General features: G+C 38.3%; 1 protein-coding gene across 1 annotated transcript; it reads right to left on the bottom strand.

Moving 5' to 3' along the window:
- Nucleotides 1-90,465: 90,465 nt before the first annotated feature.
- On the bottom strand, nucleotides 90,466-138,798 carry GPR63 (G protein-coupled receptor 63). The gene is made up of 2 exons (XM_082633757.1): nucleotides 138,552-138,798; nucleotides 90,466-95,883 (listed from the first exon to the last, which is right to left on the bottom strand). The coding sequence occupies exon 2, from the start codon at nucleotides 95,731-95,733 to the stop codon at nucleotides 94,474-94,476; it is 1,260 nt and encodes a 419-aa protein (XP_082489883.1). The 5' UTR covers nucleotides 95,734-95,883; nucleotides 138,552-138,798; the 3' UTR covers nucleotides 90,466-94,473.
- Between the last annotated feature and the right edge of the window lie 5,381 nt (nucleotides 138,799-144,179).

Genomic DNA, 144,179 nt, shown 5'->3' with positions numbered 1-144,179 from the left:
CTATGAGATAAGAATAATAATATCATAGTACCTCCCTCATAGAGCTGTTGTGAGGATTTAATGAGTTAATTCAACTAAAACTCTGAGGACAGTGTGTGGGCTGTACCAAGAATGAAATGAATACTCACTATGGTTATAAACATATAAGCTGATGGCCAAATGGTTCCATTTGGTGCTGAACTGTCCTCAGTTCACTTCAGTTCTGCTCTCTGAACTCTCACTTCCCATGGTTTCTTCTTTACAGAGTGGGATTAATGACTGTGGGCTAATCTGCAATAAAATTCATGACATTATTAAATGCTTATATTTTTCTACTTGTAAAAAGTAAAATATATACTTGTTGCAAAAAAATTAGAAACTACATGAAAGTGTAGAGAGAAAAATAAAAATTAAGCAAACTAGGGTTTATTTTTATATATTTCTTCCAAGAATATTTTTCTAGGCATATACATGTTCAACAAAATTTTCATCATTTTGTATGTAGATTTGCTTCTTGATTTTTTACTTAAACTTTAATCATGAGCATTTCTCCAATTTGTTAAATTTTATTGAAAATTAATGTTAATGGGTACATAATATTCCATCATGACCTAGTTAATTCACCAATTTCCCACAGTTGAGTATTGAGATTATTATCCCATTTTTGGCTAGTACAAATTATACTATAAGAAACATCTTTGTGCTTAATTTGTCTACATTACCCTCATTTACTTGGCCTATATTTCAGAAACTAAATACTTTCTAGAAATTCTGTATTTTTCTTTTTTACCTCCTCTGGTGGAAAAACAGTAACTCATCATTATTTTTTTTTAATTTTTATTTTATTTTATACTGGAGTATAGTTGATTAACAATGTTGTGTTAGTTTCAGGTGTACAGCAAAGTGATTCAGTTATACATATACATGTATCTATTCTTTTTCAAGTTCTTTTCCCATTTAGGTTATTACAAAATATTGAACAGAGTTGCCTGTGCTATACAGTAGGTCCTTGTTGGTCATCTATTTTAAATATAGCAGTGTGTATATTTCAAGCCCAAACTCCCAATCTATCCCTCATCATTACTTTAAATTTTGATTATTTGACAAGAAATCAAATTGGACAGTTTTTAAGCTAATTATTTATACTTTGGATTTATTCCATTAATTGTCTATGTTTCTTGCCTAATTTCCTATAGAAAATTTTCTTTTTCTATTGTCTTTTGCCTACTTAACACTATTGTTAGTGTTTTGCTTATTGAAATATAAGTAGAGGAATGTACCTTCCCACTCCTGTTGTTTCCGTCTGTTTTAGTCCATTTGGGCTGCTGTAACAAAATACTACAGACCAGGTGGCTTATGAACCACAGAAATTTATTGCCCATAGTTCAGGGGCTGGAAATTCAAGATCAGGGTGCCAGAATAGCATGGTTGGGTGAAGGCCCTCTTCTGGTTACAGACTTCTCCTTGTATCCTTACATGGTGGAAGGGGCTGGAGAGCTCTTTGAGGTCTCTCTTATAAAAGCACTAATCCCATTCATGAGGTTTCCACCATCAAGACCTAATCAGCTCCCAAAAGCCTACCTCTCAATACCATCATCTTGGGCCTTAGGATTCCAACATAAGAATTTTGGGGGATGCAAACATTTAGAGCAGAGCATCTTCTATGTGGATTGAGCCCCACTGCCTAACACCCCTGGTCCCTCAACCACTCTCCCCAAAACAACTCCCCTCCACACTCACTCTCCCTCTGCCTCTAGGGATGAGGAATGGTTGATCTGTGAGTTTAGAATAGGGAACTGGGCAAGCACAGCTTCACTCTTCCTCCAACCTCCCTGTCCCTCCACACCAGAAACTGTGGGAAGCATTTGTCATATCTGCTCCTCTTTGCTGTAAGTTTTAAAGCCGCAGCTCAACTTGAGAGGCCAGGGGCTTCCCAGCACTGCCTGGGACCCAGTGTGTAGGTCTGCCTAATCCTAGGGTTCAAAGTTAGGAAGCCCACTCTTGTCACTCACACAGGCCACCTAAAACACTTCACTAGTAATGGAGGTAATATTTTGCTATCTGCTGCTTCTTTATCTCTCTCAACTGGTTCAAATCTTGGGTAGAGAAAGCAAGGGAGTCGTTCATTGGGATTCGGGAAACGCCAAAACCTGAAACTTCAGAAAAGGGGACGAAGCTGAATTGAGGGGACAAGTAATAATAAAAGAGTTGATGCATGGAGGAGATGGGTAGGAAAGAGAGCGATCAAAGCTGCACAAATGCAGTTTTTCCTTGACATGCCACAGAAGCTTCTGGAAACTTTGTTCATAGGCAAATGGCTATTTTGTACATCTTCACTGTCATTAGGAAAATTCAAGCCTAGCTCAGCAAAAGCACAGGGTGCCTTGGTCTCAGCATACGTCTGATTCCCAGGCTGTCTCAGAATCAGCAAAGGTGCATGCCTCAGGCTCAACGCTGCTGTAGCTGAACCAGAAACCACACAGGCGCCAGGCTAGACAATAAATGCAGCTGGGACCTCAGCAAGTGCAGGTGGTCCTCAGGGACTATAGTGAGAGGATTTGATTACAGAGAAAAAGTCGTTGCATGTCAGGCTTTTTAGATACTTGGGGGCCATGTAAATTATTTGATGTTTTTGCTTAGGTATTTTTATTGTTTGCTTTTTGTTTTGTTTTGCCAGCTAGATCAAATCTTAAATTATAACTACATTCTATAGGAACTACAGAAAAATAGGGTGCAAATTTTTAAAGATTTTTATTTTTAAGATTTTTTTTTCTTTTTGGTGTGGACCATTTTCTTAAAGTCTTTGTTGTATTTGTTCTATGTCTTGGTTTTTTTGCCCCGAGGCAAAAAATCCCCTGACCAGGGATCAAACCCGCACAGCCTGCATTGGAAGGCAAAGTCTTAACCACTGAACTGACAAGCAAGTCCCATAGGGTGCAAATTTTTAGCTTTAAATTGTTCATATGAGGCCTAGGTCAGCAATGGGATAGATTCCTCCAAATTCTGTAATGTTTTATGCTATTCTGAACTTCACTCATGAAAAACTGGAAATGGTGGAGGAGCTGAGCTTGGATACATGCAGCTTGTCCACAGGGCCTTAAAAGTCTCCCCCAGTATGGACTCAAGCTTGCTCTGGATTGTTAATTACCAAGTTCTTAAATGGCTTAAAAATTATGCAAGTCTCAAATTGTAGCTAAATTCATCGAAGAGTGGTATATTTCATTAACAAATAAAAAAGAACAGGGCCTTTAATACAGAGACAAATGCTACTGTCTTGAGCTCAAAGAAATATTGCAGAAACACAGATGGTGATTTAAAAAGCCTGTGCTTAGAACATTCTGCCTCTAGAAATCAAGTTTGCTCAGGAATCAAGGAGAAATTGAGAGTCATTTAAAAAAGAAAAAAAAAAGTTGATTTAGTGTTATATTCAGAAGAAGGGTTGTGGAAGAATGAAAACAAATCAGGGAAGACGGACTGTTTAAACTGGAGGAAGAAAGAAATTTCCTCAGGAGAAAGCTTAAGATCTGAGGAAACAGATACGATATTAAAGGAAACATGAGATCTTAAAGGTCAGAATAGATCAATAATGAGGAGAATATAATAATAAACAATATTTTATTATAATAAAATAATAACAAAGAAGCATTATACCCAGGGGGTGTGAGGATAAAATGAGTTTGTATAATGAAAGTCTTTAGAGCAGTGTCTGCATATGGTAACTATCTTACTGTTATCTATTGTCTTTACCATCATTATTGTTGCAAGGAGTAAAGATACTAACATAACAAGAAGAATAAACTGTTAGACACCACAGAGGCTTCTTAAAAGAGTAGGGGCGGAAAAGAGAAGAAAGATACATTAATAGAAACATATCCCAATTCTGCTGAAAACAATAGAGGGTAAAACTACTAGTCAAGGCCTCTGAAAGTCAAGGCCTCTGAAAGTCAAGGCCCCTGATGTCCAAAAGCTGGGGAGAATAAACATAGGCACGGATATTCACGTGGCCTCTTGATGGAAGCTTCTATACAGAAATCTTCTGAGGGGATTCTCCAGCTGAAACAACTATGAAGTTGAGGGAGAAATCTTTCCTAGGAATCAGTTTTCCTAAGCGAAAACAATTTCATAAGAAGAGGCAGAGGTCATAGCCCCTGAGGCAAAGGATTGAAATATCCACTCACAAGAGAAAGACCCCACCCTCGTTATAGCACTGGGGTCCCAACGCCATTCTGGGGGCCAGAGCCTTTTATTTTTTTTTTACCTTAACAGCCTTTGGCCTTTGATTTCATTATTTAGTCAACATTTCTGACTGTCCTACTCTAAAATCCATTGGGCTGGAGAGGGTGTGGAGAAAAGGCAACCCTCCTACACTGTTGGTGGGAATGTAAATTGGTACAACCGTTATGGAAAACAGTATGGAGGTTCCTTTAAAAACTAAAAATAGAACTACTACATGATCCAGCAATCCCACTCCTGAGCATATATCTGGAGAAAACCATAATTCAAAAAGATACATGCACCCCAATGTTCATTGCAGCACTATTTACAATAGCCAGGATATGGAAGCAACCTGAATGTCCATCGACAGAGGAATGGATAAAGAAGATGTGGTATATATGTACAATGGAATATTACTAAGCCATTAAAAAAATAAAATAATGCCATTTGCAGCAACATAGATGGACCTAGAGATTGTCATACTGAGTGAAGTAAGTCAAAGACAAACATCATATGATATCGCTTATATGTAGACTCTAAAAAAATGGTACAAATGAACTTATTTACAAAACAGAAATAGAGTCACAGATGTAAAAAACAAACTTATGGTTACCAGGGAGGAAAAGGGGCTGGGGGATAAATTGGGAGATTGGGATTGACATATACACACTACTATATATAAAATAGATAACTAATAACTTTCTGTATAGCACAGGGAACTCTACTCAATACTCTGTAATGACTTATATAGGAAAAGAATCTAAAAAAGAGTGGATATATGTATATGTATAACTGATTCACTTTGCTGTACACCTGAAACTAACACAACAGTGTAAATCAACTATACGCCAATAAAAATTAATAATAAATAAATAAGTAAACTCCACTGGGACATAACTCGGCTCTGTTTTGTTCATTCCCAGATTTCTAACACTTAACATGGTGGCCGGCATATATTTGTTGAACAAATAAATAAATTGATGGGTATGGAAGATACTAAAGAGTTTGCTTTCATTTTCTTTTGGTTCTGATTATTTCAAAGCACACGATTAAAATATCCTGTAAAATTTTAAATATATATTACTTTCCTTTGTCCTACTGTATATTGAACAGAGGCCTCATGTTCTAAGGAGGGTGTGGGTCACAAACACTGTTGTCTGCAGGAACACTGATTTAACACAGATGCCTAAAAGCTTCTGCCTAAAATATCACAGTGGAAAAACTCTTTGCCTGATACCAAACCTAATACCTGAATAATTTTCTTGCTTCATTGCATGTCTCTCTCTCTTTTTGATTCCAGATATTTGTGTATGAGAGGATAGAAGAAACTGAAGTCAATATTATCCCCATCCTACATTCTTCAGAGAAGTCTTGCCTTTCTTCTGTCCCTCAAATAAAGTGAGAGGTTGATCACTGGGCTCTAACCAAGAACTGAGTTGACTCCAGATGGACAGAGTTTTAGATACAACTCAGTTCACCTTAGTGTCAAATGTTTGAGGCCGAGCCTGTGTTTATGACAGGCCCACTCCTCCAGCACGGCTTTGTCTACCAAAGCCCCAGCATACTGTGGGAAATTTCACTTCCCTTCTCAGTCCAGACCCCATCGTGCCTGTCGCCCCAGTACTCGGCAGACCCATGCATTAACAGTTCCTCCAGATTCCAACTCAAGTCACCCCATTGTCGGTTTTTTTGTTTGTTTGTTTTGTTTTTGGCTGTGTTGGGTCTTCGTTTCTGCGTGAGGGCTTTCTCTAGTTGTGGCAAGCGGGGGCCACTCTTCATCGCAGTGCACGGGCCTCTCACCATCGCGGCCTCTCTTGTTGCGGAGCACAGGCTCCAGACGCGCAGGCTCAGTAGTTGTGGCCCACGGGCCTAGTTGCTCCGCGGCATGTGGGATCTTCCCAGACCAGGGCTCAAACCCGTGCCCCCTGCATTGGCAGGCAGATTCTCAACAACTGCGCCACCAGGGAAGCCCGCATTGTCAGTTTTAACCAAAGGAATGTAAGAATTTATGTCAGCTAGCTCTGAGCAGAAGCTTCAATAGTCACTGCATGCTTCCTCATATATATATTTTCCTCTGCCATGAGATTGGCATAACTATATTAGTTTTCTAGAGGTGTTGTAACAAGGTGCCACAAGGGAGGCGGTTAACAGAATTTATTGTCAGACAGTTCTGGAATCTAGAAGTCCAAAGTCAAGGTGTTGGCAGGGCTGGTTCCTTCTGAGGGTGTGAGGGAAGGATCTGTTCCAGGTATCTCTTGTTGATTTGTAGACAGTCATCTTCTCCCTGTATTTTCATATCATCTACTCTCTGTGCACGTCTGTATCTGTGTCCGAATTTGCCCTTTTTATAAAGACTCAATCATACTGGATTAGGGCCCACTCTAATGACCTCATCTTACCTAATTACATCTGCAATGACCCTATTTCCAAATAAGGTCACGTTCTGAAGCACTAGGGGTTAAGATTTCAACATATGAAAATGGCGGAACAGAATTCAACACATAACAATGCCCCAAACCACAACTGCTTTTTCATCCTGAATCCAAGAATGAAGAAGCCATGTGAAGGAAAGCCTTGCAGATCCATACTTGACATTCAATACAAGCCACAAATAAATCTTTATTACTGTATGTCACTAAGATTTCAGGGTTGGTTTGTCACCACTGCTTTACTTACCAAAAGCTGACTAACATAGGATCTAGTATGTGTTCATTTGGTGTAGTTCTCTTGGTTTCAGGTAATGTAGTGGGTTGAATTGTGTCCCCCTAAAAGACAAGTTTAAGTCTTAACCCCCAATGCTTGTGAATGTGACCATATTCAGAAATAGGGTCTTTGCAGAAGTTAAGATGATGTCATACTGGAGAAGTGTTGGTCCTAAATCCAATGACTACTATGAGAAGAAGGGAAGGACACACAGAGATACATGAAGGGGAAAAGACCAAGTGAAGACAGAGGAAGGCCATGTGAAAGCCATGTGCAGAGATTGGAGTGTTGCATCTGCAAACCAAGGAACACCAAGGAATGCTGGAAGATAACAGGAGCTAGAAAGAGGCAAAGTGGAATTCTTCCCCAGAACCTTCAGAGGGAGCACGGCCTTGCCAACACCATGATTTCAGGCTTCTATCCTCTGGAATTATGAAAAAATTAATTTATGTTGTTTCAAGCCACCCAGCCTGTGGTATTTTGTTATGGCAGCCCATTATGTTTATTCAGGTAGGATCAATCCCTATCTTCACAGCAAAGTTTTTAATTCTGTGTTTTATGGAGGTCAGTAATTCTCAATGCAGTTCCCTCATCTTTTTTTCTTAATAAATTGTCACCAAAATATGGCAATAACTTGTCTGAAACTGTCTTAGTCGTGATGTATGCTTTATTTTGTCTTTTTGCACATATTCATTGATATTTCAGTGGGAAGTTAAAAATGTGTGTCAGGTACTCCTAAAGCTGACAATCTATAACTCTCAAATCTAGTATGTTTAAGCATTCAGGAAGAGATTTTCTGTTGAAAAGTTAATCTCCCAAACCAACAAAGGAGAAGTAAAGTTGACAGTGCCAGGGAGGACTGGACTTAAAATCCAATAGGAAACAAATACCTAAAAACCAACCTCTGTGAGTCTTAAAATCAAATATGTTCAGCTAAAAAGAAATTCCAACTGGCTGCACAGTGCTGGCCTTACTTACGATGCCCCTAAGGCACTAGAAGGGAAGGAATCATTTTATCATTAATTTTACAGTAGTGGTTTCAGATCACCATTTGGTGTGCACTCACAGCAGGCTTTTGCAAAGACAACTACTGTTAAAGTTCAAGGAGGGTAGAGTGAGGAGTCTAAGTGCAAAGGCCAGAGTCACACCATTGACCTCCCTTTGAACAGGCTTCAGCAGCAATAAAGAGCGTCAGCATTTACTACAAGTGGGAAGGCACCTGTGACTCACCTCTGTAACCTCCAGGAGAGCCATTCAACAGTCAGGGGCTGTATCAAGCGGCAGAAAATGACAGGCTGACCATGGCCTTTGCAGAGGCAGCAGAAAGTAGGGATTTGCAGCTTTGGGAGAGTAACCCAACAAAAGGGATTAATTATTGGGGGATGGGATTGCTTACTATTTATATACATTTATATTTACTATATTTAATACTTATAAAAAATTATAACTGTATAGCACAGGAAACTATATTCAATATCCTATAATAAACCATAATGGAAAAGAATGTAAAAAGGAATATATATGTATAACTGAATCACTTTGCTGTACAGCAGAAATTGACACAACATTGTAAATCAACTGTACTTCAATAATAATAAAAAAAAGAATAACATGTACTGTAAAAAAAAATTATACAATCATTGAAGAATCATTCAAACAATATAGAAACTGTGAAAAGTGCAAGTGCCCATAAACCAGCATCATCCCGAGATAAGCACTATTATCTGTTTTATATATAAATGTCTCAGATTTTTCTATTTCTCTAATAACATAGATTTCCCTCTCTTTATTTATTTATCTATTTACAAAATGGGATTATACTATACTTTTTTTTTTTTTTTTTACAATTTGCTTATTGGATTTAACAATATGGAGATATTTTTACAATATTATATATCTACTTGTCTTTTTTTTACTTTTTAGAATAATGTTATCATTTTTATAAATATGAAACATTCTCATTCCATAATATTCAAGCTCTCCAGAAGAGTACAAAAAAAGATAGCAAAAAATATATACAAAATGTAAAAAACTAAAAACTCTCATTAACATTAAATGAGCTTCATTCCAGGTATTTATTTATGCATAAATATGTAGAAAATAATAGAGAGATGGATGGATATATACATAAAATAAAATTTTAATATATGTAATATTTTAAGTAAGAAATAGTTTTATTTGAATTTAAACAAGATAATTTTTAAAGCTGAAATAAAATTGAAGAATTTATGAAATCAGACCAATGTCTCTTCTGACAAAGAGAATTAGTTGGTTAAGTATAAGGAAAATATAAAACCATTAAAGAGGTTCATTTTATTATGTTTTAAACCACCTACTTCAAACAAGCCTACAAATATTTATCCTTAACTCCACATACAAATGCATTTAGTGTTGTAGCAGACATTATCAAGCATCTATTTCTGCCCCCTCTCTTCTTCCCCTCCCCCCAAAATGTATTTACTCCTGTTTCCTTCCTTCTTCTCATAGCCATATGCTTTAGGACAGGACAGAGGGTGAGTCTTAATTTGTCAACCATGGGGAAACCCATTCTCCCCGCCAATGATTGGTTAGTACTGTAGGCATGTGATACAATTCTGACCAATGAGACATGAGGGTAAGTTTTCTGGAGGGCTTCCAGGAAATGTTTCCTAATTTTTAAAAGGAAAACACATAGAAGCAAATAATCTATTCTTCTGAACATCTTTGCATTTGGTTGTAATGCCTGGATTGTTGCAGCCACTTTGAAGCCTGAGAACAAATCTGATTCTTTTAAGAGTGGAAACACAGAAAGATTCAGAGAAGCTGGGTCCATGATGTCATTGTTGGACTCCTGTATTAGACAGTATGGAGCTATATTGCTTCTGGAACTTCTTATTATATAAATTAGTAAGTATTCTTATTGTTTAAGCCATTTTGAGATGGAGTTCTGTTTCTTGAATCCAACATTATCTTCAAAGTTATCCTTATGGACATAAGTATTTATCACTGGTCACCTCCTGATTTTGTGTGTGTATGTGTCTGTGTCTGTGTCTGTATTCTAACTTAATCTAAAATAACCTAATTCTGGGGTGACTTCAAGGCAAGCTTTATTATGTGGTTGGAAAGTTTTGTTAATTACTAATATAAGAATTCCACATTTCTTATTCATTCATAAATTCATTTATTCATAAATTTGTGTGTGTGTGTTTGTGTGTGTGTGCGTGAGCATGTATTTACCATATGTGGTCAGGCACTGTTCTTAATGCTATGGTATAGCTATGAGTTAAACATGAAAAATCTCTGCTCCTATGAATTTATAATCTAGGCTGTGGGGGAAGAGAGGCAATAAAATAAGTAAGGATATTTTATGATATATAAGAAGGTGATAATTGTTATGGGGGAGAAACAAGAGCAGGAAAGAGGATAGGGAGAACCATGGAAAAGGGATGGGGTAAGGGTTACAAATTTAAGTAGGGGGATTGGGCAAGTCCTCACTGTTACAAAAATTCCTTGATACAAAAACTTGGGTCCATGATACATCATTTGAGCAGATACATAATTTATCACCATCTGACAGTTTGTGCCCATCAAAGCTTGGAAGAATCAACACAGCCTCCTGAGAAGGTAATTAGATGTTTGGGCAAGACACATTTTTTTTGTGCCTTGAAAGTGAAACACAATCTCCCCCTCCCACCCAAGTTCTGTTTCAAGTGTCAATCCAAAGACAAAAGAACCTAATATGTACTAACTTTGTCCACCTGGTTATTTATCCTTAAATATAATACCTAATAGCTATCATTTGTTGAGGATAAGATAAATCTCAGATGAGGTAGCAAACTTAGTACAAGATCCTTCTACATTATTACAACTATTTTACTACCTTTTATACTTATCTCTCCCTCACCTAATTTTACAAAGATATTGCTCAATAAAGCACTTAATAAAGCAATTAATGCATTTATTTTCCCAAGAAGCCCTGGCTCTCTTTTTGCAATTTATATTTCATTCACTTCCATATTATATAATTAAACAATTACAACAACAAGTACAACTGATTTAAACCAACAAACAAAGCCCCTGATTATTTCACAAGCAAATAAAGAGTAGGACTGGACATTTTTCTTTAGAAAGGTAGTGCTTGTCTCATCAGACCACGTGGTACTATCATAATACAATCAAACTAAAATGTAAAAGCACTAACACTAAGGGTAACCCCACCCCACCCCCGCTCTGATTTTTTCCTACCATCTGGCCAGGATTCATGTGGGAAGATTTTCTCCATAGGTTAGCATTCTGTTCTTTACTGCCACGCTGGACTGTGGGGAGGGTGAGCCTCTGTTGGAGTCAGGCAGGGACAAGTTATGGTTTATGACAAGAGAACAGAGAAACACCAGGATTCGGGAGTTGGCTGACTTGTCACATACACAAGGAGGGTTGTAAGTACAAGCACAGTCAGATAAAGTAAGCAGATCTGAAGTCTTTGAAGGATGTATCCAATGATCAGGCTTAGAGAATATTTCTAGAAGACTAGACACAAACCAAGAGGTATATAATCAGAAGAAGACAAAGGCAGGGTTAAATGGAAAACCACATCAAGCCAATGCCTTGAAGGATGAGGCACCTGAATGCCACCATTCAGTCTGCATTACTCTTTCCGTACAGGGGAAGCCAATCCCTATGAAAGAAAACCCGAAGAAGCAAACAGTCAGCTCTGTGGGTAAGCTGATAGAGGGGAGCAAGTTGCACACCGAGATATCCCCCAGTTAGGTCAATAATGGTTCCCTTTCTTCCAGGGGATTTATAATACTGTATCAGTGCCCAACTCCTTAGGCAAGACTTTCTTTAGTCTTGGTAAGGATACCTGTCACCAGTTAAACACTGAGGAAACAATGTTTAATATTACTTTGTATATATTTGCTAAAGCTCAGAAATAGAAAGGAAATCACACGAAAAAATCAACATTCTCAGGAATGTAAAATGTAGGGGTATGAAAGGTTAGGGTGGTCCAAAGAAGAAAAGTTAATATCCAAACACCTGGTCTTCAGAATATTGAGAGACCTAGATAAATAACTTGTTCGATTGTAAGTTTTGTCTGCATCTATGCCTCCTGTAGTCATGTTAAAACAAGGCCACAAGTTCTTCCATTCTTCTCCCATCAAGAGGTGGGTCTATATCCCCTCCACTTGAATCTGGTAGGCTGTGGCTTCTTTGACAAATAGAGTATATAGGAAGAGACACAGTGTGACTTCTGAGGATAAGTCATAAAAAACCACGGCACTTCTGCCTGATTTGCTGGAAACCTTCCTTGGGAGTCCTAACCTACCAGGTAAGAAGTTCAGCTACCCTGAGGACACGATTAAGAGGCTACATGTAGGGGCACAGGTCAACAGACACAGCCTTTGAACCAGCCCAGGCAAGGCACCAGATATGTGGTTCTCATCCCAGTTGAGGCCCCAAACTTTGGGGAGCAAAGACATGCCTTGAGTGAATTCCTGACCCTTAGAAAGTATAAGATTAATAAAATGGTTGTTGTTTTATCCCACTAAGTTGGAGGGGGAAGGTACTCCATTACACAGAAAGAGATAACTGGAATGATTCCTAATACTCTGGGGCAGTAAAATACGATTTATTTATGTGACCCCCATACCCAAGCTGCACATACTCAGGCATGCACATATTCATTATCTGCCTCTTTCCTTCTGAAGAGAAAAGAAAGCAAAATACTGTTTTTGCTGAGTTTTCTCTATAACGTTTTTGCAGTTGTTACTGTTATTATAAGAAACTACTCAGGGGTCTTAAGAACAATCATTCCTTAGGGAAATATATAACTAATTGTTAAGGAATACATTTGCTTCAAACTGGACATGTTTGGGGCTTGCTATGGCACCCAAAGTTTACATTAAAAGATTATATAATTTAAACCACTAAAAGATGGGAGGCAGCACACACACACTCTAACATCTCTCTGTCTGTCTTTTCCCTGCTCTTCTCTGCCTCTCAGTAGCCTTGATCAAAGATCGTCTGTCACTCCCAGTTCTGCAAGAGACAGGATGCACCCAGGTCTGATGCCTGGATTTGGAGCTGCAGAGACTTCTTACTATGAACCAAGCAGATGGAAGCCACAAATCCAAAAGGGTGGAAATGGCTTTTTTGTAGAAAGGCTACTTTTAAATCATCCTATATGTCATCTTCCTGTGGATCACTTTCTTACAAATATTCTCAGCAACACCTTCTAGATGACTTTTTAAGAGAAAGCTGAAAGTATATTTTCTTTTTAAATTTAAGCTCAAAATAAGTGATCCCCAAGAATATGAAAAAGAATGCATATATATATACATATATGTAACTGAATATATATATATAACTGAATCATTTGCCATACAGCAGAAATTAACACATTGTAAATCAAACTATACTTGACTAAAATAATTTTTTAAAAAATAAGTGATCCAAGACCCAGATGATTATATGTCTTTCCTTTCCCATTTTATATTTCTTGATGAAATATTTTAAAAGTAAAATGAAGATCTTTTGGCTAATTAAAAAGCTCATATGTGGGAATAAATATTCCTCAGGTTTACTCAGAACTAACAAATATTTTAAAATCTGTACTCTAAATTAAAAGTTGTCAATTGCTTTCCTTCTTGAATATTAGATATACTATTAAAGGAAGTTATATTAAAAAATAATCCATGTTTTGTAAAGGATTTTATCAATATCTCTGCACCATATAAAAAGAAAATTAAATACCAGGACTCAAACACTCATAAACAAGAAAATAAATGAAGCTATTTTACTGGGTTTATATTCACTGGCCAAAAAAAAAAATTCTAATGGGTTTTAAGTAGCAGCTTAGCTAAACTTAACTTGTCCACTTGTAATGGTTTTGATAAGTCACTTCAAACAAGTCAGCTCTATGTCATGCATTCAAGGCAGGGCACATGGTGTGGCCTTTGTTGGTTGGAAACAGGCACCTCATAAGCACAGGTGAAGAGACAAGGAGGGGCAGATATCCACAGCCCCTGCCCTGGCTCACTGGACAAGGGAAAAAGTGATGAATTCCTGTGAACATATTTTGATGCCCATGCCAACATCACTTCCCACGCCTGAACCATCAGAAGAAGTTGGGATTTCCTTGACTTTCAAAGTCTTCCATCCCTTGTTTTAGGATAATCCCTGAAACAAACATCTAAATTTCAGCAGCTTAACACAAACTTTCTTGCTCATGTAACAGTGCAGTGAGGGTGGGTGGTGGGCTCTGCTTTATGCAATGATTCTGGGACCACAGATACTTCTCTCTAGTGACTCCACCATCTTTCCCTAGCTAGATCCTCTCCATCTGGACAGTTGACAAGTGATCAGAGAAAGAAGGGGACACCTGGTCTGATCATCTCAGCCTGGATGGTGACATTTAGAACTCCTCATGTTCCACTGGCAAGAACCAGTCTCATGGTAACGACCTAGATGCAGGCTCCGCCACATACATCAAAAAATAGGTTTCTATATTTCCCCAGTTCTTTCATTTTTTTGAATGACCTTCTTTCATTTTTTTCCACTTCCAGGGTGGCTACTTCCCTAATCTTGAGTAGAAGAATTATTAATTAAAAATCTTACATGTTCTTTTAAGATGTAGCCGGATGTGGTGGATGTACACCAACTAACATTTGATGTAGATATCATTGACATCTCAAAAACTTGTTCCCATTATCTCTAAGAAAATGTAAAATTTTGGCTGAACAATTATAATGTGGCATTTAAACCTTTTCATCTACCAATCTCCAGTCTTAGAAGTCATATCTAAAGTAAAACTCTCAACATGTTAAGCTATTCTTAGCTCAGATAGAAAATGATGCTGATTATAGCAGCGTAACTATGGTGTTGCCATGGTTATCTACCTATTAATGATTAAACTTGTTTCCTTATGCTCGGTAGAAAGTATACTTTAAAAGTAGAAAAGAGGTTTCAGTTTACTAGCAGACTGTAAGACCCAAACTTCTCAAACAAAAGTTTGGATATCAGAAACCAATTCAGGCTCTGATATTCAACAGAGTTTTCTTTTGTGTTCATGGTGTGGGTATTGGTTTTTTTTTTTTTCCCCCTCATCAGCTCCAGCAATCAGTCTTCAAAGGGATAAGCATTTTATGTATCATACAGTCATTATGACTTCCTGGCAAGAGAGAAACTTAGTGAAAGTATGAATTATGCAAAAATATAAATTTGTTTAAAAACCATAAAGCAGACTTCCGGGGAAGATGGCGGAAGAGTAAGACGCGGAGATCACCTTCCTCCCCACAGATACACCAGAAATACAGCTACATGTGGAACAACTCCTACAGAACACCTACTGAACGCTGGCAGAAGACCTCAGACCTCCCAAAAGGCAAGAAACTCCCCACGTACCTGGGTAGGGCAAAGTGGAGAGATTCCCACACAGAGGATCGGTGCTGACCGGCACTCACCAGCCCGAGAGGCTTGTCTGCTCGCCTGCTGGGGCGGGCGGCGCTGGAAGCTGAGGCTCGGGCTTCGGTCAGAGCGCAGGGAGAGGACTGGGGCTGGCGGCGAGAACTCAGCCTGAAGGGGGCTAATGCGCCACAGCTAGCCGGGAGGGAGTCCGGGAAAACTCTGGAGCAGCCGAAGAGGCAAGAGACTTTTTCTTCCCTCTTGGTTTCCTGGTGCGTGAGGAGAGGGGATTAAGAGCGCTGCTTAAAGGAGCTCCAGAGACGGGCGCGAGCCGGGCTAAAAGCGCGGACCCCAGAGACGGGCGTGGGACGCTGGGGCTGCTGCTGCCGCCTCCAAGAGGCCTGTGTGTGAGCGCAGGTCACTGTTCACGCCGCCCTTCCGGGAGCCTGTGCAGCCCGTCATTGCCAGGGTCCCAGGATCCAGGGAAGGCTTCCCTGGGAGAACGCACGGTGCGCCTCGGGCTGGTGCAATGTCACGCCGGCCTCTGCCACTGCAGGCTCGCCCCACACCCCGTGCCCCTCCCTCCCCCACGGCCTGAGTGAGCCAGAGACCCCGAAGCGGCTGCTCCTTTAACCCTGTCCTGTCTGAGCGAAGAACAGACGCCCTCCGGCGACCTACACGCAGAGGCAGGGCCAAATCCAAAGCTGAGACCCGGGAGCTGTGAGAACAAGGAAGAGAAAGGGAAATCTCTCCCAGCAGCCTCAGAAGCAGCGGATTAAAGCTCCACAATCAACTTGATGTACCCTGCATCTGTGGAATACATGAATAGACAACAAATCATCCCAAATTGAGGAGCCAGGAGTCAGTGCTGTGCCTCTGAGGTGGGAGAGCCAACTTCAGGACACTGGTCCACAAGAGACCTCCCAGCTCCACATAATATCAAACGGCGAAAATCTTCCAGAGGTCTCCATCTCAACACCAACACCCAGCTTCACTCAACGACCAGCAAGCTACGGTGCTGGACACCCTATGCCAAACAACTAGCAAGACAGAAACACAACGCCACCCATTAGCAGAGAGGCTGCCTAAAATCATAAAAAGTCCACAGACACCCCAAAACACACCACCAGAAGTGGACCTGCCCACCAGAAAGACAAGATCCAGCTTCATCCACCAGAACACAGGCACTAGTGCCCTCCACCAGGAAGCCTACACAACCCACTAAACCAACCTTAGCCACTGGGGACAGACACCAAAAACAATGGGAACTACGAACCTGCAGCCTGCAAAAAGGAGACCCCAAACACAGTAACATAAGCAAAATGAGAAGACAGAAGAACACACAGCAGGAGAAGGAGCAAGATAAAAACCCACCAGACCTAACAAATGAAGAGGTACTAGGCAGTCTATCTGAAAAAGAATTCAGAATAATGATAGTAAAGATGATCCAAGATTCTATTTCCAAGATCCAAAATCTTGGAAATAGAATAGACAAAACACAAGAAACAGTTAACAAGGACCTAGAAGAACTAAAGATGAATCAAGCATCGATTAAAAACACAATAAATGAAATGAAAAATACTCTAGATGGGATCAATAGCAGAATAAGGGAGGCAGAAGAACGGATAAGTGAGGTGGAAGATAAAATAGTGGAAATAACTGATGCAGAGCAAAATAAAGAAAAAAGAATGAAAAGAACAGAGGACAGTCTCAGAGACCTCTGGGACAACATTAAACGCACCAACATTCGAATTATAGGGGTTCCAGAAGAAGAAGAGAAAAAGAAAGGGACTGAGAAAATATTTGAAGAGATTATAGTTGAAAACTTCCCTAATATGGGAAAGGAAATAGTTAATCAAGTCCAGGAGGCACAGAGAGTCCCATACAGAATAAATCCAAGGAGAAATACGCCAAGACACATATTAATCAAACTGTCAAAACTTAAACACAAAGAAATCATATTAAAAGCAGCAAGGCAAAAACAACAAATAACACACAAGGGAATCCCCATCAGGATAACAGCTGATCTCTCAGCAGAAACTCTACAAGCCAGAAGGGAGTGGCAGGACATAATTAAAGTGATGAAGGAGAAAAACCTGCAACCAAGATTACTCTACCCAGCAAGGATCTCATTCAGATGTGATGGAGACATTAAAACGTTTACAGACAAGCAAAACCTGAGAGAGTTCAGCACCACCAAACCAGCTTTACAACAAATGCTAAAGGAACTTCTCTAGGCAAGAAGCACAACAGAAGGAAAAGACCTACAATAACGAACCCAAAACAATTAAGAAAATGGGAATGGGAACATACATATCAATAATTACCTTAAATGTAAATGGACTAAATGCTCCCACCAAAAGACACAGATTGGCTGAATGGATACAAAAACAAGACCCATATATATGCTGTCTACAAGAGACCCACTTCAGACCTAGTGACACATACAGACTGAAAGTAAGGGGATGGAAAAAGATATTCCATGCAAATGGAAACCAAAAGAAAGCTGGAGTAGCAATTCTCATATCAGACAAAATAGACTTTAAGACAAAGACTACTAGAAGAGACAAAGAAGGACACTACATAATGATCAAGGGATTGATCCAAGAAGAAGATATAACAATTGTAAATATTTATGCACCCAACATAGGAGCACCTCAATACATAAGGCAAATACTAACAGCCATAAAAGAGGCAATCGACAGTAACACACTCATAGTAGGGGACTTTAACACCCCACTTTCACCAATGGACAGATCATCCAAAATGAAAATAAATAAGGAAACACAAGCTTTAAATGATACATTAAACAAGATGGACTTAATTCATATTTATAGGACATTCCATCCAAAAACAACAGAATACACATTTTTCTCAAGTGCTCATGGAACATTCTCCAGGATAGGTCATATCTTGGTTCACAAATCAGGCCTTGGTAAATTTAAGAAAATTGTAATTATATCAAGTATCTTTTCCGACCACAATGCTATGAGACTAGATATCAATTACAGGAAAAGATCTGTAAAAAATACAAACACATGGAGGCTAAACAATACACTACTTAATAACGAAGTGATCACTGAAGAAATCAAAGAGGAAATTAAAAAATACCTAGAAACAAATGACAATGGAGACACGATGACCCAAAACCTATGGGATGCAGCAAAAGCAGTTCTAAGAGGGAAGTTTATAGCAATACAATCCTACCTTAAGAAACAGGAAACATCTCGAATAAACAACCTAACCTTGCACCTAAAGCAATTAGAGAAAGAAGAACAAAAACATCCCAAAGTTAGCAGAAGGAAAAAAATCATAAAAATCAGATCAGAAATAAATGAAAAAGAAATGAAGGAAACGATAGCAAAGATCAATAAAACTAAAAGCTGGTTCTTTGAGAAGATAAACAAAATTGATAAACCATTAGCCAGACTCATCAAGAAAAAAAGGGAGAAGACTCAAATCAATAGAATTAGAAATGAAAAAGGAGAAGTAACAACTGACATTGCAGAAATATGAAAGATCATGAGAGATTACTACAAGCAACTCTATGCCAATAAAATGGACAACTTGGAAGAAATGGACAAATTCTTAGAAATGCACAACCTGCCAAGACTGAATCAGGAATAGAAAATATGAACAGACCAATCACAAGCACTGAAATTGAAACTGTGACAAAAAATCTTCCAACAAACAAAAGCCCAGGACCAGATGGCTTCACAGGTGAATTCTATCAAGCATTTAGAGAAGAGCTAACACCTATCCTTCTCAAACTCTTCCAAAATATAGCAGAGGGAGGGACACTCCCAAACTCATTCTACGAGGCCACCATCACCTTGATACCAAAACCAGACAAGGATGTCACAAAGAAAGAAAACTACAGGCCAATATCACTGATGAACATAGATGCAAAAATCCTCAACAAAATACTAGCCAACAGAATCCAACAGCACATTAAAAGGATCATACACCATGATCAAGTGGGGTTTATTCCAGGAATGCAAGGATTCTTCAATATACGCAAATCAATCAATGTGATACACCATATTAACAAATTGAAGGAGAAAAACCATATGATCATCTCAATAGATGCAGAGAAAGCTTTTGACAAAATTCAACACCCATTTATGATAAAAACCCTGCAGAAAGTAGGCATAGAGGGAACTTTCCTCAACATAATAAAGGCCATATATGACAAACCCACAGCCAGCATCATCCTCAATGGTGAAAAACTGAAACCATTTCCACTAAGATCAGGAACAAGACAAGGTTGCCCACTCTCACCACTCTTATTCAACATAGGTTTGGAAGTTTTAGCCACAGCAATCAGAGAAGAAAAGGAAATAAAAGGAATCCAAATCGGAAAAGAAGAAGTAAAGCTGTCACTGTTTGCAGATGACATGATACTATACATAGAGAATCCTAAAGATGCTACCAGAAAACTACTAGAGCTAATCAATGAATTTGGTAAAGTAGCAGGATACAAAATTAATGCACAGAAATCTCTGGCATTCCTATATACTAACAATGAAAAATCTGAAAGTGAAATCAAGGAAACACTCCCATTTACCACTGCAACAAAAAGAATAAAATATCTAGGAATAAACCTACCTAAGGAGACAAAAGACCTGTATGCAGAAAATTATAAGACACTGATGAAAGAAATTAAAGATGATACAAATAGATGGAGAGATGTACCATGTTCTTGGATTGGAAGAATCAACATTGTGAAAATGACGATACTACCCAAAGCAATCTACAGATTCAATGCAATCCCTATCAAACTACCACTGGCATTTTTCACAGAACTAGAACAAAAAGTTTTACAATTTGTATGGAAACACAAAAGACCCCGAATAGCCAAAGCAATCTTGAGAATGAAAAATGGAGCTGGAGGCATCAGGATCCCTGACTTCAGACTATACTACAAAGCTACAGTAATCAAGACAGTATGGTACTGGCACAAAAACAGAAAGATAGATCAATGGAACAGGATAGAAAGCTCAGAGATAAACCCACGCACATATGGTCGCCTTATCTTTGATAAATGAGGCAGGAATGTACAGTGGAGAAAGGACAGTCTCTTCAATAAATGGTGCTGGGAAAACTGGACAGGGACGTGTAAAAGTATGAGATTAGCTCACTCCCTAACACCATTCACAAAAATAAGCTCAAAATGGATTAAAGACCTAAATGTAAAGCCAGACACTATCAAACTCTTAGAGGAAAACATAGGCAGAACACTCTATGACATAAATCACAGCAAGATCCTTTTTGACCCACCTCCTAGAGAAATGGAAATAAAAACAAAAATAAACAAGTGGGACCTAATGAAACTTCAAAGCTTTTGCACAGCAAAGGAAACCATAAACAAGACCAAAAGACAACCCTCAGAATGGGAGAAAATATTTGCAAATGAAGCAACTGACAAAGGATTAATCTCCAAAATTTATAAGCAGCTCATGCAGCTCAATAACAAAAAAACAAAAAACCCAATCCAAAAATGGGCAGAAGACCTAAATAGACATTTCTCCAAAGAAGATATACAGACTGCCAACAAACACATGAAAGGATGCTCAACATCTTTAATCATTAGAGAAATGCAAATCAAAACTACAATGAGATATCATCTCACACCAGTCAGAATGGCCATCATCAAAAAATCTAGAAACAATAAATGCTGGAGAGGGTGTGGCAAAAAGGGAACCCTCTTGCACTGCTGGTGGGAATGTGAATTGGTACAGCCACTATGGAGAACGATATGGAGGTTCCTTAAAAAACTACAAATAAAACTACCATATGACCCAGCAATCCCACTACTGGGCATATATGCTGAGAAAACCATAATTCAAAAAGAGTCATGTACCAAAATGTTCATAGCAGCCCTATTTACAATAGCCCAGAGATGGAAACAACCTAAGTGTCCATCATCGGATGAATGGATAAAGAAGATGTGGCACATATATACAATGGAATATTACTTAGCCATAAAAAGAAACGAAATTGAGCTATTTGTAATGAGGTGGATGGACCTAGAGTCTGTCATACAGAGTGAAGTAAGTCAGAAAGAGAAAGACAAATACTGTATGCTGACACATATATATGGAATTCAAGAAAAAAAATGTCATGAAGAACATAGAGTTAAGACAGGAATAAAGACACAGACCTACTAGAGAATGGACATGAGGATATGGGGAGGGGGAAGGGTAAGCTGTGACAAAGCGAAAGAGCGTCATGGACATATATACACTAACAAACGTAAGGTAGATATCTAGTAGGAAGCAGCCGCATAGCACAGGGAGATCAGCTCGGTGCTTTGTGACCGCCTGGAGGAGTGGGATAGGGAGGGTGGGAGGGAGATGCAAAAGGGAGGGGATATGGGAACATATGTATATGTATAACTGATTAAATTCGTTATAAAGCAGAAAAATAAAATAAAATTAAAAACAAAAAAAGAGAAAAAAAAACCATAAAGCATAAGCAAATTGAACCTGTTTATTCTTTTCAATTATATATGAAACCCATCCTCCTGAGTCTACATACAAAACTATCACCATAAATTACCAAAGCAATCAAAGTTTCAGAATCATAGGAAGAAGAAGAAGAACTAATAGTTTTTCACAGAAATGACTTTGAGATTTATAATGCAAGATACTTTTGTTTATTGTATTTTTAAAAGCACTCAAATGTTTGTAGGTATTTCCAGCTTCCAACACAGCAGATAATTTATCTCCTCACATTTATAGTCCTCACTATTGGTTTTTAGGAAGAATGAAAGCTTGGAAAAGGTGTAGAAGGTGTCTCTGTCCTCAGATCATTTTGTTCTGCATCAGAGGAAAAAATAATAATTATTATGTGGTAATGTTTATCTTCTTGTGCTTCTCTATTTGTTTATCCAACAGACATTTCCTGAGTGCTTCATATGATGTGCCAAGCCCTGTCCTGATGCTAGGGATACAGAAATGCACAAGACAGATATAGTTCCTATCATTATATAGCTTTTAATAGCACAGGTAAGAAACGACGGAACTCTAAACAAAGGCTTGTGAATGAATCACTCTCTTTTGACAACAGGATGAACCCTTAGCCTGTCCTTCAGATTCTTCAGCCTATATTTTAAGCCTTCCTTGTAGGAGTATACTGTGCTTCCCCCCAACTGGTTGTCTGCATACATAATTTGGAACCAAATTCCCATGTCCAAGATGCTGTTTTCTATCTCTAAGACGTAAATTATATCCAGATTTCAAGGCCTAACTCAAATCCCACTTTCTCCACAAAGCCTTCTCTGACTGACTGTTTTCTCTGTCCTCTGTATGCCCATAGACTTTTTTTTTTAATGTTAAAAACTCATGTAGGAAAATTTACTGAGTTTATATTATGAACCAAATATTTCACAAACTATAATAGTTTGCACTTTGAATCTTATAATGAAAAATCTCTATTTCATTGATGAGAAGACTTGAATTTCAGTGGAGATAAATAAGTTGCCCCAAGTTAGAGCTATGATTCAACTCAAGACATTATAATGAAAAATCTATGTTCTTTCCAACACATCACATTGACCCTAGTAATATATTTTTTAATTTCTTATCAGATTATAAATTCTGTTAGGTCAAGAATCAACTTTACATATGTCTGTATTTCCCTTAAAATCTAAAATTAATGCTTTACCTATAGTAGACCTTGATGAAATTTTTTCTTGATAATTATAATAACAATGCAAGATAAAATATAGTAAATACCTTCTTCCTCACATGGTATATAAAATAGCAATTAGAAGAGGTCAGGAAGAAGAAAAGCATGGTGGAGTGGGGTAGTGATGAAAGGAAGCTGAGAACTAAAGGGTGAGTAGCGTTTCAGTTGCTGCTATCATTAAGTAAAAGCATTCATTCCAAATATAGGAAAAGTCAAAAGCAAAGGGGTTGAGATGAGAATGCACAGGGTCCATCCATGGGACAGCAACAGGAAGGCTCTGGCTACAACAGAGGTTGATACAGTGGAAGACAGCCTAGAATGGGCAGTGGGTGTGCTAGACAAAATAAGGGTCTCCCCAAAGACATCCAGGCCCAATCCCTGAAACCTGTGAATATTGCCTTACATGGCAAAGGGACTTTGCAGCGTGATTACATTAAGGATTTTGAGAGATTATCCTGGATTATCCAAATGGGCACAGTGTAAACACAAGGGTCCTTATAAAGGGATGTAAGGAGATCAGAGTTAGTAGAAAGAAATGTTGTGATGAAAGCAAGAGGTTGGATGATAAGAAAGGGTCCATAACATTTTTCACAGAACTAGAACAAAAAATTTTACAATTTGTATGGAAACACAAAAGACCCCAAATATCCAAAGCAATCTTGAGAAAGAAAAACAAAGCTGGAGGAATCAGGCTCCCTGACTTCAGACTATACTACAAAGCTACAGTAATCAAGACAATATGGTACTGGCACAAAAATAGAAATATAGATCAATGGAACAGGATAGAAAGCCCAGAGATAAACTCACGCACATATGGTCACCTTATTTTGACAAAGGAGGCAAGAATATACCACGGAGAAAAGGCAGCCTCTTCAATAAGTGGAGCTGGGAAAACTGGACAGTTAACATGTAAAAGAATGAAATTAGAACACTTCCTAAAACCATACACAAAAATAAACTCAAAATGGATTAAATACCTAAATGTAAGGCCAGACACTATAAAATTCTTAGGAGAAAACATAAGCAGAACACTCTCTGACATAAATCACAGCAAGATCTTTTTTGACCCACCTCCTAGAGAAATGGAAATAAAATCAAAAATAAACAAATGGGACCTAATAAAACTTAAAAGCTTTTGCACAGCAAAGGAAACCATAAACAAGACGAAAAGACAACCCTCAGAATGGGAGAAAGTATTTGCAAATGAAGCAACTGACAAAGGATTAATCTCAAAAATATACAAGCAGCTCATGCAGCTCAATATCAAAATAACAAACAACCCAATCCAAAAATGGGCAGAAGACCTAAATATACATTTCTCCAAAGAATACATACAGATTGCCAACAAACACATGAAAGGATGCTGAACATCACTAATCATTAGAGAAATGCAAATCAAAACTACAATGAGGTATCACCTCACACCGGTCAGAATGGCCATCATCAAAAAATCTACAAACAATAAATGCTGGAGAGGGTGTGGAGAAAAGGGAACCCTCCTGAACTGTTGGTGGAAATGTAAGTTGATACAGCCACTATGGAGAATAGTATGGAGGTTCCTTAAAAATCTAAAAATAGAACTGCCATATGACCCAGCATATGCCACTACTGGGCGTATACCCTGAGAAAACCATAACTCAAGAAGAGTCATGTACCACTATGTTCATTGCAGCACTGTTTACAATTGCCAGGACATGGAAGCAACCTAATTGTCCATTGACAAATGAATGGATAAAGAAGATGTGGCACATATATATAATGGAATATTACTAGCCATAAAAAGGAACGAAGTTGAGTTATTTGTAATGAGGTGGATGGACCTAGAGTCTGTCATACAGAGTGAAGTAAGTCAGAAAGAGAAAAACAAATACCGTATGCTAACACACATATATGGAATCTAAAAAAAACGGTACTGATGAACCTAGTGGCAGGGCAGGAATAAAGACGCAGATGTAGAGAACGGACTTGAGAACACGAAGTGGGAAGGGGAAGCTGGAATGAAGTGAGAGAGTAGCATTGATATATATACACTACCAAATGTAAAATGGATGGCTAGTGGGAAGGAGCTGCATAGCACTGGGAGATCAGCTCAATGCTCTGTGACCATCTAGAGGGCTGGGATAGGGAGGATGTGAGGGAGGCTTAAGAGGGAGGGGATATGGGGTTATATGTATACTTATAGCTGATTCACTTTGTTATACAACAGAAACTAACACAATATTGTAAAGCAATTATACTCCAAAAAAGGTATAAAAAAAAAAAAAAAAGAAAGGGTCCAGAAGCTGAGGAATGCAGATGGCCCAGGTGGCCTCTACAACCTGAAAAGACTAGGGAACAGATTCTCTCTTGAAGTAATGCAGCTCTGCTTGATTTTAAACTTTTGACCTCCAGAATTAGAAGAGATTAAATGTGTGTTGTCTTAAGTCACTCTGTTTATGGTAATTTGTTACCTTATGAATAAAGTATCCGGAAACTTGAGGGCCGAACTAAATTATCAGGAATATCCCCTGCATGTATTGAATGTTTCTAAGATAGGGATGGAAATAAACTCCCATTTTGAAGATAAATCATGATGTTATACTTATTCACATCTTTCTGAAATATTATGGTAGCAATGAGAAAGGAACACAGGGAGATGCTTGGAGACTGTCTCTGAGGAACTCAGAAAAAGGAAGGAAAATTCAAAGAGGATACCTACACTATGAGTATAAGAAGAACAAGTGAAGTAACAAGGATTTACTGTATAGCACAGGGAACTATATTCAATATGTTGTAATAACCTGTAATGGAAAATAATCTGAAAGTATATATATATATATATATATATAAAACTGAATCACTTTGGTGTACACTTGAAACTCACATAATATTGTAAATCAACTACACTTCAATTTTTTAAAAGTATAATTGAGAGAATAAAGAATTTAGGCAGAATACTAAGTGCTAAGGAAAACAATTAGTTAAGTGTTGCACACATTGAGTTTAGCATGCTGAGGTCATATTCATTAGTCAGATAAGACCTCACTACTAAAAAGAGAAAGATGACTTGGAAATAAATACTCCCAACTAACTGTGAACCCATTAAAGTAGGAATATAGTCTTTTTCTCATTACCACAAATCCAAACACAGCCAACTGCACCTAGCAGTGGTAGACATGGCTGTTAATGGGGAAAATGTCTGATCATGCTAATCAAATGGTATTGTAGACACTGATTTTAAAATAGCCTCACTGGGGTAAGTATCTAGTTGTAAAGATTTCTCTCTCTCTTAACTGATCTCCCCTCCTCCTCTTTCCAATTTTGCATCTGGATTCCATGTGGCTTTGATAGGGAGGAATGCTCAGTCCTTATGCCATCTTCTGAGTCTTCATATGTCTGCTGAACTGTGCCTTGGCCCATCAGGTCCCTGGGTGTCCTGAACTGGTCTCTGCTGAATTGAGACCATCCTATGTGGACATCTGAGTATCACTCTGGCACTGTTGCAGGTGCCATGGCCTCCAGCTGCAGGACAGTGCAATCACCTCATCCTCACTTTAACCACCACATAACTCTTCCTTATCAAAGGTCTCTTGAGTTCCTCTCAGCACATCTATGTCCCTTGCCTCTTAAGGACCTTGGAATTCTCAGGTGCTTTCTCTGTGTCATTCCGACCTGTGCTCGATCCAGTGAAGTTTTTATCCGGCCCAACTGCGTAGGCTACCTGCCTTCGTCTTTTTTACTAAACCATTCCCACATCCTGGTGGGCATGGTAACATTCAATATGGATTTCTCTGAGAAAGAGTCAGGCAGGCTCCCTCAGGCTATACCTTTGGAAGCCCTGAATCTTCCAAATTTATCTGAGTATTTAAAAACCTCCCCTTAGCTTTTAAAACTATTGACTCTTCATGACTTTTAAAATGTCAGATTTAAAATTAAAAGGTGAACCATGACTTTGGGGTTGTAGACAGTATCTCTTCCTTCCTTCCTTAGAGCAATAATTATTGGTCTCTGACTTAGCCTTAATGAGATTGGACCACAGGGAATGAAAAAGAAATATTTGAGCAGGGAAAATCCATTGGAAGCCATTTCAAAAGCTTTATTTATAGAAGCAGAAGAGAAAGCTGACTACGAGTGCATGAATGAGAGCTGAAGGAGTAAGAAAAAGACATAATAAAGGGCTGAGGGCTCAGCTGGGGAGCAGCGGCAAAGCAGGACCAGGAGAGAAAGAGGAAAGAGTGCAGACTGAAAAAAACAGTGATAGACACAGAAGGAGAACCAAGCTCTCAGAGACCCCAGGTCTAAGAGAAAAAGAACATTTCCCAAGGAAATGTTTTCATAGGAAAATATTGTTTTCTTAGTCTGTTACTGTGCCAAAAATATGAGTAAACCAGAATAGATCTTTATACACACACACACACACACACACACACACACACACATATGTATATAAAGACTGGATATTTCTTTTTATTATCCCTATGTAAATGTCACTCATTATTAATTTCATGTTTATCCCTAAATAACCAAACTGGTATATGGCCACTCTCCTAAAGTATATCCTTTTTTATATGTGTAAAATTCATTGTCAATCATTGTTTTCTGTACATGTTACATAATTCTCCATTTAAAACACACCAAAGTTATTGTGATTTCAGAAGACAGTCATCTTAGTTCCTACTATAAAATTCCAAGGCTGGAAGAAATTCTTATTGTTCTACTGAGCTTGATAAACATAACAACACTTTTGCTGTCTCAAGAATTGCTAAGCTTTAAGTAAGGGAAAGATGTCAATTTGGGGGTTCAAACGAAGGCCTATGCTGTAAAAACACAGTATCAATTCCAAAGGGAACTAATGAGAAAGTAGATTATATACCATGTGTATATAAAGCTCACTTCAACAGATACTCAAAGAACTGAATTTTATACTTAAGTTACTTTTATTGTTCACTGAAATATTCGCTAATAATTATACTGTTTTAGTTAAGTATTTCTATGGAATTTTACAGATATAATAAATATAAATGCATAATAAAATATATATACACATATAATTTTTAAAAAAATATAGGTCTTCCCTGGTGGCGCAGTGGTTAAGAATCTGCCTGTCAATGCAGGGGACATGGGTTCGAGCCGTGGTCCGGGAAGATCCCACATGCCACAGAGCAACTAAGTCAGTGCACCACAACTACTGAGCCTGCATTCTAGAGCTCACGAGCCACAACTGCTGAGCCCATGCACCCCAACTACTGAAGCCTGCACGCCTAGAGCCCATGCTCTGCAACAAGAAAAGCCACTGCAATGAGAAGCCCACGCACCGCAAGGAAGAGTAGTCCCCACTCGCCGCAACTAGAGAAAGCCCGTGTGCAGCAACAGAGACCCAATGCAGCCAAAAATATATATATATATATATATATGTATATGTAAATATATATGTATATGTATATGTATATGTATATATATATATAAAATAAAGTGGCTCAGACTATAAAACTACCTGAAAGGTGGAGGGATCAACCTGGCAAATACTTAAATAAAAAGACTATGAGTTCTAGATGTGACTATAGTCAGATATTTAAGCTTTCTGAATCCCAATTTCTCCTTCTATAAAATACATATGAATACTATAAATATTTTTTTAAATGATAGGCATAACACATGTGCTAGAGCAAGATAAAGAATATTAATTTTAAGTGGTAATATGCTACTCTTTTTTTGTTGTTTAAATAGATCTTTATTGGAGTATAATTGCTTCACAATACTGTTAGCTTCTGTTGTACAACAAAGTGAATCAGCCGTATGCATACATGTATCCCCATGTCCCCTCCCTCTTGAGCCTCCCTCCCATCCTCCCTATCCCACCCCTCTAGGTCATCGCAAAGCACTGAGCTGATCTCCCTGTGCTATGTTGCTGCTTCCCACTAGCTAACTATTTTACGTTCGGTAGTATATATATGTCGATGCTACTCTCACTTTGCCCCAGCTTCCCCCTCCCACCCCGTGTCCTCAAGTCCATTCTCTATGTGTACATCTTTTTTTTTTCTTTTTTTTGCGGTACGCGGGCCTCTCACTGTTGTGGCCTCTCCCATTGCGGAGCACAGGCTCCGGATGTGCAGGCTCAGCGGCCATGGCTCACGGGCCCAGCCGCTCCGCGGCATGTGGGATCTTCCAGACCAGGGCACGAACCCGTGTCCCCTTAATCGGCAGGCGGACTCTCAACCACTGCGCCACCAGGGAAGCCCTCTATGTGTACATCTTTATTCCTGCCCTGCAACTAGGTTCATCAGTGCCAAATATGCTACTCTTTTACTGTTGATTTTACAAAAGTATAGAACTGAAATATAGCTAAGTCATAGAGTGAAGAATCAGCAAAATATTCCTAGATTCCTTCAGAATGCTTTTCTCTCCACACAATGTAATCACTTCAGCATGTCATTCCATTGACATATGCTCTGAATATACAGAATATCAATGAAGTCCCTGGGTCAGATTTTATAAAAATAAAAATTGAAGCTGTGATCCATTCTTTTTTCATTTATTTAATTACTGGATAAAAGCCCATCCTCCTGATCCACAGGACAGCTAGGAGTGTCAATCTCACTTCTTTCACCAAAATTGAATAAAGCCCACATGAGCCTTCACAGCAACAAATAAAAATTAGGTTTTGAACAGAAAGTATATCTGAGGGTGGATGGACTCATCCAAAGTTTGACACATTCTCAAGAGACAGGCCAGAGCACAGAAGAAGAACTTGTTACCAAATATGACAGAGAGAAAAAGTATACAAGATTTGCAGCTGATATCATCTAATTCACTGACCTGATTATGCTTCAAGAGAAGGACTCAAATTTCTGAGGTTGAAGAAGACTGAGAAAACATAATAAGCAGCTCAGTGGCCGAGGGCATGCCTTGCTCTAACTGTCTTCTGCCCAGTGACACACTCATCTGCAGAACCACATGTGATGCAGAAACAAGCAAGTGAAGGCCTGGAGTTTGGTTTTACATAATTATTTTTTAAAAGAAAATAAAATAGAGATTTATTTTTATGGACCTCTCATTGATGCACTCTGAATTTTAGTAGATAAACATTCATGGGTGATAATAAATAAAAGTGGTTTTCTTCTCATCAAGTGTCCAGAGGTCCCAGGGGAGAAAAACAGCAAAATATATTGTCAGAAAAATGGCAGACAACTAACTTCCTCCTTCCCAGAAAAATAATTGGTATGTGGGGAAAACACAATGAAACACATATTAATAATGTAAAAGCTAGGTTCTAAAATGACTCTGACTTCCATCAGACAGCAAATTATTAATGATTTCCTTCTATATTGTCAGAGAAAAATCTGGGAAAGGATTCAGATGCATATTTTCTATCCATCAAATACTATTCATGTCTATTTTGCATGCTAATTAGAGTTTTGCTACATTCTAGATGGAGACAGCTAATTAATTCATTTTTTTTACATGATTGTTTTCATTTTTTTTTCAGTCTTTTCTCTTTGATTCAGAGTTATTCTCTCCCTAATTAAGAGCATTCTATTCCCCCAAAGATTTTCAGACCTCCAGATGGTCCTGGGATGCTTCTATCTGGAGCTATGTTTTTATCCTTGAAACAAAGAGTGATCCAACAATTGGTTTGATTTGTTTGCATGCTTACTTGCTTGTTTGTTTGTTGTTATAATATATTGGAGTAGTTCTTCGCACTAAAGCCAACCGGATTTCCCATTTCTTCTGAACTTTTCTTCTGTTTCCTACAACCCTTTTTATTATACCTCTGTGTGTATAGCTGAAGTATTATAAATAGTGTTTATATTAGGTGTACGAATGAGCTATAACCTTCCAAGTTACTGTCCAACAATAAGATCCTATGAAAATTTAAACTTTTCTCCCTATACTCTACTATGCCTCAAATAGCTTTCAATGTTCTCTTGATAATTTATTCTGTGTTATAAAATGAGAACTGTGGAAGCTTATGTAGCTCGAGCCTGTAACTAACATTAAACACAGAGAAATCAGAGCTGGGTAGAAAGGTGGGTATCATTCTATCCTGGTTTCTTAATCCTGGCTGAGTATCCCAACCACCAAAGTGAGCTTTAAAATACTGCTGACACAGTCCCATCCAGACTTGATATTTCTCAAAACTCTTCAGATCATTTTAATGTGCAGTCAGGGTTGAGAGCCACTGGTCTTATCCACCAGTCATTAGAAGCCAAACTGAAGCACTGATAGACTCAATCACTAACCCACCCATGTAAAGTAAAAAGCATCAAAGAAAGGATTAGAGACCCTTGTTTTAAGTGCAGGGTTCTTTCAAATACAAGGACTATAGGATTGCAAAAGGTGTCCTGAGGAGCATAGTCTATGGTCTGAATTTCTTTCAACTTAGTTCAGGCCAGGACCAGCTATATAACTTGCAAGGCCTAGTACAAAATAAAAAATGTGAAGCCCCTTTTTCATAAATTACTACAGCAGAAACTAACACAACATTGTAAAGCAACTATACTCCAATAAAAATTAATTTTAAAAAATAATAAATAAATAAAAAAGAACTTCAAAAAGTTGGCAGCAGAGATTTAAACCAAGCTCAGGGCCCTTCTAACAGCAGGGTCTGATGTTGCTGCACAGGACACACACCCATTAAGCCAACCCTGGCCCAGATTTTGAAGATATCCTGTGTTCAGTAACAAGGCTTGTAAAAAGAAAAAGTGTTCTTCTAATTCCACAGTTATAAATTGGGAAACAGTGCTGAACAAGTCTTTGGTTTTGTTTTTTTGTTTGTGTGCTTGCTTATTTATTTTTTTAAATGCAGGAGCTCCCAGGAGACTTCAGTAAGCTAACGTGCATTGTGACTGCTTTAGCCTGCCTCTCCCCCTGTCAAAAGCAGAATCTGTGAGACAAGGGCTTTTATTCTGGGGAGTGATCCCAGAGACCCAGAAAGGAGGATGAGAACAGTAACACAGGGAAGGAAGAAATCACTACAAGGGTGTGTTATGGGGCCAGTCACTGCGGTGGGAAACTGGGCTAGATCTCCCTGGAAGCCTCTGAAGAGCTGCATAGAATGTGTCTCAGCAGTGCTGAGGGTTGGAAGAACGGAGTCTTATCCTCTGTGTCCTGGTTTCTATTGGCCAAGTGTGGCCCTGTAAGGGGTTAACCCTCTGGTCTTTCTAGATTGCATGTGAGAGTGTCAGGAGAGAGCCTGGATGCCCTGTCAGGGTGATGCCAGGTAAAGCAAAGGCTGGAGGGGCAAAGAGGCCCTGATACCTTGACCCTCCAAGCTGGGACTCAGCCAGTGGCAGCCCTAACTGATCTTAGCTAAAACTTTTTACTCTCCAGAATACCTATTAACATCTTTCTGGACACATGTGCTATCTATGGAGCACAGTTTGGAACAAAGTAGAGGAACTATTGTTACAGTTAGAAATCCCTTTTCAAAGAAATCACACACTGGGAAATCCAAGTTAGGTGTTGGAAGGACCAAGGGATGATTAGAACATAGAGAATGAAAGTCTGAATCCAGCTGAAGGGCAATAATTGTTTTGAATGTCCTCCCACTGGTATAAGCACAAGGACTCAGGCCCCCTGACTCAGCTCTGTGCCAGCTCTCCTGAAATTCTTTAACGTATATCCAGAGAGTTTTGGGGTTTTTTAACATCTTTATTGGAGTATAATTGCTTTACAATGGTGTGTTAGTTTCTGCTTTATAACAAAGTGAATCAGCTATACATATATATATATATCCCCATATCTCCTCCCTCTTGCTTCTCCCTCCCACCTTCCCTTTCCTGTCCCCCTAGGTGGTCACAAAGCACCGAGCTGATCTCCCTGTGCTATGCAGCTGCTTCCCACTAGCTATCTATTTTACATTTGGAGTGTATATAAGTCCATGCCACTCTATCACTTCGTCCCAGCTTACACTTCCCCCTCCCCATGTCCTCAAGTCCATTCTCTACATCTGTGTCTTTATTCCTGTCCTGCCCCTAGGTTCTTCAGAACCTTTTTTTTTTTTTAGATTCCACATATATGTGTTAGCATACGGTATTTGTTTTTCTCTTTCTTACTTACTTCACTCTGTATGACAGACTCTAGGTCCATCCACCTTACTACAAATAGCTCAATTTCTTTTCTTTTTATGGCTGAGTAATATTTCATTGTATATATGTGCCACATCTTATCCAGAGAGTTTTAATAGGGCTATCATTGTTCCAGAGAGTTTTAATAGGGCTATCATTGTTACCACTGTTATGACATCCAAGGCAGATATTTTTCAAATGAATGCTAGATGAAACAGAAAATAGCACTTTTTGCCTGCAAACTAGTAATAGTAAAAGGTTTTAAGTGAACTTGGCTACAGCTAACAATTACACAGAGAGAAATCATTTCTTTGAGACAATTCTTAACACATGCACTCTTGGTCACTGAGACTGCTGGCAGTAATTTACAGACATATTATGAATAAATGCCTTCTTACTATATTTATTTAGCTGTGACAGCAGACTCAGAGCAATCTTAGCATTGAAAGGAAAAAATCCCTAAATATGTTTAGTGTAAGTGTTCCCATAGACGTGATACAATTAACATGCAAAAACAGAAAAACAACAAAAAAATCTTTATATAACTAAGTCATAATTTCTACTTTTACTTAAGAACTCTATATGTTAATTTTCTCAAGAGCTTGCTATTTTAAAAAATTGCTTTCAAACATCTCTACATCACATCTCCCATTTTCTGTCAGTAGGGCAGTATTTATTCAGTGTTGATCATGTCCAGAGCCCTGAACCTGATTGTGCATGTCAGCAGGATGTTTATATATTTAGAAAAGCACAGAGAACTCTGTTTCTCAGGGAGGCTATACCTAAAACATCAAAATGACAAAACTTCCTGTATTGTAGAACAATTTCATAAGGTTTTCAGAAACCAAATTCATCTTACGAGCAATTCAAATCCTTAGAAAGAATGTTTTTATCATAATTTTCAAAATGTAATTGTCTTACTCAAATGTTTATGTCATGGGAAAACATGACTTTAAATATTTAGTTTTCCATCTGTTTGAAAATATGACCACCCACAAAGGCTGTAGGCTGCCAGTTTTCCCTACACCCCTTTTTATTGCCACACTTTTTTTTCTGCTTATAAACCTGGAAAACTTCACACAAAAACAACTCAATAGCCTAGACCTACAAAGTAAAATCACTTTAAAACCAGAGTAAATGTGTATGAAAAAAAACTGCACAAGGTATTTTTTCCACTGCTATATTATATTTAAATCTACTCTTAGATATAGTATTTCAATACAATTATTTATATCAATAGGGGTTTACAGTCTTCACATGAGCAGAAATTTTCCTGATTATAAAAGATAAAGGTCATGAAGAAAACCTTAAACATACATAGCTGAAATTTATGTCCCTTATACCTCATTTTATTTCTGTATTTCATATTTCCTCTTTGTCATATCCCTATTTGTCATTCAATAAGATAAAACAAATATGCTACAATTCTCTTTCTGAGCCTGGGTTACTCTCAACCCAGCAAATGATAAAGTTTCTGCACCTCAGTTACGTTATCCGTAAAATTAGGATGTTATACCAAATAACCACTATTCTCTTTAAATGTAGTTTTTAAATAGGTCTTCCTGTGAAAGAGATGGCCTGAAAACCTTCCCATACATTCCAGGTTGGGACAGCAGATTGAACATTTACAACTTATTCACTCCGCCTCCAAACTCCATTAAAACTACAGTAACTAAATGTTCAAAGAAAAAGAGGCTGAAGACATGAGGTGGGGTGAACAGCATGAAGTATAGGCAGGTTAAGTAACTGAACCCACTGAAAGTTGACTGCAGATCCCATATTTCCCCTGATCCCATTGAGCTCCCAAAAACTCCAGCAGCTGGGCATTCACTGTCCAAGCAGAGAAACTTTCTCAAAGGAAATACCTAAGACAATTCCCCAACAACAGACTCACTCAGGGTCAAATTTGAGGGTCAGATATGAAAATGGCATCCATCATTCAAAATCACGAATCACCTTTTTATTCCTTCACTGTAAATCATCACTAGACAATCAAGGACTACTAAATATCTAAGCAAAATCTCGAACAAGAACGGAAGAGATCAAAGCAAACAACCTGAAAAAAAACAACTAGGAGGAAATACAATCTAGGCAACCATCATTGATATCCTCAGAGAGATAAAAGAAGATGTTGCATTCATGAAACAAGAACAGGAGGACATTTTAAAAGAAAAGAGAAAAATCTTCAAGTTTAAAAATATTATAGCAGAATTTTTTAACCACTCTTGAAAGTTTATAAGATATTTTGAGCAAATACCCCATTAAGTAGAGCAAAAAGATAAAATAAGAAAAAAAAAAGATAAGAAAATGGAAGCACTAGCTTTGACCAAGTGGGCTTTATTCCAGGGATGCAAGGATGGTTCAATATTCTCAAATCATTCAATGAGATACAACACATTAACAAAAGGAAGGATAAAAATCACATGATCATCTTAATAGTCACAGAAAAAGCATTTGACAAAATTCACCATCCACTCATGATAAAAAATCTCATCAAAGTTGGTATAACATGACCTTTTCTCAACACAATAAAAGTAATTTATGACACACCCACAGCTAAAATCATACTGAACAGTAAGAAGCTGAAAGTGTTTCCTCTAAATTCACTCTTGCCACATCTCTATAACATAGAGCAATCAGAAAAGAAAAAGAAATAAAAGGCATCCAAATTAGAAGGGAAGAAATGAAACTGTCACTACTTCCAGATGATATGATACTATATATAGAAAACTCTAAAGTCGCCACTAAAATATTAGAACTACCAAATGAACTCAGTAAAGTTACAGGATACGAGTTCAATACACAGAAATCTGTTGCTAGTCTATACAATAATAATGAACCATCAGAAAGAGAAAGCAAAAAACAATCTCATTTAAAATTGCATCAAAAAGAGGGGAAACCTTCAAGATGGTGGAGGAGTGAGACATGGAGATCGGCTTCCTCCCCACAAACACATCAGAAATACATCTACACGTGGAACAACTCATACAGAACACCTACTGAATGCTGGCAGAAGAACTCAGACTTCCCAAAAGGCAAGAAAACCCCCCCATACCTGGGTAAGGCAAAAGAATAGGGACAGGAACTGCACCACTGGGAGGGAGCTGTGAAGGAGAAAAAGTATCCACACACTAGGAAGCCCCTTCACTGGCAGAGATGGGGGTGTCGGGGGGGGGGAAGCTTCAGAGCCATGGAAGAAAGTGCAGCAACAGGGATGCAGAGGGCAAAGCAGAGAGATTCCTGCACAGAAGATCAGTGCCAACCAGCACTCACCAGCCCGAGAGGCTCATCTGCTCACCCGCCGGGTCAGGTTGTGACTGGGAGCTGAGGCGCGGGCTTCAGTGGAGGTCAGATCCCAGGGAGAGGACTGGGGTTCGCTGTGTGAATACAGCCTGAAGGGGGCTAGTGCACCACAGCTAGCCAGGAGGGAGTCCGGAAAAAAGTCTAGAGCTGCCTAAGACGTAAGAGACCATTGTTTCAGGGTGCGGAGGAGAGGGGATTCACAGCACCACCTAAACGAGCTCCAGAGACTGACACGAGCCGCAGCTATCGGCATGGACACCAGAGACAGGCGTGAAATGCTAAGGCTGCTGCTGCAGCCACCAAGAATTCTGTGTGCGAGCACAGGTCACAATCCACACCTCACCTCCCGGGAGCCTGTGAAGCCTGCCACTGCCAGGGTCCCGTGACTCAGGGACAACTTCCCTGGGAGAACACACAGCACACTACAGGCTGTTGCAACGTGATGCAAGGCTCTGCCACCACAAGCTCACCCCGCATTCCATACCCCTCCTTCCCCCTGTCCTGAGTGAGCCAGAGCCCCCTAATCAGCTGCTACTTTAACCGGGTCCTGTCTGAGAGAAGAACAGACACCCTCAGGTGAGCTACATGCAGAGAGAGGGCAAAATCCAAAGCTGAACCCCAGGAGCTGTGCAAACAAAGAAGAGAAAGGGAAATCTCTCCCAGCAGCATCAGGAGCAGCAGATTAAATCTCCACAATCAATTTGATGTACCCTGCATCTGTGGAATACCTGAATAGACAATGAATCATCCCAAAATTGAGGAGGTGGACTTTGGGAGCAACAATATATATAGTTTTTCTTTTTCTCTTTTTGTGAGTGTGGATGTGTATGCTTTTTTGTGTGATTTTTCTATATAGCTTTGCTTTTACCATTTGTCCTAGGGATCTGTCACTCCGTTTGTTTTGTTTTTGTTTTTTTAATAATTATTTTTTATTTTAATTATTTTATTTTATTTTTTTCTCCCTTTTCCTCTGAGCTATGTGGCTGATAGGGTCTTGGTGTTCTGGCCGGGTGTCAGTGCTGTGCCTCTGAGGTGGGAGAGCCGACTTTAGGATATTGCTCCACTAGAGACCTCCAGGCTCCACATAATATCAAACGGTGAAAGCTCTCCAAGAGATCTCCATCTCAAGGCTAAGACCCAGCTCCACTGAACAATCAGCAAGTTACAGTTCTGGATACCCCATGCCAAACAACTAGCAAGACAGGAACACAACACCACCCATTAGCAGAGAGGCTGCCTAAAATCAAAATAAGGTCACAGACACCCCAAAACACACCACCGGATGTGGTCTTCCCAACAGAAAGACAAGATCGAGCTTCATTCTCCAGAACACAGGCACCAGTCCCCTACACCAGGAAGCCTACACAGCCCACTGAACCAACCTTACCCACTGGGGGCAGACACCAAAAACAATGAGAAATACTAACCTGCAGCCTGTGAAAAGGAGACCCTACACACAGTAAGTTAAGCAAAATGAGAAGACAGAGAAACACACAGCAGATGAAGGAGCAAGGTAAAAACCCACCAGAACAAGCAAATGAAGAGGAAATAGGCAGTCCACCAGAAAAAGAATTCAGAGTAATGAGAGTAAAGATGATCCAAAATCTTGGAAATAGAATGGAGAAAATACAAGAAATGTTTAACAAGGACCTAGAAGAACTAAAGAGCAAACAAACCATGATGAACAACACAATAAATTAAATTAAACATTCTCTAGAAGGAATCAATAGCAGAATAACTGAGGCAGAAGAACAGATAAGTGACCCAGAAGATAAAATAGTGGAAATAACTACTGCAGACCAGAATAAAAAAAAAGAAAGAAAAGAATTAAGGACAGTCTCACAGACCCCTGGTACAACATTAAACATATCAACATTTGAATTACAGGGGTCCCAGAAGAAGAAGAGAAAAAGAAAGGGACTCAGAAAATATTAGAGGAGATTATAGTTGAAAACTTCCCTAATATGAGAAAGGAAATAGTTAATCAAGTCCAGGAAGCACACAGAGTCCCAACAGGATAAATCAAAGGAGAAACATGTCAAGACACATATTAATCAAACTATCAAAAATTAAATACAAAGAAAAAATATTAAAAGCAGCAAGGGAAAAACAACAAATAACATACAAGGGAATCCCCATAACGTTAACAGCTGAACGTCCAGCAGAAACTCTGCAAGCCAGAAGGGAGTGGCAGGACATATTTAAAGTGATGAAAGGGAAGAACCTACAACCAAGGTTACCATACCCAGCAAGGATCTCATTCAGATTCGATGGAGAAATTAAAACCTTTACAGACAAGCAAAAGCTAAGAGAATTCAGCACCACCAAACCAGCTTTACAACAAATGCTAAAGGAACTTCTCTAGGCAGGAAACACAAGAGAAGGAAAAGAACTACAATAACAAACCCAAAACAATTAAGAAAATGGTAATAGGAACATACATATCTATAATTACCTTAAATGTAAATGGATTAAATGCTCCAACCAAAAGACATAGACTGGCTGAATAGATACAAAAACAAGACCCATATATATGCTGTCTACAAGAGATCCACCTGAGACCTAGGCACACATACAGACTGAAAGTGAGGGGATGGAAAAAGGTATTCCATGCAAATGGAAATCAAAAGAAAGCTGGAGTAGCAATTCTCATATCAGACAAAATAGACTTTAAAAAAAGACTATTACAAGAGACAAAGAAGGACACTACATAATGATCAAGGGATGAATCCAAGAAGAAGATATAAAAATTGTAAATATTTATGCACCCAACATAGGAGCACCTCAATACAAACGGCAAATGCTAACAGCCATAAAAGGGGAAATCGACAGTAACACAATCATAGAAGGGGACTTTAACACCCCACTTTCACCAATGAGCTGATCATCCAAAATGAAAATAAATAAGGAAACACAGGTTTAAAATGATATATTAAACAAGACGCACTTAATTGATATGTATAGGACATTCCATCCAAAAACAACAGAATACACTTTCTTCTCCAGTGCTCATGGAACATTCTCCAGGATAGATCATATCTTGGGTCACAAATCAAGTCTTGGTACATTTGAAAAAACTGAAATCGTATCAACTGTGTCTTCCAAACACAATGATATGAGACTAGATGTCAATTATAGGAAAAAATCTGTAAAAAATAAGAATACATAGAGGCTAACAGTACACTACTTAATAACCAAGAGATCACTGAAGAAAACAAAGAGAAAATCAAAAAATACCTAGAAACAAATGACAATGAAAACACGATGACCCAAAACCTATGGGATTCAGCAAAAGCTGTTCTAAGAGGGAAGTTTATAGTAATACAATCTTACCTCAAGAAACAAGAAACATCTCAAATAAACAACCTAACCTTACACCTAAAACAATCAGAGAAAGAAGAACAAAAAACCCCTCAAAGTTAGCAGAAGGAAAGAAATCATAAAGATCAGATCAGAAATAAATGAAAAAGAAATGAAGGAAACGATAGCAAAGATCAATAAAACTAAAAGCTGGTTCTTTGAGAAGATAAACAAAATTGATAAACCATTAGCCAGACTCATCAAGAAAAAAAGGGAGAAGATTCACATCCATAGAATTAGAAATGAAAAAGGAGAAGTAACAACTGACACTGCAGAAATACAAAGGATCATGAGAGATTACTACAAGCAACTCTATGCCAATAAAATGGACAACCTGGAAGAAACGGACAAATTCTTAGAAAAGCACAACCTTCCGAGAATGAACCAGGAAAAAATAGAAAATATAACAAGACCAATCATGGGCTTCCCTGGTGGCACAGTAGTTGAGAGTCCGCCTGCCTATGCAGGGGACATGGGTTTGTGCCCTGGTCCGGGATGATCCCATATGCTGTAGAGCAGCTGGGCCCGTGAGCTATGGCTGCTGGGCCTGTGCGTCCAGAGCCTGTGTTCTGCAATGGGAGAGGCAGGGCAGTAAAAGGCCTGCATACCACACACACAAAAAAAAAGACCAATCACAAGCACTGAGATTGAGACTGTAATTAAAAATCTTCCAACACACAAAAGCCCAGGACCAGATGGCTTCACAGGTGAATCCGATCAAACATTTAGAGAAATCCTAACACCTATCCTTCTCAAACTCTTCCGAAATATAGCAGAGGAAGGAATACTCCCAAACTCATTCTATGAGGCCACCATCACCCTGATACCAAAACCAGACAAAGATGTCACAATGAAAGAAAGCTACAGGTCAGTATCACTGATGAGCATGGATGCAAAAATCCTCAACAAAATACTAGCAAAGAGAATCCAACAGCACATTAAAAGGATCATACACCATGATCAAGTGGGGTTTATGCCAGGAATGCAAGGATTCTTCAATGTATGCAAATCAATCAATGTGATACAACATATTAACAAATTGAAAGGTAAAAACCATATGATCATCTCAATAGATGCAGAAAGAGCTTTCAACAAAATTCAACACCCAATTATGATAAAAACCCTCAAGAAAGTAGGCACAGAGGGAACTTAACTCAACTTAATGAAGGCCATATATGACAAACCCACACCCAACATTGTTCTCAATGGTGAAAAACTGAAACCATTTCCACTAAGATCAGGGAAAAGACAAGGTTGCCCATGCACATCACTATTATTCAACATACTTTTGGAAGTTTTAGGCACAGCAATCAGAGAAGAAAAAGAAATAAAAGGGATCCAAATCAGAAAAGAAGAAGTAAAGCTGTCACTGTTTATAGATGACATGTTACTATACATAGATAATCCTAAAGACATGACCAGAAAACTACTAGAGCTAATCAATGAATTTGGTAAAGTAGCAGGATACAAAATTAATGCACAGAAATCTCCTGCATTCCTATACACCAATGATGAAAAATCTGAAGGAGAAATTAAGGAAACACTCACATTTACCATTGCAACAAAAAGAATAAAATACCTAGGAATAAACCTACCTAAGGAGACAAAAGACCTGTATGCAGAAAACTATAAGACACTGATGAAAGAAATTAAGGATGACACAAGCAGATGGAGAGATATACCATGTGCTTGGATTGGAAGAATCAACATTGTGAAAAATTGACTATACTACCCAAAGTAATCTACATATTAAATGCAATCCCTATGGAACTACCAATGGCATTTTTCACAGAACTAGAACAAAAAATTTCACAATTTGTATGGAAATACAAAAGACCCCAAATAGACAAAGCAATCTTGAGAACGAAAAATGGAACTAGAGGAATCAGGTTTCCTGACTTCAGACTTTATTACAAAGCTACAGTAATCAAGACAGTATGGTACTGGCACAAAAACAGAAAGATAGATCAATGGAACAGGATAGAAAGCCCAGAGATAAACCCACAAACATATGGTCACCTTCTCTTTGATAAAGGAGGCAAGCATATACAATGGAGAAAAGACAGCCTCTTCCATAACTGATGCTGTGAAAACTGTACAGCTACATGTAAAAGCATGAAATTAGAACACTCCCTAATACCATACACAAAAATAAACTCAAAATGGATTAAAGACCTAAATACAAGGCCAGACACTATCAAACTCTTAAAGGAAAACATACGCAGAACACTCCATTACATGCATCACAGCAAGATTCTTTTTGACCCACCTCGTAGAGAAATGGAAATAAAAACAAAAATAAACAAATGGGACCCAATGAAACTTAAAAGCTTTTGCCCAGCAAATGATGCCATAAACAAGATAAAAAGACAACCCTCAGAATGGGAGAAAATATTTGGAAATGAAGCAACTGACAAAGGACTAATCTCCAAAATTTACAAGCAACTCATGTAGCGCAATATCAGAGAAACAAAGAACCCAATCCAAAAATGGGCAGAAGACTTAAACAGATATTTCTCCAAAGAAGATATACAGACAGCCAACAAACACATGAAAGAATGCTCAACGTCACTGATCATTAGAGTAATGCAAATCAAAACTACAATGAGGTATTACCTCACACCAGTCAGAATGGCCATCATCAAAAAATCTACAAACAATAAATGCTGGAGAGGGTGTGGAGAAAAGGGAACCCTCTTGCACTGTTGGTGGGAATGTAAATTGATACAGCCACCATGGAGAACATTACGGAGGTTCCTTAAAAAACTAAAAATAGAACTACCATCTGACCCAGCAATCCCTCTCCTGGGCATATATCCTGAGAAAACCATAACTCAAAAAGAGTCATGTACCACAATGTTCATTGCTGCACTATTTACAATAGCCAGGACATGGAAGCAACCTAAGTGTCCATCGACAAATGACTGGATAAAGGAGATGTGGCACTTATATACAATGGAATATTACCCAGCCATAAAAAGAAATGTAATTGAGTTATTTGTAGTGAGGTGGATGGACCTAAAGTCTGTCATACAGAGTGAAGTAAGTCAGAAAGAGATAAACAAATACTGTATGCTCACACGCTTATATGGAATGTAAAAAAAAAATGTTTTTGAAGAACTTAGGGGCAGGAGAGGAACAATGACACAGATGTAGAGAATGGACTTGAGGAGATGGGGAGGGGGAAATGTAAGCTGGGACGAATTGAGAGAGTGGCATGGACTAATATATACTACCAAATGTAAAATAGATAGCTAGTGGGAAGCAGCTGCATAGTACAGGGAGATCAGCTCGGTGCTTTTTGACCACCTAGCAGGGTGGTATAGGGAGGGTGGGAGGGAGACAGAAGAGGGAGGAGATATGGGGATATATGTATATGTATAGCTGCTTCTCTTTGTTATAAAGCAGAAACTAACACTCCCTTGTAAAGCAATTATTCTCCCATAAATATGTTTAAAAAAATAAATAAAATTACATGAAAAAATAAAATATCTAGCAATAAACTTAACCAAGGAGATGAAAGACCTATACTCTGAAAACTATAAAACATTATGAAGGAAATTGAAGATAATACAAAGAAATGGAAAGATATTCCTGCTCTTGAATTGGAAGAATTAATATTTTTTAAATGGCCATACTATCCAAAGCAATCTACAGATTTAATGCAAATCCTATCAAAATACCCATGAGATTTTCACAGTAGTAGAACAAATAATACTAAAGTTTATAGAGAACCACAAAAGACTCTAAATTGCTAAAGCAATCTTGAAAAAAAAGAAAAAAGTTGTTGGTATTACTCTCCCAGACTTCAGACTATAGTACAAAGCTACAGTAATTAAAACAGCATGGGACTGGCACAAAAACAGACACATGGATCAATTGAATAGATTAGGGAGCCCAGAAATAAACCCATACATTTATGGTCAATTAATCTACAACAAAGGTGTCAAGAATATACAATGGGGAAACGACAGTCTCTTTGATAAGTGGTGTTGGGAAAACTGGACAGATACATTTAAAAGAATGAGATTCTAACACTTTCTCATACCATATACAAAAATAAACTCAAAATGAACTAAAGATCTAGATGTTAGACCATAAATGTCCTAGAAGACAACATAAGCAAAACAATCTGTCATAAATTATAGCAATATGTTTTTGGATCTCTCTCCTAAGGCAAAAGAAAGAAAAGCAAAAATAAACAAATGAGACCTAATTAAACTTATAAGCTTTTGCACAGCAAAGGAAACCATCAACAAAACAAAAAGACAACCTTGGAAAGGGAGAAAATATTTGCAAATGGTGTGACTGACAAGGTGTAAATATCGAAAACATGTATGTAGTTCATGCAGCTCAATATCAAAAAAACAAACAACCCAAACAAAAAATGGGTGTAAGATCTAAATAGACATTTTTCCAAAGAAGACATACAGATGGCTAACAGGCACATGAAAGATTCTCAGCATCACTAATTATTAAAGAAATGCAAATCAAAACAACAGTGAGATACCTCCTCACACCTGTCAGAATGGCTATCACCAAAAAGTCTACAAATTACAAATGTTGATGAGGATGTGAAAAAAGAGAACCCTTGTACATTGTTGGTGGGAATGTAAATTGGTGCAGCCACTATGGAAAATAGTATGGAGTTCTCTCAAAAAAACTAAAAATAGAACTAAATAAAAATAAAACTAAAAATATATGACCCACCAATTCCACTCCTGAGTATATATCTGGAAAAAAACAAAACACTAATTCAAAAATATACATGCGTACCAATGTTCACATGAAGCACTATTTATAATACAAAGCAACCCTTCTGTCCATCAACAGACAAATGGATCAAGAAGTTAAAGATACACACACACACTGGAATATTACTCAGCCACAAAAAAGAATGTAATTTTGTCATTTGCAGCAGTGTGGATGGGCCTAGAGAATATTATGTTTAGAGAAGTAAGTCAGAGAAAGACAAATACCATGTGATATCATTTATATGTGGAATCTAAACAATAAAACAAATGAATGTATATAGTAAAACAGAAAGGGACTCACAGATATAGAAAATGATACAGCGGTTATCAGTGGGAAGAGTGCAGGCATGGGGCAAGACAGGGATATGGGATTGAGATACAAATTACTATGTATAAGATAGAAAACTAGATAGAAAAAAACTAGAAAGAAAAAAATAAAGACAAAGCGAAGATTCTATAACTTTTCATGGAGGAAGGAAGGGAAAAAAGGATCATATACAAAAGATGAGGAATCAAGTGCCTTTGAAGTTCTAAGCAGAAACACCAGTAGCAATAGATCAACATGTTCAAAATTGTGAAGGCAAATAGCTTCCAACCTAGAAAGCTATACCAAATCAAAGCTACCAATCAAGTATGAGGGTAGAATAAAAATGTTTTTAATACATGCTTGGTATCAAAGTATTTGTCACCCATGACCCATTCTTAAGTCCCTTAAGGAGACTAGGAACCAAGATGGCGGAGTAGAAGGACGTGCTCTCACTCCCTCTTGTGAGAACACCAGAATCACAACTAGCTGCTGGACAATCATCAACAGGAAGACACTGTAACTCACCAAAAAGGATGCCCCACATCCAAAGAAAAAGGAGAAGCCACAATGAGACGGTAAGAGGGGCGCAATCACAGTAAAATCAAATCCCATAACTGCTGGGTGGGTGACTCACAGACTGGAGAACACTTATACAACTGAAGTCCACTGACTGGAGTGAAGGTTCTGAGCTCCACTTCAGCCTTCCCAACTTGGGGGTCCGGCAATGGGAGGAGGAATTCCTAGAGATTCAGACTTTGAAGGCTAGAGGGATTTGATTGCAGGATTTCGACAGGACTGGGGGAAACAGAGACTCCACTATTGGAGGGCACACACAAAATCGTGTGCACAGTGAGACCCAGGGGAAGGAGCAGTGACCCCCGGGGAGACTGAACCAGACCTACCTGCTAGTATGGAGGGTCTCCTGCAGAGGCGGGGGGTGGCTGTGGCTCACCCCCCGGGGAACAAGGGAACAAGGACACTGGCAGCAGAAGTTCGGGGAAGTAGTCCTTGGCATGAGTCTTCTCAGAGTCTGTCATGAGCCCCACCAAAGACCCCAGGCAGGCTCCAGTGTTGGGTTGCCTCAGGTCAAACAACCAACAGGGAGGGAACCCAGCCGCACCCATCAGCAGTCAAGCAGATTAAAGTTTTCCTGAGCTCTGCCCACCAGAGCAACAGTCAGCTCCACCCACCACCAGTCCCTCCCATCAGGAAACTTACACAAGCCTCTTAGACAGCCTCATCCACAAGAGGCCAGACAGCAGAAGCAACAAGAACTACCATCCTGCAACCTGTGGAAAAAAACCCACACTCACAGAAAGATAGACAAGGTGAAAAGACAGAGGGCTATGTACCAGATGAAGGAACAAGAGAAAACCCCAGAAAAGCAACTAAATGAAGTGGAGATAGGCAACCTTCCAGAAAAAGAATTCAGAATAATGATACTGAAGATGATCCAGTACGTCAGGAAAAGAATAGAGGCAAAGAACGAGGAGATGCAAGAAGTGTTTAGCAAAGACCTAGAAAAATTACAGAAGAAACAGAGATGAACAATACAATAACTGAAATGAAAACTACACTAGAAGGAATCAATAGCAGAATAACTGAGGCAAAAGAACGGATAAGTGACCTGGAAGACAGAATGGTGGAATTCACTGCTGCAGAACAGAATAAAAAAAAAAAAAGAATGAAAAGAAATGAAGACAGCTCAAGAGACCTCTGGGAGAACATTAAACGCAACAACATTCGCATTACAGGGGTCCCAGAAGGAGAAGAGAGAGAGAAAAGACCCGAGAAAATATTTGAAGAGATTATAGTCGAAAACTTCCTTAACATGGGAAAGGAAATAGCCACCCAAGTTCAGGAAGCGCAACGAGTTCCATACAAGATAAACTCAAGGAGAAACACGCTGAGATACATAGTAATCAAATTGGAAAAACTTAAAGACAAAGAAAAATTATTGAAAGCAGCTAGGGAAAAATGACAAATAACATACAAGGGAACTCCCACAAGGTTAACAGCTAATTTCTCAGCAGAAGTTCTACAAGCCAGAAGGGAGTGGCATGATATATTTAAAGTGATGAAAGGGAAGAACCTACAACAAAGATTACTCTAGCCGACAAGGATCTCATTCATATTAGATGGAGAAATCGAAAGCTTTACAGACAAGCAAAAGCTAAGAGAATTCAGCACCACCAAACCAGCTCTACAACAAATGCTAAAGAAACTTCTCTAAGTGGGAAACACAAGAGAAGAAAAGGACCTACAAAAACAAAACCCAAAACAATTAAGAAAATGGACACAGGAACATACATATCAATAATTACCTTAAACGTGAATGGATTAAATGCTCCAACAAAAAGACACAGGCTTGCTGAATGGATACAAAAACAAGATGCATATATATGCTGTCTGCAAGAGACCCACTTCAGACTTCGGGACACATACAGATTAAAAGTGAGGGGATGGAAAAATATATTCCATGCAAATGGAAATCAAAAGAAAGCTGGAATAGCAATACTCATACCAAAAAAAATAGACTTTAAAATAAAGAATTTTACAAGAGACAAGGAAGGACACTACATATGATCAAGGGATCAATCCAAGAAGACATAACAATTATAAATATATATGCACCCAACATAGGAGCACCTCAATACATAAGGCAACTGCTAACAGTTATAAAAGAGGAAATCGACAGTAACACAATAGTGGGGGACTTTAACACCTCACTTACACCAATGGACAGATCATCCAAAATGAAAATAAATAAAGAAACACAAACTTTAAATGATACAATAGACCAGATAGATTTAATTTATATTTATAGGATATTCCATCCAAAAACAGCAGATTACACTTTCATCTCAAGTGTGCACAGAACATTCTCAAGGATAGATCACATCTTGGGTCACAAATCAAGCATCAGTAAATTTAAGAAAATTGAAATCATATCAAGCATCTTTTCTGACCACAGCGCTATGAGATTAGAAATGAATTACAGGGAAAAAAAGGTAAAAAACACAAACACGTGGAGGCTAAACAATACATTACTAAATAACCAAGAGATCACTGAAGAAATCAAAGAGGAAATCAAAAAATACCTAGAGACAAATGACAATGAAAACATGATGATCCAAAACCTATGGGATGCAGCAAAAGCAGTTCTAAGAGGGAAGTTTATAGCTATACAAGCCTACCTCAAAAACAAGTAAAATCTCAAATAAACAATCTAACCTTACACCTAAAGACACTAGAGAAAGAAGAACAAACAAAACACAAAGTTAGCAGAAGGAAAGAAATCATAAAGATCAGAGCAGAAATAAATGAAATAGAAACAAAGAAAACAATAGCAAAGATCAATAAAACTAAAAGCTGGTTCTTTGAGAAGATAAACAAAATTGATAAACCATTAGCCAGACTCATCAAGAAAAAGAGGGAGAGGACTCAAATCAACAAAATTAGAAATGAAAAAGGAGAAGTTACAACAGACACTGCAGAAATACAAAGCATCCTAAGAGACTACTGCAAGTAACTCTATGCCAATAAAATAGACAACCTGGAAGAAATGGACAAATTCTTAGAATGGTATAACCTTCCAAGACTGAACTGGGAAGGAGAAAATATGAACGGACCAATCACAAGTAATGAAATTGAAACTGTGATTAAAAATCTTCCAACAAACAATAGTCCAGAACCAGAAGGCTTCACAGGTGAATTCTATCAAACATTTAGGGAAGAGCTAACACTTACCCTTCTCAAACTCTTCCAAAAAATTGCAGAGGAAGGAACACTCCCAAACTCATTCTATGAGGCCACCATCACCCTGATACCAAAACCAGACAAAGATACTATAAAAAAAAGAAAATTACAGACCAATATCACTGATGAATGTAGATGCAAAAATCCTCAACCAAATACTAGCAAACAGAATCCAACAACACATTAAAAGGATCATACACCATGATCAAGTGGAATTTACCCCAGGGATGCAAGGATTCTTCAATATATGCAAATCAATCAATGTGATACACCATATTAACAAACTGAAGAATAAAAAACATATGATCATCTCAATAGATGCAGAAAAAGATTTTGACAAAATTCAACACCCATTTATGATAAAAACTCCCCAGAGTGTAAGCATAGAGGGAACCTACCTCAACATAATAAACACCATATATGACAAACCCAGAGCATACATCATTCTCAATGGTGAAGAACTAAAAGCATTTCCTCTCAAATCAGGAACAAGACAAGGATGTCCACTCTCACCACTATTATTTAACATAGTTTTGGAAGTCCTAGCCATGGCCACCAGAGAAGAAAAAGAAATAAAAGGAATACAAATTGGAAAAGAAGAAGTAAAACTGTCACTCTTTGCAGATGACATGTTACTATACATAGAGAATCATAAAAATGCCACCAGAAAACTACTAGAGCTAATCAATGAATTTGGTAAAGTTGCAGGATACAAAATTAATGCACAGAAATCTCTTGCATTCCTATACACTAATGATAAAAAATCTGAAAGAGAAATTAAGGAAACACTCTCATTTACCATTGCAACAAAAAAGAATAAAATACCTAGGAATCAACCTACCTAAGGAGACAAAAGACCTGTATGCAGAAAACTATAAGACACTGATGAAAGAAATTAGGAGACACGGGTTCGTGCCCTGGTCCGGGAAGATCCCACATGCTGCGGAGTGGCTGGGCCTGTGAGCCATGGCCACTAAGCCTGCATGTCCAGAGCCTGTGCTCCAAAACGGGAGAGCCCACAACAGTGAGAGGCCCACATACCGCAAAAAAAAAAAAAAAAAAAAAAAAAAAAAAAAAAAAATTGCCAGTGGCATTTTTTACAGAACAAGAACAAAAAATCTTAAAATTTGTATGGAGACACAAAGGACCCCAAATAGCCAAAGCAGTCTTGAGGGAAAAAAACGGAGCTGGAGGAATCAGACTCCCTGAGTTCAGACTACACTACAAAACTACAGTAATCAAGACAATATGGTACGGGCACAGAAACAGACATAGATCAATGGAAAAAGATAGAAAGCCCACAGATAAACCCATGCACCTATGTTCAACTAATCTATGACAAAGGAGGGAAGGATATACAATGGAGAAAAGACAGTCTCTTCAATAAGTGCTGCTGGGAAAACTGGACAGCGACATGTAAAAGAATGAAATTCAAACAATCCCTAACACCATACACAAAAATAAACTCAAAATGGATTAAAGACCTAAATGTAAGACCAGACACTATAAAACTCTTAGAGGAAAACATAGGAAGAACATTCTTTGACATAAATCACAGCAAGATCTTTTTTTATCCACCTCCTAGAGTAATGGAAATAAAAACAAAAATAAACAAATGGGACCTAATGAAACTTAAAAGCTTTTGCACAGCCAAGGAAACCATAAACAAGATGAAAAGACAACCCTCAGAATGGGAGAAAATATTTGCAAATGAATCAATGGTCAAAGGATTAATGTCCAAATTATATAAACAGCTCAGGCAGCTCAATATTAAAGAAACAAATAACCCAATCCAAAAATGTGCAGAAGACCTAAATAGACATTTCTCCAAAGAAGACATACAGATGGCCAAGAAGCACATGAAAAGCTGCTCAACATCACTAATTATTAGAGAAATGCAAATCAAAACTACAATGAGGTATCAATCACCTCACACCAGTTAGAATGGGCATCATCAGAAAATCTACAAACAATAAATGCTGGAGAGGGTGTGGAGAAAAGGGAACACTCTTGCACTGTTGGTGGGCATGTAAATTGATACAGCCACTATGGAGAACAGTATGCAGGTTCCTTAAAAAGCTAAAAATAGAATTACCATATGATCTAGCAATCCCACTACTAGGCATATACCCTGAGAAAACCATAAATCAGAAAGACACATGCACCCCAATGTTCATTGCAGCACTATTTACAATAGCCAGGTCATGGAAACAACCTAAAAGCCCATCGACAGACGAATGGGTAAAGAAGTTGTGGTACATATATACAATGGAATATTACTCAGCCATAAAAAGTAACAAAATTGGGTCGTTTGTTGAGACATGGATGGACCTAGAGACTGTCATACAGAGTGAAGTAAGTCAGAAAGAGAAAAACAAATATAGTATATTAATGCATGTACGTGGAATCTAGAAAAATGGTACAGATGAACCGGTTTGCAGGGCAGAAGTTGAGACACAGATGTAGAGAACAAACATATGGACACCAAGAGGGGAAAGCCGCGGGGGGTTGGGGATGGAGGTGTGATGAATTGGGTGATTGGGAATGACATGTATACACTGATGTGTATAAAATTGATGACTAATAAGAACCTGTTGTATAAAAAATTAAATTAAATTAAATTAAAATGTTAAAAAAAAAAGAAATCCCTTAAGGATGTACTTTACCACAATGAGAAAAAAAAGGCAAGAGAGAAGAAGATATGGGTTGCAGGAAACAGGAGAACAGAAATACAGAACAGTGAAGGAAAACACAAGGAGGATAGAAAAGGAAGACCTAGGATTTCAGCTGTGACCAGTTGTCATAGTGTGACTTAAGAGACAAACAAGAGTTGAAATCACCAAGATAACCACTGCTACATCTTTGTAACCTGAGACAGAATGTACAGATGAATCTGACCCAGTTTTTTATTCAGACTTGGCATGAGCACGTACTGATGAAGCTCTTCCACCGCGCACCAGGTCCTGCTGCAGAGATTAGCTCAGGCACCCATTCCCCCTACAGAAGGGCTCTTCTCTGACCTTTCCTGAGAGCTAGAGATAGACCATGGTGAATATAGAAACATAAACAGAGCAGCTCTTTCCTGCTGACCATATTTCTGCTAGACACGTAGTACCTGCCCACCAGTTGCCTCGAGTGTATGAGAGAATGTACAAGCCATGACAACAGGAATATTCTATGGTATGTGGCACTTATGTGGCTCTTATCATTCATTATACAACTCAATTAATTGGAATTATTGGTTATATATTACTCTTCAGAGCTTGGTTACTACACACTCACCCTTGAAAAACTAACCTATTCTAGGGGATATTGACAAGTCAGGTTTCTAATCCTTTAAGGCTGAAGGCCACTTTCTGATAATTCACCAAAGAAATATTCATGAGAGGAGCTCTGTAATAGCAGCCAGACCACCAGGGTGGTCCCATTTCTTTTCATTTGAAACCTCATCTAATACCTACTCCATTCTTCTATCAATACCTCATCTCCATCAAAAACAATAAACCAGCCAAGCAAAAATCCTCGAGATTAGGGAAAATGGTGTAGCTCTAAATGAGACTGTTGTAAGAAATCACTTAATTTATGTTGAGTGAAAAAAATGCATATTATGGCCACTGATAGATAAGACAAATAAAATATACCTCTGTGAAGACTTCTTCAGACCACCAGTGTTCCCCAGACGACTGAGAATCGAAGTGTTATGAATTCTTCCTGCTCCTTGCATCAGTTAGCTTTCATGGCAGACAACCTTTCCTTACAGGAGTTAAACTTAAGTGAACGAGAGCCAAAGCAGTAATTGCAACGAAAGTTTTTGCTTGTGTTTGGTTCATTTATTTCACTTCTTTTTGTTAGTGATGAGAAAAGGGAATTGAATTTCTAGAAGAGGTGTTATTTACATCTAAGAAACAAACATGGAGAGATGGGGGAAGGCAAATAAAGGTGATTAATAAAGATGCAACAAAGATACTTTAGGAGAGTAGGATAATCAGCAGGTTCTAGAAACCAAGTTTAACATAATAAGAAAACTTCGTCAAGAAGAAATGCCTGTCTCCTCATTGAGAGATATGATAGCAAAATTCTGATGACCTGCCTGGAAAAACTCTACTTCCAACAACTATTATTATTTTTACTACTTAATCACATTTCTCCTTTTATACAGTTACAAAACATTTTACTCATTTGGCATTAGAGTCTGAGTCATTTGCTTTTATTCAGCTGTATAAATGCTAGGTGTCTCCAATTTTAAATGATAGTCATAGGCATTAATTGGTAGGTTATGATTTAAATAAGGCTAGTAGAGATTTCAAATTTTCCTTGACTTCTTTCTTTACTGTGTAAACAAAGTCGTGTTCAGAAACAAAAGCACCCGTAAAGAAAGAGGGTGAAGAAGGCTAAGTAGGTTTCTAAGAATCTGTGGTCCTGGTTGCCTGGTTGGTTACATTTCATGCGGCCCATTTACAATTGTGCATGAGATCAGCAGACCAAGAAATGATATCAGCACACCAAGAAATGGGCTCCACTGTAGATTCTGTGAATAAAGTGATAAAGAGCCGTTCCTGTAACACTTAGCTGAAGACAATTACAATGTGTCCCTCTTATAACAGAATCTGTTCCAATACTATGTTGATTCATGTCAGAAGGCCCTGATGAAGTCCACCTTTTGTTCCAATATTAATGAAAACAATAGGAAGGGGCTGTAAATTAGACTTGCAAAACTATTATCTGCAGTAATCAGAATTAGTTTAACATGACAGAGAGACTATTATTTAAGGCTCTGGGGGAAAAATATAAATCACAAATACATTCCCCCTTTAAGCCTCATCTATCAGACCAGATTTCATTTTTATTTTTGCCTTCTATTCCTCCCCAACCCCTCCCTATTTGTCTAAAAAGTGCAGTGATGCCTTTCTCTGAGTAAGAAATATGGATGAAATATTCATAGATAATTGGAATTCTGTTGGCCATCACCTTATTACATTCTGAGCCTTACAGCAGGAACACAGTTCATTTCAAGATCAGACTCTCACGTTTCCTTAGTGGTTACTTGTTGTTTCAGTGACTATTATTCACTTGGAAGCTTAGCGTGTTTGGTCGCAATAATAATAAAGGTGGCTTAGCACCCACTTATACATAAACTGCCCTAGTTCACACAGGTTCCCAAATCAGAACAGTCAGTTAGGGCTCTGTGGCAGGAGGGTGTGATCATCTTTCTGTCATCCAAAAGAGGAGAGTCCAGTAATAAGCTAAACATGATTAGGAATCCAAATAACACACAAAGAGAAAGAGGCTACCAGCCTTTAGCATGCTCTCATTCTGGCCTGTGAATGAATAAGACTTTGTGTCTTCCTGTTGGTCTTTGAAAGCTACTGAGGCCATGTTAAAACCATTGACTCTCAAGCACAAAAGGTGATAGTGGTTCTCTCTATATATCAAGCTCTGATTTACTCAGGTATTCCACCTCTTTCCTTTGACATTTTCCCAGGTTTCAGCAGCAGAAGCTTTTCTATATCTCTAAAACCTTGGGAAAAGCAAAGAAGATATATGAACTATGCTTAGTCAAAGTTTGCTTCCTAAAACAAATACAAGAGCTCCTGGAGAATAGTTGCTGCTGGTTCTGACCATGGCAGCTTACTAGGGAAGATTATTCACTATTCATTATTAACCTAGCATCATCACACAACTTCTGCCTCCTGTAACAAACCCAGGTTCTCGAAAATTTATCTTGGGTAGAGGAGAGGGGAGTTAAATTATGTGGTTAATTATGCAAATTAACTCTGATTGTATTTTTAATGATCTACTTATAAAATAATATTTGAATTGTATTTCCAAAGAAATCACTGGGCTGGGGTACTGTAAGTCTTCATTGGATGTAAACAAGCTAAAATCCATTTCTTACCCTGCAACTGATACAATTTCTAAGAGTAAAGAGCCATTTAAATTCCCACTATTGCCACCGTCCTACTTCTAAAAATTCCATTTGAATTCACACATCTACAACATCTTTGGAGTAAATAAGACCATTGATTAGAAGAAAAACAGATGGCATCAATAATATAAAATAAGAATTTTCTATACACCATCTGATCTTGGGTTGTTTATTAACTGTGGCTTAATTATATTACAGAATAAGACAAAGAGTTTACCAGAAAGCAGGTGAGCCAGATGTTTAAGAAGTGTAGGAATTACCAGTGAGGATGTTTCTAAGGTAGACTATAGTTGGCAATTACAAAAATAAAAACCAAAATATTTACTCAGGGTCCACACCCTATGTGGGTTACTAGGCTATATTTGAGAGTGTTGGGGAAATATAATTAAAAAGTCAAATCTCCCAGCCCAGAAATTCTCTTCACAAAGGTAGTAGAGAAAGATAATACTTTGTCCAGAGAAGAAACAAATTTCTCATATTTTTATAACAAGAGGTAGTTTTGCAACTTGGATCAAGATGCCCACTGCAGTTGGTGTCCTACCCTCCCTCAGAAACTGGGGAGAAGCTGCTGATATTTATATTTCAAAGAGGTGGGTCATAATGCTGACAAAAAGCCTATCTAGTCTCCAAAAGGATATACATACTTTTCAAAGAGAGGAAAAAGTACTTCGAATTTTCTAAAGTAAATGCTCTAAGAAAAACAAGGAGGGAGAAGTTTCTTCCCTTATTTCCAATAATATTAAGCACTTTATTTTTAATTTTTATTTGTCCCTAAAAGAATAATTCTCAACATAAACTCCAATTTTTTCCAGTGTCTTCTTACTATCATACAGATCTCAATTTTGTTCTCCAAGTCACATGTCTTCATCCCTTTCCATTCAAATATTTGCAATGTTCATTTGCATTGGGGCTTTTATGCTGCATGGCAAAACTCAGGAGCTGGCAGTTGCCAATAGGAAGAAGGATAATGTAGTCATATACTCACAGACTGGGCAAAGGATTCGTTGTTGGTGTGTCCCACATGTATTTGGAACCCAAGTCTGTAGAGTGTTCCATGTGTTGGGGAAATATAATTAAAAACAAAATCTCTTCCCAGCCTAGAAAACCTCTCCACAAAGACTAAAGAGAAAGAAAACAACTTTATTATTGAATAAGCTTTAACGAGGATGCAATGTTCATCACAGGCAAAAGAGAATGCCATGACAGAAAACAAAACTTAGTCTTTCATACTTTTATATAGCTAAGTGGATACAACCCAGGACATTCATGTTTTCAATATAAAATTGCTAATTTTCTCTTATCTTTATGACTGGAGATAGAGTTTACAATTTGGAGTCAGGTGACAGCTGAAGTTAGGCTCATAATTTCCCAAAAGACTGGAAGATCGGGCAGCAGGCAGTCTCTTCCTTGATAACACATTCCACAAAGATGGCTTTCAGGTCCTGGAGGGAACATTCTTAAATTGGGAAACTAGCAAGAGACTTATTTAGCATTTTACCTTTCACAAGAAGGTGAAGAAACTGGAGGGAAGGGGTGCATAGCACATCTAGGGAGGCTGGACATGAGATTTCACAAAGAACCTCACACCCAAGCTTGGCAAAGAAGCAGTGAACTCTCATGCCTTTGAAGAATTTTGTGAGCTTGGAAAATGTGCACATCTCCAGTGAAGACTGGAGACCACTGTGCTCTTTCCTAAATGTTTGGCATAAGTTAAGATTCTTACTATCATTGCATGACTGTAGATAAAAGGAGGAAACTTTTTGTTCATGACTGATTAAATTTCTTGTGAGCCACGGATGGGAAGAAAGTAACTCAAAGCAGTGTTACCGTACTTTTTAAAAATAGTGAAACGTGACATTCTTACACTAAATGTGGAGTATTCAAAACTGCCATATTTACTTATTGCTTATTATATATCAGTCACTGTTCCATGTAAACAAGACCATGCAATTTCCATCATCATGGAAATTACAATGTATTAGGAGAATCAAATAAGGAAACAGCTGATTATAATCAAGATGGATAAGTTATGAAATGAGAAGTATAGGATGCTATGGATATTGCCTGAGATCCACATTTGGGGTGATAAGGAAGGTTTCCAGATGTAGAAAAGTCTAAACTGAAACTCAAAAGAAGAATAGGAATTATTACCTGTAAGTATAACAACCTAAAGGTACAATACAATAATGGATTTTAAATGATGACCTTCAGATTAAAAAGCTTTTAATTCACCAGAATTATTTTTACTAAAATAAGGAAGTGTGGGCTAGATCTTAGAAAGAATTCCACCCAAATTTTTATGCTTCAAAGGGGAAAACTTTCACTATCCAGAACATGCTTTTCTTTACGTTATCTCACTTCCTTAACAATGTCAATGTGTTCCTTTATGTGTTTTCTGAACTTCAGATATGACTGCTAAGCCTTCAGGAAAAGTTCAAAGCATTACTTAGCACAAAGAGAAGACCAGTTACTGATTATGATTTTTCCATATTCTTTCATCCTTTATTCAACCAATTTTAATTATTTGCTTATAATACCTGGGTCCTACACCCAGGTGTTTATCCTGTTACCACTGGTCCTCCAAGGTTCTGGGGATAACAAAATAAAAAATGGCCAGTCCTTCCCTTCAAGGAGCTCACAGTCTAACTGAATAGCCAGTATAGAAAGAAATAATTATATTACCTACAGTGATTGACACTTCCCAAAGTCACTCTATAATACAGTTACATGCAGGCTCTAACATCTTTCCATCATCGGCAGACGGGAACACAAGCTTTAACAACTGACGAGAGGTTGGTTCAAGATGGAGGAGTAGAAGGACGTGTGCTCACTCCCTCTTGCGAGAACACCGGAATCACAACTAACTGCTGAACAATCATCGACAGGAAGACACTGGAACTCACCAAAAAAGATATCCCACATCCAAAGACAAAGGAGGAGCCACAATGAGATGGTAGGAGGGGTGCAATCACAATAAAATCAAATCCCATAACTGCTGGGTGGGTGACTCACAGACTGGAGAACACTCATACCACAGAAGTCCACCCACTGGAGTGAAGGCTCTGAGCCCCACGTCAGGTTTCCAAACCTGGGGGTAGGGCAACAGGAGGAGGAATTCCCAGACAATCAGACTTTGAAGACTAATGGGATTTGATTGCAGGACTTTGACAGGACTGGGAGAAACAGAGACTCCACTCTTGGAGGGCACACACAAAGTAGTGTGTGATCGGGACCCAGGGAAGGAGCAGTGACCCCATAGAGTTGGAACCAGACTTATCTGCTAGTGTTGGAGGGTCTCCTGCAGAGGCGGCAGGTGGCTATGTCTCACCGTGAGAACAAGGACACTGGCAGCAGAAGTTCTGAGAATACTCCTTGGCGTGAGCCCTCCCAGAGTCTGTCATTGGCCCTGACAAAGAACTCGGGTAGGCTCCAGTGTTGGGTCGCCTCAGGCGAAACAACCAACAGGGAGGGAACCCAGCCCCACCCATCAGCAGACAAGTGGAATAAAGTTTTCCTGAGCTCTGCCCACCAGAGCAACAGTCAGCTCCACCCACCACCAGTCCCTCCAATCAGGAAACTTGCACAAGCCTCTTAGATAGCCTCATCCACCAGAGGGCAGACAGCAGAAGCAAGAAGAACTACCATCCTGCAGCCTGTGGAATGAAAACCACATTCACAGAAAGATAGACAAGATGAAAAGGCAGAGGGCTATGTACCAGATGAAGGAACAAGATAAAACCCCAGAAAAACAACTAAATGAAGTGGAGATAGGCAACCTTCCAGAGAAAGAATTCAGAATATTGATAGTGAAGATGATCCAGGACCTCAGGAAATGAATGGAGGCAAAGATTGAGAAGATGCAAGAAATGTTTAACAAAGATCTAGAAGAATTACAGAACACACAAACAGAGATGAACAATACAATAACTGAAATGAAAAATAAACTAAAAGGAATCAATAGCAGAATAACTGAGGCAGAAGAACAGATAAGTGACCCGAAAGACAGAATGGTGGGATTCACTGCTGCAGAAAAGAATAAAGAAAAAAGAATGAAAAGAAATCAAGACAACCTAAGAGACCTCTGGGACAACATTAAATGCAACAACATTCACAGTACAGGGGTCCCAGAAGGAGAAGAGAGAGAGAAAGGACCCAAGAAAATATTTGAAGAGATTATAGTGAAAAACTTCCCTAACATGGGAAAGGAAATAGCCACCAAAGTCCAGGAAGCACAGAGTCCCATACAGGATAAACCCAAGGAGAAACACGCCAAGACACATAATAATCAAATTGGCAAAAATTAAAGACAAAAAAAAATTATTGAAAGCAGCAAGGGAAAAATGACAAATAACATACAAGGGAACTCCCATAAGGTTAAAATCTAATTTCTCAGCAGAAACTCTACAAGCCAGAAGGGAGTGGCATGATATACTTAAAGTGATGAAAGGGAAGAAGCTACAACCAATATTACTCTACCCAGCAAGGATCTCATTCAGATTCGATGGAGAAATTAAAACCTTTACAAACAAGCAAAAGCTAAGAGAATTCAGCACCACCAAACCAGCTTTACAACAAATGCTAAAGGAACTTTTCTAGGCAGGAAACACAAGAGAAGGGAAAGACTTACAAAAACAAACCCAAAACAATTAAGAATATCGTAATAGGAACATACATATCTATAACGACCTTAAATGTAAATGGATTAAATGCTCCCACCAAATGATATAGACTGGTTGAATGGATACCAAAACAAGACCCATATATACGTTCTCTACAAGAGATCCACTTCAGACCTAGGCACACATACACACTGAAAGTGAGGGGATGGAAAAAATATTCCATGCAAATGGAAATCAAAAGAAAGCTGGAGGGGCTTCCTTGGTGGCACAGTGGTTGAGAGTCCACATGCCAATGCAGGGGACATGGGTTCATGCCCAGGTCCAGGAAGATCCCGCATGCCGTGGAGCGGCTGGGCCTGTGAGCCATGGCCGCTGAGCCTGCAGGTCCAGAGCCTGTGCTCCGCAACGGGAGAGGCCACAACAGTGAGAGGCCCGCATACCGCAAAAAAAAAAAAAAGAAAGCTGGAGTAGCAATTCTCATATCAGACAAAATAGAGTTTAAAATAAAAACTATTATAAGAGACAAAGAAGGACAATACATAATGATCAAGGGATCAATCCAAAAAGAAGATATAACAATTGTACATATTCAGGCACCCAACATAGGAGCACCTCAGTACTTAAGGCAAATGCTAAGAGCCATAAAAGGGGAAATTGACAGTAACACAATCATAGTAGGGGACTTCAACACCCCACTTTCACCAATGGACAGATCATCCAAAATGAAAATAAATAAAGAAACACAAGCTTTAAATGATACATTAAACAAGATGGACTTAATTCATATTTATAGGACATTCCATCCAAAAACAACACAATACACTTTCTTCTCAAGTGCTCAGGGAACATTCTCCAGGATAGATTATATCTTTGGTCACAAATCAAGCCTTGGTAAATTTAAGAAAATTGAAATTGTATTAAGTATTTTTCCAACCACAATGATATGAGACTATATATCAATTACAGGAAAACATCTGTAAAAAATACAAACACATGGAGGCGTAACAATACACTGCTAAATAACCAAGAGATTACTGAGAAAATCAAAAAATACCTAGAAACAAATGACAATGAAAACTCAATGACCCAAAACCTATGGGATGCAGCAAGAGCAGCTCTAAGAGGGAAGTGTATAGCAATATAATCCTGCCTCAAGAAACATCTCGAATAAACAACCTAACCTTACACCTAAAACAATTAGAGAAAGAACAACAACAAAAAAAAAACCAATGTTAGCAGAAGGAAAGAAATCATAAAGATCAGGTCAGAAATAAATGAAAAAGAAATGAAGGAAACGATAGCTAAGATCAATAAAACTAAAAGCTGGTTCTTTGAGAAGATAAACAAAATTGATAAACCACTAGCCAGACTCATCAAGAGAAAAAGGGAGAAGACTCATATCAATAGAATTAGAAATGTAAAAGAAGTAACAACTGACACTGCAGAAATACAAAGGATCATGAGAGATTACTATAAGCAACTCTATGCCAATAAAATGGACAACCTGGAAGAAATGGACAAACTCTTAGAAAAGCACAACCTCCCGAGACTGAACCAGGAGGAAATAGAAAATATAAATACACCAATCACAAGCACTGAAATTGAATCTGTGATTAAAAATCTTCCAACAACCAAACGCCCAGGACCAGGTGGATTCACAGGAGAATTCTAACAAACATTTAAAGAAGAGCTAACACCTATCCTTCTCAAACTCTTCCAAAATATAGCAGAGGGAGGAACACTCCCAAACTCATTCTACCAGGCTACTATCACCCTGATACCAAAACCAGACAAAGATGTCACAAAAAAAGAAAACTACAGACCAACATCACTGATGAACATAGATGCAAAAATCCTCTACAAAATACTAGCAAACAGAATCCAACAGCACATTAAAAGGATCATACACCATGATCAAGTGGGGATTAGCCCAGGAATGCAAGGATTCTTCAATATACGCAAATCAATCAATGTGATACACCATATTAACAAATTGAAGGAGAAAAACCACATAATAATCTCAATAGATGCAGAAAAAGCTTTCAACACCTATTTATGATAAAAACTGTCCAGAAAGTAGGCATAGAGGGAACTTAGATCAACATAATAAAGGCCATATATGACAAACACACAGTCAACATCATTCTCAATGGCGAAAAACTGAAACCATTTCCACTAAGATCAGGAACAAGACAAGGTTGCCCACTCTCATTACTATTGTTCAACATAGTTTTGGAAGTTTTAGCCACAACAATCAGAGAAGAAAAAGAAATAAAAGGAATTCGAATCAGAAGAGAAGAAGTAAAACTGTCACTGCTTGCAGATGACATGATACTATACATAGAGAATCCTAAAGATGCCACCAGAAAACTACTAGAGCTAATCAATGAATTTGGTAAAGTAGCAGGATATAAAATTAAGGCACAGAAATCTCTGGCATTCCTATACAATAATGATGAAAAATCTGAAAGAGAAATTACGGAAACAGTCCCATTTACAGAAAGAATAAAATACCTAGGAATACACCTACCTAAGGAGAAAAAAGGCCTGTATGCAGAAAGTCATGACACTGATGAAAGAAATTAAAGATCATACAAACAGATGGAGAGATATGCCATGGCACTGGTGAAAGAAATTAAAGATCATACAAACAGATGGAGAGATATACCATGTTCTTGGATTGGAAGAATCAACATTGTGAAAATGACTATACTACTCAAAGCAATCTACAGACTCAATGCAATCCCTATCAAACTACCAATGGCATTTTTCACAGAACTAGAACAAACAATCTTAAAATTTGTAAGGAGACACAAAAGACCCCGCATAGCCCAAGCAATCTTGGGAAAGAAAAACAGAGGTGGAGGAATCAGGCTTCCTGACTTCAGACTATACTACAAAGCTACAGTAATCAAGACAGTATGGTACTGGCACAAAAACAAATATAGATCAATGGAAACAGATAAAAAACCCAGAGATAAACCCACAGAAATATGGTCACCTTATCTTTAATAAAGGAGGCAAGAATATACAATGGAGAAAAGACAGCCTCTTCAATAAGTGATGCTGGGAAAACTGGACAGCTACATGTAGAAGAATGAAATTAGAACACTCCCTAACACCATACACAAAAATAAACTCAAAATGGATTAAAGACCTAAATGTAAGGCCAGACACTATAAAACTCTTAGAGGTAAACATAGGTAGAACACTCTATGACATACATAACAGCAAGATCCTTTTTGACCCACCTCCTAGAGAAATGGAAATAAAAACAAAAATAAAAATATGGGACCTAATGAAACTTAAAAGCTTTTGCACAGCAAAGGAAACCATAAACAAGACGAAAAGACAACCCTCAGAATGGGAGAAAATATTTGCAAACGAAGCAAATGACAAAGGATTAATCTCCAAAATATAGAAGCAGCTCATGCAGCTCAATATCAAAAAAACCCAAACAAACCAATCCAAAAATGGGCAGAAGAGCTAAACAGACATTTCTCCAAACAAGATATAAAGATTGCCAACAAACACATGAAAGGATGCTCAACATCATCACTCATTAGAGAAATGTAAATCAAAACTACAATGAGGTGTCACCTCACACTAGTCAGAACGTCCATCATCAAAAAATCTACAAACAATAAATGCTAGAGAGGGTGTGGAGAAAAGGGAACGTTCTTGCACTGTTGGTGGGAATGTAAATTGATACAGTCACTATGGAGAACAGTATGGAGGTTCTTTACAAAACTAAAAATAGATCTACCATACGACCCAGCAATCCCACTACTGAGCATATACCCTGAGAAAACCAGAATTCAAAAAGAGTCATGTACCACAATGTTCACTGCAGCTCTATTTACAATAGTCAGGACATGAAAGCAACCTACGTGTCCATCGACAGATGAATGGATAAAGAAGATGTGGCACATATATACAATGGAATATTACTCAGCCATAAAAAGCAACGAATTTGAGTTATTTGTAGTGAGGTGGATGGACATAGAGACTGTCATACAGAGTGAAGTAAGTCAGAAAGAGATAAACAAATACTGTATGCTAACACATATATATGGAATCTAAAAAGAGAAGAAAAAATGGTTTTGAAGAACCTAGGGGCAGGACCAGAATAAAGATGCAGATGTAGAGAATGGACTTGAGGATGGGGGGAGGGGGAAGTGTAACCTGGACGAAGTGAGAGAGTGGCATGGACATATATACACTACCAAATGTAAAATAGACAGTTAGTGGGAAGCAGTCACATAGCACAGGGAGATCAGCTTGGTGCTTTGTGTCCACCTAGAGGTGTGGGATAAGGAGGGTGGGAGGGAGACACAAGAGGGAGGAAGTATGGGGATATATGTTTATGTATAGCTGATTCAGTTTGTTATACAGCAGAAACTATCACATCATTGTAAAGCAATTATACTCCAATAATGATGTTAAAAAAAGAAAAAAAAGAAAACGAAGGATGAAAAAGGTACAAGGTATATAGGAAACAAATAGCAGAATGACAGAAGAAAGTCATTCATTATCTGTAATTACTTCATTCTCTCCAATAAAATTTGAATTTAACTCTCTAATCAAATGAGAGATTGAAAAAATGGATTAAAAGCACATAATCAAACTATATGTTCAAGCGACTCACTTTATACCCAGAGATACAAATATGGTGAAAGTGGAAGGATGGAAAAAGACATTCCATGCAGATAGTAATGAAAAGAGAGAAGGCGTGGCTATACTAATATCAGACAAAATAGACGTTAAATTAAAAAGTTACAAGAGACAAAGAAGGATATTTATATTAACAAAATGTCCAATACAGCAAGAACTACAACAATTATAAACATTCACATACTTAACGACAGATCTTCAAATATATATGAAGCCCAAAGCTGAAGGGAGAAATAGACAGTTCTACAGCAATAGTTGGAGACTTCAATGCCTCACTCTCAATAATAGAAAAAACAGAAGACAGGTAGTCAACAGAGGACTTAACACAATAAAACAACTAGATCTAAGAGACATATACAGAACACTACCCAGCAATTGCCAACGCATTCTTCTCAAGTGCACTTGGGGCATTTTCCAGTATAGACAACACATTAGGCCACAAATTAAGTATCAACAGAGTTTAAAAGATAGATATCATACAGAATATCTTCTCCAACTACAACAGGATGAAATTAGAAATAAATAAAAGAAGTAAAATTAGAAAACTCACAAACTTTTGGAAATTAAACAGTACACACTTAAACAACCAATGGATCAAAGAGGGAAATTAGAAAATACTTAGAAGTCAATGAAAACAAAGACACAATGTACTAAAATTTATAGGATGCAACAAATGCAGTGCTAAAGAAAAATTTGTGTATATATATAATATATATCATATTTTATTATATAATAATAAATATTATATATATTATATATATACATATATAACAGCTATAACAATGCTATGGTTGAAATTTATAGCTTACCTTAAAAACAAGAAAGAGCTCAAAACAACAACCTAGTTTACAATGCAAGGAGCCCAAAAAAAGAAGAATAAACTAAACACAAAACTAGAAGAAGGAAGGAAATAATAAACATTAGAGAAAAGATCAGTGAAATAGAAACTAGAAAAAGTTAATGAAGCCAAAAGCTAGGTTTTTTCAAAGATCAACAAAATTGACAAACCTTCAGTGAAATGGACAAAGAAAAAAAGAGAGGGTCAAATTACTAAAATGAGAAATGAAAATGAGGACATTACTATCAATTCTACAGAAATAAAAATGATTCTATGAGAGTACTATGAACAATTGTACGCCAAAAAACTGAATAACCTAGATGAAATGGACAAACTCCTAGAAACACAAAACCTACCAAGACTAAATCGTGAAGAAAGAGAAAATCTGAATAAACCTGTAACTAGTTACAAGATCTAATTAGTAAAAACAAAATACTGATGTGGGCTTCCCTGGTGGCGCAGTGGGTGAGAGTCTGCCTGCTGATGCAGGGGACATAGGTTTGTGCCCCAGTCCGGGAAGATTCCACATGCCACGGAGCGGCTGGGCCCATGAGTCATGGCCACTGAGCCTGTGCGTCCGGAGCCTATGTTCCGCAACGGGAGAGGCCACAACAGTGAGAGGCCCGCGTACCGCAAAAAAAAACAAAAACAAAAACAAAAAAAACTGATGCTTCACTCATGAATTCTAGCAAACATATAAAGAACTAATAGCAATCCTTCTTAAACTTTTCCCAAAAAGTGAAGAGGAGAGAATACTTCTTAACTCATTCTATGAAGGTCAGCATTACCCTCATACCAAAGCCCCAAAGACACCACAAGAAAATGACTGACCAATATCCCTTATGAACGCTGATGGAAAAATCCTCAACTAAATACTAGCAAACTGAATTCAGCAGCATACGAAAAGGATTATACACTATGACCAAGTGGGATTTATTTCTGAAATGCAAGGATGGTCCAACACATGAAAATCAATGTAATATATCACATTAACAGAACGAAGGGGGGAAAGAAAACCACTACCACCTCAACTGAAAGAGAAAAGGAATTTGACAAAATTCTACATCCTTTATGATAAGAAATATCAACAAACTAGGAATAGAAGGAAAATACCTCAAGAAAAAATATGATCATTTGCTCTATCACAGCTCCTCTTCTCATAAGCCATGGGGGGAAAAATGTGCTTGTACATGAACTTCTATTAAGCCTGCAGAGAACAGGGTGGTCAGCATGCTTCCTTTAGCAACTTCTTGTTCAGCTTGCCCAACTAATCCTTTGGCCTATTTCCAACCTACCCTAGACCCATAGGCTTACAGATTCCCTCATCCACACACCACTGCACACAAAATTTTATGTGAGGTGAAAAGCCCACACTGTAAAAGGGAGAGTTTCCTTTGACTTTCTCATACTACACCAGATCACCAGAATATAAATATACATAATACATTCATTTAATAACGCACTATCATTAAAAATGCTTATTTTTGTGGCCTACTCTCTACCTCTAGGTAAATCAATAACCAAATCATCCACATAAGTGTTCACACATTCTTTTTGACCTCCTCAAGAATGTGCTATCTTTTTCCCTCCCAAACAAATGAATCCTAGAATAAAAAGGCAGTATACTTTCTATTTCTGAGGTAAGATAGCACCGATGGTAGTGCTTTTCTCTACCTATATTGACCTTGAAAAGCTGGAAATGAAGTCCTTCTTTTGGGCAGGGCCATGGCTATTATTTAAAAGCTCCTGGGAACACAAAATTTACATTTTTACAATTATGTTTTTAGAAACATGCAGAAACACAACTATGTTTAGTTTGTTCATTTTTTCACTTTTAAACTTAAGACAATTTAAATTATACTGACTGAAAAAAATAATTATTCTACATATACAATAAGATATTCATCTCCATTATGAGATATTTTAAGTCAGCAGAAGGTTTCACTTAAAAACAAAAGTCATCATGGCATTTGTTCTTTCAAAAATACCTTCTATTAGGAAAGCTAACCCTTTCTGTTATACTTTGGTAATTAAGAAGAGCACTCCTGATGAGCACTATGTTGACAGTAACTAAATGCCATTTGGCCACAATAAGATCACAAATGTGTGAACCAAGTTACTGATCTTTTGTGATAAATAAATAATATTAAACAAACTCGTGAACAAGTGTTCTGGGTAATTAGTATTGATTTCTACTTATTCAAGGGTCTTTGAAGTGGTGATGGCCACATTATTCTCAGGTTAAAAAATCTTTAGAGAGAATGAGAGCTTTAAAATGCTTATTGTCAAGGGATGTTGCATTGGATTTACAGAGTGCTTCTAGAAGGGTAAATGTGACTGTATTAACTTCAGACTTCTGCCTTCTTAATTACAAAACAGTATCTTTCAGAACCCATAGCCTCTCTTAAAAGAGAAAGAGGAGTTTTCATGGGTAGACCCTAAAGTCTTAATTTCCTTCTCTGTTACTAAATTAAGTTAACTTTCTCCTCATCTTCTCCCATTATCACTTCTAATCTTTACTGAGTGCTACTAATCCTGAAAAAGATATTTCAAGAACATGTTAAACCTGTAACTGCAAGGAAAACTCCCTAGACACAGTAGAGGAAGGTTACACTTATCTAATTCCTGTATAAGAAATCAGCAACTCCCAATATGAAATTTATTCTTTGTTATTGTTTATGGTCAATTTTTTTTTTTTTTGCTGTAAGCGGGCCTCTCACTGTTTTGGCCTCTCCCATTGAGGAGCACAGGCTCCGGACGCACAGGCTCAGTGGCCATGGCTCACAGGCCCAGCCGCCCCGCAGCATGTGGGATCCTCCCGGACCGGGACACGAACCCACATCCCCTGCATCGGCAGGCGGACTCTCAACCACTGCGCCACCAGGGAAACCCCTATGGTCAATTTTTTTATCCTGTTTGTTTTAATGTAAAATACTAAAAACTGTCTTATAGAATTTAGGGAGCTGGGAAAGTAAGTGGTAAATTTAATTTTTAACCAAACTCTCCAGCTTTAATATTGTGGCAGACCAAAACTGAGCCTTTCCATACGACACACAAATCCCCATCATAGCATCCCTCTACCGTATACTCTCTACCTAGGGAAAAAACTTAGGAATTAGTAAAAAAAATCTAGACAGGATATCCTTTAAGTCAATTAATACCAATTGCAGTGTTACCCAAGACAAGGAAAGTCCCAAGAATACCAAAGGTATTATAAGAAATAATGTCTAATTTTTGTTAACAGTTGGAGCTACATGAATCTTCCAAGAAACCCAAATGCTCTCCTAAGAAAGACATTAAACCTGAGAGTTAGGAAAAATATTTAATTCCAAATATTTTAGGAGGATCCCAACTACCTGAGGAGAGGAATCCAACTCCACTACCCCAACCCTGCCACACACATACTCTATTTCCACTCTCCCCTCCACTAGATTTTAACTTAATCCTCCTCTCTTTAAAGTTGCAAGACCCTAGAGAAGGAAAAAAAATTTTATTGATATTCAGAATATGTTTGAATTTCTATCACATTAGAAAGACCTGGGATTTTATCATATCTATAGAGAAACATAAATATGTAGGAAAATGGGGAACTGAGAACACAGGGAATGAGATGATAAGGAATAAGAGAGAGAAGATGATGAGTTAAAGAGGAGGGAGCAGTTCTCTGGCCCCTCTGGGAAGGCCAAGGTAGTGAGTCTCATCCCTTTTAAAGGACCAGGGAGCAAAGTGGATAACCTAAGAGCACAATGCCCCATCTGCCCCTACAGACTCACTCTCTGAACAACTTGGAACAGCTTGGGCACACTGACCTATGATTTACAGTAAGAAACTATTTACACATGAGGTCCTTCACATGAGGCTTCAACATCATGGCCTCTTCATTGTGGACCATCAGGCAGCAAGGAGTACTTCCCAATAAAAACATTAAAAATTGAGGGCAATGGTTTTTATCAGTTTTGTTCTTGCTATATAACAGGGCTTGAAACATATAGGCACCCAATAAACATTGTTGGGTGAAGGTTGAATTACTCCACCCACAGACAACCCAGTAAGAGAATCAGCTCCTCAGAAGCATATTCCATATTAAAAACTCAGTCTCTTAATGCCGAGGTTTATTATGCTTTTTGCCCAATATCAGGTAGTCTCCTGGTTTGGAAAAAAATGGAACTTATAGTTAGAAGATTTAGTTTGTAATTAAGTAAATATTTAGTCCCTGAAAACTTCAAATGCCAGGGAACAGGCAAGCAACTTGGGACCACATACAAGGAGAGGGATGAAAATATTACTTTTATTTTTTTAAGTGTTTACATTTTCTAAGTTTAATTTATATAAATCCTAATTTAACTGTTCCAAACTCAGGCTGATTAAAAATAAAGTAAAATTTAGGGAGAAGAAGATATGTGGGACTTCATGTTTTTACAGAATATCTATTTTAAGCCAAATTTTCTCAGGGCTTGGAGAAAAAGACATGAACTTATATGGCAGAGGGCTTACTACTTTACAGCTAATACTTATACATAATATAGTATAAATAGACAATATTTTTATAAAGTTCAAAAATCAGAACAATATTTTTTTAAAGTAACAAAACCCAATACCTATTAATGATAAAAACTTTCAGTAAACAGGGAATAGAAGGGAATTTCCTCAACTTGATGAAAATACCTTCAAAAAAGCTAAAGCTAACATCACACTTAATGGTGAGAAGCTACAAACTTTCCCACTAAGATGAGGTAAAAGAATAGGGTGTTCCCTCTGACCACCACTTTTCAATATTACACTGGAAGTCCTAGCTTATGCAATAACACAAGAAAAGGAAATTAAAGGTATATGTAGTAAGAAGAAAGACATAAAATTGTCTTTATTCACAGATGATATGACCATCTATGTAGAAATACAAAAGAATTAACCAAAAATTCCTGAAACTAATAACCAGGTATAGTAAGGTTGCAGAAAAACTAAATAACTAGAGATATTCCATGTTTATGGATAGGAAGACTAAATATTGTCAGGATGTCAGTTCTTCTCAACTTGATCTATAGAATCAATGCAATCCCAATCAAAATGCCTGCAAGGTATTTTGTGGATATCAACAAACTGATTCTAAAGTTTATATGGAGAGGCAAAAGACCCAGAATAGCCAACACAATATGGAAGGAGAAGAACAAAACTGGAAGACTGACACTACCTGACTTTAAGACGTACTACAAAGCTACAGTAATCAAGATAGTATGGTACTTGTGAAAGAATAAACAAATCAATGGAACAGAACAGAAATCCCAGAAATAGACCCACATAAATGTAGTCAACTCATCTTTGCCAAAGGAGCAAAGGTAAATACAGTGGAGAAAAGACAATCTTTTCCACAAATGATGCTGGAACAACTGAACATCCACATGCAACAAAAGAAAAAGAAGAAGAATCTGGACACAGACCTTACACCCCAAACAAAAATTCACTCAGAATGTATCACAGAACTAAATATAAAACACAAAACTATAAAACTCCAAGAATATAACTAGAAGAAAATCTAGATGACCTTGTGTCTGGCAATGACTTTTTAGGTACAACACCAAAGGCACAATCCATGAAAGAAAGAATTGATAGGCTGGACTTCATTAAAATTAAAAACTTCTGCTCTGTGAAAGACACTACCAAGAGAATAAAAAGACAAACCACAGACTAGGAGGAAATATTTTCATGAGACATATCTGATAATGAACTCCTATCCAAAATGTACAAAGAACTCTTAAAACTCAATAAGAAAACAAACCACCTAACTTAAAAATGGGCCAAAGATCTTAACAGACACCTCACCAAAGAATATACCCAGATGGCAAATAAACATATGAAAAGATGCTTCACATCATATATCGTCAGGGAAAGGCAAATTGAAACAACAGTGAGAAACAATTACACACCCACTAGAATGGCCAAAATCCATAATACTGACATCAAATACCATCAAGGATGTGGAACAATAAGAACTCTCATTCATTGCTGGGGGGAATGCAAAATAGTATAGCCACTTTGGAAAACAGTTTGGTGACTTCTTACAAAACTAAACATATTCTTACCACACAATTCAGAAACCTTACTCCCTGGTATTTACTACAAAAAGCTGAAAACTTATGTCCACTCAAAAACCTTCACACAGACGTTTATATCAGCTTTATTCATAATTGCTAAAACTTGGAAGCAATCAAGATGTCCTTCAGTAGATGAGTGTTTAATAAACTGTGGTACATCCAGACAATGGAATATTATTCAGTGCTAAAAATAAATGAGCTATCAAGCCATGAAAATACATTGAGTTACCTTAAATGCAGATTACTAAGTGAAGGAAGTCAATCTGAAAGGGCTACTTACTCTATGATTCCAACCATATGATATTTTTGAAAAAAATGCAATTATGGAGATACTTAAAAATATCAGTGATTGCTAGGAGTTAGGGTGAATGAAAGAATGAATAGGTAGAGCACAGAGGATTTTTAGGGCAGTGAAAATATTCTGTCCTAAAATGGTGAATATAGGTCATTATAGACTTTTCCAAACCCATAGAATGTACAATATGAAGAGTAAACCATAATGTAAGCTATGGACTCTAGGTGATAATGATGTGTCAGTACAGATTCATCAACTGTAATGTACCATTCTGTTGGGGAATGTTGATAATGAGTGAGACTATGCACGTGTGGGGATGTTTGGTATATGGGAAACTACTCTTTCCACTGCATTTTGCTGTGAATCTGAAACTTTACTAAAAAATAAAGTATTAAAAGTTTTAAAATTTATTGAGAAATCTTAATTCCATCCCCATTCCTATTCACCTTGTCCCCTCACCCATTACAAGTAGCCATTTTAATTACTTTCTTAATTATCATTCCAAAATATCTTCATTGAAATACAAACAAATATGAGCATATATTCCTCTTTTTTCATCTTTGTTAGATAAAAGGTAGCTTGGTATATGTACAACACCGCTCCTTGCTTTTTCAGTTAACAGTGATGTATCCTGGAGATCTTCTCACATCAGCACATTATGAATATCCTCATTCTTTTCACAACTGCATAGTGCCCTATTGTGTGGTAAACCAGGTCCCCGTTGCTGGGCACTTGTGATGTTTCCTATCTTTTGCTATTGGAAACCAAGCTAGGTTTATACATGTGCCATTTTGTATTTGTGTACATATAACTGTAGGATAGATTCCTAGAAGTGAATCTATGATTCACTAATCTAATTTCTGGGCAAAGAGTAAAATGCATCTATAATTTTGGTAGTTATTGCTAGATAATCTTCCACAGGTGTTGTAGCATTTTGCTACATTTGCCACCAGCAGTGTATGACTTACTGATAGTGTGTTCTCAAATTTTAGATTTCTGCCAATCTTGTATGTGAGAAATGGTATCTCATGTATTTCATTTTATTTCTCATGAGTGGGGTTGAACATTTTTTCATATGCTTATGGACATTCCTATTCTTTTTCTGTAATCTATCTGCTCCTGCCTTCTAACAATTTTTCTATGGGGTTGATGGTCTTTACAATTTTAGGAACTCTTTACATATTAGGAAAGTTACACCTATGTGTAACATATGATCATATTGTCCTTTTCAAATTTCACACAACCCTAGATGGTAGCACAATTACCCTCACTTTTAGAGAAGAGGACACTGGAGTTATAGGAATATCAAATAAATTGTTCAAGAATACACAAACTCAACGATAGACCTGAATTTGAAGATGGTATAATATCCATTGTACCACACTGCTCTCTTGCCACAAAGATAAAAATAAGGAAAGCAATAATATCTAACACTTTACATTAACTATATATATATATATATATATATTTTTTTTTTTTTTTTGCAGTATGCGGGCCTCCCACTGTTGTGGCCTCTCCTGTTGCGGAGCACAGGCTCCGGACGCGCAGGCTCAGTGGCCATGGCTCATGGGCCCAGCCGCTCCGCGACATGTGGGGTCTTCCCGGACTGGGGCACGAACCCGTGTCCCCTGCATAGGCAGGCGGACTCCCAACCACTGCGCCACCAGGGAAGCCCTACATTAACTATATTTTTATCCTCACAACTCTATGAAGTTGATATTATTATTATCATTATCATCATCGTCATTATCATCTCTACTTACTGATGAGAATTTGAGATTTCGTAAAGGTAAATAAGTTTTCCCAGGGAACTTTAACTCTTTCATCGAGGATCAAGTCCCCACAGCTTGAGTCTAGAACCCGAGTGCTTCACCTCCAAGCTCTACAGTCCTTGTCCTCAAGGAACTCACACTAGCTTACATCTAGTAGCAGAGACAGAACAGCAATGAGTTGAGAGTACATGTCCTGCTTTATATTGATAGTTCTCCCTCCTGGGCAACTGTTCTTACTGAAATTTGATCCTAAGTGATGCTTTCAACCTATAGTAAGAAAGCTTTAGAAATTTCTAGAAAGCTATGTCTTCTGTTAAGGTGATATTAAGGATGCTATTCAACATTATCCCCAGTGTCTTCTCTTTGAAAGAAAACTGAAAGTGATTTCTGATTTCAGTGTCAGGAATAGTTTTATTCCTACTGAGACTGAATTTTGCTTACCTTGTGGACTCTGAGATTCTCTTAAATGACCATATTTCCCCCTTTGAATTGGCTGTAAGAAAGCTCAGATTAGAGTTTGTGCCATAGACATGTACTTTATGTGCTCACTTTACTCCCAACTCTATCTTACAACCTTACCCTTCTTGTCCTTGTACTTCCTTAAATTAATTTATCTTATTGAATTGTGGGGATCACATTGGCACCTAAATGAATTTTAAAGTAGACTGGGTATAAATATATATCTAACTAAATATTTTAACCTCCATTTCCATTCTTTTAAACATTGCAAAAACACCATGATTGGAACTCTACTGAATCTAAATTATGACTCAAATTAAATGAGTAAGTAAAGAAAGATTACTCCATCTGTACCAAAATTTCACTAAATTCTTCTCACCTTGTGCTGATCTATAAAATTTGACTAGAAATTGTGGTAATTTGTATCTCTGGTAAGAGAAGAGTCAAGGCGCACCAGAATTCTCTTCAGATTATGCAGATTGTCAGGCATGCTAATTGCTACCTGGTTAACTCAAGCTTAAATTATTAAAGATAAGTTTTCTGCTGATAACTGCTTTGAGGCCAACACACATGGAGCCTTTAAATTAAAGTAGAAATCGGCACTCAAAATTCAGTCTTCCTAGAAATAGGCCCCTATGTACTACAATAAAATCATGCAAAGAGCAAACTAAAATTACCTGAAACATCACTTTAAAATATTACTAGCTACAGAATAGAAAACTCTAATTATGTCAAAAAGGATCCAAATGTACCCTAGAGTGCTTACTTAGTAATTTGCTTCCATTAACCTTCAGCGAATTACAAATTCAAGGCTATTAGTACAATTGAGAGAATTTCCCTCTGTTCTCAAGCTTCTCTCTGTATCACTCCACCCACAGAAGGCTATCAGCATATTCTACCCAGGAAAAAGTGTATTTCACAAAATAAAACCTCAGCTCATTGTGATAAAAACCCAAAACTAAGAAAACCCAAATATATTTATATTGCTATCCTAAGAATAAAAGTAAAAAGATTTTTGGTCTTGCTTTGTTCATCCATTTGTTCATTTGTTTTGTTTCTGTTTTCATTTTCAATGACTTGATGAAGGACTCAGGATTTACTCTCCCTAAGCCTTGGCTCATTTTATACTTAGACAAGCTGAGTACAGTTATCTCAGGAAAAATCATGCTTTAGTCTTTGCAATATTTCTAACCTCAGAAAATTACTCATGTTCCTAGAGTCTAAAATAACTATACCCAGAGGAGCTAATTTTCATCTGTGCTTTGAACTTACACAGAAACCACAGCTGCCTTTATCTATCTGGCTTATAGGTTAATTTACCACAGAGTGTTCTGTTTGGTTCTCCTTGGTGGTTAGCTGATAAAAACCGCTTGGAAATATTGTGACTCCCTGTGTCTTGCCCTTATTATATTGTCCAAATTAGTTCATATCATCCTTCCTCTCTCTCCCGGCTCTCTCGCCCTCTCTTTTTTTGTGTCTCTGAAATTTGGTTTAGCTGTTGTCGAGAATGAATTGCTCCTTAGGGAAACCAGGAAAAATCCTGATTGTATGCTACCTTGAGCACAAGTGTGCCAGGTAATTTTAGTTTTCTCTCAGTTTGAAATCGCTGTTTTCTCTTCCTCCATACCTTCTTCCACCTTCCAAGGGAGGTGGGAAGAACTGACATACAACTGACATCATAAAGTCACTTACTTACTCACACTTTCAACTATAGCATATATATATATATATATATATATATATATATATATATATATATATATATATATATTTTTACATCTTTACTGGAGTATAATTGCTTTACAGTGTTGTGTCGGTTGCTGCTGTATAACAAAGTGAATCAGTTATATGTATACATATATCCCCATATCCCCTCCCTCTTGCGTCTCCCTCCCACCCTCTCTATCCCACCGCTCTCAGTGGTCACAAAGCACCAAGCTGATTTCCCTGTGCTATATGGCTGCTTCCCGCTAGCTATCTATTTTACATTTGGTAGTGTGTATATGTCAGTGCTACTTTCTCATTTCGTCCCAGCTTCCCCTACCACCCCACCATGTCCTCAAGTCCATTCTCTACATCTGTGACTTTATTCCTGTCCTTCCCCTAGGTTCATCAGAACCTTTTTTTTTTTTTTTAAGATTCCATATATATGTGTTAGTATACGGTATTTGTCTTTCTCTTTCTGACTTACTTCACTCTGTATGACCAACTCTAGGTCCATCTACCTCACCACAAATAACTCAATTTCATTTCTTTTTATGGCTGAGTAATATTCCATTGTATATATGTGCCGCATCTTCTTTATCCATTCATCTGTCAATGGACACTTAGGTTGCTTCCACATCCTGGCTATTGTAAATTCAACTATAGCTATAGCATATCTACTAACAAGGAATTAAACTATCCCCAATCAGAAAGAATTAATATTAAAAAATAAAAGGTATGTACCCCAATGATGATAAATAAAGTAATATACCCAAGAGTTAAATCTTCAGTTCAAAGGAAGAACACAGTCCTTATTTGCTGGGTTAGGGTTAAAATATTAGATCTTTCTGGGTTTTATCTAATTTCTGGATCCCTTGTGAAACCATTACTTTATTAGTGGTAGCTGAAAAGTCTCCCTGGGGCTGTTCCTCAGGTGTGGTTTGTTACAAAGAGCACAGAAGAAAAAAAAATTCCAATTATGATAAGCAGAAGAATCATCTTTTTTAAAAACAAATAAATAAATAAAATTCCCAAATGGTAAACTAGATGCCTTAACACTTGTGAAGTTTACATACTCCTCCCAATACCTAAGTGACTCCATCAACCACTGTTTTCTTCTAATGCTCCAAATTCACGGGCATAAAGTAGAACAATAAAAGAGAAAACAGTTAAAGGCTCTATAGTTAAAGAAAATAATGTGAATAAAGCTCTATGAGAAACATTTAAGCAGAGCAAAGATGCAATGAGATATAGTTGTGGTATGCAGTTATTAAGAATAAGCTATATCTATGGAGACTGACCTGTAAAAACAGCTATGATCTATTAATTAAAAAACAAAGATACTCCACAATAATGTATACAGTATGATGACAGATTTTGTAAAATGAATGAACAAACAAAACTAAACATGATAGACATATATTGGTTTCTATAAGCATAAAGGAAAATATATAAGTACATATAACTAATGGTTAACATTGGTTACATCAGGAAGGTATAAATAGAAAGAAGAAAGTAAAGATTAAAGGTTTTTTCCATATGTCTATATTGCTTTGACTATCAAAAATGAATATTATCTTATAATTAAATAAAATTAAAAAGTAAGGGGATAAAAAAAAGGTATATACCAAGGAAGACACATGTATTATATATGGGAGAGAATTTTCTATTTGATTCAGTAAGTATTTGTTGAGAACTAAGAACTGGTCATATAGCTTCGGTATAGTGCATCTGGCCACAAGTAGTAGAAAACTCAACTCAAATTGGCTTAACTAAAGACATTTATTGGCACACACAACCAGAAGTCCAGCAGTGATGTGGGTTTCAGGAGTGACATAATCTATGGACTCCAGCTCTATATCAGTGATATTCTCTTGGTTTTCCCTTCTTCTGTGCATTGACTTCATCTTCAGTCTTATAGAAAGAATCAGATTTCCATGTATCACATGTCCAGAAGAAGACAGAATTGCATTTTGAAAATTTCCCCAGAAGACAAAGTAGATAATCCTATCAAATCTCTCCTGGTGACTTGCTGGCCCAAATAGCAACACATTCCCACTTTTGAAAAATTTATTGGCAAAGGAGATGGATATTAGGTCAATCAGGGCTACTTAGAGTGAGGTGTGAGCAGTCTACAGAGGAACATGGACTGAGTTGGGGAGGGGACAGAATAGACACCAGAATAGCGTTCCATTAGCAAAGAGTGCAGAGAAATGATGACTATGGTCAAACAAGTGACACAGTCCTCACCCTAATGGATTTTACATTGTTGTAGAAGGCAAACAATAAACAAGCAATTATGACTGTGAACAGCATTAGAAAAAAGAAGTATACAGAGTTTTGCTTTGGGAACAGATAGCAAAGGATCTGTCATTGACAAATGGGGTTGGAGAAGTTTACAGAAGACTACCCTGAGGAATGCTCATGACCTGAAGAAAGCAGGGAGAAGACAGAACATGGGAAGACAGGAAGGTCAGCAAATGGTTTAAATATCCGAAAGCAGATGGCCAGAGGCAAGAGAAAATGATGCAAAGGCTATGTCTTCTGTATATTAGAAAAACTCTTACAAATTGCCAAGGCAATCACCCAGAGAGAAAAATGGGCAACATAGATCATATGTAAATAAATAGAAAAGGTAAATGAAGATATGATATATTATTTGGTCCAATATCAAAGAAATACATTTTGAAATAAATATTCCATTTTTCATCTAGCAAAATAAAAATAGAGGGGTCCCAAATTGAATTGGGGACACATCTTAATAGAGATAACAAGAAGATGATTCAGTCATTCTGATGTCATTGCTCAAAATTTATTTTTTAATATTAATGTTTGGAATGTATAAAACATGAGATTTCAACATAGACACTTGTCATTTGTAATACTGCTAAATGTTTCTGTTTTGCAAACACAGGAATTCTGATAAATTCTCCTTCACATTATTCCCATCCCAAAAGAAACTTATATGTAAGCTGAATTTTTTATTGTATTATTTAATATGTTGCCAACAGAAAGAGAACTTCTGCTTTTACTAGGCTTCAGTGAGAACTGAATTCTCTACTTATAATTTTACATATGTGAAGATTGAAAGAAATTTCCACAGATTAATTTCTGGCTCCAAATACTTCAAATATTGTTTCTCCTCCACTATCCTCATACTTCCGGTGCCAGGCACCAAAAGATGCATTCGCACAGCACCTTCATATCACATTGCAGTTGTGAGCCAGCACAGTGAGGAATGGGAGTACTCCTGGAAGCCATTCCTACCCTAGTCTTGCTAGCAATAACTTAACTGTATACTCATCCCACTAAATCTGAAGTAAAATGTGTCCTCCATTCAATTTGGATCCCAAAATGCCTACTTCCCTCCAAAACACAAAGGAAATGTGACAGAAGGTGAGTCAAAGTGGACACGGTGGTCCTAGAGTGAATGAGAAAGTATATACAGAAATATTACCGTTAATATATCTTATTTTTGCACATTGTGCAAATACATATGATCATGTGGCTACACCACTAAGTTCCACCCAGAGCCTTGAAAGGGGCTCAGGCAAATTAGAAGCCCTGAAGATTATTTAAGCTTCATTGGCTTTCTGGTAGGTAGATCCAGCTCTGACTGTGAGAGAAATGCACATAGAGAGGAAGACTTTGCAAATATAGGAGAGAGGGTGCAATGATAACTGGAGGTTTCCTTTATAGGAGAGAAGGCTGAAGTAGAGGACACAGGAGCAGGAAAGGAGGTAAAACTGGTCTCAATATAGACAAATTTGTATATGTAGAAACAGGAAGTTGAGGGAGGTCTCACCTTTTATCCTACAATTTCCTGTAGGAAATAAAAGACAAGGCAATCTGCTGAATGGGGAGCTGGGCCTAAGGAAGAATAGTGAGGTTAGGAATAATTACTTCTGGAACCTGTAAAAGACATGACCAGGGCAATGTGAAAAGTTCATTGAGTAGGACTGAAGTCAAAATAAAGTTGAAGAACATGAACTTGAAATGTCACTGATCTTTAGGGTTGTGTAATAGTCTCCAGCAGCATTCAGCAGCTCAGCTGAGAAACCAAATGTAATGAAAATGTGTTCATTTTTAACCACTCAATATTGATAGACCATCCTTTTAATCATTGTACCCCAATTTCTCAGAGAACCACTCATTCCTCCCCTCACTTTTAGACCATGCACTTCTGGGCTCCAGAGTACAGCATGTTCCTTAGACCCAAACCAGACTGTGTGGTTTTCTGTCACTTACAAGTGAAAAGAGTCCTCATAGAATTTAGAAAAAAAAATAGGAACTGGAAGTAGGATAGTGCAAGTAATGGGGGAAAAAATGGAATAGGCAAAGGTAGGGTAGAAAGTAGACTTTCCATCTTGGGCAGGAAAGTTGGTAATCCCTGATGAGGAGTAGAAAAATATTTACTCTTGTATCTTGGGATTGAGACCATGTGCCTCTTGAAGTTTCCCAATAAAAGATTTGATAAGATAAGAGATAAGAGTGTTATTTATTGTGCCTTTCTGTAAGGTCCTACAATGAAAAGATTCACTTAGGCTCAGCTGAATTTGGCCCATCTCAAAGCAGAAAGGAATGAAAATTATGAATATGCTGATGGAAATGATTTCTGCCTGTGGCCTGCAATCTGAGTTGGCTAAAAATCCAGTGAAATGAAACCAGGGGCTGGAAAAGATGAAATGCTTTGCTGTCAGTTAAGGTTCTTGCCAGAAAAGGCAGGGAAGAGTTATTCCAGGAGACAAAATTGGGATGTGTTCCCACTCAACTATCTTCTGTCATGCACTCTAGGAATGACTGACAATGGGAACAACTAACTTAATTGCAAAGAAGAAGCTGGGATGGAGCCTAGGATCAAGAGGCAAATTACTGGTGACTCATACCACAGCTATTGTTTAATGTTCTCCCTAGGCAGAGACCAAAATGAAAGCCATTTAGTTGAGAGTCAAGTGCATAAGCCAATGTCTGAGACTAACGGAACACCAGCTACTGAGAGACTGAAATTCCCACGCCCAGTTTCATATTTCAAAAGCTATGCCTTGATATGATGTCTGACTTTGGGTTGCTAGCCCATGAAATCCAGGGAATGAAAGGGAGGTGGTGGGTGGGAAGTCTCCTAAGTTGTTAATGAAGTTGCTTTGCTTGAACTCTAAATCAACTCCCAGGACCCTGAAACTCTACTAGCTCAAAGTAGAATGTCCCATGATGATATTAATAGATAGCTCATTCTCCCCAGTACCCACTAAGATGTAGCCATGGAAAGCAGTGGATGAGAGAGTACCTCCTAGAAAACAGAATAGGGACCAAACTGTTTACTAAACATTCTGACCCAGTAGGTCTTGGTTGGGGCTCTGTACTTTTAGTAAGCTAAATGGGCTTTTCCCACATACACACAAATATTTGGAATATAGTAATTTAGAGACAAAAGAATCGAGATACAGGCAAGTTAGGGCACTGACCTTCATTGAGGATTTGTCCTATCTGTTCAAATGGTCACATATGCCCATCTTCAGCTCCTGAGGCCCAGGAAGCCCCAGCAGGAGAGCTGCAGATTAAGGCTTAGGTGATCAACAGGAATCTTGGGGAAATCTTGGACCAGCGAAATATTTTCCCAAGGAAGCTTGCAGCCACAATTCCAGGAGCATAATATGAATCATAATCAAGGAGCTACAACAGGAATTTATGGCCAAGCATCAGATTCTAAAAGTACAGTGAATTCATAAATAGAAGAATTAAGAAATATGGTCAGAAGGTAGGAGAATCTAATTCATGAGTTTGCACAAATGCTAGGGTCATAGACACATGAGGTTGTTTAAGATCCACTTTTACATGTTATGCCTGTGTGGTCATATGGTTGACCTCCAGCACCAGGGGTTCTATGTGATTTACCACCCAGACATTCATGGGTCATGCACCCTCCCCCAGTGTCCATCCCCCAGTGGGAATCAGTGGTGTATACTCAGACTTGCACAAATTTGGGGCAACTCAGCAGCTGAGTCTAAGCACCAGGATCCAGAAAACAGGATTTTCTACAGCTACCATTCTATGGGTTTGTGCCCAGTTCACCTCAGTCCCATGAGCGCCCAGAATCCACTGGCTTAAGAGAGAAGAGGAGAACAAGCTAGAGGAAGAGAAGAGAAAAACCAGCAGTTGCACTTACTAGAGCAGGCTGCACATTTCCCAGCACTGAGTAAAGGGCACCTTGAATAGAGGGAGGGTAATATTTACAGAAGTAGCTGGTTTCTCTAGGGTACAACTGTAGACATACCCATTGACTGCACTTTCATATGGCAACAACATGCTTCCTCCACTCACATGGGTTATCTCCAGTCCTCAGCCAGTGAGACTGTATGGCTGGCTTACCAGCTGACTTTCTATGCATAGACAACTGACTTTATGGCCTAGACTAATAAAACACGTAAGTATCATGTAAGTGTCCAGAAAGCATTCCTGAGACATTCAGGTTCTCCTCGTTGTTAAATAAAATGTGTACCAACAACCAGAACTCCTTCCTATACACAGCAACACATTGTCTGATGTCCCCGTACAGATGACAGATGATGGAGACACTTGCTATCAGGTCGGATGACCTGATGTGGCCTGAAACACTTCCAGAAATCCTGCATGGTGCTTCAGGAGGAGTCTGTCTGGTCATGAGTGTGGGATTGTTCGTCTATTTGTCTCTCTTCTCGGCCAGGATATCAAGATTTTTACTCACTCTGGCTCACCCATAAATTTCACAGCCTCAGATACAGAGTTCATCAATAGCATAAGGAAATCTAGGTGCTAGACTATGTCAGGGGAAGTTTTTCTGCTGAGAGTATCAAAGGGAAGCTGGGCCTGCATATGGGGTAATTGCCCTGTGTCACTATCAAACAGTCAGGGAAGCCCATGGTCTCAGGTGGTTTCTTCTCTTTGGGATACTCTGGTCAGAAACAAAAAGGTCTACTGTGGCAGAAAACACCGTTTTCACCAAAACTCATTTCTTCTTCATCAGGGGTTGCACAACTAGACCACATTTCTCAGTCTCCATTGCAAGAAGGTGTATCCAATGTGGCCAAATTTTATCCAGTGAAATATGGGGGAGAAGTCATGAATGCCACCTCCAGGCTTGGCCCATAAAAATCTCCCAGGTGTCCAGGCATGATACCTTTATCCAGTCTACTGACTGGATATTGGCACATTGGAATCCACCTGCTGAAGATGTAGAGTTTCTATCATCCTGGATTCGTTTCTATCATCCTGGATCCCTGAATGATTACTTGGAGCCAAACCAGGAACATGTAAATTGAATTGTTATATGAAAAAGAAATAAACTATTGTTGTTCAGATACTGATTTGAGGAGTTTGCTGTCAAAAAAGCTAGCGCTACTTTATTGAATATACCCACTGATGTTCATGTCACATTTGTCGGGCCAGGATAATAACACCCAGAGTTACGGTTGGACCAGGGGAGATGACTGTCCAGGGTGGCCTGAGGAAGCATAGATAGAGAATTTCAATTGTAGTATAAGAAGGAAGCCAAACCAGATGCTAGGAAAGCATTCCCAAAAGTCAGCGTCAAGGAAGGAAGCCATTCACAACACAGTAAGTAATGGGGATTGAGTCAGGAGGGCTGTGAGCCAGTTGGGTTGCTGGGCATGAAGACAAATAGAGCACATGGTACAGGATTTGGGCAGAGATATGAGGGCAGCAAAGGTCCATTTTCTGTGCAAATCCAGACAACTTCAGCCCTCATCTTTAATAGCCAGCTCTTTATCCATTAGCTTCCTGAAGCCTCTACTCACTGGCCTAATTCCTGCAAACCCCGTTTCTCAAGGTTCAATCATTTCCCAAATTCTTTTATTTAACTTTGGTCTGCACCTGCCACACATTGACAGTGTTCTCATATTCTACTTCCTCACCGTATCCATGCCTTAGATTTCAGTTTTCTCATAAGCTAGTAATTAATTGCTGAGTATATTACTGGGGGTAACTGACCCTTTTCTGGAAGAGAAAGGAACTGCTGTTTTCACTCTCATGTTATTCCTAACCCTTTAATCACATAAATACTACTTTATGTCAGCCTGGGATTAAGTTGAAAGCACCCAGATGAGCACCCAGGCTGCAGAAGAGGGTAAACATTCATGAAACCCTGCTTCTGAGCCAATCAGGACCTCATGACAAGAGCCACATGCCTCTAGGCATTCCATGATCTCTTGGCCAACCTAACATTCCCGAGGAAGGAGGTATTCAGATCTGGGCTAAAAGTCTGAGTAGGAACTTCACCAAAGTTCCCTACTTTGGGAACTTTGCTACCAAAATCTTGCCTGCCTTCCTAGTGGCCACCATGTCTGAACCTCTTCCCAGGAAGAACCGCAACACAAAGAATCATTCTTTGTTTACTGTTTGGATTATTTAGATCTCAAAAGAGTTCTGCTGGTGCTGGCCTCCAGGAGCTGTGTGCCTGCCTGGCCTGATTAGATTTCTGCCCTATATTAAGAAGTTCTCTTAGGAAATTCTCTGAGGATATAAGGGTCAATAATGCTTCATAAGGATCTTTGGTTTTCTGTGCTTCTTGTCTGCAAATAAGAAGCACATGACTTCAGGCCATAATAAGGATATTCATCTTGTGGGGTGACATCTATGCAAATTATCAGCACACAGGAGTTCTTAGCCTTAGCAATGCTGAACCTAGTATATACCAAAATGAGGATGTGAGGAATGTAGACAGATCACCAAAGCTTAGGGCTAGGAGATCATAGAAGAGTTGAGGAAAAGCTGAGGGCGGGACAAGAGGCAACAGGATAAATCATGAAGTCCAAGCTAGGTTGAGTGGGACAATCAGGTTCTAAAGGGAAAGTCTTCATAAGTGAAGGAGAAATAAGGTGAAGAAAACAAGAATGCATAGGCAAAAGGTTGGATAGATAGTACTACAACATGAAAAAAACCCCTAAGTTTTGGTGTTCACACAGACGTGGGGTTGAATTCTTGTATCTCCACTTTGTAAGTCCTGTCGCCTATTAAAATTCATCTAACTACTTAAAACCTTGAAGGATTTGTAAAACAGAATGATAATATCTACCTGCTAGAATTATTATAAGAATTAGAGATTATGTATTTATGTAGATATAGTACTTGCATCATTCAGCAGGCATCAAATAAACGACGGACGTCTCTAATATGATTACTTGGTTGTGGACTTTCTATAGGCTTTAAACAGCAATCACAGTCTTAGCCAGGAGCCAATGACTGAAATCATTCTTTATAACACTGACCTAGCTTCGGCCAACAATGAATCTTTATTTAATACTTAAATCTTTTAGTATTTATTCATTGAACAGAGTAAGTAAACTCCTTTTATATATAAAAGGCTGAGCCAACTGCCAAAAACACAGTACTACCCATGCACATACCACAATGTTACCTGTTTTTATGTGGCTATGCATCTTTGTTTTAAACTGCCAGTATTTTAAAGATATGTTACTAAATATAAGTTTTCTTCATTTCTACACAACACTGTACTGATCTGGCTGCCTTTTTTGTTTCCCAAATTTTCTTTTTTATTGAATCGACCCTTTGTTCTGGCACCATGTTAATATACCTTTAGGTCTATTTATACATGTCACATCTTGGATTGACTTTTTATTCCAAGTTTCTTCCTGGCAAAGACAATGAGCACAGTGAGCATACTTAATAAATGTTACATAATAATAACTATTAAATGTTCCTTTAAAATCTCAAGCAGCTTTTTATCTTTAGCTTCTACTTTGAGATAATTATATACTTCCCCAAAGCTATTTATAGCACCTATCAGGAAGAACAGCTGAAAAAAAAATGTGTTCCCAGTCCTGCCAAAACTATGGTGAAAGTGACTTAAACTCCGAATTTCTGTTGCAAGTGTTGAAATGGCATTCAACACATGGATGTCTAATTCTAGCAATTGAAAACTTTTCCCTACCAAAATTTCCCTGATGGAGGTGGTTACTGAATACATCTTGTCCATATCACCATCACCAGTCATTTACCAACAAACTGAGATTACACAAAACAGTTACAAAACACACCTTTTACTTCTGTTATCCGTCCATCTGTATCTGCTCCTCAGCTGCACCAGGGGTCACGTCCTCCTCTACCCCAGCATATTTAGTCAAGACCACAAGATGTAGTCACAGACCAGCCTCATAAACAAGAGGAACAGAGGACCTCCTCCATGCCATGACTTGCACATTATAGGGTCAAAAAACTGTATACATATGTGCACTACTCTCAGGGTTGCCAGGTTTAACAAATAAAAATTTAGCAGCTCATCCCACTACTGGCATATATCCTGAGAAAACCATAGTTCAAAAATAGACATGCACCCCAATGTTCACTGCAGCACTATTTACAATAGCCAGGACATGGAAGCAACCTAAGTGTCCATCAACAGATGAATGGATAAAGATGTGGCACATATATACAATGGAATATTACTCAGCCATAAAAAGACACGAAACTGAGTTATTTGTAGTGAGGTGGATGGACCTAGAGTCTGTCATACAGAGTGAAGTAAGTCAGAAAAACAAATATGCTAACACATATAGAGGAAAACAAATACCGTATGCTAACACACATATGTAGAATCTAAAAAAAAAAAAAATGTTACTGATGAACCTAGTGGCAGGGCAGGAATAAAGACAAAGACGTAGAGAATGGACTTGAGGACACGGGGCGGGGGAAGGGTAAGCTGGGATGAAGTGAGAGAGTGGCATGGACATATATACATTACCAAATGTAAAACAGATAGCTAGTGGGAAGCAGCCGCGTAGCACAGGGAGATCAGCTCGGTGCTTTGTGACCCCCTAGAGGGGTGGGATAGGGAGGGTGGGAGGGAGACGCAACAGGGAGGGGATATGGGGATATATGTATACATATAGCTGACTCACTTTGTTATACAGCAGAAACTAACACAACATTGTAAAGCAATTATACTCCAATAAAGATGTTGAAAAAAAAGAACTTAGCAGCTCTGTCCACTCCACACACTTGTCTCCTAAACTGGCCTAAACTCAGTGTCATAAAACCTTCTGATTACTTTTTCCTCTAAGTCAAGGAAGCAGGTTTATATAGTGGGCAGGTTACTGGACTTGGAGACTGAAGCCCTGTGTGCTGATCTTAGCACTTGCTACTTGGTTTGGTTAAGTCCCTTATGATTTTTTTTTTTTTTTTTTTTTTGCGGTACGCGGGCCTCTCACTGTTGTGGCCTCTCCCGTTGCGGAGCACAGGCTCCGGACGCGCAGGCTCAGCCGCCATGGCTCACGGACCTAGCCGCTCCGCGACATGTGGGATCTTCCCGGACCGGGGCACGAACCCGTGTCCCCTGCATCAGCAGGGGGACCTCTCAACCACTGTGCCACCAGGGAAGCCCCATTATGATTTTAACCATAAACATTCTATTATCAAAAGGTCCATTTCCAGACTTTTGAGAATCCCCCTTCTCTGTGAGCCACCATGCTAGGTGCTGGAGAAATAATAAACAAGCACAGGGCCCTGCCCTCAGGGAGTTTAGTGCCTAGTGGGAAAGAAAGGTGAGAACTCCAGGGGGAAAGGTAGGGCTAGAAATCAAGACTGAGATAATTTTTTTTTTTTTGGTTGTCATCGCATCTCTGTCAGATTACATTTCTCTATTTCTCTATTGTTCCTTCAATGTGCATCTTGTTTTACTGTAAATGTTTTCATGAGAAGCCTTTTGCCCTGGAGAGAGATCTAACAGAACCTGTTACACAGTTACATAAAATACTGTGATGTCTTGCAATCCAAGTTAATCACGGCATTTGAGACTACAAATACCTTTGGGTAAGTCATCCAAGAAGACTCCATCTTTCTTCCTGTCAGAGGGAAATGTCTTCCGTGCCATTTGCAGTTACTTTGCTCATTAGATAAATCCTGGAAGAGGGGGTGAGAGCACAGTGAAATTCCCTAGGTACTAACAGTTTCCCAAGGAGTCCCCAGCACCCCTGAAGAAAAAGTTCTTCCAGTGTTAAATCCAGAAAAGCAAAAGCGATAGTGATAGCAATAGTTACCTGAGAAGTTTGGGGTGTGTAGACCCAGCTTAGGCCCCCTCAGAGATTATGTCTGAAGTGAGAATAAACTGCTTGCCCGCGCACTGGGAAGCAGTTGCTCCTGGCCTCCGCATATTGACCTGGCTGTGTGCCTTTGTCCACAAGCTCAGCTGTTCTCAGCGGTAAATCTTGGGTGATGAACTAAAAAAAAACTGCTTTCTTAAAAATGTAAATATTCTATTTTTCTTCTTTCTACTAATAAAAATGTATCTATTTGATTAAGAGACTTTACAGGATCATTTATCTGACCTTTGTTTACTTGGTTACTGGTTTTTTCCAAAGCTCACAAGCTCACTTTCCAGCCCCTCTCTCTCTGACAGTAAAATCCCACTGACTCAAAGTGGTTAAGAGCTCTAAAGCTGAGAGATGTCAGCTGGGTTTGAATCCTGGTTCTGCCTCCTAACTGCTGCAAGAATTTGGGAAAGTCATTTAATTATTTAAACCTGTTTCTTCATCTGCTTATTAGGGAATACAGCTGACCCTTGAACAAGATGTTAGGGAATCTCCACCCTCGAGGAGGTGGGAAATCCTTGTAACTTATAGTCGGCCCTCCGGCTCCTCCTCAGCTCTTCTGGCAAGAATCCAACCAACCACGGATCCTGTAGTTTCACAGTATTTACTATTACAAAATTTCAAATGTAAGTGTACCTGAACAGATGGTCAATAAGATAAATTACACAATTAAATTTTTTTCATCATTTGCAAAAATATATGACAAACTACGGTAACAAAGTTTTTGGGGTTTTTTTTTTGTACAAATGATGCAATCAACTAAGGAATTCTAATTACTATACCTATCATGAGTTAATAGGCATGTTAAAACCCTGCCATTTTATGTCAGGCTGAAGGAGTCCTGGTTGGCAGCACAGCAGGAGTGTCAAAGCTGGCAGGAGGACCCCAGGGTTCCTGACTTTATCACCTCCACCTTCTCTTCCAAAGTCTTGGCTACTATAGATAAAACCCGTAGTACTTCAGACAAATCGGTTCATAATCGAACCCCAAATGTGCATCAGGGTGAAACTTTCCAACAGGGGTTGTGAGATCTATGCAATCTAGGAAACTGTCTGGGTATCTAAGCATTCCCATAATTTCTGCCACAGTCAGCAAGTTTTTGAAGGTTCTGTGACATTAGAACCCAAGTGGGCTTCGGTGTACCCAAGGCTCCCTGGGGCCCAGACAGCTTGACAGTCTCAGTTCTGATTTAGCCAAATCTACTTAATGACTTAAAATCAAGAACAAACTAACCTAGGTTTTGTGTTAGTATCCACAACTTTATGATAGGTTTTTCTGTTATGATTATTTACCTAATGCATGGAGAGGAATCATCATCTAGTATGATGCTTAGTAAGTTTGTCTCACTAGAAACTCAGTTCTGAAGAGGGAAGAGATATGGGAACATATGTATATTTATAACTGATTCACTTTGTTATAAAGCAGAAACTAACACACCATTGTAAAGCAATTATACTCCAATAAAGATTAAAAAAAAAAAAACAACTCAGTTCTGTTATCGGGGAATAACAGGGGAAGGTGGTCTAGAAAACTATGAACTGTGGCATTAGGCCTAGATTTGAATCTAAGCTATTACCTGAAAAAGTTACTTAATCTCTTGGGAACATAGTTTCCTCAGTTGGAAAAAGGAGAAAATACTGTGGATTAAAATAGATAAAGGGTATTTTGACTACAATAAGTGGACAAAAAATGGCACCCGTCATCATTATTATTATTATCACTATTAGCATATTTTTATGCTGAGAGTTAATACTGTTTTAATTATGCTTTCAAATTACTTAGAAGAAAGGCATCATCCTTGGCAAGTATCACAAATAAAATTTACGTAGGAAGAAAGTGATTTACATAATCATCTAATCAATTGATTATTACTTCCTCCTGAGAACTTTCACAATCGCTACAGTGAAATCCAGAGATAAATATTGTGCCCTGTGATTATGTGAATTTGAATATAATGCAGTCAGAATATGTTCCCCATCCTCTTCAATAAACTTATCTTGGTCATTATATTAATCTCAACACTGAGATTTATGCGACTTAGTTTTTTATACTACCACTACAGCATCATAGAAGGATTTTATTATATTTCATTTTTTAATTTATATTTTATTTATTATTTTTTAAAATTTTTTTGCCACATCATGCAACATGTAGGATCTTAGTTCCCCAACCGGGGATCGAATCTGCACCCTCCAGCAGTGGAAGCTCAGAGTCCTAACCACTGGACTGCCAGGGAAGTCCCAATTTTATTATATTTTACATTTGGATGTCATCACTGGGATGGTCTTTTGATGTGTCCCTTTGGCCAGGCTATAGTCCCCAGTTATTCCATCAAACACTAATCTAGGTGTTGCTGTGAAGGTATTTCATAAATGTGATTAAAGTCTACAGTCAGTCCACATTAACTAAGAGATTATCCTACATAACCTGAGTGGGTCTGATTCAACCAGTTGAAAGGTCAAAAGCAGAACTGAGGCTTTTCTGAGGAAAAATAAATTCCACCTGTGGACAGCAAGCTTCAGTTTGTGTCTGTGATTCCCAGCCTGTCCTGCATGACAGCCTGCCCTCTGGCCTTCAGATCTGCCCAGCCAGCCCAATTATGTAAGCCAATTCTTGCAGTAAATCTCTTAATAAATATCTTCTACTAGTTCTGCTTCCCTGGGTTAAATGCTGAGATAGCCATGAAATTTTTGTTTCTTTTTGCATTAAATCTAATTGACTGCACCTTGACATAGAAGGTAGAAACTTCTCCTAAAGGTTCTCTTTATTATGAATGAGTTGAGTGGGGCTAATTATTTTCATGATAGATGTGAAAATGCTTTTAATTAAACAGGTTCCTCTATTTTGCTATATCTTTCTTACCTTTCCATTTCAGAAAGAACTATTAGATGTATAATAGATTCAATAACAAACTTCCTTTGTAAATCAACCTTTTATAATTTAAAAATAAATATATTTAGCTATTGCATATAAGTGAAAAAGAAGAGAAAATAAAACCCTCATGCCTAATTGGCAAAAAAGTTAAAACTCATATAAAAATAAATGATATTTCCTAAAGATTTAAAAGTAGGTTTTAGAAAGGCCTTAGATTTTAGAAAAGGAAGTGCAATAAGAAATCATTTCATCAAAATAGAAGCAAACATTGTCACTGCTTTGCCAGTGACAATCCAATTTCAAATGACTTAGCAGGAAAATTTTTATAACTCTCCTAGACAGAATGTCTTAAAACTGTCTCTTAATACTGATAGTCTTTTGCCAAGTTTCATTTCATCCTTAATTACTCTAAGAATTTCTAAAACTAGAATACACATACAGGCTTTAAAAGCTAATTTGAAAATAAAACCCCAAAGGAAGCAGGATTTGAAACTAAACTCGGATTTTAATTTAACAGAAAGTATTATTCATGACAATTTTTCTAAGATAAATGAAGCAGTCCTTTTAAAAAAACTTCACTTTTAGAAATGTTAAACATTTATTCATTTTCTTATTGGGAGCTCTTTTCCTGGTTGTAATAAGAATATGCACAAATAATCATACATTTTGATTTTGAATATTGCAACCCAAAATTCAAAGTGGTTTTCTCATATAGGTTAGGTACTATTGTAAAATAAATTAATTTAAATTACAAAGGACTAGTACCAATATATATCTAAGAACTGTATTACCATTTACTTGTAATAACAAACATGTGCTTTGACGTTTTCATTTATTATTATAAAAATCGAGTTTTCAATGAAAACTATGGTTGTGAAAATAAATTTGAATTAAACAGTCCTTTAAACGTAAACTAAAAATCATGGAAGAATAAAATGTCAAGCAAGTGAACATTTTTCCTGTGATATATACATAAATATTGTTATGTAAACAAAAGCAAAGATCAAGATTAAGTTAAATAGCCTTGTCAGCAACTGAAATACATAGATTAAAATGGTTATTTTATTTTCTTCATGCTTCCACTGAACACAGCTGGCATAAGCACAGCAATAGGAACTGGATGAATCTTTGCATTCCTCTCACAGGCTTTAGGAGGATACATACAATAAAGATACCTCTCTATGAGAAAAGAAAATATTAGAGGAATCAGACTCCTGAAAATCATGACTTTCAAATATTAAGTCACCTTTTTTGCTCTTCTGTGAAACTACATGGTTTATCAGAATTTTGCCAGTTGAAAGATGGTAAAGCTGACACTGGCATGATCCAGCACTAACACAAGTGGCAGCAAATCAGGCACAATGATACACAGATTTTCCTCTCAATGTGGATTATCCATGCACTAGGCGATAATGGCTTCCAACACAAAACAAACATTTTTTGGATAAAACACAATATTTAAGTGGATATATTTTCCACAGGAGTGTTTCTTTGAAGTATGCCCCAGAGACCACTTGAATCAGCATCAGGCCAAATACTCAACAAAATAAAAGTGTGCATTTGTGGGCCCAATCTCAGACCCTCTGGGGGCCCTGGGGATCTGTACTGTTAACAAGCCCCCCGGGAATACTTAGACACAAATTCATATGAAAGTTTGAATATCACTCTTGCAGACTATTGGGGATTTCTTTTGACTCTTTCTTTGACCACAAATATTTCATTATCTCTTTCCTGCTTCTTACTTATTCACCAGAAGGAAAAACAAAACCAAAACCATTTCTGATTTTGTCAGCCAGTGGTGATAACTAGTAGTGGTATTATTTTTTCCCTCAAACAAATATAGTAGAGTAGGCAACATATGATACTGCACCTAAATTTTTCAAAGGTACACCACAGTACTTTTTTAAAAAAGCTTTCAAAATGTATACATAATAAAAACGTTCAAAATGGTTTGTAAACTGTCATCTGATCAAGATGATCCAGTGTAAAGAGAAATGCTATTCAGTGTGGTTGCTGAATTCTCACAAAGGCCCCTCAGGGTTGTCTTTCACAAACACTGAGCCTCTTAGCAGGCACCCCAGAGCTCACACCAAATGATGCACTGCCCACCAGGCAGAACTAAAGTACCTAAGGATTGCTCATAAAAATAGGACAAAGAAAACAAAAGCTCAGTTTCAGCTCCAACCACAAAAGGAGTCTCAAGACCTACTGCCAATATGTAAGATGAATACAGATCATGCTGACTTTCCTCAAAGAAAGTCTAATTTCAAATATACTTATTAATATCTGCCTGAAATCTAGTTTATATTGAAAGTAGAAAGCATGATACACTTCAATGTGCTACTAATATCTACTACAGTGTTTATGTTCTATAAGATCCCTATGGATAAAAGCAATTTTGCCTGTGAATAATATAAATTAGAAACCAAAGAGGTAGGCAAGTATCATCAGAAGATGATCTCAAAACAACATGTTGAATAACAGGCTTGAATCCCAAAAGAGAAGTTAACTGGAAAATGAGTTCCAATACCATGACAACTGCCTCAAGAGCAGGGATTCCCAGGTCTTTCATGATGACATCCACCTTCCAAAGTCCTGACTCCTGATATGGTGCCATATGCTCTTCAGATATTCAATTTTAAGAAACATCTAATGAAGTAAAATGTAAAAAAATGATACTGGAGACCAAAGAGTGAAGTGGACATCAGCTGGGCTCTTTAAAAATCTCTACTCTCACATTAGAGTTGGACAAGACCTTGAAGATTCATCTAGTCCAACTCTCTGGTTGTACAACTGAAGAAAAGTGGCTCATTTCCCACTGGTCACAAAGCACTATAATTCTGAAAACATGCTATAAATCCAAAAAGTGTTCAAGGTTAACTTGCCTATTTATAAAGCCTATGATGTAGCCAAGAGGCTACACTTTCAGCACTTACGGCCATTGTCTGAAGCCCCGTCCCTGGGGGATGTTTTATAATGTGTTCCTATGATTAGAGAGAGAAGGGCACCAAAGGCCCTGGTTACACCTGGGGTGGGGGAGAGGCAGAACATCATCAAGAGAAAAATAATTTGAAACCCCAGACCTGCCTTAATGAAAAGTTGCTCTAGGCTCAGACCAGGGCTTATCTTCACCTCTTTACAGGAGACACACCTCTGAGCACATTCACATTCTTCAATAGCCAGCTCTGCTCTGGGCAAGCACTGGGGCAACAATGCTGTTCTGCCCAAAACATTGAGAAATACAGCTGGACAACTGGAAACATCTAAACCCACAGGGCAAAGACCTATATACAGCTGTATTTAATTTCTCAGTAATTGTCACTTGTTTTGCAAACCAAAAAATTGCCTTATTTCCTTACACCCTTACTTACCTAAGATTTTTAGTTCCGCTCTAAAAAGGTAGTTATAGATGATTTTATATTTTCTTTTTTATTTTCCAGACTTTCTGTAATGGTTTCACATTTCTTTTGGTAATACAAAAAATGAAACTATTTTTAAAAAGAAGGTTTTAGTCTAAAAGAAAATGAAAGGATACACACAGTTCCCTCTTGACTCTGAAACGTCCAAACCTGAACCTGAACGAGGTGTCCGTGTGGTACAGTAGAAATGCAGTCTCAGGACTCGGAGATTTTTGGATCCCAGCTCTACCACTAACCTTGGGCAGGGTTTTAGTCTCTCTGAGACTTGCCTTCTTCATCTGCAAAAACGAAGAAATAATACTTCCCTCACAGGATGCTGTGAGGATAAAACGACGTACAGGGCCTGGCACATGGCAGACGTCTAGTAAATGGTGTCCTTCTCCCCACTGGACTCAGAGAATCCTTGGGTAAAAGGAATCGCCACAGCCCACACCAGCCACAGCCTCACTGCACCCCATTTAAATTTGCAAGGGTGCTCCATCTCAACTCTGCCCTACTGCTCTAAAGAATCACTATTGTGCTTAGAAAAAGTTCTTCATTTTTATGTTACCTCCTTTAAAACTGTACATACAAAACATTTTTTAAAAACTGTCTTCCTAGAAATAATGCAATGTTTCCTAAAGCACAACATGTCATGTATAAAAACAATTCTGAAAAACATGACTGAATTCGTTTGTACATTGTTTCTTAAAGTGCACCAAAGTAAATATTCATGACCTTTAAAATGTCACTAACCCCCTTGGGTTATTTTTTTAAATAAAACTAAATATTTATCTACAGAGATGTATGTGGTTTTTGGCTCCAATGTGATGGCAAAAAGCAGCAGTGTCTTCCAGAAAAAAGTAATTGATAAACTTGACAAAGCATATCTTAGCAGCATACAGAATACCTACAATTCACTGTAACTGCAGGCTCAATAAAGCACAATCCTGATTCCTACTAGAAAAACAAAATCAATCAAAGGAACAGAAAACCATCTCCCCACCCTAAATCAAGGATTTCTCTTGAACCCTGGAGGTAACACGTGTGATCACTTCCCTATTGTGTATCCTTGGTAACAGACTTATAACTGATCACCATTCTTTCATCACACTGCACACACACACACCCTATGAAAAACAATATAGTTTAAGTGGAGAAGCCACGAGAAAAAAATTCAAAGTCAGATAAAGAACAACCATCACCCAAAACATCAGGCAGTTCCAATATTCACACCACAGTCCTATGTTCCCCACACACGTAGACAGCACTGGGGCGTATCCGTCGCCTTGTGTGGCCAGGGAGCCGTGGCAAAAACTTGAGGGACTTAGGCATCATGTCCAGGCAAGCGTCATGGAATTTCTTAATCCTCCAGTAGTAAATCAGTGGGTTCAATGCAGACTTGAGGTAGCAGAGCCAGAGTAGCCAGGTGCTAATCTCAAAAAAGTTGTGTTGATAGTAAAAGTGCTTGCTGAATGTTGCCACAAGGCTGTAAGTGGTGAATGGGGCCCAGCAGAAAATGAAGACAGCAAAGAGAATCAAAATGGTTGTGAAGGCACGTGTTTTAAAGCCCATGTCAATGCTCATCTGGAAGGGTCTCTGTAGACTCATGAGACCCAGTTTGCTGGCCTGGCTGAGGCATATACCTTCAGGGTAGCTATGGATCCTCAAGGCATTGTGCCGAAGGGTATTGAGTATGCCCATAAACGAATACAGTATCACCAGGAAGGGTAGGAAGAAAGAAATGAGAGAAATCAAAATCACATAAGCCTGGTAACCTGGATTGGTTGTGTACCCAAACACACACTGGGGGGCTCGGGAAGGTATCTGCAGGTCAGGGTTTCCTACTGCCAAAGGAAAAGCTACACAAAAAGAAGTTGCCCAAGAAACTGTAATGAGAACCTTAGCCCTATATGGATTTAGCTTATCCTGCCTCTGGACTATAATAAGAAACCTATCGATGCTAATGATGAGCAGGATGGCTACTCCCTCTATCACAAACAACCAGAAAAACATAGCAGATACCCTACAGAAGAACTTCCCAAAAATCCATCTGGTGGTAAGAATGGTGACCAAGGCAAAGGGCATGTTCAGAACTGCAAGCAACATGTCTGCAAAAGCCAGGCTGGCCAGGAGGATGTTAATGGCAGAGCGCATGGCAGCTTTTTGGTAAACCATGAGGCAAACAACCAAGTTCCCAAGAAAAGACACAAACAGAATAAATATCATTATAGCAGAAAGGATGATCTGGAGAGGCAAGTTTAGGCTCTTTAAAACTGCTGGTGTTGGGGGCACAGCTGTACTATTCAGTGTCAAGGAACTCATCCCGGTGGGAGCCATGGTTTCAAAACTGTATCTAAGCAGCGGACCAATGTCGGGATGCTGGAATGGTGGAGGGACCGTAATATTCATGTTGGTGTTTTCATAAACTACAAATGTTGTGTTGGATGCCCCAGTATGGGACGCAGTCAACACTGCAGAGAAGACCATTGTTTCAGCAAGATGGAAGGCGCCGGCAGAGATGTAGGTGTTCTTCAAGTATTTCAACACAGAGCAGCAGTATCATGTTTCACTGATGGGCTTGGAAACACACTCTGGAAAACGCACAAAGACTTCCATCTTCCATAGGAGTCCTTTTGCCTGAAAACAAGCCCAAAACACAAAAAACTGAATGGGAATGAGTTTTGTAAATAACATTTGACTTCTTACTTTTCATCATGAAGGACCAGTTTTCCGCTTTTTTTAAACCTTTAAAAATATTTAAGTCTCTAGCCTAGCCATCACTAAAGTACTGTTGTTCTGTTGTTTCATTTTTAGTCAACTACAATGGAAATTTCATGACATTCATGTATAAAGTGAAAGGGAAAAGAAAGAAAATGTATTACTGCCTTAAAGGCAAAAATTATAACTTCACAGTTAGTTTTTCTTTTAAATTTCCAGGAGCAGCATAGCCTTTCCACAGTCACTAATAATACAGATTTTATTAATAATGGTTCTCCTGAGAGTATTCTTGATAGCTCTTTGGTACAGGTTCATATTCCATTTTTACATTAGCACAAAACTAGTTGGCAAAGAACCTTGAAATCAGTATCCTATTTAACACATGATAATCAGACACTTTTGCTTTAACACTTTCACAAGTAGGCACTAGGTTATTTCCAATGAAGGGTCTGAAACAGTTTCCTGGTTTTCTATTTTATTTGTAAGTGTTTCTTCCCAGAAATCCCACCACATACCTACTGGAGAAGTTATTCAAGAAGAGAAGAAAAATTATCTGTAAAACGTCTTGGTCATATTTCTAAGACTTCCTTTCTTTTCTAAAGCTCTCTTTGCTTCTCCTATTCTCTCTTCTTTCCCATGCACCCATTTCCACCCTTTATTTTCTGATACAAATACTTCTATCTTCTCAATTTCTTCTCCCTAAGCCTTGTATGTCAGCAATTTGATAGATGTCAACCAAGAAATAAAGATGGGGATTCTAAAGAAGATGACTAGGAAAATATTCAGGCGTGAATAATGAATTCTAGAAAACATTTCATTTTCTTGCTCCAGAAAGTTTATCACCTTTCTCTTATCCTAACCCCCAACTTCTTAATTTCTGTGACCCTGGAGTTTTCTGTGAAGGACTTCCTTAATCTACTATCTTCCTAACCCACTTCTGTTATGTAGGTTCTTACTTCTTTACTGGAGAGGTAGCTTTAATCTCTTTAATTAGAAAGAACTCTCTTTGGATTTCTGGGTAGGTTCCTTTAATAAATCCCTAAGATTGAGGGGCGTGGTGCACAGTAGTTTAAGACAATGCTGTAATTTTCTCATTATTTGAATTTACAATCGCTCATTGATCTTAGGGGTAAATGCTAAAAGTTCATTTATTCATTTCCTATAGTATTGAGGGTAGAAGCATCCCATTTACGAGACCCAAGATCCAGCACTGTAGCCAAATCATGGGCTCTCTACTATACTCGTATCTCTCTACAATCCCCAATTTGTGGTCCCAGGCTAACCTTATGAAGAAGGAGAATATTCATCTGTTTGTTCAAAATATTAACTGTACTATACACTTTCACTGTTATAGCTTAATTTCTTTGTCTCTACTATATGTTATCCATCCTCACATGTTCACTTTGAAAAGCAAAACATACCTGGATAAGATGTCCCACTAATCCAGTGACTCCCAAACTTCATTAACCACAAAGGGCCAATGGAAAAAGGGGCAGTGGTAGCTTTACACCATAACCACTGCAAGTCTCTTTATAACTACCTAAATATACATACAAATAAGAATAAAGACTGTGCTTATTACATAAATCAGCCTCAATATGATTCTATCTCTAGAGAAAAATTATAAATGTGTACCTTAGGCAAATGTGTATATTAAGCCTAAGGTAACAGTGATAACTGTGCTTGACCAAGTAAACAAACATATCCATGCTGAAGGTAGCACACACTTTGTAAACACTTAGTTTTCTCGACCATGTTGAGGAACTAAAACAAAAAATGGAACAAAGCGGGCTTCCCTGGTGGTGCAGTGGTTGAGAGTCCGCCTGCCGATGCAGGGGACACAGGTTCGTGCCCTGGTCCGGGAAGATCCCACATGCCGCGGAGCGGCTAGGCCCGTGAGCCATGGCCTCTGAGCCTGTGCGTCTGGAGCCTGTGCTCCGCAACGGGAGAGGCCACAACAGTGAGGCCCGCGTACCGCAAAAAAAAAAAAAAAGGAACGGAGCCAAAACAAAACCATAATTTAAAAGATGCTTTTTAAGGTTGTTACATGTGTATATATAGTCACAACATTTTACTGCCATTGTAAAAACTTCTAACTCAAGTCACTCAATTATTCATCCATCAAATATTTATTTCAGAGCCTACTATGAGCCAGGCACTGGAGAGACAGTGATGAACAAATGGTTCCTGGATTTCTGGTTAAACAGGACCAAACCACCACCTCAAAATTACACTGAAATGACAGTAAAGGGATTTTTAAAAATAAAATGTGCAACTCAAAAGGACAAGAAGTGTGAATGAAAGATACATCAATAGATAAGAGATTTTTTTTAATGTTTCAAAGCAAAAGGCAGATGGTGGTGTGGTAACTGAACAGAGTAGAACAGAGAACTTTTTATCTTCAATACTTACACAGAAATATGCTTAGAAGAAGCTGAAACACCCTGTAGGTCCCCAGAGAAGCTCTGGATTAGGAGGTACCAGTTACCACAGTAAGTGTAGGTGTGGCTGAAAACTGGGAAATTGAAAAATCTATACACAGAGCCATAGGAACCCCACTCCAGGCTTGGGGGTCTTCTCCTCCAGCAACCACATGAAAGCATGTAGCCCAAGTCGCTGGCACAACTAAACCTGATAAGCACTAAACTTTAGCATATTGGTGCAGGGCTGAACACAGCAGGACTGGATGAATATCTGCACATTCAGCATGAGAACCTAGCCCCCATCTCCACCCTGTTCCCAGACGGCCAGCAGCCAGGCATATGCTACCATGCAGGACTGAAGGACTCGTCTTTTCCAGTAACTTAAAAAGCCCTAGAGGAAAAAATTCTAGATACTAACATTTGATGGTGTCCCAAGAAAAATGCCAGCTTGGTGCCCAGTTATCCTGGATACTGAAGCCCACCCACTATCAAAGCCAACCCACACACACAGAGCTTCCAATCAGTTTTTCAGTGCTCATTAAATAGAAATGGTAAATTTCCCAAATATACAAAGAATCTATAAAAGGATTAAACAAAAGCAATGTTATAGTTAAACATTAAGGAAAAGAACTGGAATTTCTAATAACAGGGAAAGTAACATACATGAACTTAATAATGCCTTTGCCCTGGTATCTGTACATGCTCTTCATTCATTGTACTCCTGGCTACCAGAATAGAAATATTCTCTGGCCTTTCTTTTCTCACTGCAAAGTGTAATAACCAAAGCAGAGCTTTTGAATACTCATTGTAACTATGTTGAAAGATTCTTTCCTCTTAGGTATTCTCATCAAATACCATTGTGACCTGCAGTTTCTTTGAATTTCACAGAAGACTAAATAAAAGTTTTATACTTAAAATTTGTACTTCCACAGGAAATGGGACGGTAGCAACATAAGAACAGTAGAAAATTAGCTCAGGTCAGTAATACTTGCTTAACAGTCCTAATGTTTAATCTAGGCTAGTCTTTATTTGCCATTTGTCAGAAGCTCTCATTACATATTCTAAGTAAGAAAAAATTAAAATTGTATGTGAAGGTTTATATCTATGTATATATATTCATACACACACATACATATATACACACACCTCACATGTATGTACACATGTAAAACTCACGTATGGCAGAAGTGATTGAATTTATGATTCTTTCTCTTGTCTTATAGCATCTACAGAAACAACACTGGGGCAATCAGATTAATGACACAAGTAAGTGTTTTATGTTTGGGGTATGCCAGAATTTCACAATTACTGGGGCTTCACAGGCTGGAATGGGCAGTGGAGGTTGTAGAATTCCCCTGGTCTTCGTCCTTTAGTCTTATCTGCAATTCCAGTGCTTTAGATATTTGTTTCAATTCTCTGAAAAAAAGTATATGCTCCTAAAAGGCAGAGACTGATTTTATAAATCTCACTGTCCCCTATGACTACTATGCTTTGCACACAGCCAATGCATATATGGTAAATTATATTTATTTGCATTATGCTTTGTCAGATCAGAGAATTTCTTTACTCATTTTAATATTTATTTATACATTATATGCACATAATTTTGCTTAAAAAATTATCAAGAGTTTTTCAATGACAGTCAAATCCTGTATTACCCTTCACCATTCCACTTCTGTTTTTAGAGGTAGTCATTTTAAATTATTTTAAAGGTTTTTATCAAAAGTACTTATTCTTTATATATCTAAATAATATGAAGAAATTGCTTTTTGATTTATCAATATTGTATATTATGTCCTGATTTCCTATTAGGATAAGGGTTTAGCTGCCATAGCACCTCCTTACTTCTCATCCCTTCATACTACCAAAATCTTTATTTGAAAATTTTGAATTACAGAAGTGAGTGTTTCTATTAATGTATTTAGGCTAATAGTATATTTACTGATAAGCTAAAAGAATGTTTTCTTTCTTGTATAAATTTTGGGTTTCCTAGAATAAATAATTTCCTTTTTATTTTCAATTTTTAAAAATAACTATCAATATTTTTTTACCTGCTCCACCTGAGAGATTTTATACCTAGAAGTATTATACTTTGGAAGGTCAGATTTATCAACTACATTTTTATCTTGGAGTCATTCTTTTGGCCTCATGTCCCTCCCTGAAGTGATACACTTCTCTCTGTTACAAAGATGCCAGCCAGAAACATCTCTTTACTACCATCTTGGAAATCCTCCTTTCTGCCTTGAGCTCTTGGCTTCCATATTTCCTAGGTCCTTTGTCTTCCACTTCACTGCTTCCTTTTTGTTCACTTCCTTCTTTTCCAGGAACCAATTGCTTTTGAAGGAAGAACACAAGGGAGGTAAATTTTGAGTCCTGTATGTTTGAATAAGTCTTTATTTGTTCATACTAATTGTCTCAGTTTAGAATTCTCAACTGAAAATAATTTTCTCTGAGAATTTTGAAGGTGTTGTTCTACATCAGTGGTTCTCAAAGTTGAGGGTATATAAGAATCACCTGGAGCACCTGTTAAAATACAGACTCCTGAGCCCCACCCCCTGAGTCTCTTAAGTCTGTGGTCTGGGGTGGGGCCTGGAATTTGAATTTCTGGAGGAGAGAAAAAATTAAATTGAGAACTTTAAATTCCAAGCTCAAGGATTAGATGAAGATCCAGAAAGCTTCTTCAACAACAGTGAAAGAAAACGTTTATCTCCTATTGCCCCAGAAATGGAATTTCTGAAAACTAAATCAAAGTCTAAACCTATGGGTGGCAATGTTATAATGCAAATTGAATTCCCAACCTTACAGAGTCTCTTCTGTTAAAGTTAGGGCCTGACTGGGAAGGAGTAGGGGCCTGAAAATTGGGATGAGGATATATGGGGATTTTGATGAAGCTGAGGCTTAGGACCTTGTGCTGCAGTCTTCTTTACCAATAGTAATAGCCTTTCCTCCCTTGCTTAATGAGGTTAGCTCTCTCTTTGCCTGAAAAATCAGTAAGGGCCTCACCTAAGACAGCATCTTGCAAGGGACTTTTGCCCTTCCTAAGGACCCTGCTCCATCTACCTCTCTTGCTTCTAGACCTACGACCAGAATCAAGTCCCAGCAGAATCCAGTGTGAGGTATAAATTGTGACCTAGAAAGAAGTACCATTTATATCAAAAGATATGCAAGATAATTCCAATTTACATAGACAGAAACCAGGGAGTATGTATGGAAATGGATGCTGAGGGTATTGAGTCAGCTTAGAAGGAATATAATGTTAGATCAGATCAAATTTATTGATATGGGCACACTAAACCAAGATTCTGGATTCTCTGTGCTAGCTCAAATGGCTGAAAATGCCTCTAATAGTATGTTCAGTTGGTTGGCGGAAGCCTGGTCCCAAAGGTAACCTACACTACATGAAACTGAGATGCCATAACTCCTTGGTAGAGAGGGAACTATCCAAAGACTTCAGCAGATAGGAATGTTGAACTGGATTTATCATGTAAGACCTGCTCACCCACTTATAACTACATCACTTGGTAGGATCCAGAGGGCACTGCCTTCACCAAGTCTTTGAGAGATACACTGGTTGAAAGGACCAGCAGCATCCTTGAAGATCTCTATAGTAGCTACTCTCTGAAGACCAGGAATGACAATGGGCAATATTGTCATCCAAAAAATGGGTTCCTAAATTGAATGGGGATGATAGTATCTCAGAGTGGCAGGGGCTCAGTGACAGTACTTAACAAAAGATGAGGTGAGCCTGATTATCAAAATGGGCAGCAAGCAAAAGCTGAAATCAGAATAGTCTGACCTGCAGAGATCACTGGTGTTTGATCATGGTGTTTCTAAGAGAGAAATAGTTAGAAAGCTACCACGTGCTAATTGATCTGTATAAGCAGCAAAGCTATAAAATAGAAAAATGCAACTCCTCAATCAATTCCCAAACTTGAGCCAGGACACAGACCTAGAACCTCTTGTATTCAAGAAAGCCAGGCCCCTTTGAGGAAGGACCTTGCTACACAGCTATAAATTTATACTATAAATCTTCCAGTCTTCCCCAAAAAACCTGCAACAAATTACCAGGGTATACACTGAGGAAGGGGAAATAATCAGAACTTTGTGGGATTGTTGGACATGGCTCTGAAATGACTCTCATTCCTGGAGACCCAAAATGGTACTGTGTTCCACCATTCAGAGTAGGGGCTTATAGAAGTCACATGATTAATGGAGTCTGTGCTCACTTCCAGCTACCACTCACCCCAGAACTCATGCCATCATTATTTTCCCAGTTCTGAAATGTGGAGTTGGTACCGACACACTCAGCAGCTGGCAGACTCCCTCACTGGTTGCCAGACGTGTGGAGTTAGGGTTATAATTTAAGAAAGGCCAGGTGAAACTCCTAGCACTACCTCTACCTATGAAAACCGGAGACCACTTTGTTCCTGTAGAGACTGCAGAGATTAGGGTCATCATCAAGGACTTAAAGGATGAAGGTGATCATTCCTAAAACATCCACATTCGACTTGCCTATCTGGCATTAGAGAAAACAGATGGATCCTGCAGAGTGCAGATGCTGTACCAGATGTGATTTCTTTGCTAGAATAAATAAACACACTCCCTGGCATCTGGTACATAGCTATTAATTGGGCAAATTATTATTTTTTTCTTTATATGTGCTAGCAAAGAATGCCTGAGCAGTTTGGCTCCAGCTGGCACCCTCCTACGCTACCTCAGGGTTCTATCAGCTCTCCATAATCTAATCTAGTCTAGTCTCTTATAATCTAGTCCACAGGGACCTTGACTGCCTCTCCATTCTGTAGAATGTCATGTTTTCCATTATGTGCTGACTGAGAAGTAAGTAGTAACTACTCTATACTTGGTAAAACACAGGTGTGCCAAAGGTGGGGAAAGATTACTACAAAAATTTGGCCTACCATCTTTGTAAACTTTCTAGGGATCTTGTAGTAGGTCAAGATATCTCTTTCTACCACTAAAAAATAGGCCCAGTACTTAGTAGGCTTTTTGGATTCTGATGGCATCATATACTTATTTGGGTATGTTATTCTAAACCACTTATTAAGTAGCTTGCAAAGCTGCCAGGTTTGAGTGGGACATTTAATAAGAGAAGGCTCAGCAAGAGGTCCAGAGTGCCATGACAGCTGCTTTGCCACTTGGGCTACATGACCCAACAGCTTCACTGGTGTTTTAAGTGTCTGTGTCAGATAGAGGCTGCTACATAGTATGGCATTTGGCAGTCCTTTTGTAGGTGAACAGAGACCTTTAGGATTCTGAACAAAGCTACAGAGCATGAGCATTTCACATGAATGGGGTTATCTGACCTTCCAAAGCCATAAAATTGGGTATGCACAGAGCTCTTCAACCTTAAACAGAAGAGGTGTATATGAAATCATGCCTGGCAAGTCCTATGAGCACAGTTAGGTTAATATAAGCAAGTGGCTCATATTCCCATAGCTCTTATTCTTTGCTACACTGATCCTCTCTTCAAACGTCACCTGTGGCCTCACTAAGACGAGTTCCTTATGACCAACCAGTTAACTAAAGAAGAAAAATTCAGGTGTGATTTAGAAATGGTTCTATACAACATATTGGTGCCACCCAAGAGTGAAGAGTTGTAACACAACAGCCCCACTCAGGAGCCCTTAAGGTCACGGCAGAGGGAAAACTTCCCAGAGGGCAAAACTTTGAATGGTATACAGTCATTACTCGGTATCCCAGGGGATTGGTTCCAGTACCCCCACGGATATCAAAATCCAAGGATGCTCAAGTCCTTTACATAAAATGGCATAGTATTTGCATATAACCCACATATATTTTCCTGTGTACTTTAAATCATCTCTAGATTACTTTTAACACCTAATACAATGTAAATGCTATGTAAATAGTTGTAAATACAATGTAAAAGCTATGTAAATAGTTGGTGTGAAGCAAACTCAAGTTTTGCTTTTTGAAACATTCTGAATGTTTTTTCAAGTGTTCTCAACTGGCCATTGGTTGAATCTGCAGATGCAGAACCAGCAAATACAGAGGGCCTACTGTACCTAGTTGTTCATTTTGAAAGAGACATGTCAGAAGTACTGATCTACACTCATTCATGGACAGTAGCTAATGGTTTGGCTGGCCATATACACGCTCACTAAATAGCAACTTCACGGATAAGGAGGTAAATAATCTGGTAGAGAAGATGATGCATTCTACAGAGGTCAACCAACCTTTTTCTCTACTCTTGTTCTTCTCAAAAGGGATTATGAACAAAGTGGCCATGGAAGTACAGATGGAAGTTGTATACGGCTCAGCAACATGGGATTTCCACTCACCAAAATGAATCTGGCTACAGCCACTTAGTACTTAATCTGACAACACTGAGGCCAAAACTTGACTTAGTGAATATGGCATCATTGTCTGGGGCACCCGCCAGCCATCTGGTGGAAGGTTGATTACATGGACTACTTCCATCATGGAACACTTTGTTCTCATTGGAATACACTCATATCCTGGATAATTTTATCAAATTAAACTGTCAATCATAAGATCAGTATGTTTAATATCTCTACTTCCTTTCTTTCACAGAATATCCCATACGTATACAGAGAAAAATAATCAGAAAGCTAAAAATCTCTACCTTTTCAGTTACACATTTGGAATAAAACAGTGGAAATTCAAAAAGAGAACATTTAGAATTTTGTTTTTAAGTACTCAGAAGCATATCAAGATATTTAGTCTGTACTCAAAGCAGGAATTTGTATTCTTAAAGAGGATAACTTCTTTTCTCTTGAGTTTTTCTAGAAAGTAGAGTGTGAAAGAATGTCTTAAGCTTTTTTAATATATATAAATTAGCTTTTTTAAAATTTCATAGCAACTCTGAGATTATTACTATTAAAATCCCCATTTTAAGTAAGAGGAATTAAATACCAACAAACTAGATAATTCAGAAGAAATGGACAAATTCCTAGAAACATACAACTTACCAAGACTAAATCATAAAGTAACAGAAAATCTGAACAGGCCAATAATGAGCAGGGAGATTGAATCAGTAATTTAAAATCTCCCAACAAATAAAAGCCAGGACCAGATGGCTTCACTGTTGAATTCTACCAAACATTTAAAGAATTAATATCAACCCTTCTCAAACTCTTCCAAAATACTGAAGAGGAAAGAATACTTCCAAACTCATTTTATAAGGCCAGCATTACCCTGATACCAAAGCCAGACAAGAATACTACAAGAAAATAAAATTTATAAACCAATATCCCTTATAAACATAGATGCAAAAATCCTCAACAAAATACTAGCAAACAGAATTCAAGAGCACATTAAAAATATCATACACTATGATCAAGTGGGATTGATTCCTAGGATGCAGAAATGATTCAACATATGCAAACATTAACAGAATGAAGGATAAAAATCGTATGATCATTTCAATAGATGCAGAAAAAGCATTTGACAAAATTCAAAATATTTTCATGATAAAAACTCAAAATAAATTAGGTATATAAGGAATGTACCTCAACATAATAAAGGGCATATATGACAAACCCACAGCTAATATCACACTCAAAAGTGAAAATCCTTCCTTCTAAGATCAGGAACAAGACAAGGATGCCCACTCTTACTACTTTATTCAACATAGTACTAGAAAGTCCTAGTCACATCAAATAGACAAGAAAAAAAATAAAAGGCATCCAAATTGGAAAGAAAGAAGTAAAATAATTCCTTTTTGCAGATGATATGATCTTAGGGAATATCCTATTAGAACTAATAAATAAACTCAGTAAAGTTTCAGGATACAAAATCAACACACAAAATCAGTTGTGTTTCCATACACTAACAACAAACTACCTGCAAGAGAAATTAAGAAAGCAATCTCATTTACAATAGCAACAAGTTTAACCAAGGAGGTGAAAGATTTGTACAATAAACACCATAAGATTTTGATGAAAGAAACTGTAAGAAGACACAGATAAATGGAAAGATTTCCTGAGTTCATGGATGGAAGAATGCTATTAAAATATCCATAATACCCAAAGCTATCCACAGATTCAATGCAATCCCTATAAATGCATACATAAAACCATACCACACAGTGGTTGTGAGAATTAAATAAGATAGGTTGCAAGAGGATTATAAAATACAAAGGGCCATCAAAATACAACATATTATAACCATGATCTTTCTACAGCACTTCAACTATTTTATGCAATTCATATCTTTATTGTATACCTTTGTGGGAGTATAAACTTGTTCAGCTTTTTGGAGGGTAAACAGGAAGTATTTTTCAATATCAAAAATAAACAATTTAAACACTGTCTGGAATTCCACATTATAGAAATAAAAGCAGAAACATGAAGATAAGGATATTTATTGCAGGATTATTTAAGAGTGAAAAACTAGACCCTTTCTAAATGATCATCAATAAAATAGTAGTTAAATGAATTATATACACACAATCTATCACAAACAATAAGTTAATCCATAATAGTGACACCAGAGAATGTTCACAAACACTGAGTGAAAAAATCAACTTGCAGAATGACATACAACATATTCCCAGTTGTGTGTGTATGTAGATGCGTGTACATGTGTGTATGTATATGTAAATGTATATGTTTAAGCAGACCAATAGACAAAAGAACATTCATCAAACTAACAAAAAGGATTTCCTCTCTAGTGTGAAAATCAGAGTACAAAATTTATTTTCCTTCTTTACTTCTGGCTTTTTAAAAGTTTTTTTCACATTAAACTAATACTGACCTTTATTATTCTGTGGAACCTTCCTCACTGTTTCCTATATAAAACAGAACGCAGGATGCAGTCTATCTTCTTTATAACCTATCAGCCCTAACACAAAGCTGTGTACTCTAGTGATGCTAAAAATGCAATAACCATTTAGAGCACCCTTTAACCATGGAGAAGAGAAGCAAGCCATCTAGTTTGTGGATATTCTTGACAAACTGGGCCCAGTGAAGGCCCTGGGTTCAGACTTCTCAGGGCTCCCAGCAGACACCTCCTACCTCCCCAGGTCCTAGCTCACTGTACACACTCTAAAGGGTGACCTTGAGTCCACTGAGCCCAGGCTGCTGGGAAGGTCGAGAAATTAAAACAACAGCTGCTGTTCTAGAACTCTTCTGTCCCTTAAGGAGTGAAGTATACACATATTTGGCCTCTAGTAAAGACCAGCAGAGGACTAATAAGATAACCGAAGTGTTCTAGCAAATTCATAACTGGCACAGTAAAATAAAAACAGGTAAGAATTTGAAATACTGGCCTTACTCAGACTGTCTGCTTTTGTCTTGAGCAAAGTAAAAATCTAAAGAAAAGGAAAATGCCTAAGAGAAGAAGCACTCGTATCCTGGGTTACTGAGCATGTCTCTCCCACTCTGGGCCACAGGCAATGCTGGAGGAGGAAAGGCATCACACCACTGTCCTTCTCTGATACTCACCACACTCTCAGACAAAAATTTCACTTGGTTTCAAAGGATTCCTCCCTTCACCCGTATCTTTCCTCTCATTCAGGAAAGAAATAAAATTAACACTAAGAGAGGAAAGAGACCATGCATCACACATAAATCCATCTTCTTTACCTATAGTAAGCCCTTAATACTTGTCTAGAGATTCTGACTAGAAAAGGGGAACGGTAGACAAAGAACATACCAGGATGGACTCAAATATACTCAGTCTACTCTTGAGTTCTCTACGGGGAGCCAGAAATAAAGAACCAGGCATTTCACCTCAGAAGTAGCCCAAATTTCAACTTGATTTCATTTTTACAAAAGCAATTATCTTTATTGGGCATTCTGTTTTAAAATTTTGAAAAACAGTCTACAGATAAATTTATATCACTATAGCAATGTCTACTTTTTTGGGTTGAATTATTATTTTTTGTTTTATCTGTAGATAGAGTAAAAGGAAGCTTTGAACAAACTAACCAGAGGAAAATATTTAACAATCAAGTAGAGTGGATGGGGTAGGGGAAGGCTTATTTGAAGTCATTTTTATAAAGAGAAAATCATCATTGCATCAAAATTTCACTTATTTTCAAGGTGTATCTAACTTAAAACCTATATGCAATAAAGCTAAAGGGAAAAAAATGCTATGCGCACATTTTAAGTATGAACCATAGCAATGTTCTATTTATAACACGGTTCCATTCCTAATATATTTCTAATTCCAACCAGAATACTCACCACAAAAAAAGAAGAATTTTTCTCAGTAATGTTCAAAGGAACATTTAGTTTTCCATGGACATTTTAAAAATTAGATTATTAAGCATGAGGATTTATTTGCATTCATGTTACTTTTCCCCACAATCACCAAGGAGAAATTAAACTAAATATCAGCAAGGTCTTTGTTTCAGAGGAAAATAGTCTAACCGACTTCTGATAACAATTAAAACTGAAACTCAAGTGGCAAGAAAGATCAGCATTTAATAGAAAAGTAAATTATAATTAAAAACTAGGAAAACGTACTTTTAAAGTGGCTAATAGAAGATTAACCTTCTGGAACCTTTCTAGGAATACAAAACCAACAGAAATGATGATTCCCATGGGTGATGGGTTTTGCTCATCTCCTTTTGTCTCCTATTTCTAATTCTTAGTCCTTGGCTCACATTCATTAGGTCTTTGTTCTGCTGAGAAATCTTTACCTGCCTTGAAACTATTATTGGGGAAAATGCAGGCCAATTTAATTTCATCAGCCTTTTTGAATAATTCAGACACATTATTTAACCTGCCATTGATGTTTCTCACAGTGGTGTTTGATTATAAATTCAAGGAAATACCAAGTCTTATTAGGTAATGAACCTGGAATCTTTTATCACAGCTCTGCCTAGAACTATAACTGCTGTGTTAAAACTTGAATATCTCCTTTTTTTGCCTATAAACTACTTGCATAGAGCAAAGGGTGAAAACAAGTTTTGTTCTGTTTTGTTCTTTATACCTAAGGGAGTATATGGGTACTCAAATTTAAATCCACATGCTAATTAAAAGCAATATAGGGTTTCCCTGGTGGCACAGTGGTTAAGAGTCCGCCTGCCGATGCAGGGGACAAGGGTTCGTGCCCCGGTCCGAGAAGATCCCACATACCGCGGAGTGGCTGGGCCCGTGAGCCATGGCTGCTGAGCCTGCGCGTCCGGAGCCTGTGCTCCGCAACGGGAGAGGCCACAACAGTGAGAGGCCCGTGTACTGCAAAAAAAAAAAAAAAAAAAAAAAAAAAAAAAAAAAAAGCAATATAATTTAGTCTGATTTTGAGAAACACACATAAAAAAGAAAAAAAGCAGATTTAAGCTTGGTTCTTTTCTTCTCATGCCATATGCAATCTCCTCCCTACCCACTCCTTCAATTACTGCCTGAATGCAGACACCTGACAAACATGTTCCAATGGCCCAAATCTTCTAAGTTCCAGGCTCACATACCCAGCTGTTCACTTCACATCTGCACTTGGATATCTCAAAGGCACCTCAAACCTTAAATGTCCAAATTAAACTTAGGAGGGTGGTCTCTCCCCCCTCTAAGGGACCCCACACCAGAGTTCCCATGTTCACTGACTGGGCTGCCACCCATCTGGTTATACAAGCCAGAAACCTAAGAGTCACCTTGACAGCTTCTTCCCTCAGCTATAATTCATTCCTTCTCCCAAGAACTGGAGCCATTGGACATACATAGACAAAAAAAAAAAAAAAAATTAACAACCTCTGGTCATCAAAAAAATCATCACGCAGAGTGAAAAGGCAAGCCACAAACAGGGAGAAGATAATTATAAAGAACTCATATCTGGAATTCATAGAGAACTTCTAGAATCAGTAAAGAAAAACCAGACACACCAGGTTTCTTTTTTCTTTTTCTTTTTTTTTTTTTTTTTTGCGGTACGCGGGCCTTTCACTGTTGTGGCCTCTCCCGTTGCGGAGCACAGGCTCAGGACGCGCAGGCTCAGCGTCCATGGCTCACGGGCCCAGCCGCTCCGCGGCATGTGGGATCTTCCCAGACCGGGGCACGAACCCATGTCCCCTGCATCGGCAGGCGGACTCTCAACCACTGCGCCACCAGGAAAGCCCTTCTTTTTTTAAATGAGCAAAATACTTCGTAGGCTTTTCATAAAACGGGATATACAAATGTACAGTTAAGCATATGAAAAAGTGACCAATATTATTCATTAGGGAAAGCAAGTTAAAATTACAATAAAATAATAATACGCACCCACTTAAATAGCTATCATTAAGGAGAAAATGACAGTCTAAGTGTTGCTGAGGATCTGGAGCAGCTAGAACCCTCACAGAGTGCTGGTGGGGTGTAGCTTGGTACAACCACTTCTCTTAGATTGTACTACTAACACTGAACATACACGTAACTCTGAGTACAAAGTTGCACCAAAACATACGTAGAAGGATGTTGCCTGAGCCAGAGACCAGCAACGACCCAAATGTCCATTAACAGTAGAATGTTAAGTTTGGTATATTCATACAACAAAATATAGACACCAATAATAGTTTTTAAAAATTACTACTACATACGACAACACAAAATACTATGTTTAACAGTTGAGGTAACCAGACATACTGTTTGGTTCCACTTTGTAGGAAGTTCCAAAGCAGGAAAAACTAACCCATGATAATAAAGCTCAGATAAGTGGATACCTTTGCTGAGGAAGAGAGGAGGTTTAGGGGGAGCTTCTGGGAACTGGTAATGTTCTCTCTATTGATCTGCTAGTGGTTACAACTTAAATATGTATTGAGGTAGACACTTAACATTTGTGTACTTTATTCTATGAGCACATTACACATCAATAAGAAAGTTTACAAATGGAGTACCTACATAAGTGAAAAAAGAAGAAGAAAAAACAGGTAAAAGACATTGACAGTTCACAAGAAAGGACACAAACGGCCTTCAAACACGTGAAAAGATGCTCAACTTCACTCTCACTAAAAGAAAGGTAAATAATACACTCTCAGAGATACTATTACTCACATAGGAGACTCGCGAAAAATTTTAAATACCCGATATTGGTAAATCTGTTAGCCAACTCCACATATTGTTGATGGGAGTGCAAAATGATACAACCTATTGGAAGGGGAATTTAGCAAACAAAACCATATGTGCGTTTACCCTTTGCCCCAGCAAGCTCAATTCCAAGAATTTACCCTAAAGAAGTATCTCCACAAATACAAAACAACATATGCACAGAACTACTCACTGCAATAGTGATTGTAAAAGCAAAATACTGAAAACAACCTAACTGCTTATCTAGGAGATTGGGTGAATAAATTTTACTCATCCACATAACAGAATACTATGAAGTTGTCAAAAAGATTGGAGATTTCCATAAACTAACAGTGATTTCCAAGCACATTGTAAACCAAATAAAGCAAAGTACAAAAGAGTATATATAATGTGCTATTTTTGTGAAGTAAAGAAGGGCAAACAAATATATGCATATATTCGTTTATTTTTGAAAAAAGGATAAACCAAAAATAGGGCATGGGGGAGTATTTAAATAGAAAAGACAGAGATATTAGTGAGGCTTCTCTGAGTATATTTTTAATAGTTTTGACATTTGAACCACTTAAATATTTCACATATTCAAAAATTAAAGGGATAAAAATGTAAGCCCTCAAGATTTAATCAGTAAAAAAAAAAAAAGAAACCTAAACCTATTGTCAAATTGATAATCACACTGAAGAAAGAATTTATCTCTGAACATAGCACTCTGATTGTATGCCCTTAGAACACCCTATATATTCTAAAGACCAAAAAAAAAAAAAAAAAGGCAAAAAAACTCTCAACTTTACTTAGCTTATTTGCTATTAGTAGTGATACTGCTATTTGGTAAAACCATTTTGTATGTATCATGGGATAAAGCATATATACATTTATCCCCTCCCCACCCGGCTCTATCCACTGAAAAAGTCTAGAAGCCACAATACTGCAGATACAGGGAACACCTAGGCTATCTTTGTTTCTAAACACATTCACCATTAAAAGAAACCAAAGCTCCTTAGAAAAAGGGCTGACTCCAGGCCTGTGGTAGGAAACGTATGGGTAGAGGCTGAAGTACCTTACCATACCAGAAAGCAAAGAAGTGTTCAAAGACTTGACAAGCTCCCTTTTCTCTCTAGAAGTTTTTAGGATCTTTTCTTTATACTTAGTGTTTTTAAATTTCACAAGAATCAGTTTGAATTTAAAATTGCCTTCATCCATTTTGCTGGGCCCTCAAAACTTGTCAATCTGAAGATTTGGATTATTTCCCAGAGCACAAGAGGAGGTTCTATTATTTATTTGATATTTTCACCTCTTCATTGACTCCGTTGTATCTTCTGGAATTCCAAGTATTTAGATATTAGACCAATTTGACTGAGCCTGTCTCTGCCTTTAAGTTTTCTGCCTCTCTTTCTGCACTGTGTTCTAGGAAATTTCTAATATTCACCTTCTAAATTTTCCACTGATTATTTTAATTTCAGCAAACAATGCCTAATTTTCAAGAGTTCTTCCTTATTCTTTGATGTTGCTATTTTAATGCATCCTGTTGTTTTCCAGATGTCATCTTCTTGAAACTCCCCTAAAGTTTTCACTTACACTCTCTTCTATTCCTTAATTAGTCTGTTTCTTCCAGGGACATTTGTTCTGTTTGTTTTATCACTCTTTTGTTTCTTGTCATCTATCTGGTGGATATTTCCGGTAGTTTTTCTCCCTATGGCCAGTGTGGGTTTCCTCTGCTTTTCTGGGAGTCTCTCCTATGTATTGTATAAGGCAGCAGTCAGGGAGCTCCGTGTGGGGAAACGTTGGACTTAACAAAAGGCTTTATTTCAGGGTGAGCAGGGGGTGGGCCTTCAAACAGAAAGAAGATAAGGGCTTTACTGGCACATGTGCACTCCCCTCATCAGCTCCAATTCTCCCCCAGGCAGTTCCTTTGATTCCTTGAGAAAAGAAGTCTCTGGTTTTCAACTCAGGGGTAAAATGCTGGGCTGCTCTGTCCTACAGGGTAGGTTTGCAGGTAAAGGAAGAACAGTGCACACGTGGGGTGCAGCTTAGCTATTCATTCTCCCTCTTCCATTTACTGCAATTAGACAGCTTTGTGAATCTTTATTCTTAAAATACCTACTATAAGCAATGGAAGTCTGCAGAAAATAAGAAGTGGTGAACTTTCCAAAAATCCCCAGTCATAAAAGTATTCTCAATGTTCACGCTAAGAAATTACTGAACCCATCTGTTTTTATTCTTTCTCTTCTTTAAAAAAAAACCTCTGTAATATCTGAGATGGAGAGAAAATCACTCTGCAATAAAAAGCATTTCATTTTTCATTTTATAGACATGGACACATTCTTGGGTCTCCCCTATGAGTTTGTTTTACCTTTAAAATATGTTGTATTCTTTGACTTCTCTCTGAGCAGTACCTATGGTTTTTTAACATAAGGGTGAGCTGTGAAGGATGGCAACATATAAACATCTGCGTGAGTCTACCAGATACTCAAATTGTATTAAAACAAAGCCTTAGGTGAAGATTCATATTACCTGAAATGCAGGATATAAAAGAAAATTCAACAAAAAAGAAGACAACACTGGTATTATTTATGCTAATTCAAAGCAACTGAAAAAAATAAAAATAAAACATTTTATGTACCATGATATTCAATGGTACTCAAAAAATAATCCAGGGCTTCCCTGGTGGCGCAGTGGTTGAGAGTCCGCCTGCCGATGCAGGGGACACGGGTTCGTGCCCCGATCCCGGAAGATCCCACATGCCGCGGAGCGGCTGGGCCCGCGAGCCATGGCCGCGGAGCCTGTGTGTCCGGAGCCTGTGCTCCGCAACGGGAGAGGCCACAGCAGTGAGAGGCCCGCGTACAGCAAAAAAAAAAAAAAATAATAATCCATAGATTTGTTCAACCTCCAACTTCATATGTGAAACATACTATTTATACACATATAAATATATATATTTACCAACCAAAGGAGACAATGTCTGACATTATGGAGTGTCAGTGTCAGCTGAGTGTTGCATGGAAGTATTTTTTGCCTGAGTCATGTTCCTGTTCCTTTAGGTCTCTTTCCTGACAGTGGAGAACACAGCAGAAACCATTCTTGTGAAGACTTTTCTCTACAGGTTCTTATAAGAATGAGTTAAAAGTAAACACCTCCACCACTCTGATGTGCCTACTGATCAACAGCAGCCATCTGAATCTGTGACAGCTTTTGAGTTGCCAATTTTTATCTCAGTAAACTTCTTCGAGTCTATTATTTCTCTTACCTGCGGGCCATTGCTTAGCGCACAGCAATGGTGCCCCAGACCCATCCCTAATCCTATTACCCCTATTAATAATAACCAATTAATGTTGGCTTTGAGTGTCTACTTTTATATATCAAATACTTACCTAGTGCTTACATATTAGCCAGACACTATTCTGGTACTTTATAAATATTAATATCTGTAACAAATTTAGGAGATGGGCATCAAAACTATCCTCTTGTATAGATGAGGAGACTGAGCTACAAAGTAGGTAACTTGCCCAAGGTCACACAGTGAATAAATTAGCACCTAGGTAACCTGGCTCTAGTCCCTGAATCACTATGACATTAGGGAGGGGAAAAAGTCTTATGCCAGAATAAGAGAGAAAATTCAAGACGTGCAGTTATAGCTACCGTTTCTTAAACACCAACCTTGTAACAGACGTTCACATATATTATTGCTATTCCTGACAAGTCACCCCAAAGATAGGAGTTATTTTCCCCATTTTGAATTCAAGTAAACCAAGGCTCAGAACGTGACGTGTCTCTAAACACACAGCTGGTGGGAAAGCTGGAATTGGAACCCAGGGCAGCCTGGATCCAAAGTCCCTACTCCTTCCAAAATGGTTTGCTGCCTCCCTCATCACCCAAAAAAGAGAAAGGCTCTTTTATTCCATTTAATACAGCAATCTGCGATGTCAAAAATGCTGTCCCGGGGCTTCCCTGGTGGCTCAGTGGTTGAGAGTCCGCCTGCCGATGCAGGGGACACAGGTTCGTGCCCCGGTCCGGGAGGATCCCACATGCCGCGGAGTGGCTGGGCCCGTGAGCCATGGCCGCTGAGCCTGCGCCTCCGGAGCCTGTGCTCCGCAACGGGAAAGGCCACAGCAGTGAGAGGCCCGCGTACCGCAAAAAAAAAAAAAAAAAAAAAAAAAATGCTATCGCTAGATCTGGCCCACATCTTTGGTCTGACACCTTGAGGATTTTATTTTTACACCAGCCTTCTCCAAAGACTTCAATTTTTCTTCAGAACATCATTCCCCAAGGGCCAGAAGCAGCAGCATGAGAGCAAATATTACGGTTTATGCAGAGTTGATGAAATAACCAAAATAAAAAAGGTTGGGCAGTGACTAAAACAAGGACATTTCAAGGAGTAAAATTATATTTCCACAATTTAGAGAGGCAAAGTATGCCTAACATGATAAGGAAAATTCTACTATCCCTCATCCTCAGACATTATTTTCATAATGTGACTAAAAATTAAACTGTCTAGATGATTTCTTGAAATCCAAACACTTGGTTAGAGTGTGAATGAAGAATGCTTTAGATTTAAAAAAATTTTATATGCATGCTTTAGAACCCTGAAGTCAGTCTGAAACTGTGTTACCTTTACACCCCTTCAAAATGCAGCTGGCAAGGTTGCCATTCAGCATTTATATGATACTTCTAGGAATGACATTAATTTAACTTCATGTGAGGAAGGTAGACATGTAATTCCCCTTTTACATTTGTGGAGATTTATGAAGCAGATACTTATCCCCAATAAATGTGGGACAGCACAAAGGAGAGTTTGATCCTACATTAGTGATTTAGATGGATATGAGAAAGAAGATAATGACTCAAAAATGGGATTAGACTTGAGGCCATGCTCCTAAATGAAGTATCAATAACTAAAGAAATTTTTCACAGTGAACAAAGGGAACAAACAATCTTCAAGAGCTTCTGGCCCCTATCTCTGCATTTTTTTTTTTTTTTTTTTTTTTTTTGCGGTACGCGGGCCTCTCACTGCTGTGGCCTCTCCCGTTGCGGAGCACAGGCTCCGGACACGCAGGCTCAGCGGCCATGGCTCACGGGCCCAGCCGCTCCACGACATGTGGGATCTTCCCGGACCGGGGCACAAACCCGTGTCCCCTGCATCAGCAGGCGGACTCAACCACTGCGCCACCAGGGAAGCCCTCTCTACATTATTTTTTAATGCATTCTGCTTCATGGTAACCTGGACTATACCACTTATCAGGTACCAAAAAAGAACACAAAAGAGGAGATACAACCCTTGCCTTCAAAAGTCTTGAAACATTGTAAAGCTCAATGGAAATGCCAATTATTTTTAAGTTCAATAAGGTAACAATCCTTTATCTTCAGATGTACAAGTTCTTATTAATACAAGCAATATTACACCGTTCTTAAATATCAATGAAAAATCATGGAGATTAATAGGTAAATCATAAATGGAAGATGCAAAAGATCAACCAGTGTTTGAAACAATGTTCAGTCTCATTAGAATAAAAAGAAAAAGAAAAACACAAGATTATTTTTTGCTTGGTCAATTTTCAAAGGTTTATAAAAGATGAAAATAATTCTGGCAAACTAATACTCTATCAACGGAAATACAACCTTATAATAATTCAACAAGCTTTATCAACAGCCTTAAAAAACATTCCTAGGGATTTCCTTTCCTGGCAAAGAAAGACAAGCTTGTGGCAGACCAATGCGCCAACCAAAAACAACCAAAATAGCCTAAATAATTTTTTTAAACCTCTTTGAAGGCACCTAAGAGCTACCAAAGCAGGGAGAACTTGAGAGGCCAAGATCTCAGAAAGAAGGAAGAATGTAAAAGTGAGGTAGCTCAGCATTCAAAGTTACTTCTCCCCTGGAGGCATGGGCCAATTCTAAAATACCAGCTCAGAGGTTTTCTCAAAGCAGTTGAGAAGTTGAGAGCCTGAAAACTGGCAGCTGAAAGGCTTAAAAACAGCTGAGAAGCTTAAAGTTGAGTAAGAGAGGCAGCTGGGAGCCTGAGAAGCTGAGCAGAGCAGAGTCTGTATCAGTCTCAAAGGGCTCGAAGCTGTGTTCAGGGCCATGGAAGGTGGGAAAAATGACTTCTGAAGAACCCCCTGGAACAGGCACGACAGGAAATTGGAGAGCCCTCGTAACACCAAACATCAGCTTCTAATTAGCTCAAGTTTAAGTTTCTTTATCGTAATGAAGTCTCCAAACCAAGTTTACTTTTAAGACACAAATAAGACACCAAAAGCGCTAGCTATAAAGGAAAGACTGAAAAGCTGACCAAAAGGCATCATCATAAGAAAAGGCAAGCCAAACAATAGAAGACACTTGCAAAAGAGCAAAAGAATTGAACAAAAACCTCACAAAGGAAGATAACCAAATAGCCACACACACCAAAAAAAAAAAAAAATTTTTTTTTAATAAAAATAAAGGTGCTCTCCCTCATTACTCACCAGGAAAATGCAAATAAAAACCACAGTAAGACAAATCCAACAGAATGGCTAAAATTAAAAAGGGAAAATCAGCAAGTGTTGGTCAGGATGTGGAACAAATGACACTTTCATACACTACTGCTGGGAGTGGAAATTGTAACTGGCTATGGAAAACAGTTTGCCATTTACGGTAAATTTGTAGTTATGCCAGCTCTATAACCCAGGAATCCCACTCTTGAGTATACACTGAATAGAAATGCTCACACTTGTGCACCAAAAACCAAGTACAAGTATTTTGCTAGCACTATTAAAAATAGCCAAAACTAGCCACTATTTTGCACTATTAAAAATAGCCAAAAATAGAACAGTAAAAATATCTGTAATAGTAGAATTGATAAATAAATGTGATATATTCATAAAATGAAATACTACACAGACATGAAATGGAACAAACCACTGTAACACACCACATGGATGAATCTCATAAATACAATACTGAGCAAAAGACACAGACATAAAAATGTATATACAATATTATTCCATTTATATAAAATTCAAAAACAGGCAAAATTAATTTATGGTGTTAGTAATTACTGATCAACTTTGGGGAAGAGTAGGAGTAAAGACTGGGAAGGGGCTTCTGGAGGTTCTGGGGGGTTCCTGGGATGCTGGTAACATTCTTGATCTGTGTGGTAGTTATAACACACATATTCACTTTTTCAAATTTAACTGAGCTTCGCCCTTAGGATTTGTACAACTTCCTGTTGTATGTAATGCTTCAAAAAAAACTTTACTGAAAATATATAGTCATCCTTCGGTATCTGTGGGGGATTGGTTCCCATACCACCCACATGGATACCAAAATCTGAGAATGCTCAAGTCCTTTATATAAAATGGCATAGTACTTGCATATAAGAGATACATATCCTCCCATATGCTTTAAATCACCTCTAGATTACTTATAATACCTAACACAATGTAAATGCTATATATAAATAGTTGCTAGTGCATGGCAAATTCAAGTTTTGCTTTTTGGAACTTTCTGTAATTTTTTTTCAAATATTTTCAATCTGCAGATGGTTGACTCCGTGGATGCAGAACCTGCGGATACAAAAGGCTGACTGTACTACAAGTTTCTAGAACTTTTACTTCTCGGATCCATCCTTTAGAAATATTTCTAAATGTCCTTTAAAATATGTATCTTCCAGACCTTGGGTTAGGCAAAGACTTCATACACATGACACAGTCCATAAAAGAAAAAATTAACAACCTGGACTTTATCAAAATTCAGATTTTTGCACTTCAGGTGACATATTTAAGAAAATTTAAAGCCAGGCAACAGACTCAAAGTACTTGCAAAACAGATACCAAATATAAGACCTGTACCCAGAATTTGCACAGAACACTTATAACATAATAACATTCAAATCAAATCGAAAAATGGACAGAAGATGAATAGACATTATTGCAAAGAAGATATACAAATGCTTAATAAGCACACGAAAAGATGTTCAACATCACTGCCATTAGGAAAATGCATATTAAAATCACAATAAGATATTTCTCACCCGCTAGAATGGCTATAATAAATAAGACAGATAATAACAAATGTTGGTGAGGATATAGAGAAATAGGAACCCTCATATATTGCTGGTGGGAATATAAAATGGTAGAACCACCCTGGAAAACAGTTTGGCAGTTTCTCAAATAGTGAAAAATAAGTCTCCTACAGAGCTTGGCAATTCCACTTTTAGGTACTGACTCAAGAGAAACAAAAATGTATGTCCACACAAAGACTTGCACATGAATGTTCATAGCATCATTATTCTTTATAGGACAAAGCTGGAAACAACCTAAATGTCCCTCAACTGGTGAATGGATAGAAAAAAATTATTACAGGCATACCTCGGAGATATCATGGGTTTGGTTTCAGACCACCACAATAAATTTTAGCGAGTATCACAGTAAAGAGAGTCACACAAACTTTTTCGTTTCCTAGTGCATACAAAACTTATGTTTACATTATACTGTAGTCTCTTAAGTGAGCAAGAGCATTATGTGTAAAGAACAATGTATATACATTAACTAAAAAATGCTTTATTGCTAAAAAATACTAACCATTATCTGACAATTCAGGGTTGCCACAAAACTTCAATTTGTAAAAAACGGTAAAAAAGAAATATTTGCGAAGCTCAATAGAGTGAAGTGCAATAAAACAAGGTATGCCTGTATATCCTTACAATGAAATACTGTTCAGCAATAAAAAGTAATAATGTACTGATACATGCTACATCATGGATGAACCTCAAACTATTATGGTAAACAAAAGAAATCAGTCATAAGAAACCATGTGTTATGTAATTCCACTTGAATGAAATGTTCAGAAAAGGCAATCAAAGAGACAGAAAGTAGATCAATGATTGCCTGGGACTAGGGATGAGATGAAGAATTAACTATAAATGGCCATAAGTGACCTTACTGGATGCGGCGGGGGAGAAAATGCTCTAAAACTGATATGGTGATAGCTGCACCACTTGGTAAAATTATACCAGTAAACTATACGCTTGAAATGGCTGAATTTTATGATATATTAAATACATCTCTTAATAAAGCTCATAAAAAAATTCATGTACATAGTAAGAAAATGGAACTAAAGGTTCACATTAAGGAAACAGATTGAGTTAATTATGTGATTTATATAATAGAATGCTATGCAGCCATTAAAGTTGTATTTGAACAGTATTTAATAAAGACACAGGAGGGGAGGTGCCGTGGGCAGCCAGGACTCCTGGCTTGGCCATAACCTGGTCTGGGGCCGGGTGGGACCGCGAGGGCCCATGGCCGAGCCGGCTCCATTACCTCTGACTTTTGAGGATGTAGCCGTCTATTTCTCCGAGCAAGAATGGCGGAATCTAGAGGCATGGCAGAAGGAGCTTTACAAGCAAGTAATGAGAACCAATTATGAGATTCTTGTTTCTCTAAGGGACACAGGTTCGAGCCCTGGTCCAGGAAGATCCCACATGCCGTGAAACAACCAAGCCCGTGGGCCACAACTACTGAGCCTGCACTCTAGAGCCCATGAGCCACAACTACTGAGCCCGTGTGCCACAACTACTGAAGCCCACACGCCAACAGCCCGTGCTCCACAACAAGAGAAGCCACCGCAATGAGAAGCCCTTGCACCACAGTGAAGAGTAGCCCCTGGGCTTCCCTGGTGGCACAGTGGTTGAGAGTCCGCCTGCTGATGCAGGGGACACAGGTTCGTGCCCCGGTCTGGGAAGATCCCACATGCCGTGGAGCAGCTAGGCCGGTGAGCCATGGCCGCTGGGCCTGCGCATCTGGAGCCTGTGCTCCGCAACAGGAGAGGCCACAACAGTGAGAGGCCCGCATACCACCCACACACAAAAAAAGAGTAGCCCCTGCTCGAGGCAACTAGAGAAAGCCCACGCGCAGCAATGAAAACCCAACAAAAAATCAAATGGATGTGAAGTGGTGTATCAATGTAGGTTTGGTTTGCATTTCCTTAATGGCTAATCATGTTGAGCATCTTTTCATTTGTGTATCTTCTTTGGGGAAATGTCTATTCAAATACTTTGCCCATTTTTAAAGTGGGCTATTTGTCTTTTTATTGTTGGGTTATAAGTGTTCTCTATTTGTTCTGAATACTGAACCCTTAACAGATACATGATTTACAGATATTTCCTCCATTTCTTGGGTTGTCTGTTCCCTTTTTGATGGCATCCTTTGAAGCACAAAAGCTTTAAGTTTTGATGAATTCCAGTTTGTTTTTTCTTTTGTTGCTTGGGGTTTTGGTGGCATATCTAAGAAGCCATTGCCTAATCCAGAGTCACAAAGATCCACTCCTATGTTTTCTTCAAAGAGTTTTATAGTTTTAGTGTGTATATTTAGGTCTTTGATCCTTTTTTTTCCCTTCTTTAATCCATTTTGAGTTAATTTTTTTACACTGTGTGATATAGGGACCCAGCCTCTTTTGCACATGGATATCCAGTTGTCCCTACACCATTTGTTGAAAAGACTATTCTTTCCCCCATTGAATTATCTTGGCACCCTTTTGGAAAACCAATTAACCATAAATGTCAGAGTTTATTTCTGGATTCTCGATTCTGTTTCATGGATCTATATGTCTAGCCTTATGCCAGTAACACACTGTTTTAATTACCATTGCTTTAGGATCAGTTTGTCAATTTCTGCCAAAAAAAAAAAAAAAAGGCAGATGGGGTTTGGGGAATATTGTCATCTTAACAGTACTAAGTCTTCCAGTTCATGAACACGGGATATCATTTCATTTATTTAGTGCTTTTTTTAAGGACTTTTAAAATTACTTTCAACAACATTTTATGATTTTTATTGTGCAAGTTTCTTTTATTTATTCCTAAGTATTTTACTCTTTTTGATGTTCTTGTAAATAGACTTGTTTTCTTAATTTTTTTTTGAAAAATAGTTTTATTTTAAAAGATGCTGAGAGTTCAACCCAGATGAAGACTGAGAATAGGTGTATGGATTTCTTTTTTTAATTATTTTTTGTTGGAGTGTGGTTTGTTTGCAATGTTGTGTTAGTTTCTGCTGTAACGCAAGGTGAATCAGTTATACAAATACATATACCCTCTCTTTTTTAGATTTCCTTTCCATTTAGGTCACCACAGAGCACTGAGTAGAGTTCCCTGTGTTATGCAGTAGGTTCTCATTAGTTATCTATTTTATATATAGTAGTGTATATATGTCAATCTCAATCTCCCAATTCATCTCACCCCCCTTCCCCCCTTGGTATCCATATGTTTGTTCTCTACAGCTGTGTCTCTGTTTCTGCTTTGCAAATAAGTTCATCTGTACCATTTTTCTAGATTCCACTTATAAGCGATATTATATGATATTTGTTTTAGGTGTACGGATTTAAATAAAAGATAGTGATTCCTTTAAAAAAATAAAGACACAAGAAAATATTATGTGAGCATGTTGAGTGAAGAAAACAGACTACAAAGCTGTATATAAAGCATGTTCTTGATACGTTTTATCAAGTTCTTAAAAAGAATTGGAAGGAAACACATCAAGATATTAACAGATGTTTCTGACCAGTAGGATTATCGGTGACATATTTTTTCTTACTTTTCTGTATTTTCCAAATCCTGTAAAATGAGTAGTTTTCTTATATTTAAGAAAGACTTCTTCTTGAAGAATATTTTCATATATTATAAATATAAACATTAACATTTCTTTTTAATAAGACACATTCCTTAAAAAAAAACTCTACTCCTTAGGAGGAGACAGTAAGGAAGCAAAATAAGCATTCTCCTGCCTATCTCAACATGCCTATTGCCCATGGGTAGAACAGAAGACAGTGTTTAAAAATTTGGAAAATGGTGACAAGAAGAGTTACTCAAATGTCCCTTATCCTTTAGGAACCCTTCTACATGGTTGGTGGGAATGTAAATTGGTGCAGCCACTACAGAAAACAGTATGGAGGCTCCTCAAAAAACTAAAAATAGAGTTGCCACATGATCTAGCAATCCCACTCCTGGGCAAATATCCAGACAAAACTATAATTCAAAAAGATACATGCATCCCTATGTTCATAGCACTATTCACAGTAGTCAAGACATGGAAACAACCTAAATGCCCATCAACAGATGAATGGATAAAGAAGATGTAGTACATATACACAGTGAAATACTACTCAGCCATTAAAAAGAATGAAATAATGCCATTTGCAGCAACATGGACCTAGAGATTATCATGCTGAGTGAAGTAAGTCAGAGAAAGACAAATACATATGATATCACTATATGTGGAATCTAAAATATGACTCAAATGAACTTATCTACGGAACAGAAACAGACACACAGACATAGAGAACAGACTTGTGGTTGCCAAGGGGGAGCGAGGTGAGGGAGGGATGGAGTGGGAGTTTGGGATTAGCAGATGCAAACTATTATATATAGGATGCATAAACAACAAGGTCCTACCGTATAGCACAGGAAACTATATTCAACATCCTGTGATAAACCATAACGGAAAAGAATATGAAAAAGAATGTATATATGTGCATAGCTGAATCACTTTGCTGTACAGCAGAAATTAACACAACATTTTAAATCCACTATACTTCAATAAAATAAATTTTTAGAAATGTCCCTTATCCTTTAGGCAAGTCTTACTATTACTATGCAAGAAATGTACTCTCATCAGTAAAGGGCCTAAGAAACTTAGGAGTAGAATTTTTTTATCTCACAGAGCACAAAATTTATATATGGTAATTTATCTAGTCATTACTTGTAATTACCCCATATTTCTTCCAATTATTTACCTACTAATTTAAAAAAACAGTACCTACCTTTTCACATTATTCTCTAGATCACCTTTCTGGTTTCCACAAACATCTCTTGGGAATCAATGCAATTTTAAAAAGAAAAAAAAGTGCTAATTTTTGTTTGCTTTCATGCCCTATTCTGCAAAAGTTTTATTTTTTTAATGCAGCTGAATTTCTGGGTACAGCTCAGCTTACCATTCTACTTTTTAAAACTGTTTCCTTAAGCAACTCTGTAACCCATCTGACCCCATACACCTATCTATGTGAAGGTAAGACATTTAATTTTTCTTTAATAGTCACACAGCACAAAGTGAAAGTTTCCAAGGCCTTAAGTTTATCTTATCAAAACTAAATGTTTCCAGGACTTTGCTGGCAGCCCAGTGGTTAAGACTCCAAGCTTCCAGTGCAGGGGGTGTGGGTTCAATCCCTAGTCAGGGAACTAGGATCCCACATGCTGTGTGGCGTGGCCAAAAAATAAAAAAATAAAAAAATAAAAATAAAAATGAATGTTTCCACCATCATACATATTTCTTCTAAAAATGCTGCTACTCTCTTCTCCACTGCCTCTTTTTTGTTGTTTTTGGGGGGTTTTTAAAATTTTATTTATTTTATTTATTTTATTTTCGGCTGCATTGGGTCTTTGTTTCTGTGCACAGGCTTTCTCTAGTTGTGGTGAGCGGGGACTACTCTTCATTGTGTATGCAGGCTTCTCATTGCGGTGGCTTCTCTTGTTGTAGAGCACGGGCTCTAGGCGCGTGGGCTTCAGTAGTTGTGGTGCACAGGCTTCAGTAGTTGTGGCTCACAGGGTCTAGAGTGCAGGCTCAGTAGTTGTGGCGCATGGGCTTAGTTGCTCCACAGCATGTGGGATCTTCCTGGACCAGGGCTCAAACCCATGTCCCCTGCATGGGCAGGAGGATTCTTAACTACTGTGCCACCAGGGAAGCCCCTCCACTGCCTCTTAACAACAAATGATTTTGGCATATCCTTTGGAAGGAATCAAAACTCAATCAGAGTGAAAATAAGCTTTTTATTGAGCACTTCCATGCTCTTCCTCCAGATGCCCACTGTGTCCACCTCAGCAGGGGTCAGAGTACCTGGTTACCATTTACTTACTAAGTGTCATTGGGCAGGCTACTTAATCTCTCGTGTCCTCAGGTTCTTCCTCAGAAAAATGGAGATGACCATGGTGCACCTTGGTTCCTGAAGCTGCGGTGGGGCCGTGTTAAATGAGACAGCACATGTAAGGTATTGGCACACAGTCAGTGCCCAGTACTTACGAGCTAGCAGTTCTACTCGAAAAAGAAAACCAGCGTTCTACCCGTCACCCTTGGAAATGACTATTTTCCACATCTCACCCAACTGAATTTAAACCTGTTTTTCAGCTCAAGATTCTGCACTGTGATTTTGACATGATACCATTGTTTCTCTTCCTCTGACCTTCTCCACTCCAGCTTCCACCCCATTTATTTCAGAAAAGAGACCCTCAATAGTCTCTTTTCAGAACAAAAGAGATGCAGCTTCTTTTGTTGTGTCATTGCTTCAAACCTGGTGGAAGTCTGTATATTCCTTCCTACACCTAGAAACAGTCCACTACAACCATGCCCAGTTTCTTCCTCTACTTCCAGGTGCAAAACTGTTGTACAGCTTCCTTGTTTTTCAGAACAACGCTTGTTGCTGCTGACTGTGACTGCCCCTGAGAGCTGCAACCAAGTCAATTAAACAAAAATGTTTAGGGCATCGACCCTGTGCCAGGTAGTGTGCTAGTTGTTGGAGATTCATGGACATCCTATCCAAAACAAATGGGGGACACATATGCTACACCATGGTCTCTCTCTTGCTACATATCTGGGCAATGATACTGTCTGAGACGATTCAAGCATCATCTCTTTGTATAAGACAGTGTGTAAGATTCCCTACCCCTACCACCTTACTACCCCACCCCACTCGCATCAACCAGACACATCTTCTCTGATGGTAGAATAGAAATGTTACAGAATGTGGAACTGGAAGACCTTAATGACATCACCAGATACTTCAAATAACCTCTTGAGTGTATATTTGAATATACAATAGTCAAATATATATATATTTATATGTATATATATATATCTTAATTATATATATATCTCTTTAAAAAGATGCTAAAATCCCTGGTCCCTTGGCTCTGTAAATATAATTCATTACCATAGCAAATTCCAATAATCAACATAAGGGAAAATATGTAATTACTAAACATTTTCATAAGTGGGAAGCTAAAAAATAGTGCAAGGGAAACAGCCTCGAATGAAACATCATTCTGCTCTTGGTGTGCAATTTCAAAACAGGATTGCTGAAGAGCAGCATTGAATCATCTCAGAAATAATGGCAATTCTGTTTTGACCTTGATTCACTACCATGATCAAAGTAATATGTTTAACTTGGGAAGATTCTGAAAAATCTAAAGGTCATACTTAAAATTCTTGGAGTTCAAAAATCTAAGAAGTAATACTTTAATTTTAATATTCAAAGTGGCCACCAAATAAAGACAAAGGAAATGTCAACAGAATCATCATATGCCAAGTAAAATTACCTCACTTGCATATCTTGATATTCACCTGATACTCAGTCTTTCACCATGCTATTCATGTTCTAAATCTTTGATATATACTTTTCAACTTAACTTATACACTTATTTAAACTCATTCTCTTCCTTTAACAAATAGTTATTAAGCACCTGCTCTACGCCAGCTTCTGACTAAGCATGGCATACAATGAAAAAACAGGTATATCTCCTGATCTTAGGTAACTCTCAAGTCTAGTGGGGATACTCACTGTGAAGGTTAATTTTACATGTCAACTTCACTGGGACACAGGGTGCCTGGATTAAACATTATTTCTGGGTGTGTCTGTGGTGTTGTTTCTGGATGAGATTAGCATTTGAATTAGTAGACTGAGGAAAGCAGACTGCCATCCCCAAAGTGAGTGGATATCACCCAATCCATTGAAAGCCTGAATAAATCAAAAAGGTCAAGAAGCGGGAATTCAAAGTCTGCCTGTTTGAGCTGGGACTTCAATCATCTACCTTCAACTGGTACTTATACCAACAGCCCTCCAGTTCCCACCAACACCATCAGCTTTCTTGGGTTGCCAGCTTGCAGGTGGCCAACTGTGAGACTCATCAGCCTCCATCATCACATGAGCTAATTCCTTATAATAAATCATATATATCTCCTATCGGTTCTATTTCTCTGGAGAACCCTGACTCACATCAAACAGACATAGAAACACAAAGTAACCACTGCATTACACCTTGTTGCCTGCGCTGTGAAGAAAAACTCAGGATGCCCCAAGAGTAGAAAACAGAGAAAATATAATTCCTCATTTATTTGTCCATATTTTCTTACAACATTCTCTAAATGTCATGCTCTATGATAGTATATTATCCACTAAGATAAATGCAAAAGTACTAGGCTAAAGACTAGCATAGGCATACCTTGTTTTATTGTGCTTTGCTTCATTGTGCTTCTCAGATCTTGCACTTTTTACAAATTGAAGATTTGTGGCAACTCTGCATCTAGCAAGTCTACTGGCACCATTTTTCCAACAGTATTTGCTCACTTCATGTCTCTGTGTCACATTTTGGTAATTTTCACAATGTTTCAAACTTTTTTATTATTATATTTTATATAATTATAGTATATATTTTATTATATATATTTGTTATGGTGATCTATGATCAGTGATCTTTGATGCTACTACTATGACTTGCTGAAGGCTCAGATGATGGTTAGCATTTTTTAGCAAAAAGTTTTGTTGTTTTTTTTTGCAGTACATGGGCCTCTCACTGTTGTGGCCTCTCCCGTTGTGGAGCACAGGCTCCGGACGCGCAGGCTCAGCGGCCATGGTTCACGGGCCCAGCCGCTCCGCGGCATGTGGGATCTTCCCGGACCGGGGCACGAACCCGTGTCCCCTGCATCGGCAGGCGGACTCTCAACCACTGTGCCACCAGGGAAGCACGCAAAAAGTATTTTTTAATTAAGTTATGTACATTGTTTTTTCACTGTTATTACACACTTAATAGACTACAGTATAGTGTAAACTTTTATATGCACTGGGAAACCAAAAATTCCGTGACTCAATTTATTGTAATATTCACTTAACTGCAGCGGTCTAGAACCAAACCTGCAATATCTCTGAGGCATGCCTATATATTTTGATTTTGAAGTTATAGTTTATTTTCTATTCTGTTTTATTTATTTTTTGATGGGAGAAGGGTGAGAGAAAGTAGGTCATAGGGAATAAGAGGTAAAATAAAATAAATAAATGAAGACTAAAAGCAGGAAGTTTTCACTGCAAGAATAAAGTTTTACTAAATGCATGTGGTCCTAAAAAAGTCTTCTAAAACCAAATTGTTGACAAATAATTTTAAATTCAAAAAACTGTTTCTTGAAACCTCACTAGCTGAAGGACTCTCTACTAAATCCTGCCATAAAATGAAATTCATGAATAAAAATAATTATTTCCTTTAACACAACCTTATTTCCATTTCTATTATTTCCAAATTTTAATATTCAATTAAGTTTGCTGTGTAGCCAACAATGAGGAAGTACTGCTCTAAAAAGGGTTAAATAATTGTCATTCTAAATTCAAAGTACTGCATATCACCTCCCAATACCTACCATGCTCCCTCCCCACCAAAAAATCATGCCTTAGCAAAGAAAATATTTAAAGAAAATCTGGAATATTCATTTTGAACCTTTAGAAATGAAAAAAAAATAAAGTTGATAAAATGGCTGTATTCTGAACACCAAAGAACAATTCTTCATTATGCACCACAAAACCACAAAGGGGAAGGAATTTGGGGTGAGGCTGTGATGTTTGTTTGTTGCTGGGCTCCCCACTGGTAGTGCCCCAATGATGCTGCCATTCAGTAAGATGTCTGCTGCTAGTCTCTGGTCCTCTGCTCAAAAATCAAAGTGTCAGTAAAGCTTTGCAAGTTCATGAAGTGCTGATTCAACTGACATATGGGTGGTAACACCCAGGAACTATAGGGAATTCACTCACCCAATGTTAACTGCACACATAATAGTCGTAATTTCAATTCTTAGCTTTCCTCTTACACAAAAAAGGCGGAAAGAACACTATATACTGCTGTATACACATCACTGTTTATACTTACGTGGAGTTCTTCCAGTTTTGTTATACTTCATTCATGCTTGGTTCTCATTTGATTTCTCCTAGCAGATGCGGCCTATGAAAGTGATACCAGAAGGAGGTGCATGAGTGTGCATACATGTGGGTGGACTCAATATAGATTCTATAATGGCAAGAACCATTGCACTGGAATGGCCCAAATATAGAGTTTGTCTAATGGCTGTGAAACAATGTGAAACAAATGTGAAAATTCTTCTTATATGCAGAATATTTATTATGCTGGAATTGAATAGAATAAGCATTTAACATAGATTCTGGGAGGGACAGCATTCAGTGAAATGATTACTCCAAGTCTCAAGTTTATATTAGACAAATAGAAAATTCCCTTTCTACAAGGGCCGCAAACTAAATGGATGCTGTGTTATGTAATGAGGCTTTTCATAGGAGCCTTCCCTGGCTATCCACTAAAAAAAAAATTACCTGAAGGATCTTTTCCTGGAACGTTATTCCAACCTAGAATCTAGATATGAGCAAAGACCTTACCAGAACAAAATTCTATTATGTGAGCCTCGGAGATCATTTCTATTCTGGTGATTCCTTATGCAAGATGAGAAAAATTAGTAGGACAAAAAGATTTTAAAACTCAGAATGCAAAAAAAAATTATTTCATAAAAAGAGCACAGAAAATATTAAAAGCTTAGCTTTATGACTTGATGAATGAAATAATTACCCAAAGGTAATCAAGTTAATTACTTCAGTCTGTTTTTGTATTTGACTTCATTTTACCACTGTATCTAAGTTTTTATAGCTAATCCATAGTAACTGAGTACTAAGAAATATAAATGCTGAGGTTCTCAAACTCTTTGCATTTTAACTGATCATTACAACCAAGGCTGCATCCACATATCTATACTACATAGGGTTAAAGGAAAAATATTGAATATAACAAAGAGAAAAACTAAACATTTCTTAAATGTTTACCAAGATGTAACCATCTGAAATAAACATGGAATAATTACTCCTTTTCAAAAGTGAACTACCCAGAAGAATCCTGCAGTCTGCCATCTTTAACTGGCTTTGGAGATTATAAATAAGGGCAATGCAGACCAAAGGTGGCTTTTTAACTTTCCGTACTACCATTTAAAGGCAAAACCTAGAAATCTGAAGCAATAGAAAAATAAATGTAACTGGCAGTGTCTTTCAAGCTTGCAAATATAACCAGATGTAACCAAATAATTTAAAATAAGATGCCTACACTAACTTCCTAAAGAACAAAATATAAAACAAAATATTAAATGACTGTAAACAAGATGAAGTTTAGGCCTTAGGAAAGTGCTGATACCAATATACTATACAGAAATTCAAAATGTATCAGTAGAGGAAAATGATAAATTATAAGATTGGAGTTAAAAGAAAAAAAGAAAAGTAAGCATTTTTCAATCTTATCTTGACACATTACTGTCTGCATTTTTTTTTGTGGTACGCAGACCTCTCACTGCTGTGGCCTCTCCCGTTGCGGAGGACAGACTCCAGACGCGCAGGCTCAGCGGCCATGGCTCATGGGCCCAGCAGCTCCACGGCATGTGGGATCCTCCCGGACCGGGGCACGAACCCGTGTCCCCTGCATCGGCAGGCGGACTCTCAACCACTGTGCCACCAGGGAAGCCCATACTGTCTGCTTTTTTAGAAGACCCCAACAGCAACCAGGACTTCAAAGGGCTAATTCACTATGTGAAAAGTGAACAAGAAATAAACTCCTCCATGCCAAAAGAGACAGCAAAGAAAACTGCGAGTCTTGAATCTAGTGCTAGATAGATGAGGGAAAATAATTTCCCCAAGGAATTCATATCCACAAACTAGTCCTGAGATTAAAAAAACAAACAAAACAAACCCTTAAGCAGAAATCTCATTTAAATGTACCTGAGCCAATAGTGTCCAAGCTAGTAGTAGAATCAAAATATATTTCCCCTCTGGAGGAACTCACCTTCAACCTAGGCCTGAAAAAATTACCACCAATAAAGTTCTAGGGAAAGTGAGCAGCTCATAGTCAAAGATAACAAAACCTTAAAATGATAAAGGCAACATGAGCAATCAAGAGCAGCCACCTTCTCACTGTGTCCTCACTTGGCCTTTCCTCTGTGCATAGGTAAAAGGAAGAAGGATATCTCTGGTGTCTCTTCCTCTTCTTATATGGACACCAGTCTTATTAGATTAGGGCCTCACCCATATGACCTCATTTAACCTTAATTACATCCTTATAAGCTTCATCTCCAAATACAATCATATTGGGGCGTAGGGCTTCAACATATGAATCTGGAGGAACACAATTCGGTCTATGGCAGAAGGCAAAGATACTGATTAAACTAGATTAAGATGAGTACGCATAGTAAAACTGTCTGGGTATCCACTAAAATAATAGATATGGAGCTTATAGCCAGTGCCTTAACCCTCAAAATAAAAAGAATAGTAAAAGGGGATGGTAGAGAATCAACCTATTCAAAACAAGGCAACAAAGGAGAGTAGAAAGAGATAAAGCAGAACAGAAAATACATCATAATGTGATAATAAACCCAAATATATCAGTCTTCATTCTAAACATAAAAAGACTAAACTCTCCAGTTAAAAGCAAAGATCCAGCTATATGCTATTTACAAAAGACACATCTAAAAACATAAGAACATAAATCCAATTTGAAAGTCAAAGAGTAGAGAAAGATATATCAAGCCAATCAAAATCTATAGGGAACCCTAAATTGTTTTATTAATATCAATGAAAAAATTAAGTCAAACAGCACAACTAGAGACTTAGAAGGTCATTACATATGAAAAAAGGTTTAATTTACCATAAGAATATTTTAAAATCTAATTGTAAAGGCACTTAATAACAAATCTCAAAATATTCAAAGCAGAAGGTGAATTATGGAGATGAAATTGATAAAGCCATTGTTACAATTTCTCAGTAACTGAATGATCAAGCAGACAAAATAATTAATAAGGAATAAGAAGATTTAAACATCACAATTAAAATTTTCATCTATGGATACACATTGAACACTGCACCCAGAAACTGGAGAATATACATGATTTTCAAGCTACACATGGGACATTTATTAAAAAGAGAACATTTGCCCTAGCCCATGAAGATAACCTCAAAGAGCATCAGAAGACTGGTATGATAGTGACCACATACTGTGACCATATTACAAGTAGGCTGGAAATCAGCAACAGCAACAACAAACTATGTTTAGCAATTAGAAAACACCATTCTCAAGATGGATCTTGGATCTATGAATCAAAGAAACCATAGCAAATATTTAGAACTGTATGATAACAAAAGCAGTACGTAAAAATTCTGATAAGCAGCTAATGTGATGATTCAAGGACAACTCCTTGTCCTCTGATGAGGCAAGTTCACAATTAATGAGCTAAGCACCCAACTTAAGAAATTAGAATAATGGCAGAATAAACCTAAAAACATGGGAGAAAGAAAATAAAATAGCAAAAAATGAAGGACTTAGGGGAAAAAAAATGTAATAGTGATGATCGGCAAAGGCAAAAGTTGGTTCTTTGAAAAGATCTTTTCTTTGAAAAGATATATCTCAAAATTGAAGAAGGAGAGGGACTTCCCTAGCGGTCCAGTGGTTAAGACTCCATGCTTCCACTTCAGGGGCCAAGGGTTTGATCCCTGGTCAGGGAACTAAGATCCCACATGCCCGGTGGTGTGGCCAAACAATTAAAAAAAAAAAAAAAAAGATTGAAGGAGAGACAGAGAGTGAAAGAGCAACAGACAGAGACAGACAGACAGAAATCAGCAGCATCAGGAGTAAAAAAGAAATGGGACATATCACAGATGTGGCAGTGATTAAACAGATAAAAGGATATCACGGAAAACTTTATGCTTATACTTTATGCTTTTGAAAACCTAGTTACAATGACAAATTCCCCTTAAGAGTGAAATGAATAAATTATAGAATTCATACAATAAAACACTAAACAGAAACAAAAACAAATTACAGCTATGAAATTGATGAATTTCAAAAACGTAACAGTGAACAAATGAAGCAAACATAAAAGTATATAATACATATATCATAATTCCCTTTATGTAAAGTCCAAAAATAACCAAAACTAAAGAATAAGTTGCTTTAGAGATAAAGCAAGGGTTGCCTTTAGGTGGGGAATGGGTAAACTGAGGGATTCTAGGTATTTCATACTTTTTTTTTTTTTTTTTTTGCGGTACACGGGCCTCTCACTGTTGTGGCCTCTCCCGTTGCAGAGCACAGGCTCTGGACGCGCAGGCTCAGCAGCCATGGCTCACGGGCCCAGCCGCTCCGCGGCACATGGGATCTTCCCAAACCGGGCCACGAACCTGTGTCCTCTGCATCAGCAAGCGGACTCTCAACCACTGCGCCACCAGGGAAGCCCCTATTATACTTTTTAACCTTGGTGGTAGGTGCAAAGGTATTCTATTTTTTTTAACTTACAAATATGTTTTATGCACCTTTATATGTACAAGGTACTTCGCAACAAATATTCTTTTAAAAATATGTAGTGGGCTTCCCCGGTGGCGCAGTGGTTGAGAGTCTGCCTGCCGATGCAGGTGACACGGGTTCGTGCCCCGGTCCGGGAAGATCCCACATGCCGCGGAGTGGGCCCGTGAGCCATGGCCGCTGAGCCTGCGCGTCCGGAGCCTGTGCTCCGCAACGGGAGAGGCCCCAACAGTGAGAGTCCCGCGTACCGCAAAAAAAAAAAAAAAGAAAGAAAAACAGCAACAACAACAAAAAAAATGGATCAGGAAGACACTATACACTTCATGTATAGCATGAAGGAAACGGAAAAAATAAGCTACAATGATGAAAAGTGGATTTTATAGAGGTACACACTTAGGCAAACATTTTTCCCTCTGGAAGGCAATAGCTGCTATGCCTGGAATTAGCCCCTTTCCATTCCAACTCCCTTTGAATCTGTATCTTCCCAGGACCAACTTGGATCAGCAGCAGACAACACCCTCAGCCGGAAACTGTAACCAACACCTGGCACAAACGTTCACTGATGCTTAGGTAACTTTGAGCTGAAACCCTTATTTTGATTGAAACTTCAAGCATCTTTAAATGCCTGCAAATGTTCTTTCTCTAAAATTACCTATGCATTTGTTTTTGTTTAAAAAAAGACAGGAAGAGATGAAGGCACCTTCCTTTGGAAGGTAAGAGCTACAATAAAGAATCATGTCCCTTCTGCACTCCCTTCCCAAGGCAAATCCTTAGAAATTTTCGCATAAAAAAATGTGCCTAAAATATTTTTAAATGCTTTAATGATATAGATTGGGCTTCATCAATTGATAGAAAAGAAGTTAACCAAGAAACTTTGGTCAAAAACCCCAAAGGTACATAAAGCTTATGACTACAATGACGCATAAGGGTTTCAACTTAAAATTATTTAAGAATCAATTAACATATTTGCTAGGTGATTGGTACAGTGTCTGGCTGGGGAATTTTTTTTTTTTTTTTTTTTTTTTTTTTTTTTTTGCGGTACGCGGGCCTCTTACTGTTGGGGCCTCTCCCGTTGCGGAGCACAAGCTCCGGACGCGCAGGCTCAGCGGCCATGGCTTACGGGCCCAGCCGCTCCGCGGCATATGGGATCCTCCCGGACCGGGGCACGAACCCGTGTCCCCTGCATCGGCAGGCGGACTCTCAACCACTGTGCCACCAGGGAAGCCCTGGGGATGTTTTTTAATCAAAGTTGGGCCTGGGAGGATTATCACTCAAAGGAAATACTATTAATAATAGTGTTAATTATTAATTTCAAGAGATGACCACTAGATTACCCTACTAACTGCAAATATACACTCTTTTGCCCATGACCTGAAAGCTGTGTTAAAATCCAACATTCTCAACTCTTCATTACATTTTTAATGAATATGAATGAGCTTTCCAGTATATTAAGCTAGTTTCATGCTTGAGTTTTCTGAATCTTCTGACATACAGAAATGTGAACAAATCACTTTTTCCAATCCTGTCCGTATTTACTGGCACAGAGGCTAAAAGGCACTTCATCCTACGTGTCAAACTCAAAGAGTGAAACAGCTTGCTGTCAGCTTCAAAAACCATTTTTTACAAGCATGGCACACTGCCTCAAGCCAACTAAACACTAAAGCATGCCCACACTGCAAATTATTTGGAATGTTCTCCATGTTTTGTGGTTGCAAAAGTACCTATTTGTGGATCATCCAGTTCAAATCAGGGCCACATCTGACCTTAAACAGAAAATTCCCAGGAAACTGAAACTATAGTTGAACAAGATCCCATCAGTTCTAAAAGTCTGTGATCTCATGTTCATAGTCAAACATTTCAAATGTTATTTTTTTTTAAGCTGAAGAGACACAACATAAACTCTGTGAAACATGGTACTGTCTGTTTCAAGTAAACACTAAGAACTCACCCTAAATATACACATCATAGTAGCAAAAAAAAAAAAAAAAAAAAAGGAAAAGGAAAAACTTGCCATATGCAATAAAGTAAAGGGCATTTGTAGCAAATATAAACACATTTCTGGTAAACGTCTAGCAAATGACAAAAAGTCTAAAAAATCATTTCATTTCTAACTTTCATATGTATGCTAAAATGCAGCAGCTTCAGCTGTGGGACATGATAAGAAATATTCCAAAGCTTTGCCTACAGATTGGAGCACTGTATCATAGGTATTATTTTCCCAAGTATAAATGAGTATCTCTCTCAAATCAAATACTCAAGACATCATTTCACAAATTGGAGTACCAAAACTTACCCAAGGTTTGCCTCCCATGCCTTTGATGTCTACTCTCTAAGACCCAGACCTTCAGGGGAATGCCCTGAAGGTAATTACTGAAGTGTTAAAAGAAGAAAACACTATATTGACAAGCTAAATTTTACCAGGGATTCTTCTACTGGAGATAAATTACTGAAGCTTAAGAAATGCCTGATTCAATCATCCATTGGTGTGATAATTCGGTCCATTTTAAAAATATGCGGTTAGGATCACTGGCATATGGCTCCCTGGTCCAAGCCTTGTGTGAGAACAAGAACATGTTGGAAAATACAGCGTTTTTTTAACTTAACTGATAGTGATGAAATTGCTGAAGAAATGACAAGCCGTGGCAAGAAATGTTTTTAGCTTTTAGCTTTTAGCTTTTAGCTTTTGATCTTTCAGACGTGCTCTTCTTAGTGAAGGAGTATTATTGAGTCCCTGAACAGTTTTCCCTTTTATATAGAGATACATAAATATATGTATACCCATATCTATAAATAGATATGGATTTTGTGATATATATATTTGTGATATGTATATGTGATATACATATGAATATATATCTTTAGTTTCAAAAAGGATTATTCACAAAACAATCATCTCAATCAAATAAGTCACATACCAAATCTCAAGGTACTCATATTAACCCACACAGTTCTAGGAAATAAGTCACATCCACCTTAGAACCCCAAATTCTTACTGAATGCGGTACTTTCTGGCCTAGAGTCCAGCAAACTTAAGATAAAATAGTAACTGCAGTTAGGGTTTTAAGTATGCGACTTTTTCTAAGCAAATTTTTTTCCAAAAATGCTCAGTTTGCTACAAATTTTCAGAAAATGCTTGAGATGGAGAGTTCTTTTTTTAAAGTTTCAATTCTGGTATATTTGACAACAGAGTGACAAAACCATGCTCAGAGATGAAAACCTATATCCCAAACAAAATATTATCATATTAATGTTTATTCTGGAATGATTTTCTTTCAAAACTTCCCCACTGCACATAAGTTGTCTCCTACTGTATTCCCCATCTATTTTGGTAATATATCTTTCCACACACAAATTATATGTAAAGCATATACTTGAGAATTTAAATACTTAATGACACTCTTTTCTTTAAACAAGCTCCCACGTTCTGTTTTTATTTTTCAAAATAATCTGGACGATATAACCAATTACATCACTACAATGCTGGCTATGCAACACTTCACAAAATATAGGGACTTGCCATCAGCACCTCTGATTTGTCCCTGTCATCAGATGTATACAATGTGAGTGAAGAAGACAAAAACAAGAACAGACATTTGTGGTAGAGACCTGGGGGTGTGAGAAAATGGGCTTCCTTCACCCACAGGATACATGAAAAAAGAAAACTTAGCCACTTGGGCAATAAATGTACTTATATATTAGGTTTCATCAAAGAATTACACCTACTACATACCTCATCCAAGAGTAAAACTGTCTGAAGCAATGTCGGATTATGCAAGAAACATCAGGTTTTATTTATGATTCTTAGAAATACTACTCCTAAAATTAATGGGAGCCTTCTTAATCTAAGCTATAATGAAAACCAATAAACAAAGAGAAAAATCTTTTAAAAACATGACTGAAACCTCATCTTACCTCACTGAAAAAAAAAAAAACAAAAACAAAAAAACCTGCATCCTACTACAGGGATCTTTGCCTTTCATTAAGTGTTAAGACCAAGACTAAATATTTCATGGGGACTAAACGATCACTTGGAATACTTAGGTCAGCCCCGGGGGGCAAATTTCACAAAAATGCATTGTTAGGTTTTGTTGTACTGGTGGTTGTTTTGTTTGTTTTAGCACCCGAATCCTCCAAGATATTTTTTTTCTTTAAAAAAAAAAAAAAAATGTTTCCCAAAAGGGGAGGAGGAGGGCGGACGAAAATCAGTGCAACGCTGTAAACCGACCAAGGCTGAAAGAGCCACAGCACGGAAAGCTCACCCACAAGTAAAAGACAACCTCTCAGAACTGGTGGAGCTCGAAGGAGCCCTCGGACTTGGGCAAACGAGGTGAATTTCACCTCTGAAGAGTGAGGAGCCCACAGTGTAAAAGTTCAGGAGGATTCCATCCCCTGCCTCTCACTTCCAGTGCTTAGCATCTCGAGGGGAGAGCCCGGCAGAAAGAAACCCGGCACCGGGGGCCGGCAGCAGCGGAGCGGTTTCCTCGAAGGCCTCACCGCTCGGGCGGGCAGGGGACGGGGCAGGGGGCGTCGGGAGGCGAGGCGAGGCGGGACCCAGGGACACCGAGTCCCGGCCGGGCCCCACTGTGTGGCGCCGGCTGCCGAAATCCCTCTAGTCCAGCTGCAAAAACCTTCCCGAAAACCCCGAGCTTCTCCGGCACAACTTCAGTCTCACCAGCCTCGTCCCCCGCCACACACTCCGCCCAACCGCACACCCTTCCCACCGCGACGAATCAAAGCGCTCCCCGCGGGCGGCTACCTGTCCCTGGGGCCGGGGACCCCAAGTCTCACCTCATACAAAGGGCTGCGCGCGGGCGCCTGCGGGAGAGCCCGGGGAGCATGGCCCCAGCCAGTCCCTCCCGGAACTTTCCTGACATAGCACTTCTCTCCTCTGCTGCAGAAAACGACGCTTCGAGGCAGAGGAGGAGGAGGAGGAAGAAGAAGAGGAGGCGGGGATGGCGGTGGCGATCCAGGCGGCGGCGGCGGCGGCGGCGACGGGAGCTGGAGCAGAAAGTGAGGAGCATCGCGGCCGAGCGCCGCCGCCTCGCGATCTGCCGAGGGGTTCCCGCCCCCAGGGTAACCGAGCTCCCTCTTAAAGGCGCCGCGTTTTAGGACGGGCGGCGAGGGGGGAGGAAGCAAGAAAATAGGGAGGGAGCTTGCAGACACGGAGAGGTTCCAGGGGCCAGAACCCGGGCTGCCCCAGCTCTCCGCCGGGTCAGGTCGCCCCTCCGCCTGGGCCAAAACAGGGCAAGTGCTGGGACCTGGCACCGGCGGGCAGCCCTCGCCGTTGGCTTGCGCCCACGACGGTGTTGGAACTTCGCCCCTTCTCCTAATCGCCCCATCCCCCTTAGGGGCTTGTCTTCCCGCCTCCACAGAGGCACCGCCCACACCTACGCCCCCGAAGCCCGTGCGCGCCGCTGGAGACTGCCCAGTGGAATTGCGTTTCCTCCCATGTTTCCTGCTTTTTCTTCCTGTCTCCAACACAGTGTTGAGAGTCCCCCCACCCACCCCAGGAGTGCAGGAGACCGAAAAAACTAAAGACCAGATGGGGCCCCTAGACTGACCCCTGAAGGTGTCACTGGTGTGTCAGGGGAGACTTACCAAATGCCCTGCTTTACCATGTGCTCTGTTCTCTTCCAATGGCCAATGGCCAGGTGGCCTCCAACTGGACGTCTTGAACTATTGACTTTCATCAGCAAAGACTGGCTGTAAAGATCACCAAACTGAATTCAGGAAGGCCCTTAAGAAAAGATATCAACCTTAAGATCTAAATGATACTGGGAAATACTGCTTTCAAGTGACAAGTGATACTGTTTTTCCAGCTATCATCAACATTTGTGATCACTGCACAGCGGGATATGCCCAGTGTGTCGATGCTCAGAGACACAGCATCAGCAGCTATCAACACCTTAGGAAGAGACCACAGTAACAGTGGGTGTGGGTGTGGGTGTGGGCTTGCTTTTCTACCTCTTGACTCCAGCTCTTGCTTCTTCTTAGTACTGTGGGACTTCAGCACAGTCTTTTGTACCCTGTCCTTTGTAGCCTGCCCAGTGTCCTCTGGCTGAGGTGGAGGTGGACAGGCAATTGAAGATTAAAATCCAGCCTGGGCTCCAAAGAATGGGAGTGCTGGGCGGGTGGGGACTCTGAGGGAGAGGTATTTTGTAATAGACACAAAGGCAGTCGCATCACTTGCCTAAGACTGGACCTCAGTTTTTTCCTCTCCTGCTACTTGCTGTTGTGAAACAAGCACATGTTAACTTGTGGAGGAAGACACCTGGAAGACCATGCGCAGAAGGTTGGAGAAACCTTTCTTACCAGATGGAGAGGAAACGAATGTTGGGCTCTATAAAAGCAGGAGACATGGCCCTGTTTCACCAAAGGATAAGATGAGAGAGGAGGTTAGCAGTGAGCAAGAGTGAAGCTATACTGGTTTTATGATAAACTCCTGTGTAGTCAGGATAGTTGGATGTAATAGATACCCTACTCAAACTGACTTTTGAAAGCCTACAGCAAAGGAGGTTGTAATGTATTGACTCATATGCTTATAAACCCCAAGAGTAGAACTGGCAGAAAAAAAAAAATGCTTTTCAAAATCCTTGATTTTCTAGAGGGGTGGGATAGGGAGGATGGAAGGGAGACGCAAGAGGGAGGGGATATGGGGATATATGTATATGTATAGCTGATTCACTTTGTTGTACAACAGAAACTAACACAACATTGTAAAGCAATTATACTCCAATAAAGATATTAAATAAATTAATAAAATGTTGCTTTTTTTAAAAAAAGGTAAAAAAAAAAAAATCCTTGCTTTTCTCCAGGTGCTCAAAGAGTGTTAGGACTCTGTTTCTCTTCATATCGTGGTTGTGCTTTCATTGCACTGGCTTTATTTTCTCTAATCAGGGCCTAGACCTACAGCCGCAGGTTTTCCCCCTCCTCCCACCTCCTTAGCAATTGGTCCCATTAACAAGAAAGCAGGCCAAGGAATGAGTCTCATTGGACTTGCTTAGATCCTATGCCCATCTCTGAACTAACCATTATAACCATGGATTGGTATAATTGGTATAATAATAAGCAGGTAAAGTCCATAGTTGGCCTATTCCCCACACCTCCCATTCCCTAACACACACACATACACACAGCACCTACCTCTCTGGCTACTCTGCCTATAGCCTCTGGTTCAGAAGAATGCAAGTAACTGACCCAGCCAGCCACATCCTTTCACCTCAGAAGCCACTCAGAAGAGCCTCAGTGATGTTAACAAACCACTTGCAAACAAACAATACCTAAACTGTAATTGTATTCAATAATTTTTTCCCTAAATCATGCTACCTCTTCCTCCACACGCCCCCCACAACCCCACATTCATTGTTAATTCTTGTGTTATTATGTGATCAATTCATAATAATATAAAGAGTCCATGGATATTTCTTGCTACCCATATATTCATTCAACTTGAAAAAGAAATGCGGCCTATGAATAATCACATATCAGAATCCAAATGACCCAGGGCCCAATTCCATTTCCAAACTCCAGTAAGTTCTTCTTTTTCTTTTCAGAGATAGCACAGAGGAGTTTATATTTTGCCTACCAAAACTGCCAAATAATTTCAGCCTTTTTTCTTCCCACACGAGAACTTTCCTTTGGTTGCTCATAAAAATGTTTAATGTATTCTTCACTTCTGTATTTATAGAAGAAGTTCATAGATATTATACACAAATAGACTTAAAAACCTGGAGGAAACTTTAGGATTAACCTAAAACAGCCCCCTTCGTTTTAAGGAGGAAGAAATAAAACGTAAGAGATTGACTTGCCTAGGGTCACAGGACAGCATTTAGCTTTTGTGATCTGCCCTGCTCTGTGCTAGGCATCTTGAAAAGTACAGAAGCAAAAGCATGCAACATAATCACTGCCCTCAGAACGGTTAAATTTAGTCAAGGAGACATAACTGTCTAAGATATAGGACAATTACAGAGCATCACAGTATATCACATGATTTAGTGTAAAAAAAAAAAAGTGTGATGAGCTCTGCGTGTTAGCTATAGGCACTGAAATAAGAGACACAATGAGCTGAAGTAGTCTGGGAAATGCTTTTCAGCCAGGAAACAACCTGATGGCCTTTTAAAAATGCAGAGAAAAAAAATAATGGTTTTCCAGGTAAGAAGAGAAAATATGAGCAGGATTGAGGGGGAAAAGATTTTGCCATGTGTTTGGAACTGAAAGGAAATCTGCACTGTCATGGTTTATAAGAGTGTTTCAAACTGCAGGTCATGAAATCATTTTAGTAGGTTTTGACTAGTATTTTTTAATTAAAATAAAAAATATTAAAGTGCATCACACTTAATAAGATTATTTGTTGAACTTGTTTCATTATCTTCTGTGTTCTAAGTTATGATATAAATTTCATTTCATACTTCTGGTCACTTTCAAAAATATTTCAAAACACATAGTTCTGAATCCAGATAGAATGAGTGTGAAACTCTTTGTAGCAAAACAGTGAGTGAATAACATCTCTCCAAGCATCATTTTCCATATGTACAAGAGATTTCCAGCGCAGTCTTTTGCACAGATTAAGACCTATAAATGGTACCTCTTGTTTGCTGGCTAGATTGAAGAGTTTCAGCCCTGGCTGCATATTAGAATCACCTAAAGAGATTTTTCAAAATACCAATGTCTGGAACCCACCCTCAGAGACCCAGACTCAGTTCTGGGGTAGAGTCCAGGCATCAGTAAGTTTAAAAGCTGCCCAGGTACAGTCATGGCTGCAAACCCATGGGCTGGACCCATAACTGAACACGTCTAGCACCTGAGAAGCATGGTGATACTCTGTCTCTCTTCAAGGGGCATATTCACCTTCTTGATTTACGTTTCTAATTCTCTACCAAGCAATAGATAGCATACTGATTAGTCAGCAGAATTCTAACTACTTTCTGCTCTGAAAGTCCTCAACTGTGGTACAATCCACTCATCATTTATCTCAGTCAATAACACAGCATGGATGCTGAGTCATAATCTCTTATGTGTCTCTCCACATGTACAATTTATGGTCAGTTATCAGCATACAATAGTTTCTGGAGGTGTTAAGAAGCAGTGCCACCAAAAATTCCCTAAGGAAGAAGAAAAGAGCTAGAAGCAAATGGCATTGGAAATCCATAAGCTAAATAATTAGCAAATGACTCATTACATTTCAGTTATTTTCAACCTGATTTTTATAGTTTAGCTTCTAAATATAGTAATTAGTGATGTGCTTTTTGTAATTTCACATTCAGTAATCCCTAAGTGTTCATATCTCATACATTTTCCCTTGTACAGTCAACTCCTTTGTGTACGAAGCAGGAGAAGCTTTCTTCAAATACAGATTGTCCAAGAGATTCAGAACCACTGGTATTCTGCCTAGTCATTTTGTCTATGTAGATCTTGACTTTTTTTTCTGGTTGGAAAAAGGAAATAAATGTAGCATAATTTTGAACCTTGCCAATGAGAGAGAGCAACTAAGAAAGAAAAAGAAAAAAACTAAACCCCAAAATCCAACACCCAGACATTATGTGTGCCATGATATGACAAAATCAGTACCCAGAACCACTATAAGGTCTTCTTGCCTGAATCTAATCAAGCCTCTAGACCTAATAAGAAATACAAGGGACAAAGGATCAAGTTTAAAAACCACCTCAAGGAAGCAATCAGTCAAATTTAGAACGTTGAACAGTCAATAAGAAAAATGACCTTGGTTCTCTATCAAATCAATCGCATGGAAAAGCAGGGGACCAATTATAAAAGAGTGAAAGAGATTTAAGAATCATAATCATGAAATGCAATGTGTGGACTTTGTGTTCTCTTTTGACCAAAGCACCTATGAAAAGAACCCTTGGGACAGTCAGGAAAATCAGATTATAGACTAAGTCCAGTATTAGGTACTATAAATGAATTATTCTTAATATTGTTAGATGTGATAATGGCATAACAATTATGTGTAAAACAGAAATGTCATCAGAGGTACCTACTGAAGAATTTTGTAATCCTGCAAAAAAAAAGGAAGGAAGAATAGATGAAAAATGATTGATAATTTTTGAAGCTGGGGGAGAGATACAGGGAGGTTTATTATCTTATACTTCCCATTATTGTGTGTATTTGGAAAGTCCCCTAATAAAGTTATTTAAAAAAAAAAACCTTGTCTTTGATGTATTTGATGTTGAGTTGACCTTTTACTAAAATCCTTCTCTTGGTTTTGCCAATAGGGCAGTGATAAATACATATCAGTGTGAGCCTTGGTGCATCTTGAGTATCTTTAGAAGCAAGGATTTAGGCTCAAAAGTCTTTTATTATAATATTTTTGACCAGTATTTACTGGTCACATTCAAAGCATTGTTCAAGTCAGTGCACACTGGAGACAAAGCTCCAAAGCCAATCCTTTTGCTAAGGGAT

The sequence above is a fragment of the Mesoplodon mirus genome (genome assembly GCF_964341445.2).
Source record: "Mesoplodon mirus genome assembly, chromosome: 10".
NCBI lineage: Eukaryota > Metazoa > Chordata > Mammalia > Artiodactyla > Ziphiidae > Mesoplodon > Mesoplodon mirus.
Note: the sequence above shows the minus strand (reverse complement) of the source record. Positions and strands in the feature narration are given on the sequence as shown.

Bases quoted from the DNA above. Each gene is read 5' to 3' on its own strand.
- GPR63 (XM_082633757.1), bottom strand. From the start codon at position 95,733: ATGGTCTTCTCTGCAGTGTTGACTGCGTCCCATACTGGGGCATCCAAC.